The 119,888-nt window shown below is 36.1% G+C and overlaps 5 protein-coding genes across 9 annotated transcripts; 3 read left to right on the forward strand and 2 right to left on the reverse strand.

Moving 5' to 3' along the window:
- Positions 1–12,688: 12,688 nt before the first annotated feature.
- LOC105218097 (uncharacterized) lies at positions 12,689–13,638 on the reverse strand. The gene is made up of 2 exons (XM_011193456.3): positions 13,506–13,638; positions 12,689–13,450 (listed from the first exon to the last, which is right to left on the reverse strand). The coding sequence occupies exons 1-2, from the start codon at positions 13,587–13,589 to the stop codon at positions 12,764–12,766; spliced, it is 771 nt and encodes a 256-aa protein (XP_011191758.2). The 5' UTR covers positions 13,590–13,638; the 3' UTR covers positions 12,689–12,763.
- A 156-nt stretch (positions 13,639–13,794) lies between these two features.
- On the forward strand, positions 13,795–14,735 carry LOC105218096 (uncharacterized). Its single transcript, XM_011193454.3, has 2 exons — positions 13,795–13,954; positions 14,009–14,735. The coding sequence occupies exons 1-2, from the start codon at positions 13,904–13,906 to the stop codon at positions 14,696–14,698; spliced, it is 741 nt and encodes a 246-aa protein (XP_011191756.2). The 5' UTR covers positions 13,795–13,903; the 3' UTR covers positions 14,699–14,735.
- A 2,221-nt stretch (positions 14,736–16,956) lies between these two features.
- On the forward strand, positions 16,957–18,199 carry LOC105218095 (uncharacterized). Its single transcript, XM_011193453.3, has 2 exons — positions 16,957–17,115; positions 17,170–18,199. Exons 1-2 carry the CDS (start codon positions 17,065–17,067, stop codon positions 18,172–18,174), a joined length of 1,056 nt encoding a protein of 351 aa, XP_011191755.2. The 5' UTR covers positions 16,957–17,064; the 3' UTR covers positions 18,175–18,199.
- A 1,328-nt stretch (positions 18,200–19,527) lies between these two features.
- Positions 19,528–34,664, reverse strand: LOC105218093 (uncharacterized). 4 transcript variants are annotated; one of them, XM_011193449.3, is made up of 15 exons: positions 34,529–34,664; positions 26,267–26,941; positions 25,678–25,982; positions 25,091–25,417; positions 24,857–25,020; positions 24,417–24,703; positions 24,200–24,356; positions 23,936–24,130; positions 23,449–23,778; positions 23,249–23,393; positions 22,961–23,187; positions 22,584–22,902; positions 22,260–22,521; positions 21,945–22,065; positions 19,528–21,874 (listed from the first exon to the last, which is right to left on the reverse strand). In XM_011193449.3, exons 2-15 carry the CDS (start codon positions 26,909–26,911, stop codon positions 19,746–19,748), a joined length of 5,613 nt encoding a protein of 1,870 aa, XP_011191751.2. In that variant the 5' UTR covers positions 26,912–26,941; positions 34,529–34,664; the 3' UTR covers positions 19,528–19,745. The 4 variants fall into 4 exon arrangements, with proteins under 4 accessions (XP_011191751.2, XP_011191753.2, XP_011191752.2 ...); XM_011193451.3 differs by having other exon boundaries at positions 26,267–26,936; positions 34,529–34,603; XM_011193450.3 differs by having other exon boundaries at positions 34,471–34,595.
- Positions 34,665–37,665: 3,001 nt separating this feature from the next.
- On the forward strand, positions 37,666–118,672 carry Pli_1 (protein pellino). 2 transcript variants are annotated; one of them, XM_054226194.1, is made up of 10 exons: positions 37,666–38,097; positions 39,025–39,221; positions 99,339–99,431; positions 110,901–111,132; positions 114,591–114,782; positions 114,862–115,050; positions 115,120–115,218; positions 115,285–115,438; positions 115,503–115,680; positions 117,523–118,672. In XM_054226194.1, exons 2-10 carry the CDS (start codon positions 39,211–39,213, stop codon positions 117,647–117,649), a joined length of 1,275 nt encoding a protein of 424 aa, XP_054082169.1. In that variant the 5' UTR covers positions 37,666–38,097; positions 39,025–39,210; the 3' UTR covers positions 117,650–118,672. The 2 variants fall into 2 exon arrangements, with proteins under 2 accessions (XP_054082169.1, XP_054082176.1); XM_054226201.1 differs by having other exon boundaries at positions 37,666–37,878.
- The last annotated feature ends 1,216 nt before the right edge of the window (positions 118,673–119,888 follow it).

Genomic DNA, 119,888 nt, shown 5'->3' on the forward strand with positions numbered 1-119,888 from the left:
AATTACCGAATAATTGCTTCTATGTGCATGATACAACAGCCATTACATTTATCTTTTTGGAGTAAAGAGCTCAAGAAACAATTTTCAATCTTAATCTTGAGTAACAATTTTCTGCACAGTAATGAGTATTAGTTCTCACGGTAACTGGACTACCAATATTTCGAAGTTATAGACTATTTTGTCGCTTGGGAACCATTGAGATCGCAGCTTCTTTTAATTATTTTTTGAGTATGAGCATGTTTGGCTTCAACTGGTGCCGAAGTAAACAGTTCGAAAACCTTTCAGAAGATATTCGTTGGAAAGTAACTTGGAAAGTCCTTTTACTGGGAGCTTGTGGTACTCGTTGTTTAGATGTTTTTGAAAAGATGAACGGTCTCTCACTGCCAGCATCGCGGTGTTCCGTCAGATCTGTGGGTTCCTCACCGACAATCAATTCGGTTTGCGACTTGAGGATTCCTTCGTTAATATGGCCAAAATGAGCGCCATTGCCTTTCCGATAAGAGCATTAAAAGATTGGGGTCAATGACCTAACCTCACATTTTACTTTTCATTTGAGAGGTTTTTATGTGGTGGAACAATCGCATAAGCGGGATTTGGATTTTCAGTTTAGTTTGCCTCCAACGAATCTGTTGGCTAACCAGAGGATACTTGATCTAAGACCGAAAGTCGTGAGGTGCTCGAGCCACATACAAGAGAAAGAAGTCCCTCATCATTCCCGTCCTGCTTTATGGTGCCGAACCGTGGACGATGTCAATATCCGATGAGACGGCACTAGGAGTTTTCGAGAAAACGGTTTTGCGGAAGATTTACGGTCCCTTAAACATTGGCAACGACGAATACCGCAGACGGCGGTTGTGCTGGCCGGGTCATGTTGTCCGAATGAACAAAATACTCCAGCTTTGAAAGTGTTCAATGCAGTACCCGCTGTTGGAAGCCGAGGAATAGGAAGACCTCCATTCCGTTGGAAAGACCAGGTGGAGAAGGACCAGCCTGCATTTGGGCTATCCAATTGGCGTCAAACTGCGAGTAGAAAGGACGAGTGATGCGCTGCATTAAAGAGACGTAAGCGGTGGCTACGCCAGTTAAGAAGAAGAAGAACCTCACATTTTAGACCCAAAGTTTTTGGTATTAAAAAAATCAAACATTTGTAATGGTATTATAAACAATTACACAAAAACCGAAAAGAATTACATGCTTTCTAATAATTACTATAAAATTGAGGTTTACAGCGAATCCAGTGACTTCCCTCCCACGTTTTGGGAATCCTTTCGATTTCAGTTGAGCACATTCCACATGTTTCCCAAGGCATTGGTTTTCAAAACAATCGTTAATATTTATTTCGAAAAGGAAAGTATGAAATCGTGAACAATTAGTGAGAGTGGCGTAAAATAATAAATCGCCGCCGATACAATCAGTCAAATTGTATGCGCGAACTTATGAAAATAGCCATGAACGACGAAAATGAAAGCAAGAATAAATAATGAATTTTTCTGTATTGTGTCAAGTTTCTTAAAATATTACACAATTTTCCAGCACAGCAGCAGAAATATTTACTAAATCCTGCAAGGATCCAGTACACTAACAGCAGCCCACGATTGCCAGCCAACGCTGTCGCACACGAAATCAATTAGGCGAACAGTAAATGAAAATTATTAAAATTTTCTCTTTCTTCTAAAGCCGCTCGCTTAAGATACACGTAAACACAAGTGCATAGAAAACTATTTTTGACCAAAAAATTAAGCAATAAAATTAGTTTTGGTTCACAAATTTTCCAAAGGATGCGCTATAATTTCAGGCATTTTCCCAAATTATCTCACACGAAATAGAGTAATGAATCAAGGCACTACAACAACACTACATACGCACTTCGTCGTGTACCGGACCACTGACCGCAAAAGTCAAAAATGTGTGTAAGGCGCAGAAATAGCCACAATGAGAAGGTCCTTGCATCATAATGTGTGCCATTGTTCGGCTATTGTTTGGCATTTTTCCACGGCTTTTGTTTCACTTTTCCACCACTTGTGCGTTCGAGGAGACTAGGTTAATATTTGTGGTATGTGTGGCTCAACGCACATTATGAGCCATTGTTCGAGCTCAAAGGAAACACTCAAAATAAGGATTAAGTACAATGGCAGGATCAGCATTGCAACATTATTGCATTCGAGTTGAGTTCTGTGATATTACTGGAGTTGTTGTTGTTCGGAAAATGGTCAGCGAAATGACCACCAAGATAAAATGTTGACAGCCTGTGCACGCCCCTAACATAATAAACAAGCATCAGTGTCAGCGGGACAATACTGCAGCAAGAGGAAGGCACTGGACGCTCGCCTATCGCCTCCAAAGTGCCAGAGAACGCTCGGTGTGGTCGCAGCGTTGTGCTCGATTGATTTTTGATTTCTCACTGACAGTTATGAGTTTTTCACTTTATTTTATTATTATTACAAGTATTATTTTATTATCCGTTCTTTTTTTTGTTTTTTTTTTTTTGTTGCCCTCACCGAGGCACCAATGTTGTTGTGTACTTTTGCGATTTTAGTGGGAAAATTTGATTTGAAATTTATTTGCCACAGCAACTAATTGGTGAAGTTGAAGGGCGTCAACGGCGGTTGTCTTTCAATCTGATAATATCATGGAATTTTATGGAGGTTTAACGCAATTAGGACGCCTCGTCGGAAGTTCTTTAAGACAGTTACATTAGCGCCATACGTAGAATAATGTTTTAAAACAAAGAGTGGCGAGTGTAAAGAATTTTTGTGATTAACTTCAATGTGTTAGTATTTCTATTTAGAATTTGATAGACTTTCCAATTGACTGTGTAGTGGTTACAATAACATTAAATATTAATAAAGTTTATGATCTACATACTTAAACATAGCTCTTCAGTTTAGCTACAGATTATCCATACAGACAATTAAGTATTATTGGTCGCTGAGACATCAGTGGAGTGAGTTGTATCCGAAGCCCATACAATGAATCTTATCTTTTCCTAATTTGGGTCTGAGATTAGATGTTATATTAGTAGATTTCAAGAGCGGCACTGGTTATTCCCGACATTCACTCCATAATTGAGTTTATGTTCTCATCCAAAAGTTTTAAGTAATGTAACGTTACCTTCTAAGCACCCTTTCAACGACATTTGAATCTAATAGTATGTTTACATATAAAAATAATCTCGTTCTAAGCTCATTCAATAATCTAACCGTTTACATATAGACAAATGAGATTATCAATTGCGAAATATGTTGTATTTGTTGTTGTATTACACATCTTTCTCTTGCTGTCGGCCATTTTTATTTACATTTTCATTTGACATTTCTCCTCTTCTTCGCAAAATTATCGATGAAACTAGGAATAACACCGAAAATCTAGTTGTATAAAACGACATAATTTTATAATCTCTGATTATCAAGAGAGGAATTTTGTATGAGAAATCTCGTTTCTTAATTACAGATTATCGAGTTAAGCTCGTAAATGGAGATAATCTCGCTATATGTTAACATAGTAAAAGTATTGAACCAACTCAACAGGGTTCTTCAAAGTTTTTTTTGAGATTATTTTACAACAACAAAAACACATTTAACGTTATAAAAGCCGTGCAAGCTCTCTAAAGAGTACTATCCCAGTAGCGCAGATTTTTTCAAAAGCAGTCTATATGACAGCGGAGTTATTCTACTTATAAAATAGAGGTATCCAGATTCCTATCAGTGTTAAATTCATGGAACAATTTATTTGAATAAAATGAAATTAAAGTTTGAAATATATTAACCTTCTATGCGTAATATGGTGTCTTCTTCTCCCTGTAGTTCTATTTCAATATTTCGAGACTACATCAACCTGCAGAGGGATTATTATTAATCTCATGATTGAGTGCTGATTGTAAGATCTTGCTATCGGTTAAGACAATTGTTTGCTTTAAGATAAACGACAGCCCTTCTCCAACAATTCTCAATGTTTCTCTGTAAGGTTTCTAAACTTCTCCTTGCTGAACATATTTCAATTCTATATAACAATTTAATGACAAAGTACAGACCATCAGACTGGAAACCATAGTCGAAAACAACCCGAAAATAGCCGATTATTCTTCATTTCTTCACTATATTTTTGATCTGGTAGATTCCGAACTAAATTTTCTAGATTGCAAGCCAATATAAATGATACAGGAAAAAATATATTTGTGATAATTTTCGAGGATATTTCCTGTGGAACGTAAACTACTTACGAACGATATACAGCATAGAGACTAGTAAGAATTCAGACCTGATTGGGTAATAGGCACGCGGATACTCATTGTGTGGGATTCATATGTATATTAGACTATGCTAGGGCAGTGTTTCCAGAGTAAATGCTTAAATTGCAGAGCCTTCTTTACACAAAATATCATTAAAAGCGCGAAAGCATTGATTGCTTCCGAGATTGAGTTTCATTTATGTATATAAGATGGGAATATAAGTCTGTAGCTAAAGTTATTAGATGGGCTGTAATATTCTTAGAAACTACATTTGTTTTGAGAATGAGTCTACAGTCGTGATTTTAGTTGTCTTACTTGGAGTTAGTTCTGGTAATTCTAAACGCAATTTAGCCTTAGCTAACTTGCTTCCTTTCGGATATATATATGTATATATAAATAAACGTACATATATCGTTTACAAACCTAACCAATCCTTATACACAAGTGGTACTCTGCAAGAGCATACCGTTTTCGTCCTTAGGGTGCATGACATTAAAATTTGCATGCAATTGCCGACAACCGCAAACGCAACCGCAAGTCAAGTTGCACACAATCGATTACCCCTCAAAGGGAAGCTACTCTTTTTTTGTTTTGGGACATTAAAATAACTTTACTTATTTTTTTCGACGATTGAAATGTTTTCGCATGTATTTATGCGCAATAAGCATTTAAAATTCATTGAACCAGCGATTGATTGTAGTTGCAAATTCACTATGACATTTATTTGACAACTTTTTGATTGATCGACCAGCTGCCGCCATATTGATGCAGCTACTCTCCAAGGCATTCAAAAGAATGAAATACTGTTCTACACAATACTGGATGAGGAGCTTCATAAACTTTCACTTTGAATTGGAGGTTTGATATGTATTGTTTAGTAAAGGATATTGGACAATATAAGTTTATTTACATATATATATTATGTATATGAAGTATATACGACAAATATATATATCTTGACAGACTTATATATGAATATTTAAAATATATACATATATCAAAGTATGTATGTATGTATATAATTTTTTTAACTTCTAAAACTTGTTGATCGACTAAGCGTGTCCAGTGTCTAGTCATCGTTGATAGATCGGTGTCCTTTGCACGCTTGCCAGTGTTGGCTGTGTGTGCGGCACGTGGCAACAACTACATTCGCAGCAAATTGCCGCTGCATCGATCAACAAAGGTAACTCGTAAATTGTTTGACTACATCACAGATGTCCGACATGGGTGCGCAGACATTTATGGAAGCCGATCTACAGACTCATACATACATACATATGTATTAAGTATATAAAAGCATACTTGTATATACATATTTATATTTCCTTATGTACATATTTATACATATAGAAGAGTAACTGTGTATTTAATAACTGAAACAACCCTTAAGACGTAGGAAATTATATTGGCCGCGGAAAAGGAAGTACTCATAAAAAGATGACAACGATTTTAGAGCATACAGATGGGTATTTGTTTGCAGTAAGAAGACGGATACATGAAATAAGTATATATATATGTATGTGTATATATAATATATGAATCATATCTTGGTATATAACATAATCATATATACTAATATCAACAAATTCGAGTTCGAGTCTAGGGGCCAAGGTACGACTTTTCATTTTTGACGATTAGCATTTCCATGGCTCTCAGGCTTCAATCGATAAAACGATGGTGCGAATATAAATTTATTGGTTACATCGTGGTTAGCTGCGGACCTAGATTAGCTTCATATGTATGTGATTGGCGTTGAAAGCGTTTAGCCGGTTATAGCCGAATCGATGATAGCGCGCCACTCCTCTCTTTCCCTCGCAGTTCGTCGCCAGTTGGAGATCCCAAGTGTAACCAGGTCGCTCTAACCTAGTCCCTTCAACGAAGACGAGGCCTTCCCCTTCCTCGGCTTCCTCCGGCGGGTACTGCATCGAACACTTTCAGAGCTGGAGCACTTTCGTCTATTCGAACAACATGACCTAGCCAGTGTAGCCGCTGTCTCTTTATTCGCTGAACTATGTCAATGTCGTCGTATAAATTGTACAGCCCATTGTTCCATCGTCTGCGATATTCGCCGTTGCCAATGTTCTGAGGACCATAATTCTTGCGAAAAATTTTCCTCTCAAAAACTCCTAGTGTCGTCTCATCTGATGTTGACATCGTCCAAGCTTCTGCACCATAAAGCAGGACGGGGATGATAAGCGACTTGTAGAGTTTGATCTGACTAGCTTTATATACTTTAGATAAAAAAATTGCACAAATATTCAGCTTGATTTCATTAAGATATCCATGCAGTAACTGATATATTAAGCAAATAAATATACTGAATGAGTAAAGGAAATAATTATATTAGTAAATAAACCAGATCACAGGTCACCATAAACTCATGAGACCCCTCGAAATGTAAACAAAACTGACTAAAGATACTTTTTCTCCCGTTATATTTTAAAATTTATGCAAACCTAACCTCACTTGATCCTCCAATACCCCTTTAAATTGTAAACAATTCTAATCTCAAAATGTAAATTAATATGACCTCAAGTGATCTTCTAAATATAACCAATCCGAATTCAGGTGACTAATAAAAACATAAACAAACTTAACATTACGTGATCCCATGAAATGGAGACAAACCTCCAAATATAAACTAACCTAACCTCACCTGACCTAACAAATTGTAAAGAAACCTCACTTCACGTCCTCCAATATAACGGGTGATTTTTTTGAGGTTAGGATTTTCATGCATTAGTATTTGACAGATCACGTGGGATTTCAGACATGGTGTCAAAGAGAAAGATGCTCAGTATGCTTTGACATTTCATCATGAATAGACTTACTAACGAGCTAACGTCGAATTTTCAGTGAATGGGCCCTAGAAAAGTTGGCAGAAAATCCGCTTTTTTATCGACAAATTTTGTTCAGCGATGAGGCTCATTTCTGGTTGAATGGCTACGTAAATAAGCAAAATTGCCGCATTTGGGGTGAAGAGCAACCAGAAGCCGTTCAAGAACTGCCCATGCATCCCGAAAAATGCACTGTTTGGTGTGGTTTGTACGCTGGTGGAATCATTGGACCGTATTTTTTCAAAGATGCTGTTGGACGCAACGTTACGGTGAATGGCGATCGCTATCGTTCGATGCTAACAAACTTTTTGTTGCCAAAAATGGAAGAACTGAACTTGGTTGACATGTGGTTTCAACAAGATGGCGCTACATGCCACACAGCTCGCGATTCTATGGCCATTTTGAGGGAAAACTTCGGAGAACAATTCATCTCAAGAAATGGACCCGTAAGTTGGCCACCAAGATCATGCGATTTAACGCCTTTAGACTATTTTTTGTGGGGCTACGTCAAGTCTAAAGTCTACAGAAATAAGCCAGCAACTATTCCAGCTTTGGAAGACAACATTTCCGAAGAAATTCGGGCTATTCCGGCCGAAATGCTCGAAAAAGTTGCCCAAAATTGGACTTTCCGAATGGACCACCTAAGACGCAGCCGCGGTCAACATTTAAATGAAATTATCTTCAAAAAGTAAATGTCATGAACCAATCTAACGTTTCAAATAAAGAACCGATGAGATTTTGCAAATTTTATGCGTTTTTTTTTTTTAAAAAGTTATCAAGCTCTTAAAAAATCACCCTTTAGTATAGAGAAACCCATGTGATTTCTCTAAATGTAAAAAACCCGACCACACTTCAAAATATAAACAATCCTGACTTCATGTGACCCCCGAAAATATAAACCATCCCTCACTTCAGGTTGATTTGTTATTGTCGGTAGGATTCCCCATATATGTTTCCAGTTCCTCATTGTGAATTTTTTTTTTGGCCGCTCAGCACGTTTTTCGTCTTCAAAGCCAAAATCACCACTTTTAAGGAAAGCGTGTGGATTAGTTTCACCTTGTCGTATTAAGTTAATAATGACCGACACGATGTAAGGTTAGAAACGCGTAGGGAGGACTGACGACCAATCGCTGTACAGAAGAATTGTCGGACCTTGTCTAGCATCGGACCCAATCGTAATCAAATTTAGCGGAGAAGCGTAAAAAACAATACTTTTTTACTGAAAAATGTCGAACTTCGTGCCCGAAAAAGTTTTTTTACTGTGGGTTCTTCTTCATTACTTTAATATGAAGTCGATTATAAAACCAAAAAAAACGTATTTAGATGGAAGTTTATCATAAACTACTCCAGCTGAGCGATTGTACCAAAAGAGTTTTGAACGATTTAAAATATGCGAACCTTCATCCGATAATTCGTCAGAGGTCGAGAAACAGTAAACAGTAGACCTCTATACACGGTTCGCCGAAACATTTGCGACGCCAATTCTTCCTTTGTAAGTGGCGATTACTTCTTTTTGGTTGCTCGCAGTGGACTCTGAACGCATTGAAAGAGTAATCAGACGCACGCCAGACTAAATATCATACTCTTCCGTTTAAGGAATTACGAAACAAAATTGAGGTATAACTAGTCGCCGGACCTAAAAATAGAAGAGTCCACAAAAACGCAGTTGCGTGCAAAATCAATGACAGTTTCTGCGAAATACCGCACCGCAGGATATTTACTTAATATAATTTTAATAATACGCAGACAATTTTGGCCACCACAAAGCTTCGAAACGGTCTAATTAAGGCAACGCCACCAGTGTGCCATGGAGCGCGGCAAAATGCGCTTTGTTGCGGCGCTAAATTAAGAGAACACCAAGCAAGTCAAATTGAGTGCTAAGCAAAAATTCAATGGGCATTTGGATATTAAAAGCGCCTTTCTGTAAATTCATTTACGAAACGGGAGCAGAAGTGGCTATAAATTTCCAAAACTCGCCGCCAGACATCACGTGCCCAAAATGCGCACACACATACAAATGCCGATTCACGGCAGATTTCTTGGTGTAAACTTTTGATTGATGTCATTTTAATTGACAACAAGGCACACCAGAAGTTGTATGAAGAAAGCACGAATATTTATGACTGAAGAAGCTACTGATTTGGCAACTCATTTAAGGTGAAGATGAAGTAGAAAAAATTGCACAGGGACGAGAAATGAGAGTGTGTGTGCGTACTTCTAGAAACATTTTTTGGAGATATTTCTGTCAATCGCGATATGCAGTGGCATCCCTCAACTGAGACACTTTTGTTGCACCAACTGTTGACGCTTCACTGCAACAATGTATCGGTATTTAAGTGGCAGCGTGTGGATGTGTGTGTGTGGATTAGAGCTAACACTGTTGTAACTGCTGCTGCTGTCGCTTTAACGCTTGTGCTCTACGCATTTGTTGTTGTTGCACATCTTGATGATGGTTTAATGCGGCGGAGGCGATGTGGAGGTGAATTGTGTGTAGCCAAAAGTGCAACATATGCCGTGTCAGTTGGGAAGGATGCACGGCCGCAGGATCACAAATCGCATAATAGCACACGAACACAAATAAAAACAAACGCACACACACACACACATATATATTTGTTCTACATACTCAAAAGTCTTATAATGTGTAATTGTATTGGTGTGGTGGCATAGCGCATGCGCGCGCGCCGTCATCTGTTGCCACTTTGACTTAAGCAAATTGGATATCCTTTCTACGCTGCTCGTTTGCTTCCTTCGTTGATGCGTGCGCACGAGCAGGAAACATTGGCTCGCTGGCTGGCGTGTTGCCGTTCCTGCTTTTTGTCTTTGGCTTCTTCCGATCACTTTTTTCGGTGGCAATGAAGAGGAAAAAGGTCCGAAATCGAATGTAGTCAGGGCAGAAAAAAAAACAACAACACAAGACACTAAAAAAAGCCGTCGCAGTAACAAAATTGGGGGAAGCCTTTTAGGCACATCAAAAGTTACAATAAGAAAAAGTAAATAATTTTTTTCATTTTCCCAATTTACAATTGGTTAACTGTTTCGGCGATGAAACAACAAAAAATGCATGAATCAAAAAAGGCCGAACCGTATTCGTGTGGAAATGTAGGTTGTATAACAAATAAGTGCTAAACTCTCAAACATCTGACGTTCTCAAACTGGAAGTTCTTTAAGTGACGATCTCCACATTTTACTCAGTTTCTTATAACTAAATCAAACTTACTCGTTTGGGTAAAGATCGGAGAACGTCGCCGTGGATTTGTCATGTATTTTTCGGGCGATGGACGATTCCCTAATAGTTGGAGATACAGTCAATATACATGAAGTCATTATACCTACATGTATTCGAAAGCTCAAACATTTTTTTTCCAGATGATCACCCAAATTTTACTGCTCTCATACCGGTCTCTATAAGATCTTTTTTCGCAAAATGGATGCGGAATGGTGGTAAAAGTCATCCGGTTTAAATCACTTATAATTATATAATTGGTCGCACTGTTAATAATCTCAGGAGAGGCAGATTATCGTTCCACTTCCTAAAGCTTTATCCTACATCACAACAACTACACTTCTCTGCCTCCTCTCAACAACTAAAGGGGGTTTCAATAATATAGCTACAAAAGTAGACCGATAGGGACAGCAAACGACGTAATATTTTTCTTTAGACATACGATCCAACTTTAAGAGCGCTACGTCCTACGTAGCGGTGAGGCTCCATGTTGTCCGCTCCATGAGTCACCATTGCATCCCGAAAAAATTACGGATTGGTGCGGTTTATGGGTCGGCGGCATCTTTGGGCCGTACTTCTTCCGTGATGATCAAGACCGGCACGTTACTGTGAACTACCGCTCAAGACAATATGTGGTTCCAACAGGACGGCTCCACTGCGAATATCACAATCGATTTATTGAAAACCAAGTTTGGTGAACGAGTTATCTCACGAAATGGCCCAGTCAATTGGCCGCCTCGGTCGTGCGATTTGACGCCGTTAGACTATTTCCTATGCGGCTACGTCAAGTCTATGGTCTATGCCAACAAGACGATTTATGCTTGAAAACCGTCGAAAATTGGGTTCAGCGTCTGGACTTCTGCAAGCAAGCCCGTGGTGGCCATGCAAAAGAAATCGACTTCCCTACATCATAGAATGTATTCTCACACGAATGAAGAATTTCATTGATATCCCAAATCGTTTTTGTTCTATTTAAAAGAACTTTTGTATTGCTCTTATTGAAAAACCTTTAGCTCCGCAAGCTTTAGACCACCTATCCTCTACTATCTACTGGGGAGATAGATATCAAGCCTACGTTAACAAATACTGAAAACCGTGATAGATGGCGTGATAGGCTGTTCATGAAGTTATTGGTATTGAGCCAGACTGGACAAATTCAGGTTACCGAGCCACAATACTTGAAAGATCTCTGAAAACAATGGTTCCATTTAATTTACATTAGTTCCGACTCTAGTAAGCTACGTATTTGCATTGCACAAGTGATCCGAAAATTGGGAAGTGCATTTCGAGCTACAATCGAACAGATGGTCCGATGCTGGATTTCTATGAATTTCATCGAGTTTCGTTTTTGTTTATTGGAATCAATTGATATGGAATAAAGTTACAAAACCCTTTAGGAACTAAATGCGGTTGGATGTACAAATATAAGAACAAATAATAAAGGAAATAATGAGCGTATGGCGCTCAATGAAAGAATGGAATTAGTTGCCCCCAACGATGGCACACTTCTTTTCAGTTACACATACGCTTACATACATTGACATGGGACAAATACATATTATACCTATATATACTGGTATATAACCATGCTAACTGCAGTAAACAAATTAATAATGGTGGTTGCTGTCGAGGTGTTAGTTAAGGATACGCTTCGATATGCTCCAAACACACTCACTCACTGGTACACATATGAACAACTGGGTTCCAAAAGTCGTCTTCCCTCCAATCCACAATGACTTACATATATGTATGTTTGTAGTTTGGCCGATTTGATGCGTCTGTGTCAGCGCAGGCGCAGCGTTACTTACTAATTTACAAGCGACCGTCTTTCCGTTCGATCTTGAACACGTGCACAGCGAAGGCGCGTGTGCGTCAGATGGTCAGAAGACAAATACTTGAATTTAGGTAAAATGAATTAGTCGAGCAGAAAAAAAATACCGATTATGAGTGAAAAAATTTATATTATTTGTTAAGGGCTGATTTTGATAGCACTTAAGGACATAAGCGCATATACAATTGATTACACGAACTTCTATAAATAAATAAAAACTGTTAATGAATATAACTTTTAATCAACAATTTTTCAAAGAATGCCATGATTTCAAGAGACTGAGAAAGCAAAGAGCTTTGTGCTACTAAAAATCTTAGTTCAGATGTCCAGGTTTAGAATGCTGCTTGTGCTATTAAAATCTAGAGTATATATTCTAACATCATTTTTATCATCCATACTCTCTTCAAGCACCTTTGAGCTTAGGGCAACTGAATCCATTCCGAATAGACTGAGGTGTGATCTGGAGATAATCTTCAAGCCAGATGTCAGAAAAGACTTCATATATACTCTTAAAACCTAGACAAACTAGACAACAAATAACAACGAAAATCCTCTGGGAGTTTTCAAAGCTTCCGTGAAAGGACGTACTGAATATTTTATTTTTAGAAAATTTAATATTTGTTACAAGCTCATTTAGCACTCTAACAATCGCTTAGCTCTTCATCGATGAGCTTTCCAACGGCATTTACTAGCACGCCAATACAGGAAAGTGCTTGTGCCTCGCTTTCCTGTGAGAGTTGACGGGTACGTGACAATAGCTGTCCAACGGCATCCAACTCCTTTGACACCTGTTCATTCCAAACAGCCATACGCTCGACAAAGCAATTCGTGCCAGTGGCGAAATTCTGTGGCGTACCCTCAATCACAGCTGAACGTGGCAACAAAACTTGGCATGCTTTTGGCAAATTGACGACTTCATCGATCAAATTCTCTATTTTGGAAATGCTTTGCTCCGCATCGAATTTGTACGACTGCAAGACAGAGTTTAGATCGCCAGTGCAATTGCTGAGTTGCAAATCGATGTTCGCACGTAGATCCGGTACGGACAGTGTGGTGTTGCAGGATTCGTGACTTAACTTACGACTGGCCTGAAAGATCGGCAGCGCCAGCTCTTCTAGTGCGTTGGTGATGAGCGTTTCAATGCTACCGTGTAGTATATCGGCCGTACGCTCCAGCTTGCGATTCACTTGTAGTGCGATCTCATCGGCGATGGAGGCGACATTGAAGGAAAGGTTTTCAATTGCGGCGGTGACCGGGCCATTGGCGTTGCTGTCCGAGGAGTCAGCCGTTGAGGATATTGCTTGTAGCGCGTCCTCAGCAAGCGCGAGCTGTGGATGGAAATAAATATTATTTTTTGAAAACTTTCTTGGTTTTTAAGCTTACCTTGACGCCAGCCGTGGCGAGTATGACGAGGAAAAAGTAGTGATAATGCGTTTGTACCATTTCGTGTGAATCACCGAAAGACATTAAACATAACTGTTCGCTGCAGAGTCAATGATGGCACTCACCCATGGAAGATCATATCAAATTATTGATAAGCGCTTACAAAACAAAACAAAGGAACAAGCAGATAACGATTTTATCTCTCCGATCAGCAAGATATGTGATGTTATCACATCATTTGCTTAATTAAGTTCGGGAAATTTTGGCCAAAATACTTTTACGCCATCAATTAGTTTCACAATTAATTCGACGCATTTCGTTAGAGGCACTTTAGCTTATTGACACTTGGAAAGCTTTGAATAAAACACAAGCGAATAAACTGCGCGCCAGAGCACAACATGAAGCTCAGCGTGGTTTTACTAATACTAAACTTTGGTGCAACTCTACTCGTAAGTCTACACTCGTCTAAAACAGAAAATATAATGGAATAATCTCGTTTCTAGCTATTAACCCAGGCTTCACCCTACAGTCCATGGCTAACTACACAGAATCACGGTCCACTCTATGAAGGTGTGAAGCTGCTCGTTTCGGACGCCGAGTTTCAGGCGGAGTTGACTTGGAATGAAACTGAATTTCAGCTGCTTGAAGCGGTAACTGCTATGCAGGGCACCCAGACACTACTCGATGACTATGAACCACTAATAGAAGAACGTCTTAACGCACGGCTACTCGCTACGCGTTCCAACACCGCTTACCAACACTGTTACTTGCAACACGATTACGCCATTGAAACGTTTGAGCAAGAACTTACGCTTAAACTCCAGCGCTGCAGAGCAAAATTGACACAAAGTTTAACTGTTTTGCAGGATGAATCCAATAGTGAGCTCAATTTCATACGTGATGCTGCAGCAGAAGCGCGCGATGTGCTTGAAATTTGTAATGTGGCTGAGCTGAAAGGTAGAGCGAGCGATAGCGATCACGCTGGCATAACGATGTGTGTGATCAGTCGAGTTGGTGCGCTGGATCAACATCTCTCGGCGGCAGCTGAAAGCTTCTTAGATTTACTCGCCACGGAGGTGAGCGCTGATGATGCGGCTGAGGGCAATAGCTGTGAAGCATTTGAGGAACTGCGTCAGCTATTCGATACCGTTTATGCAGACATTAGTGAGTGTGTGGGAGAGTGGGATGTCTGAGAATTGAAATATATGTATATATTTATCTGAAAGCTTACTAACTTAGTTGTTTTTGATATCATTCTAAGATTCTGGTATCAGTTGATATTTTGTACCAATTCGATTTGGTCAAACAGGAAAGTAAAAAATTGATAGCTATCTGAAAGTTAGACTAGATATTACGGTTGCAAAGTAAAGCACGTTTGTTTCACTTCTGAATTCTTTTTCCGCCCAATTAAAAGCGTTCTCGGCAGCGTTCCTCCAAATTGTTTAAGGAATGTTTTCTGTCGCTGTTGCAACAACAATAGGCTTCAACAAACCCATTTTTTGAAAAAAAAAATGTTAAAGCTGTAAGTTTATTTGGCTTCTAAGTGAGAGTTTTTATATGGATACTAGGACAAGTCCAACGAAATTAAAGTTTTGCACAAATTATTGTCATGGTAGCTTTCGGGTTTCTGCAGTATTCGGCCATGTTATCTCTCGATCTCAGGTTCACTTAGAATTATAATTTGATACGTTTAAGTCATACTTTGAACACACCGTTTTTTATTTTTAAATTTTTGTCAATAGAAAGAAATACAACATTTGAAACAAAAAAACTATGTTTTATATTTCTGCCGCCCATCGAAGATTGTAAAAGAATGCCATGAGCTATTAATGGGACTATCTGACGATTTCACGATAAACCTGCAAGGGGTTCCAGGACACAGTGACATTCCAGGCCAGGCTAGGTACCACATTAGAAATAAATTCAGATAAAGAGGGAATATATGTACATGCCTCTGGCCCCTTGTAGGTATTTAATCGACTAATATGTCGACGGACATAGCCGAGTTTCGATGGAAATAAACTCTTACTTGTTCAACAAGCCGACAAACGTGGCCTGAATGAAATAAAGGCCGCACATGCCACTTATTGAAGTTTAAAAGAAACGACTTAAGAACTCTAGAAGCATAAGAACTAGTGTTAACAGGTCATTGTCTGATTGGTAGGCATGCCAGTAGACTGGGGACACTATACAATGACCATTGCAGAAGGTGCCAAGACGTAGAAGAGGAGGATACAGTAGAACATCTTCTATGTGGATGTAAGGCCTTGTACAGTGTAAGAAAAACAACGATCGGGCATGATTTTCTTGACGATGCCTCCAAGGTTGCATTTATAAAACTAGTTGAATTGAACAAGTTTATCAAGACCACTGGATGGTTCAGAGAAGACATGCTAGTGTGAAGGGATTATAGTCCCGGTGGAGTCACAATGGACCTGCTAAAGGCTTACGTGCGTCGTGAGACATCCTCTTTTCCCACCTATCTATTTCTGCCACCAATACTGTTGATCTCACCGAAGTATAGGGTGTCTCAGATTATTGTAATTTCATGGTGGAGAACTTGGCTATGGGTTGCACGATCACAATCATTGAGCGATCATAAATGTTTGTTGCATACTCTTAGGCGTCATATCAGTTAATGTATTTTTACATAGTTCTTAATTGAATTTTATGATTTTATTTTATTTGAGATCATCTAAAAGTTTGTCAGTCGATTGAATTGATATTGATATTTTCGTCAGTAGAATATTATATTGCCTAAACAGATATGTCACATTACCACTGATGAATTTAACACCTGATCTAACACTTACGATTTGATTTGCAGCAAAGATCCAACACCCTCATTCACATGTATATGTATATATATGTATATTATCAAAGCGATCGTTATTTCGATTTCAATCAGATCTTTCTTAGTATGTTATTCAATGCATATGCCTTGCATCGCCCTTTATATTAATGTATATATAATTCCAAAAACATATAACGATAAGGTTATACAAATCGATAAGGTTTAATACCATTCCCATGTATGTACATATATAAATATACCTTAAACGATCTTGGGGGTTAAAATTATATAACTTCAAAGAATGTTATAAATATAGCTACTGAGAACTTTCTTATCGCTAAACACTTTGATTTCTTATACACTGACAGACCTTTGGCCAAGCTGTTCTATAATTTTTCTTCTATATCTTCACTTTATCCAACATCAGTGAGTTTATAAAAGTTTTAAGTAGTCTCCGAGTGTCTATCGGAGTTTCGTTGCGCTTGGGACAATGGATTTTATCTTCGACACTTTTTATTCGAAGTATAGAACTCACTATGTACTACTAAATAGTCACACACATAACCCACTGACCAGCATACTACCTATCAGATTAACAGAATTATTTAATCGTAGTAATCGCTGTTCCGATAAACAGACCATAAATTGTTAGATTAAGTAAAAATTCGCAGCAATTGTTTAACGGTCAAGCAGCTGAACTATTCACAAAGGTTCGGGCGTATCAAGTGGTTTGTTTTTTGTTTTGGACAGTGCAATTTAAGTACAATGAATTTTCAAGTCAAAGGAGGACTTTGTCTACTATTACTTTGTTTAACGGTAAGGATTTAGTGGATTCCAAACTCAGTCAATTTGATCGAATTGTCTTTGCAGCCAATATACGCGTACAGAGAGATCAGCGGCATACTCGATCACGCCGCCGACCTTACACCCGAAGAGATAAACACTTTGCGGCCACTTTTCTATTACCTGCAAGAGCAATACAATTATATAGTGAGTCAGACACCTCAACGAAATACAGATGGCAGCGACGCTCAAGCCAGTGATCCACAGCTTACAGCCGCACAAGCTGAGTTCGAACAGTATTTCGAAGATTTTCTGCAACAAAATACATTTGTCGATGACAACAACAAAAGCGATTTGTACAATACAACACTGCCATCAGTTGCCGAATTGATGGGCGTCGCTGGGATTGAACTTACTGCCGACGAGCTTGCCGAACGTGAAGACATTGAAAGCTTACTTGAGGATGCTCTAAACGAGGCGCAACTTCAAATCGACGAAATCGTACGAAGCTCACTGCAATTGCAATCGCAACTAATTAAAATCAATAAACCGAAAATCCTGCAATACATATATAAAGCGCTATCGGTGCTTTTCAAGGTAGCGTCACGCGGTGCACGCGCCGCCTACTGCACCTATTCGCATATACCGCAATTGAATGCCTCCCTACAGCACATCTATGCGGGCGTCGACTGTTACAGTTATTCGAAGCGTTTGGTGTTGCGCATTGAGCAAGAGACCGTGCACACGGTGAGCACCATTCGGAAGAATGTCTTCAGTTTGGGTGGTATTTATAAGAAAATAGCCGGTAAGAAATCTTTGTTGGGAAAATTATCTACGGTGCTGTTGAATTTGTCGAAAATTGTGCGGAACATCAAAGAAACCTATTTAGTGGGTGTCAGCGCGCTTGATAAGGCGAAGAACGAGTTACCGAACGCCACGCAAGGAAGTGTCAATTGTAGTCTGGACTTTGTCGGTGGCATGCCGCAGGTGGTGGAGACTGTGGCAAATTTGTCCACTTGCATAATGTTCATCGATAACACCACCGAGGAGTATGACTTTATGAAACCGGAACATGAACGTGATTTTAATTGATTGGATGAGATATTTTGTGGAATTGTTTGAATAAACATTACAATTATTATAATTAAATGTAACGCCGATTTAGAAATGAATTCGAGTACCAATTAGTCTTCGAAATCTTCTCAGTTCGAGAGTTTTCAGTTTATATTTTTGGATGAACTTAATTGACGACCCAATAGCTATCCTTCTAAATTTTTAACATGGGTCACCAGATTAAGTTACTTTTAAGAAACTTTTGTTTATCAAGTAGTAGAGTTGATCCATGGAGTAGTGAGTAAGGTCCAATACCCTAATATTTACGGAAGTACCAACATACTGGCCTTTTTTTCGAAGATGATCAGCACAATTACACACCCATACAAAAAAAAATGTCATGACCTGTACTGTCTGTTTTTGGGGTCGTTGAATTCGAATCCGAGGTCCATTTAACTCCATCAGAGCAGGTTTTTGACTTAACACCAGAAAACCAGTATGGCGGATAGCGTTTTTTTATTCGCTTGAAACACGTTTTTCGCTCTGTTTCGGGGTCGCTGATTATGAATCCGGTGTCGGTTTTTCAAACATCAAAATGCCGGATGCAATATGGGGAAGTTTTCAAATATGTCTGCCATGGTGGTTCGCCTTTTTGAATTATTTAAAAGTAACATCAATTTCGTAATCAGTAGCGGCCCTGAGAACCTCCGAGTAACGAGTTTGAAGCAATTCCATTGAATTTTTTCCATTGAATTTTCCGCCTTATTGGATTCGCCATTTTGAATTCTGAAAAACCGACACCGCAATCGTAATTAGCGACCCGAATAACGAGTTTCAAGCGAATCTGATGGACTTTACAAATCGCTGTCCGCTATATCTATTTTCTGAGGTTATCTCAAAATACTGATCTGATGGGGTTAAATGAACCTCGGATTCGGATTCGGCAACCCCAAAAAAGATTTGGTGAACATAGTAAGAGGTCATGACTGGCTGTGTGGCTGTGTTGTTAATCTATTCGGCGATTTTTCTATATTTCCGAAACGTGTATAGATATACTTTACCATGATATTACAGTACTAAAAGAACTATAAATTTGACCTTAACATTGGATCGAATCTGGCATGCTTTTACGGAAGTATTATTTGGAATCTTTCATTCGGACTATGAAGGGCTGGCCTTGATTTCATAACCATAATTTTTTTGATCTCTCGCCAGTTTTGAGCTTCATTAATTAATTCCTCAAATTAAGCTCTGAGATGTCACTCTACGTATCTTCTATTTTTCAGATCCCAACCTACCGAAATAATACCTCATAAAACTTAGTTCAACCAGTTTTCAAAAGAAACACGAGTCTTTTAACACATACATACATATAAAAATCTCTATATATTACAACTTTTCTACACATTCGATTTGTATCCGTCAGATACAATGATTAATATAATGCAAAAAAAAAAATCTCTAAATAATCTCAATACAATCGTAGCTTACACACAAGAATAAAATTAAATATATACTGTATATATAAATTAATAAAATTTGAATTGAAATCATGTTTGGTTTCAAGTATCCATGGACATTCATATGACACATTAATATTGCACTTTTGACTAGACAATGCTCTCTTTGTGACGTCTTACATATTGTTCACTTTGTGATTTATTCAATTGCTCCACTTGTGGACGAACGCCAGGCGCACCGTAAAGTGAGCTTTGGGCACTCCCACCACCACTATTGTAGCCTCGACCAGCTTGCGGTGAAGACTGTGATTTCTGCACACTCTCATGCGAGCTATCTTTGGCCAATTGTGGCACGGCTATGACATCGGCCATTAATGTTTGACGACACAATGCCGACAGTGCTCTATTGCCTTTCGCTGGTTCGGGTTCTGGCTTTGGTGCGTCCTTTCCTTTCTTGCTACCCTTGCCACGTCGGAATTTTGAGGCAAGTGTGGCAAAACCAAGTTTGCTTGAGATTTTACCCGAACGACTAACGGAACGTGGCAACGAATCGTAAATACTACTATCCAGATCGGTACCGGTGTCCGAGTGTGTGGGTGTTTCGGTGTAAGAATCTCCGGTAATGGTGCCGACGCTGAAACTTTTTGGTAAATTGGTTTCATCGCCCGCCACTGAACCCATGCTGTAGTCACTGCGACGATATTGCTCCCACGTTTCATTGCGTATAATATCGTCTCGTCGTTTTACGCCCGTTTGCGATGGCGTTGGTGACTGAGAATGCGCGCCATTACCCTGCAGGAACTCCTCTTTGGCTTTCTGTAAACGCAATGCGCGTTCGGAAAGTGGTGTACGCGGAGTATCTGGTGTTATCAAGTGTAACGGTGTTGTGGGCTCAGAACTATGCGGTGGAGGGAAGTCGAAATGCAATGGCTGCATGCTAGTGGGTGTCAACGATTTACGTTCGAGTTTGCGCGCAATGCGCGGTAATGTATTGTCAAATCTATCGGATGCAAAAATTTGTGGCGAAACTTCACCGATAGAGGTACCCGAATGTGTTTTAGCAATTTTCGTCTCGATTTTCTTGATTGTGCCACTTTGCGATTTCGCGAAAGGTATATAATAATGTGACTTTTCGGTATTCTTCTTGAAACGATGTTCTTTACGCACCTCTGTGGGGCTATTACCAGCAGGGTTTGCGGCAATCGCACCAAGCTTTGCAGGGCTTGCCGATTCTCGCATGAGACTAGCACAGCTTTTGTTGATAACCCGAAAACTGTCGGATGCCAGTGGTGGACGCGCATCTTTAGTTTGCTTTTGTGCTGGTGTTACGAGCTTTTCAGCGCTGTGACATTTCCGCTCATCCTCGTAGTCGTACTCGTCACGACGCACATCACCTTGACTCAGCGACCTGCAAGTCGAATTTGAACGCTTTGGCGTTAGACTACCTACTTCCGTCGCAGTTTCAGAGTCAACTAATTCTACAGCCTCCTGCGTCGTGTGTTCCGCTTCTGACAAAGATGCTTCGGTTAACGCTTCATCCTCCTCGGTTGGTGTTGTAACGAGCTCTCTTTCAATTACCGTCATGCCGCCAATGGCATTCGGTTCAGGGACTGCAGTAAATACTTTTCGTTTCGTCTTTACAAACACATTTTCATTTTGGTTAAAATTTAAATTTTCTGCCATATCATTTACATCAACGATTGGTGGCTGCCTCGGTGTCGCTGTTGCAGTAGCTACGAGACACTTTTCGCTGCAGCTTTTCGGTCGGTAATTGTTGGTTTCGGAAAAACAACGTTCCATGCTCACCACATTCTCGCATTGCTCAATGGGATGACCGGGTTTTACCTTCAACACATAGACAACATCATCTCCACCGGTCTCCTCATGTCTGCGATAATCGTCATCGAATGAGCGCTGTTTAAGCCGAAAATTCTTACGCTTTATACGTCGTGGTGTCTCCAACACACTGTGTGTGTCCGCGTCGCTACTATCGCTCTCGGTTTTGCTGTTCTGTCGTGAACCAGTTTTACGCAACCGTAGCTTCTTTTTACTGACCGCGCCATTTCCGCCATTACCGTTCGAGTATTGTGTACGTTGTGTTAGTTTTGGTACATCGGTTTCATCGTTTTCCGCGTGCGAAGCACTCCATTCATCCGTTGCCTCGAGTGTGGTCGAAATGTGATCTTTTGTTGTGTCAGCTGTATCCATATTTTGTACGTCAACTGTGGTGATGCTAATATCCGGCACGATATCTCGTGGATATGGTGTTGAACCGCCATCTGCCGAACGCGGTGGGTTATAACTCATGAGATTATCGAACTTTTCATAGACGAAATCTTATGTACTTACGTATACTTCGTCGCAATAACGACAGAGATTCATTAAGGCCCTTCAACTCTTCGTTGTATTCGTTATTACGCTCTTCTATGATTTCCTGGCAGCAAGCCTCATCAAGCGGACTCTTTTCACACTAGAAACAGAGAGTAATAAAGTCATGAGTTCTTCATCATATTATACGTCCTATCTTCTATCAAGAATAGTTCCTTATTTAAGGCTCGACTTCTAGACAGACCAAAACTTTTTTTTTTATTATTTATACTTTGATGAACTCGAGAGAACCTCGTACAATACAAACCATATAAAATTTGGCTTCTTTGAACTTACCAGATCGCTAATTCTGCTTAATTCGCTCTGTACGTCCGATATGGCATTCAAAACGTTCGGCTTCATCAGATTATCGGAGTAGTAGGGATAAATGTTTCGTATGTAGGTAAGCATCGTCTCACATTGCCGCAGTTCGGCATTTTGACACAATTCCGCGGAGGAACGTTTGAGTTTCGCAAAGTTCTCTTCAGTACGCTGGATCACAGAGAGCAGTGGCGCCAGATTGGTGTGCGATTCAAAACTTTGTACACGTCGCGTATTGCTGTGGAGAAGTAAATATTATTTCTTTATTTTTATTTTTTTTCCAACACAATCTTCGGTTACCAATAATCACTGCAAGCGCCTTCTTCGTATTTATAAATAGGCGTCTGTTGTTCCACTAGCGTATGTGCGGTCACCAACGGTGATGCGGTCTCCTCTATGTGATCCTCGACTTCTACCATAACCGCTTCGGGTTCTTCGTATTTCTTGTAGTCATGCTCATCAATTACATCCGAGCTGCCATGATTATCGATCTCTTTCAGATCGTTCACATCGTTCAACGACAAACTGGAAGCTTGTTGCGATATGGCTGGTAGTGTGGCATTATTTTGCGCAATGCTATCCAAAGAAAACGAACGTCCAAGGGTTGGGGAGTTGTCATCTGCGCAGTAAAACGAAAGTAATGAGTTGTAATCTTATGTTAGAGGTATATTTCTTACTTGCGTGACTCTCCTTGGTGATGCGATCTACCACAATAGGTCGATAGCCGGGATGCAGTAGTGCGAATGTGGAGGACTCCGGTCCAATGCCACGTGCCTTCTCCCATTCATACAATTTACGTGTGAATTTACGTGAAATGCCCTCGAATTTCATAACACCCTCTGAGGTCTTCACTTCGATCTCTTTGGCGGGATGATCGGTGACGATCGCTTTGAGTTTGGCTAACCTGCGAATCAGAAAGTAAAAGTAAGTGTTGTTGTAAGGCCTTAAACCCGCTGCATACTTACTTTTCTAACTTATCTTTTTCATGCGGCTTACTCTCCACAGTTTTCTTTATACTATCTGTGAGTTTACTGGAACGCTTTATGGAATCTTGACCGCTTGGTACATTACTTGCGCCACCACCACCTTGCTTCAGCTTATTCCATTGTTCTGTGGAGATAAAAGTTGCATTAGATATCACATCTAATATAAGTATTATATTTACCCAATTTCTTTTGAAAATCCTCTGGTAAATCCTTTTGATCGGGTAGCGGCGTTAAACCTTGTCCCTCCAATTTTAATTGTCCTGTCTTCCAAAGATTCCAATCAATCTTTGGCTTTGCATCGGTCGGTCCATCACGCACTGGTGAGGTGGGGGAGATTTGTGTGGGATGCGGTCCACTCACTGATATTTGTTTCTTCACACGCCATTTTCGCAATTTCTTCTTAAAATCGGGTGTGAGATTTTCTTCCAAAAGTTTGGCTGATAGATTATTATTGAAGACTGGATGTTGTGGATGCTCTTCCGGTTTGGGTGGTGTGATTAAGGCTATAGCTGTAATTTGTAGAAATAACATAGGGAATATTCAATGGAAAGTTAGATAAAATAATAAGAAATGATCTAATCAAAATCTACAACTTCGATCTAATGTTAAAAGAATAATTTCATTCATAGTTTTAAAGCTATGTGAAAGTCATTTTTTCCAACTCACCTCGGCACGCATTAGTGTTCGTCTTCATTTTATCCCATTCCCGTCGTTTCGCCTCGAATTCCACATCGAATTTGGCGCGCAGCATTTGATACCGTTGATTAATTTCATTTTTCTCATCCATAAACGACTTGTGTGATGTCAAATGATTAGGTGTGGTGGGTTCGGAAAAATCACCACTCGATAAATCTTCACTTTCTACAAAAGAATTTAAAATCCAAAATTATTTAATACTTATCACTGTGAGCATCACTTTATTTTACGCACCGAATTCACAAAAGAAATCCGAATGACGCGAAGGACTACTGGGCACCGACGAATTACCCGGTGAGCCAATTTTCTTCGTGCGATTCAATGACTGTGTACCATCTTTAGGGCTTTTAAGTGAGTAGGGTGAGTAAGAGAAATCCGAATCGGTAAGATCCTGTAATTTTAATGTAGACTATAGTTTGTTGTTGCAGAAACTCAATATATTTGGACGTACCTGTTTGAGGTTAAGATTCAATGGGCTAGGTGGTGGCTTCGTGCGCCGTTGTGTTGTGCCTTTCAAATCGGCCACAACATTCTCTGGCAGTGCCTCAAAGTCGGTAACGTTTTTATTCCTACGCAAAGACTTAATCGATGAGGTTTTCTTGGCCATGAGTGTTCGCATATTGCTGTCACTCTTCGAGGAACGGCTTAGCGTTTCCATATCATCGGTTTTTGAATGTTCCAAGTGTGACGTTGTGTTATCATCAATCACACGGCTATCGCTTTTGGTCGAGTCTCTTCCTGGCAGTTTCAAATAATAATATTTGTATACAATTATTTCTTCAATATAAATATATGTATTTCTTTTGTTTTATTGAATGAAAAGTCAAATATGAATAATGAATGTAAATAAAATATTGAAATCAATGATCAATAAGGCAGTAAACAAATTACTCAGCGTGCTGCGGCAACTGCTATCAATGTCGTCCATTGAACTCGCCGAACTGATAGTGCCCGGCGTACCAGTCTCGCTTAGCAAATGTCCGGATGAAGAGCTCAAAATGCTATCAGCCGAACTGCCTCCACCTGTACCGGGCAGCGAGGGTACACGCAAATATCTGTATGTTTGGCAGAGATAGCAGAATTATATATATTTGGTGTCAAGTACATTGTGTATAGTAACCTCACCTTGCCACCTCATTATTGACGGGCGTTAGACCCACACTCGCGGCCGCGTGTTCTTTTGGCACCACATTGTACACGACTACGCCACTGCTGCCCACACCTTCGGTCAGCGCTGGCACATTGGCGCGCTCCCACTTGAATGCCGCCTTGACCTTCGTCCACTTCGACACCTTCGATTTGCCCTCACTGTAGGTACTCTGTCGCCGCAACATATGCGGCAATGCGCTGGAACTTTTCGCATCGCGCTCATGTTCCGCGCGTACGGCCAATGTTGCAGCAGATGTGGATGCCACATCGTCTATCATCATTGACTTGCTGCGCTCACGTTGTCTACATGTAAAGGTAGAAAGAAGCAACAAAAAAAAAATAAAATAATGTGCGCAAAAAGCTCGGCAAACAAACACCTGTCAATACAGAGTGAGAATGAGAGAGAAGGAGCGCGAGTAAGCGCAAGCGATTGATCGTGCGCGCAAAGAGTGATAGACGCGCTCGCTTGCGCTTACGCTCTCGATTGCTCACAAGCGCTCGGCGGCGCTCATTCAGCTCTCAACAGGTGTTTGCTGTTTGCCACCAACAATACTCGTACTCACTGTTTGAGAGTGGCACGTTTTATCGATGAGGGATTACTGCCGCCGCCGCCAAAGGCGCTGAAACTGCTGAAGCTGAGCGATGTAGGGGCCGGTGTTGTGGGTGCGGGCGTTGTGACCGCGTCGCCTAACATGGATTCGATGAGCGCGATCGATTCCTCCAAATCGGCCTCGGTGTCAGAGTATTGCTCTGCCTCGTGCTCGTGCGGATGATGCGGCGCTTTTTGCTGTTGTTGTTGTTGCTGCTGATGTTGTTGCCGCAATTGTTGTTGTTGTCGTCTACTACGCACCTCTTTGGCAGTTTGCATCTAAAATGGATTGGAATATTGAAGTGCGCGGCATGAAAGAGTGGAAAATGGGGAAAAGCAAGAAAATTGGAAAATTGCGCACAGTCAGTCAGTGTGTTAGTCTCTTTATTTATGTGCTTTATTTTGTGTGTGTTTATTTATTTCGCTTTGCCATTGGATTTTCCATTTGTATTTATGTATATTCATTTCTTTTTTTCATATTTCTTTTTTGTTTTAATTTTTTTCTTTTTTAATTTTTTGTCTCAACTTTTTTTTTCTGATTTTTTTGATACACTTGATCTCACCTTTTCGTTAAGTAGATTCACGTAATTCAGGCATTCCCGCTGCCGTCGCCACTTCGCTGCCTCATCGATGTACTTATCCCACAATGCGTAGAGGCGCGATAGTTGCTCGACGGCGCCGTGTGCTGCCAACAGCGCCGCCAAACTGCTGCCCAAGCGGCTCTGCAGCGGCTCGATGAACTGTATGCACTCCTGTCGTATGTGCTGACAGTAGGCGCAACGTGTCGGCTCCACATCATGGCGTTCGTACGGAGTTTGTTGTTGTTGCTGCTGTTGCAATTGTAGCGTATGTGGTTGTAGTTGCTGTTGTTGTTTATTGGCTGCCTCATGCGCCGCCCTACAATCGTTGGCGATGATTTTGTAGAGTGTTTTGTAGAATTCCTCTTCGCTTTCGACATAATTGAAGAGCGTGTGGTAGCCAGCTGGCAGCTCTTCTTTCGTTTTGCTTGGAAATTGGAAAATATTATCGGTTTGACGTGGATCTGGTGGTGGTGATGGCAAAGTTTCATACACATACTGGCCGGAGGTGCGACGCGACGGCGGCTTGGATGTGCTTGCTTGCGGTTGTGTTGTTGGCATATGCGTGCTGCTGGCGGGCGTAAGCGGTATGGAGCGCGCCGATAACGGACGCTCGGGTAATTTATCCATTATTTGTGGTTATTATGCTGATTAACTGTACTGCAAGTGAAAATATGTTGCGGTAGGAGAATTTTATAAAGAAATCTGAATGTGGATATATGAAATCACAGACTAATTATATACATACATATATAGTATTTTATAAATATACCGTTATATACATATAAAACGCTATTTCATAATTTTCATATTTGTAAACATCTAATCAACACTTTACTTGCTGCGGCATCCTTCAATTTTTATGGCACAAAATAATGCCAAGTAAATTTTTCGCAATCTCTCTAATATTCATTTAAAGTATAAACAACAGTTTTATATACACAAATACACACACACACACACATATATATATGCGCACATTTTGGCTTATAAAATTTGGTGTTTTGTTTACTTTAGTTGTCTGCAAACGTCGGCGTTATTGTAACAAGTGCGTTGTGTTAGGTTCCGTCGTGAAGCCGCTCGTGCTCAATAATATTCGTTGCAAATTGTAAATTTCATCAGTCTAATAACGCGAGTGATTTATTTGGCTCTTGCCACTTTGATATCGTAAAATTAGGCGAAACGTAGAATTATTTATAATAAACTTTGGTGAAGTTGTTATATTAGCAAAAAATCACTCATACGCCATGTCGAACAGCGGCTATGATTTAATATTTGTTTTATAAATATACACACATGCAATTACTAACACAAACACACATCTAAAGTAATTTACAACAATTGGTTAAAAGTTGATTCATGAAAGCTTTAAATTAAATTTGGTGTCGAGATCTCTAACATTTTGAAACCACCCGATGGATTTTTATAATGTCGTCCAGACTTTTGGGCTCTCTTGCTTTAGATTGAATATTAAATATTTGTTATGTTATATTGTTGTTGTTGTAGCGGAAGACAATAATCCCTAAGTAGTTTTGGGGAAAACTTCCAAGCCTTAAACCTGGATCTGTTCCGATTATGTGGACCTGACTGTTGAGTGAATACGATTTTTTTACTAAGTAATTAGAAACCTTGCGGTAACCTCTGAAAAACTCAGCTAAGTCGACTAAAAAACCATTTCATCAATATTGTTTATACCAGAATGAACCTGGGTGCAGAGGGAAATATATTTTTGACCGCCTACCAGTTGTTTTCTTGTCTGTCGAGAGGCGACTTGTTCTAGAAAAAAATTTAGTGGCGATCAGTAACGAAGATCGAACCCCTTTGAAATCGTACTGCGCTCCGATCATGCGTATGGGTTTGAATACTATATCACGGATGTATCGAAATGAGACAGGGTCGCTCAGTATATATCACTGACGACCCTTTATGTTTATACCCTGAATAGGGTATATTAAGTTTGTCACGAAGTTTGTAACACCCAGAAGGAAGCGTCAGAGGCCCTATAAAGTATATATATAAATGATCAGTATGTTGAACTGAGTCGATTTAGCCATGTCCGTCTGTCTGTCCGTCCGTCCGTCTGTCTGTATATATACGAACTAGTCCTTCAGTTTTTAAGATATCGTTTTGATATGTTGCAGATGTTATTTTCTCTTCAAGAAGCTGCTGATTTATCGGAATTGCCGATATCGGACCACTATATCATATAACTGTCATACAAACCGAACGATCGGTATCAATGGCTTGTATGGAAAACTTCCGCATTTGACGTGATATCTTTACGAAATTTGACATGGATTACTGCTTAAGGTAAAAATATAATCAAAAACTGTTTGAAATTCTTTATTCCTGTGAAAGTACATTCGTTGCCATTATATTTGGAACTCGGCCACCACGGGAAAGTTTGCGGAACCCAGACGCTGAACTCAATTTTCGATGGTTTTCAAGCATAAATCGTCCGATATTGCTGTTATTTCACGTTCGATATTCGTACGAAGATCATCAATTGTCGCTGGTTTGTTGGCATGGACCATAGACTTAACCTAGCCCCATGTAACGTAACGTAGATGCTTTTTCGATGAAAATTCGGATAATTTTCAAGTTCTTTCTCAACCCAATTCTCCAACATACGAAGGTCCGAGAGTCAAGCGGCTTGAGTTCTTGCGTCAATTAGATCTTATAAGGATGTATGCCAAGATCCTTCCGCAACGCTTTAGAACGACGTGTGAGAGAATGATTTGGGTCTTCCTCAATTGATGCGCTAGCGGCAGTACTATTTCGACACTACGGGCACATCTCTGTCTAACTGACACGGGAATATTTGGTATTGTGTCTGTGGATTCAAATTTATGCACTAGACTCTCAATTCTTGATCTGACAGGACGGCTTTGACCACAGACTCCGAATTTCGGTAGTACATATTAATAATTTCGACTCGATGTTGGATCGTATATCTTTTCATGATGAAATGTCAAACTTTACTGTGGAGAAATGTCGAAAGAGCTGAAAAATATGGGGTAATTTGCTGTCCCTATCGGTCTATTTTTGAGCGTTCCTTTTGAAAAACCCTTTATTATATTTGACGGGGCTTTCAGACACAGTTAAATAGTTAGAACTTGGGATATTGGTGGGAAAGAGTCTGTTTGAAATCACTAAAGGAAAGTTTGAGAGCTGATGAGGACTGAAACACGTGGTCGCTTTCTTTCTTTTGTGCTGTGGAGAATCGAAGATATAATAAGTGATATTAGGGATGATATACTGTTCATTGGAACCTCGTTAGTGTTACTTTAAAGTCACGTACACATAGGGGCATGACTGAACATCTCCACCAGCTATTGCGTCTATTTACCCAGATATTCCTATATTACTTATGAATAATTTCCTCCTCCATTCATACTTATCATATGCAATAATGTATATACATAAGTACTCTTTCGTGTCCCACATTTCACCAGTGCTTTTCTTATTAATCCTGTTGTAGACTTAAATTACTTGAACCTGAGCGGAATATATATTTTTAATATCACAATTATATAAAATATATGACATGCGATAATTAATGTTGCCTTAAACATTATTTTCACACCTTGTAAAGTGGAACAGCGACGGGGCTATAACGTCACGGCGACCGAATTTCAACGCCATTAGGGAGAATGGGGGAGAGAAACATAATAAGCACAATAGTCTGTGAGTATGTATGATTGTGTGTGTGTGTATGATCGAAATAATAAAGGAATCAGAATGGGTGCGATATCTCAGGCGAAACTCTTAAATCGAAAATTGAACATGCCGCATTCGAATTAACTAAACTGATTCACATTTTAAGTAGATACATACAAAAATATGTATGATAGAACAGATCTTTATATTTTTCTAAATGTCTAGGAACATACCTAATAAGAAAAACTTAATTTTTTTTAAGTTTGATCACATAAGCTAAATAAGTTGGAAACGATATTCTACTACTCTGGATCTTGGACTATCCATAAAAGAGATATATGAGATTCGCATTGCTTCTTAAATTTCAAAAGAGGTTAGATGAGATATTTTTCTTGGCTCCTGCACTATGCGATACAACTACTCACTGAGGTTTCCAATCTATATTAGATAGTTGAAAAAATATATTTTAAAGTACTTGGTTTCAAAATTGACACATTAATTCTAACTAAAGGTGGTCCTCACCTAGATTAAGTCGAATATTAATGATTCGGAATGTACAGCGAATAGACATAATAAGATTAATGAAATATATTCCGGAATTAAAAAAGGATAGACAAAACTATCCGAAACTCTAATCTAAAGCTTTATCAAATGCCACAAATGTCGGTAGGAACTATAAGGCTCTCGTTTACTAAAAGCACCAAGTTCGTCGATTTGACCTTGATACATCCACAACTTATGTACTTTGCGGAAATGTTTAAACGTTATAACGCGATTCCTTATTAAATCATAAAGCAATATAAAGCACATATTCCATTAAACATTTTTTGCAAAGAGTCAGTTATGTTCAAAAGGTTTAATTAGTTCCATAGACTAAAAAAGCATGCCTTAAAAATACAAAGATATATTCTAACCTGTAATCTGAACGAATTGTTATACCAGTAAAAAGACGACGAACATAAGTCTGGACCTTTTCGAAAAAACACAGTCGATCGAGTCTACATTCTTAAAACCGTTATGTAAAAGCATCGAGAGAAAGCAAAACCAAACGGATTGCTGCATGTGATTTTAGCTCACAACAGCAATTCTAGGATGATGACCTATACGTATGTCTCTCACAAAATTTATTCGATATTCAAATTTCTTGAAGTATCAAATAGTATGGGGACGTAAAGTATATTAACAAAATAAAACACACCTGATTTATGAGATAGGTTTAAAAATATCTCATGGTCTGCTATGGAGACCTATAGTTGTATCCGTACATTATATTTACCAAGGTCGTTGTTATTTCTTCCTGAAATAATTCATTTATTTAGGACAAACGTTCCTTCTTGTTAGTTCTCTCCCTAACTTTGACTGAAAAATTTATTTTTTTAATGTCAAGGGTAAGATATATTAGATTGATTCTGCAAAATAAGTGTTCGTGTTATAGTAATCTTATGCAATATTCCCACTATTTCTTTAAAGATCCTTCGCTTTCTCCGATTTCGCTGAAGGCATAAACAAAATGATTCATTAGGATGAATGGTCCAGAAAAGAATACACAACTTGGAGCTGTTGAGAGGTCTTTTTTCGAGATAAATTTGAGCTTTATTGTCCTGTGCAGTTAAGGAACTATACCAGTGTAGCCCAGGAATTTTGATTTTTTTTTTTAAGAAAGTACTCGATTGAATGTTTCGAAGTTTTTTGGACATAATAAGGAATATTTTTCGAAATATTTTAAGATTTTTTTTTTGCAGAAATATTGAAAAATAACAGAGTTTTGTCTGTCTTTGGAGGTGCCAAAAAATTTCCCCAACTGCTTACATGATTCCGCCCGAATGAGTAGTTGAAACTAAAAAATTCAAAAAGGTTATTAAAGTTGAAGGTATTTCCTATACAATGACCTACGATTTTTTAAAACGAAAAAGTGTCGTTTTTTAGGTAAAAAATAGTAGTTTTTTAATGCCAAATTGACAATTTTCAACCAATCAGAAAGATTCCAGAATACTCAGATTCAATTTGAAGTCGATCGGTCAATTCTCGTTGAGTTATGATGTTAGCAATTTTGAAAATTGTCGTTTCGAGAAAAATGCGTTTAAAATTTCGACTGTAGCGGGTTATACCTGCGAGCGGTCGCTCTTTAGAATGCGGCCAGTCAAAAACTATTCAAGATACAATCTTACCGCTTTCACAGGATATTTTTGAAAGTTTAAACTATCGAATAAGCAAAAAATAAAAAATCGATCTTTTGAAAATGTTACACTACACTGGTATAGCCCTTTAAGCTAGAACTAGATGACAGATCTCAAGTAGGATCCACGTTGGAACTTACACAGATCTTTCAAAAGGTTTTTAGATATAGAAAGATATTATTTGATTACGAAATAATATTATAGACAGGTTTAGGGTTGGCATTCCGGTTCCTTAAATCACATGTTGAAGAAAGCAGTGTCGTTAGATACCGATACATTTTACAGTTGAATGTTTTGAAGATTTGTGGTCTTTCTGATATATTACGCCTTACTCTCAAGTCTTCGCGTTTCCTACAGGCCACAAACATGCATAAATATTCCTCATGAAAATGGTATATAGCGTCGGTGGGGCCAAAAGGCCATATTGTGAACTGGAAAAGTGTTGCGAAAATGCGTTGTGCAAGTGTGTTTATATTGAACGTCGGCGACTAGAGTGCTTTGCCGACATTATATTAACGTACGCTAACAAATTGTAGCGAAGAAAGAAAAAACCAAAATAAACATGTAGCACGTCCAGTACAAAATGTCTACACACATACATATGTATGTTCTCAAAAATGTATGTTTGTATGAAATTCGGTTTTGAAAAAGCCAAAAAATCATTGTAAGTATGTATGTATTTAAGAATTAGAAAATATTGAAATACACTTTTGGCATGTGGAAAATGTGATTTCCAAAGCGAGTTGCTGCTGCTGCTGCAGTCGATCGTGCGTGATTTGAAATGTTTTGATATGCATTCGAATTGAAATGTTTTCGAAAATAAAAATTACATTTCAGACGGAAAGGAAGTTGCATGTAGACGGTGTATGCGTCAATTTTGGTATTTTTTCAATGGAAACGTGTATCGTATAACGGTTGAGTTTACTTTTTGCGTCGCGATGCTGTTTGCGTTATATATTTTGTTTTTGTATGTAAATATGTATGCGTATGTATGTGTGCCTGTATTGACGTTTGCTGCGCGCATTAGATCATTTTGCCTAATCAATTTATGATAAATGAGTCCAAATTATAGTGTATTTGAGTGTATGTGTGTGTGGGTGAGTGGCCACCATGGACCCTGACAGCACAAACGCCCATTTCGAGCACAATGAACTCGGCACGTAAACGTTTTTTTTGCGAATTTCAAAGCACGCGGTGGCGTTTCGCATGCTGGCGTAAGGAGCGCGGTACAACGCCCGTGGATATACAAATATATGTTTATACATATGTATGTAAATATATGTGTTTCAAGTATGCTCGTATGCGTACGTCCCGCTGTTACAACACTGTTGCGTGCGAAATTTTCACCTTTTTCCAATTTTTTTTTTTTTTTCAATTAAAAAATTTCGTTTTTTTTTCACATGCTGCTGCTTCTTTTTCTTGATCGTGTTCTTCACTTAACTATGAGGTAATTCGTATTGAGGCTACTTTCACTCTTTCCCCACTTAATTCGTAAATTTTTTTTCGCCAATTTATTTTTATTTTTTTCGAATTTCTTGTGTGTGTTTTTTTTTCATTTTTATTTCAAACGTTTTTCAACTGCTTGCCACATTCGTGGCCAACAACAAATAGACAGACACACATACATACAGACATATGTATGCATGTAGTTGTGTTGTGGTTGGTTGTACAAGCACACACTTTTTGTTTCCACTTTTAGAACAAACCATAAATTCTCTCCATTTAATACAACAAGAAAAACAAGAAATAAAAAAGGCACAAAGTAGCAGCAGAAATAGCTGAATAATTTCAAAACTGTGTGCACTTTCAGCGAACGAGAACGCACACACACACACACATGCGCGCACTTTTAAAGATCACTTTGTATTGGTAAGTGTGTGTGTGTGTTCCTCCATATATATATATATGATACTTATGCACGACTAGATAGATATACACAACCGATTTTTTCACAATATGCCAGTCAAATTTCCAGCGCTCGCAGACATACTCAAAAGTCCTTAAAAATTATTTCGAATATTTTTTCGAAAACTTTTGAAAACGCTTAAACCCACTCAATGCCATTCAAAATCGTATATTTTCAACTGCAGTGCGAAAGTGTTGTGTAAACGTTTTTTTACTGCAAGCAATTCTTCGAATTTCACTTTTTACTTTTCAATTTCACTTTTTGCGTTTTTGAATTCTTTTTTTTTAATTTTTCAATTATCGATTTTTTTTTTTTTAGTTTTTACTCATTGTAAATTTTAATATTTTTCCATTAAATTTGTAATTTCATTTTTCAATTTCACTTTATTACACCGCGCCGCCCCCTTTTCAACACTTCACCCATTTCATCCTGCGCTATATACCCACCGTTGTGGTATATATATGTATGTATCTATATGTATCTATGTAGACCCGTCGTTTTTACCGTTTCAACACCAACAACCGATCCATGCCGTACTATTGCACATCGTCGTGTGTTCTCGCCGTCGCCCAAAACTTTTCTGATCTTTGCAATTTAGAATGAAAGTCGGAAAGTCTTCGCACTCTATAACTGTAACTGTAGCAGAATCTGTGTATAAAGCAGCAAAAAGCTCTCAGTAGCGCCTAAGAGCACTTCGGTTCTACGACCATGCCAATTCCGCTGATGGCTGCTATGCCTCGTGCATTTATTTACAAATCTCCGTGTGGCTGTATGCTCGGGTGTGTGTGTGTGTGTTCGTGATGTGCCAATCGCTTGCCGTTGGGTGGTGATTTTTAGTTAAGCATCTCTTGTCCGTTGCTTGGCATTTTCATTTCGCTCATAGCGTTTTGCTGAATTACCGTTACGCGGTGGGAGATAAAAATAAATAATGTTTCCTCATTTTCTCAACTAAATATCGAAATCAATGAAACTGAAATTGAAAATGAAAACGTCTCACCTCGCACATCGCCTCGCCGTCTTTGTTTTGGGGCTATCCGCTGTGCTCATGGCATGTCCGAAAGTGTTGCGGCGACCGCTGTTAGGGAGCGCCGGTGTTTGTAGCACCGTAGACACATACGCCTTGATGCCTCGTTGGGATGCTCGGTGTGTGTGTTTTTTGGAGTAATGGGTCTGCTCTCTTTCTGTCTCCTCGGATTTTTATGACCCTCTCATGGTTTAATTGCTTCATATTTTTTTTCACCGTTTGTCAGTTCTAATTTTCGACAAACATTCGAATATGTTTCAAATATGCTTTTGACGGATGAATGGTGCAATTGTTACAGATGATAAATAAAAATAAACATAAAAGAAGCGAGAACTTCACATTTAATTAGAAGCGGAACTGAAGAAACACTAAAAACAAATATTTATTTTCGGTGGGTGCTGGAACCCAGAAGAAGTTTTTTTGCTGTAAGCAAATATTACAAAAGAACGGAAGAAATTTCTTGAGGATGTTATATTTAAAAAGCAACTCAACTGAGACCCATTAAAATGATAAATCTTGGAACAGCTTATTAATTGTCGAGCAAAAGGGACGAAAAAGGGATTACAATTAAAGTGAGTACGAAGAACTTGAAACTCTGGCCAACAACATGAGATCCCGTGATCTCTATTAAAAAGTACAACTGAAGGCTTTGAGATCGGTCTATTTAATAAAATTTGAGACCCCGAGATCTCTATCGAAAAGTACAATTGAAGGCTTTGAGATCGGTCTATTTAATAAAATTTGAGACCCCGTGATCTCTATCACACAGTACAACAGAAGACTTTGAGATTGGTCTAGTTCCTGTTAAACAATGAACGAAGAGAAGTCGGTGAGACTTTATGTAGATTATAGATGAAGTAGCAGAATATACAAAGAACTCAAATTCGAAGATAGTGGATCTAATATTTCATCATTTGACTTTCCAACAAGCAACAGAGCAGTTGAAGATATTAATGGTGGAGAACGGGGTAACTTATCCTTAGAAGTGCGCGAAGATGAACAGCCAACAGAGCAGTTGAATATATTAAAGATGGAGAACGGGAGAACTTATCCTGAGAAGTGCTCGAAGATGAACAGCCAACAGAGCAGTTGAAGATATTAAAGGTGGAGAACGGGAGAACTTATCCTGAGAAGTGCTCGAAGATGAACTTGCCAAAAATATATATATAGAGTTGAACTTCCCTAACTCGAAACACCATAATCAACAAAAAACTTCGAACTAAAGAGATTACGGAATGTTATTTGTATGAAATTTGACTTCTATTGAGTTCGAGTTGTGGAGAACTTCGAGTTATAGAAGTTCGAGTTATGGAAGTTCAAATGTAATATGAAATCGACAATGCATATGACATCAGGAATTGGTATGTGGACGCTACCGAACGATGTGACACAACCGAACACACACTCCGGTCTTGGTTTTGAACTTTGAAAACCTTTGAAACACTTTTACTGTCAAGCTCAACTCTTGATTGGGAATAGAACTTCATCGTCTAAGGTTAGGCAGAGATTGATTTTAGTCTTCAAGATAAAGATTCAGGAGATTTATAACAACACGAATTAATTCTGAACTGTTGCATCTCATTTTATGAACATACCACAAACCGCCTCTTGAGGTTTTGTATTTAACTGATTGATGGGATCCGCCTTGATGAGATATCTTTCCTATAAGAAATTGTTATTTTATTCTTTCAGCTGAGATCAGCTTCAATTCACTGATTCCGAAGGCGAATGAGGTGAAGATATTGCAATTCCAATCTCAAAAGGAAGAAGTCATGAAGAATGACCTGCTGTTTTTCAAAGATATACATACGTCTATACATATGTACATATATTTGTACGTATATTTCCACTCTGCATGCGCGCCCTCATTTTGTTTACAAATCCTTGTTTTTCATTGCATTTCTGCACACCTAAAAAACACCAAAAATCAATTCCAACAATCAGATGTTTATCAAAATAATCCAATGACTCAAAGCTTCTTCGAATTAAGTATGAAAACAAATACTTACATTTGCATGCACATATTTAGCTTGCATATACAAAAGCGCGAACCTACAAATCTACACTTACAATTGCACAAGTGTGCATACTTTTGTGTATAAACACATTTTCGTATGTGTATAATAAATCATTTACTTGTATAAACAAATCGAATTGCAGCAATGTACATTTATTCTGCAACACATTTTCAATTTCTTGCGTAAACAAAACGAACTAATTGACAGCAACGGAAATTAGCTTCAAATGGAAAGGAATTATGCGCGACCTCTTTAGTAAGATTATCGTAATTGTCCAAGCGGAGAACGTAAAATGTCGTTTACGTGCTTTGATGTTACGAGAAACCTTTGAAGTAGTAAAGAGTCATAAAAAACAAAATAGGTTTGAGATATTGCAATCTCCTATTCAAAAATAGTTTACAAATTATAATTGAATTTTTCAGAGTAAAATTTTTAATTTGTTTATTGTTTCGTTGTGGAATACAACCCTGAACTATATTTGTGGTGAACACTGCCACAGTGCAACTGTCAACAGTCGGTACAAAACGTATGGTGAAAATTTTGCCGTTGACAGTTCAACACACAAAGCAACAACAATACGATTTTATGGTGAAGTTAGTATTCAGTCTTTAATTTTCTTCGGAGTTGTGTTAACGTGTTTTAATATTCTCTGCGTCAAAAAAAGAATTAAATAAAAAATTATTCTATTTATACTTATGAAGAACTCTTCAATTAAATTACAAACATTGTATTCTTAGATATTGCAATATATCATTAAAAAAGAAACGAACACGAATGTGGATTACGCGCCGTAAAGCTAGAGTTGGAAAAAGGTTTGCAATACGAATTCTACGTATTCCTGTGCAAAGAATTCAAAACGCAGAAAAATCGAAGAAAACAGCAAGAAAGCAGCTTTAAAACGTAGTGCAAACAAATTTGGAAATGAAGTGAAAATAAAAAGAAGCGAAGCAAATAAATAGTGTGAAACAGCAAAATAGAAGCTGTCGAAGTAGAAAAGAAAAAGTGCATTTGCTATCTCATTGCAGTTTTGTGTGTTTTCCTGCATATACACATGCATATATCTATATATATTGTTGTTGCATACCTCCATTAACTGAAGGTTTGGTGCAATTTAATTACAATTTTCCGGTCGTGTTGGCAGTGAAAATTCTTATAAACTGATTTATTGAACAAGCTGCAATATTGGTTAAGCAATGTATTAGTTTTTAATTTGACCAAATGAGTCTAAAGTTATATACGGAAAGAAAGGAATCATTGTAGGCTTAAGAGTGCTAATTAAATTTAAAAGCAAAGAAAACGGTACAGGCGTATAAGTAGAGGAAAGAATGAAAATACAGTAACACAGAACAACGCAATGCAAAACAAATAAATTTGGTAGAAGGGAAATGTATTATCCACAAAAGCATTATAAATTGTTCGCAAGTGGGGGTTGTACACTGAATAACAGCAAAAGAAGGACAATAACATAAACGCTGGTGAAACATATTTGTCTGCTACTGAGCTGACTCCCGCAAATGCTGGTGTCGGTGGAGGTGTTATATGGTGGTGGTAGATTGGAACGGCGTATGCGATGAAGACAACGTCGACGGCGGTATTGTTGTTGATATTGGTGGTGGTGTTGGCTGCAATGAGATGTTTAAACGATACACAAAATACTTACTTACAAACCCATAAGTGGAATAAATAAATATTTTATTTGTTTATAATTTTAAACAGAAAACAAATATAGAAATTCGAGTAGTTGAGCTGCATACTTACGTATGGAAAAGTTAAGTTCGTTTTAGGACACTTCTTTTTAATTTGTTCTGTTTAGTCGCCACCAATCTTCCACTTTGCAAGTAACAAAAGCCGACAATTTTTGCTGTTTTATTATTTTTATTGCGTTTTTTAATTTTTATTTTAACTTAACAAGTGCTTAGGCGAGTACGAAATTTTTAAATTTATTTCTGAATTTATAGGCTATCGTGCACACCGTCCGTTCAGTGATTTCTCAATACCTACGTAGTAAATTGCAGTAATTCCGTGCTTAATAAAAATAATTCAAAATTAATTTCCGGCGCATTAAAATATTTTCAAAGCTGGATTATAATAAATCCGACGATATTGGATCTCTACAGGAAAATAATTCTGGAGTGACCAACAAAATGGTGAAACGGTAAGTTTGATTAAGTAGTATTTTATTTATAAATAAAATATACAATTAATTACTGGTAATAGGCACGTTTTATATTGACGCACGTGTTATAGTGTAAGACTACAATCAATCAAATTAACGTAATTACTGAGAATTAATGTTTGTTGTTGTTAGTATATACAATTGGAAATGGAAACCTAGTTATTATTTTCTATTTGCAATTAGTTGTCACCGTAATCTCGTTATGCTTACATACACCTACCTGATGTCTATATGTATGTATGCATAAAAAAATTGTCGAATTTATTTTAATACGATTAACTCAATTAGATTGCAGTTCAGTCACATCATTATTGTTGTAATATACATGTAAGAACATTTGTTCTGTTTTATATACATATATATATAATATTTTACAATTATTTATGTACTTAAAATAAAATCGAAACCTATTTAAATGAACATTGCACATAAATGTCTACAAAGTTGTTAAGTTTCTTATCACACTTGATATGAAGTGATGTATGCAATGTGCGCTATGAGGCTAATTGAGTGTCTGGATTTGATCATTATTCGTGCCATTGTCCGATTGTGTCAGCAGCTGGGGTCTATGTGCGATTTGAGTTACTACGTCTTTAATATATGCATTATTTGCGCATATACTCTGTTAATGTACACTTGAGTTTTATTGTAAAATATTTTTATAAAAAAGAAAAATAATAACAATACAAAAGAGAGTCGCAATAGAATTGTTTAAACATACAATTGTGCAAAGGTTCTATTTGTAATGTATTTAAGTGTATGTACATACATATATGTTTTTCTTTTTACAATCGTTTTTGTAAACAGCAAATTGTCAGGTCATTAATCGGTTGCCAATGAATGCTGTTGGCACGTGTTTGCACTAGCGGAGGATATTTTTTTCAACTTTTGGAATAACAGAAGCATTACTAAATTAAGCGGATAAGGAATCATTTATAGTGAGATGTTTCTGTTTCATTCACTGTCAGGTTTAGAGGGTGGATAATCTTATCCGAGTGTGAAATTTTTCTTTAAAAAATAAAGTTAAATAATTTTTTCTAATAATTTTCAAATATTTTGTTGTTGTTGTTTTATATTTTTTTCATTTACTCTAGAAAAGTTTTAAATTTATCGAATTATATTTACATTGTCTAGAAACAGTTTAATGATACTGCAAGAGACAAAAAAGCAATGACCCAGAAGCTGATCACAAATTGAAATCCATCAGGTCCATTTGCCACCATCTCATTTGAAACATTCAGAATAAGTTTGTCTTTCTTCCATCCATTGCGTCTGCGGAAATTAACGCATGCGCTGCACTGCCACAATTGCAATACAATTCAACTTAATCTCAAATGTGATTACATGCAGCTCATGCATACAAATATAAATGCACAATATGTAGTTTAAAAATGCATTTGTACATTTTAAGGTAATCCTAAACTCTCAAAAATACTTGTTAATGGTTGATCTTATTTAGGTGGAACCTGAAATTTTGCTTTCCAGAACTTCTAACTCTAACTGAGACCACTTGCGACAAAAATTCGACCATAATATATTCCTTGTAAAGAATTGTTTCCTTCATTTAAGTACCACCCTATTGGACGTACTCACAAATGTTTCTGAGAACTCGAAAATGTAGATTTATAAGCAGCTTCTAATGTATTTTTGTTCGTCCACCCGGAGTATGCCTCTATGCTGTCTTCTTTGTTTTTAAATTTAAATTTACACTCTGTGTATGCCGCAGTAGTGCGCGGCAAACTGCAGTTGAGCATCCAAAATGACGTTTCAAGCGTGTAGGTATCCAAATGATGCTCAAAAAGGTGGGATAAATTTAGCGCGTACTCTTGCGTGTTGCTGTTGTTGTTGTTACTGTTTATTTAGTTTTCGTGGATTTGTTTTTTCTTCTTTTTTTCCTTCTTTGTTTCTGTGTTCTTCAAAAAAATTAAATTTATTCTTTGTTGGTTCTTCGTGCAAAAGCACAGTCACTGCTTGTTTTCGATTCGTTCTGAAATTGAACGCAATTTCGAACGCTCCTGCGAGTGAATTGGATTATTTGTCTGATCTGCTTGTTGACCACGAATAACACATCTCTTAACCCGTTTTATTCATTCATCTGTGCTTCTTATATGCGCACACATACAACAACTACATTCGTACGCATGTTTTTGACCTATTCCATTGACGATTGCCCGCGTAAAGGCAATGAAATAACGAATTTAATGCTCTTCGTGTATAATTGTTGTTGTTTTTATTATATGGTGTGCTTACTCTTTGTTTTTGGTGATATTTTGTTTTTTTAATGATATTTTTAAAAATCGGAAATAAATTCTATACAGAATATAAAAATTTAAAATGGAATTTATTCACCGCTCCTGAATTGCGGTTAGTAATATTTAAATTTTATAGCACATTGTTAATAAAAATATTATTTTTATCGAACGAAAGAAAGAAAGAGCTCGAAATCCGTTTTTTTTAAGCGGGTAGTATAAGTGGTTGTATGGATACTCGGTCACCGCGGAATCGCTGGAAACTGCAAAATGGATCAGCTTGCAAAAAATTGTACCCTAGCAACATTGGCGCCGGTGTGGAAAAGTGTGGGTAGTCCGTGTTCCACTTGTGCTAGAGCGCCGGACACTTCGAGTCAGCTCGCCAAACGCTGGGAACAACCAGTACTTGTGCAATAGCGAGGTCTTTCTGGTCCGCAGGGGATCGAAATCGATCTTTAGGCTAATTTCTCCGCTAGGTGTGCTTACTGGTCATTACCCAATAGGCACACATGCGGTCAGACGCTAGTTGCTGTTTGGAGGAAGGCGAAGAAGAATGAAGCACTTCTTTCTTCAATGGCGAATGCTAGAGGCAGACTTCAGTTAAAGCATCACGGTAGACATATCTTCGACGAACCCCGTGATGAGACTGGAATCGAGATTAGCCGACCTAAGAACCTTATCACAGAGTCTAAGCGCTTTGTCGCATCATGAGGGTCTTAATGATCCGTTAGTAGTTTTCCGGGTGTCACAATGAACAGACGAATCTGCCTAAGTGAGATTCTTTGCAGCTGCGGAGATCTACCCTAACCTAACCTAACCTAAATAATTGGAGTAGATATGGAGTGGCGGATTAAAACCGCAATACTTGAAATTATGTCCGACTTGAGTCTGCTTGGAAATACCGTTGGCGTCATTTAAGTTGCAAATCCAAGAAGCTTCTTCTTTGAGCGATTATCGAGTTGACAAATTCGTAATTCGTAGTAAAATATAGCTAACTTAATCGAGCCTAGGATTTCCCTCACGAACATTTCAACTGTTATATTACTCAACTCTCAGCTTTCAACATCAACTCTATCGCAATATGACAACAAAATTGGAAAAAACCACCGAGTCTTATCTACTTCCTTCGGATATTCACATAACGCGCATTTCCTTGAGCTCAAAAGTCAACATTACGTTAGCAAACTAACACTTTGTACTAAGCCATAATTGTTCGTGTCAGCTGTCTGTCCTGACTGTCCGTTTGTTTGGCTTATGTGTTATAGGTGTCTTCGCCCCGTTTCGACAACTTTTCATTCACACCTAACTGCGAAGATCCGCTAACTGCACCAACTCCATTAGCCGCTCGAATAACCGACCAATTGCTCTTTGCTTTGGCCGACTGTTGACCTGCGCCGCCGCCGTCCACTCGACGGCAGCGCTGAAGCACCAACTAACTGCTGAGCCATACTCAAACACAGACATACACACGCACACACGCACACGTGGAAGCTGGCTGCAAAAGTAATTGTTGTGACGGCAATGACCTGCGGTTAATCAAATCTCGAGCTTGGCGCGCGCATTACTTTCAACAAAAGCGTCTATCCCCATGTGGCGCGCATTTAATCTCATCTCCGCCACACAGCAACAACAAAAACAACAACAACAGCCAGTCGATTGCTTTGTTGCGTCCCATTTGTGGCCTGTTGATTGGTAATTGAGTCTAGCACGAACGAAAGTTAGACAGACTGAGCGACTGCAGCAGCAGCTCAAGCGGCAGCGCGGCTCGTCACATCACGTCGCAGTTCCACACTCAGCACCCAACTCATCTCGTCAGGCTTCGTGCCGGTTCGTCTGTCCGCCTGCACACCTTGTTGCTGCACTTGTTTTCATATTTCTTGCTGGACGGACAATTATTTTGAAGCCGCCTCTAAGTGTGTATTGTGTGTGTGTGTGTGGATGGCATGATTTGCACTCGTTTTCTGAAACAGTTTAATCTTTACACATTTTCGAGATGATTTGCTGATTAAATTGTTTGCTATAATCACATGCACCACTCCACGCCACACCAAGCCGTTCCACTTTGCTCCACTCTCCACAACGATCTCGTTGTCTCGCTGGCTTTGTAGGCTTTTGTTGTTGTTTTGGCTCGGTTGTTTTTGTTTACTTGATAATTAGATTTGTTTTACGTGCAGCCACACACACACATACATTCGCCAGCATTTCCCCTCCAATTGTCTTGTGATTGTTGGCGGGAGGTGTTGTTGTGGCCTGTTCGTTTATAATGGCTTATTATTTTATTTGCGTCTGAGAATTGTAAATCTAATGGGGAATCTACATTATACTGTTTACCTTCCGCACACTGGCCGGGGGAGCACAGGATATTCGTTGTGTAAATAAAACGCTTTCTATCCAAGAAAAGCCTTTAAGCAACAAGATAATAAACATTTTGTGTATTGTATTTGCAATTAATTGCTTTAATTGTCGAATATCATGTGTTTTTTTAAGCAGATAACAAGTTATAAAAAATAATAATACATACAACAACAACAACAATAAAATAAATTATCTACACTTTTCTTAATTTTATTTTACCAAATCACACATTTATAAATATTTAAGAACTTAGGTGTCCGAAAATGTATGTAAAGTGAGGTGAGGAATGTATATCTCAGACCTTCAGTGTCTAAAATATATAAACTTTTTTGAGAAGATACTAAAACATTTCTTATGTTATGAAATTGGAAAAATTGGAAATAAGTGTTGCCTACATTTCAGCGCCATGAATTTAATACCGAATGTGTTAGTCAAAATGTTCAAAGTTTTGACTTAAGCTGTATATTTTTGTACTATCGCAACAAAGTTGTTGAGGCTAAAGTTTGGATATAATTGTTTTTTAGATTAAACGTGGCCCCTATATTTCGCAAACCAATAAAGCTGTATAAATCAAACTTTCTGCAGTCACTTCCCTTACGTACCCCATTACACAGCATGAAAATCGATGAAATCGGATAATAGCTACGCCCACCTCCCATACAAAGGTTAGATTGAAAATTACTAAAAGTGCGTTAACTCACTAACGAAAAACATTAGAAACACTAAATTTTACAGAAGAAATAGCAGAAGGAAGCTGTGAACTCAATTTAAAAAAAATGGAAAATGGGCGTGGCGTCGCCCACTTATGGGTCAAAAACCATACCTCAGGAACTACTCGACCGATTTCAATGAAATTAGGTATATAATATTTTCTTAACATCCTGAAGACACGAATGGAATATGGGCGAAATAGGTTTACAACCGCGCCTACTTCCCATATAACTCAATTTTGAATTCCATCTGATTCCTTCACTTTATAATATATACATTAGAAATACATACATTATATACATTAGGAATAAAACCTTACACAAATACTGTATTTGAGCTGTGGCTTCACTTGTGGAAAAATTGTAGAAATCGGATTATAACTTTTCAATGCTCCGAATATCGAGCATGAAGAACTCAGTGTCTAATAGTAATTTTTCTCCAAAATATCGGTAAATCTCTGAGATATTTGAATTTAATTCAGAGGGAATCTTTTTCTTCTAATGGTGGTTCTCTGTACCAAAAATGGTTAAAATCGGGTCATAACTTCTCATAGCTCCCATATACCTTATATTCGGATTATCAAACTTGCCGTGAACTTTATACCGCATATATCGGTTAATATGTGAGACATCTTAGCAAAATTAAGTGAGCATATACCACATACTATATCCAAGACAGTGTACCTTGGTAGTGAAAATTAGTGAAATCGGTTCAGGAATTAAAAACAATTGTTGCCTACATTTCGGCGCAATGTCATCAACATTGAATGATTAAGTGATGAAAACGATAAATATCCAATAAATATATGTATGTATCCATGCTGTATATATCCATATATTTATATATATTCCACATATTTTGTATATATGTATATTTTTATTTATTGCCCGTTTGCTTATCTGGCAGATTTTTTTTCAAAAATATTTTTCTCGAGAACAATACAAATTGCTTCTTGTGAATCGCAGTCCTTATCACGCTATATAGTACCTTTCAAATATGTTTGTTGGAAATTTTATTTCGAAGTCACGTACATACTCATACATACTTACATACAGACGGACAGATTCGATAACGACTGCCTTTAAACTCTGCTCGCGTTTTAGGTACATAAGCACTGCTAAACAGCGGCTCGCTGCTGGCAATAAGCATCAGGATAACAAAGGGCCATATATACATACATACATATACCTAGATTAATATATTTATTTGTAGATCTGTGTTAGTGCTCTCTAACTAATCTAATCAATGAAACAATCGTCGAAAACATGCATTTTCTTTATTGAACATCACATCAAATCACGGGACTGAGGGGTGAAGTCTCGCACCGCATCGCATTTAAGTGTTTTTGTTTTGTGTTTGACAGTTTGCCTGTCCTGTGTCTTTTCTTCTACTTGTTTGTTGTGTGTTGTTGTTGTAATTGCCGAAATTTGTTTTTGAGTTCGGTGAGCTGCGTCAGACACAGACAACGGACAACGGTGATTCAACTCCCAACAAATCCCTAACAATTTACACTTAAGCCAAGGCGGTGATTTCGTTTGAATGCTTTGTTGTTTTTTTTTTTTTTTTGTTTTTTTCTTACGACTTACCGTTTTATTGGTGTAATTTGTGACTTAAGTTTTTCGTCTTTTCTTTTATTGTTGTTGTTGTAATGTGTAGAGTTGGAACGCGCTCGTTGACCTGAAGCGGCTGTGAGAGGTCCTTTACACTAAAAGTTGAGCTCAAGAATATAGAAAAATAGTTTCGCTATTTTTTTGTATTTTTTTTTCTATAAAATAAAAAATAATCAGTGTTTAAGTAAATAACGTAGAAGTATAAAAATTAAAAAAAAATGTTAATAGTTGCAGCAGTTCCACTTAAGGTTTAATATACAATTTTAAAGCGCTTTAAAGCTGTAAACATACTTTTTATATGTATCTACATTTATAGATACCACACACACACTCGCATTCACATAATTATTTTGCATTCATGCTTAGCCGGTGGCAGCTGCAACAAGCAAGCCCTCAGCATTGTGGCACTTTGGCAATATTGAAGTTGTCTGCATTTGTTTTTTTTTTGTTGTTGCTTTTCCATCTATCTGCTGGTTGTTGGTTTCACTGCTGCTGTTGTTTTTGCATTTAGTACCATTTGCTGGTTGTGGCTTTCATAGTTTTATTGCTTTTGCTGTTGCAGAAATAAATCGATGCTGCTGACCTAAATATGAGTCAGCGATAATAGAAGCAGCAAGTGCTGCCAAATACTTACAATAGCTGGCTCATAGACGTACATATATACAAACGTTCAAAATATATATATTAACTGTCACATAAAGGGTTCTTCAATAGGCGCTGATTTTTGAAAAATTGACTTTAAGCGAAAAAAGTCCGATATACATGAGTGATTTTTATTTTATAAAGTTTAAGAGAAGACACGAAGAGGATTTTTGGGTTATGAAAACGCCTTGAAATGAATCAAGTAACGATTGTTTGAATCAAAATACGGCTTAGATGTTCCAAAGTGACGCGAAATAAACTTGAACACCCCCAAAATGGTTTTTAAAAAACACTAAAAACCTGACAAACGAGTTTAAATACTTCTTCCAAAAATTACTCCAAACTATACAAAAATATACCAAAACCTTACCATTCAATCTCTTCTTTCAGTTTGTCTAGCTGAATATTTTCGAAGGAAAGGAGAGGAATGGGTTTTGTCGCGTAAAAAATGGCCTATTTTCAATATTTTTTTTTCATGTAAAAGATTATTTATTTAATTCAAACTTTTTTCTGTTTTATAGATACATATTTAAAGGATAATTTCTGAAATTTTCAAAAAAAAAACAAAGTAAAACTCCTCCATTGCGACGTCATTTCCGGTGACCCCTCGGAAAAAAGGTGCGTCCGCGTTGTCAGCATAACTCCTGACAGGATCGTCCAAAATTAAAAAAAAAAAACAAAAAAAGGTGTTTTAGGTAAGACCATAATCTCGTGCTTGAATGAAGGAAAGACAAAAAAAGTGACAATTGGAATTTTGGCAGACATTTTTCCAAAAAAAAAAATAATAATAAAAATTTCGGTCAAATTTGCGTGACATTTTATTATTTTTTTTAAATATTTGTAATTGAAAAATATTAAAATCATTCGTTCAAGCACAAGAGTAAATTGTACCTCGAACATCTGTTCAAAATTTCATCAAGATCGGTTGAATAGTTTTCGCGAAAATTTGACAACCGACTTGGAAAACACGGTTCCGAGAAAAACGCGTTTAAAGTTTTGAGTAACAATAATACCTGACTTGGAGCGCACACCTTCCAAAGGCTGTATATCCGAAACTATTATTCGGATCGACATGAAAATTTAGTACAATATTCTTAAGATGTTGTAGAAATTAATAAGCCAAAAAAAATCGATTTTTTTGAATCCACGAAACCCATGTAACCCCTTAATGAACTTAGATCGCAGACAAATTGTTCAGTGATTTTTCGGTTAGAAAAAACTGCCAAACTAAAATTTATTTTATGACCTAGGGAGTTTTACTATATGTATATTATTTTTTTGGGGTCGCTGAATTTGAGTCCATCAGATCAGTGTTTTAACATAGCCTCAGAAAACTAGCGTTTTCAAAGCCTCATCGGATTCGCTTGAAACTCGTTATTCTGAGTTTTTTGGTGTCGCTAATTACGAATCCGGTGTCGGTTTTTTTCAAAATAAAAATGGCAGACAGTATTTTGAAGACTTGATTGGATTCGCTTGAAACTCGTTATTCGGGGGTTTCGGATTTAGAGTCCCAAAAAACATAGGACATATATAGTAAGACCCCCTGGTCATGACACATTTTTTTTGTGTGACTGTGTAATTAGGAGATTCTTCAATGCCAGTTTGATAAGTTATTCCCAATATACTCCATTCAAGTCCAAATGCCCTTAGTGAAGCACCCTTTCTATGCACTTACAACAGCATTCTGCCACTGTATATTACAATTTTGCTAATGTTTTCGGTTTCAATGTGAATTGTGTGTTTGCATGCAGTTTGCGGTCCGTCAAGCATATTTAGTGAAAGTGGACACATAAATAAATGGAAATTGATTTTCAACATTTTCTTTTCAATCATTAAAGCTGTACAAGCTCCCAAATGGCCATGCCAAGAACACAAACGTATAATATTTTCTATGAACGTAATGAGATGTTTGTAAAAATATAAAAAATATAAATAAATATTAGAATTTTGCAAATTTCCTGTGAGTGACCTTAGAAAAGGTACAAATTGAAAGCGTAAGCTACACGCTGTCAGTGTCTTGTACTCCTTGCTGCTTTTGCAATGAATTCAATTTCAACAACCTTAAGTTGCTTGGCAGCTGGAAATTGATATTTTCTAGCTTGATAAGGGTCCTTGCATTTAAATACTTGGTTACATGGGTACAGACCATGCCACCGACACAAGCGCGCACGATTTTTGCCACCCGGTAACAGCGCAACAAAGAAATAACTGAACTCTTCGCAATCCATTCAACCTGTCACATGCGTCGAATCAACTTGTTGGCAAGCAAGAAGACAAAGAAACCGAACATAACAACAAAAATAAAGAATTTTCTACTGAAGACGCAAACCAGTTATATTATATAAGAAAGCCATACAAAAAAGGATATTCACATTTTGCACTCCTTTTTTCACTTTGACTACTTAAAAATCTGCAAAAAAAAGTTTGAGGGTAGTGAACAAGTGATACATAACCGTTGAAAAATATAGTTGTCTGCCAACAACAGCAACAAGCGCTGTGATAAGTAGTTATAGTTTGTGGGCGTTCGCCTTGTACATATGTGTACCGTTACATATGGTACTTATGATTGTACATTCTATTCCTGTTTTTGTGTCATCTGATAACGCTCGCCGACATAACCTGTGGGGAGGTGTCATTTACAGTGATACAAACTGTGTTTACTGAGGATTTATGGTTTTATGTTATGTTATCGAAAAAATGGAGGGTTTGAACACGTTTGGGATGCCTTCAAATGGCTTATGAGTTTTGCTGAGAAATGCTTATAAAATGTTTTGAGTATTTCCCTTAAGTTGGGGCTTGAACACAGCATGTATCTAGTGTTAGTCATGTACTTTACTCACTAGAATAGCAGTCCCTTAATTGAGTCGAGCCCCGCTGTGATGCCTATTAGTGAATTAATTGCCAATGAAATTGTTGGTTTTAACTCGATTCAATACATTTATGCTTAATTGAGTTCAATTAAATTTTTTTTTATAAAAAATTAAATATAATTTAAAGATAAAAAATAAATTGAATTGAGTTTAAAATCGTTATTGAGCTTAATCGAGTCAATTAAGCTTAATTGAGTTCAATTAAATTTTGATTTTTATTAAAAATGCAAAATAATTAAAAGTAAAAAATTAAATTGTATTGTATTGAGTTGAATTAAAACATTCAAATTAAAATCTTAATTGAGTCAATTAAGGAGTTATGACTTCATTTGATTAAAAGTTATGTAAATTTAAATTAAAAGAACTGTTTTATTTATAATTCGCCATAATCCTTAACAGTTTTGCTATGTTAAGCTTAATTGAGTTCAATTAAATTTTGATTTTTATTAAAAATGCAACATAATTAAAAGTCAAAAAAGTAAATTGTATTGAGTTGAATTAAAACATTTAAATTCAAATCTTAATTGAGTCAATTAAGGAGTTATGACTTCATTTGATTAAAAGTTAAGCTTAATTGAGTTCAATTAAATTTTGATTTTTATTAAGAATGCAACACATTTAAAAGTAAAAAAATAAATTGTATTGTGTTGAATCAAAACAATCAAATTCAAATCTTAATTGAGTCAATTAAGGAGTTATGACTTCATTTGATTAAAAGTTATGTAAATTTAAATTAAAAAAACTGTTTTATTTATAATTCGCCATAATCCTTAACAGTTTTGCTATGTTTCTTTATATTACCGTTATAGAATCCTCACACATTCCGAAACCTTAAATGTTGCATTATTTTGCATTTTTAGTGCAGCCACAAAATTGTTGGAATACGAGACTATTCTGTTTATGTGACTGTCCTATTTATATGCTGATGTGCAGCAAATTTAAATGTTATGTATTTTATACTTATGTATGTATACACCACGGCTTCTCTCAATTGTATGCAAACATACACACTAACACATTTGACGTCCTTAACATGCACCAAATACATGGAGCATGCTTTGCATTGAATTCCTGCTGGAACTAGGAAGTGACAGCGACACAATGGCGTCGCTACGAACGCATTGAAATCCAAAGTGCCAGCAGTAAAATGAACTCGTTTACAACTGCTTTGTAACTCGTATGATTGAGAAGTTCAACTAGTCCCAAAATAAACTAGTAAAACCAGTTTCTAAGTTATAATTAAATTATTCTTTAAAAAACAGTTTTATTGACAAAGTAGTTCAAATCTGATCTTTTTTGGACTAGTTTATTTTCCATCAAAAATGCTTAACTTTAAAATATTATTTTTCTGTCAATTCATAGTGTTCATGTTATTGATGTGGTCTTTTATGGACTAGTTCAGTTTCAGTCACTAGAATATACAGTTGAACTTCCCTAACTCGAATCTCCATAATGAACAAAAAAGCTACGAGTTAGAGAGACTTCCCAGTTACGGAAGGTAATTTGTATGAAATTTGACTTCTATTGCCAATTTAAGAGTTCGAGTTATGATGAACTTCGAGTTATTGAAGTTCGAGTTATGGAAGGTCAAATGTAGTTATAAATTTGTACTTTTTCGGACTAGTTCGGACTAGGACTGCATTATTATAGTCAGCATATACCCTTCTTCCATACATCCATACATACTATTATGCAATCAGTGGATGTTTGGCGGGCAAGCTATCCCCACCATCAACGACTACAACACTTTGCAAACACTTTATGATTGCTGATGGCGCGAGCGAGTGTGGTGTGGCATGGCGCACATCTGCGATTTGACCTTAATTCCTCATATTGAATTGATTTCTAGTTAGTTTTTCATTTTCTACTTTTATCCCCCCGCACCCCCACAGCAATATATCCACCGAAGCGAGAATTAAAAGCGCGCTGAAGGCGCTATCAATGCGAGCAGGTGAAATGTGCAAAAAGGAAGTTGGGGCTGTAAATTGCAGCGTGTGCTTCAATAACCAGCAGGTTAGCCTGGCGTGAGACTCGTTGTCTACATTCCGGCATTCCAGCTGGTACACAACTGCAACTTCTGGTTTCTGCTTTGCGCTTCCTTTTGAAATATTTCTCGAGTAACTGCAGCGCAAGTGTCATTCTTATTATTGTTTTTCATATTTTATTTTTTTTGTGCCAACTTCCTGTAGTGCAACCCCTGCACGACACATTTTTCGCATCTTTGCGTCTTGTGGTGGCACTTAGCTGGTTGCACGAGCAAAATGCCGCACGTCCTGCTACTTTCTTACAGCACTCTACACCTTGCTCCGCCTCTACTACTACTCCTCCTTCGCCGTGTGCGAGTGCATTGTGCGCCAAAAGTCAGCAGCTCACATGCTTCCGCTGGCGTTCTCGGCGCTCGAGAGAGTGTGCTTATGTGTATTGACTTGCGTGCGGCTTTGTGGTTGCACTCGACACGCATGTGACGGCTTGTGCAGCCATGGCAGCGTCCGAGACGCACGCTGCCGACGAGTTGAGCAACTTGTGAGTGCACGCAGCGGAGTGAACGTGACTGATGTGTGCTATGTAGAGGTGCTCGGTCGTCGGTTGGTCTCCTTCCTTTGTCTTATGGCTCTTTGTTGAGCATGTTCTTCAAATTTTTGTTGTTTTTGTCTGACAGGTCATTGGTCTCTTTGAGTTGAGTGGCGGTTTCTTCGTACTCCTTTCCGTTGGGTATTTTACTTCGCGCCCTCGGTGTTTGCTGATCCTAAAATCTAGCCTAATTTTTCTTTCCGCTCCGAAATGATTAATGATGTGGCATGAACTTGTCGGCGTTGGCATTTCCACCGCGCTCTTTTTCTATGCGCTTCGAATTTTTCTCTCTATTTGTTAAGCGTCGATTCTTTTATGTTTGGTCCGCTGTCGCATTTGGTATAAATTGGAAAAGTTTGGTTTTTGACACCACATCGCCAAGGTGTCGCCTGCCATTTTGTAGTCCAAGTGATATTTTGATTGATTGCTTAGAAAGTTTATCCAAAAATATAGCTTTGTTTTGTTATTAAATGGATGACTATAATGGAATAGTGTGTGTGATTAGTAGTGTCATATTTCATAATTTCTAAATATAGAAGCTCTCATTTGCGATAAATAAATTTTGGCCATATTGTTGAAGATAATTATATTTATTTATATCAATTTGTTAAAATGAAATCTTTAAAAATTTAATGGCAATAAAATAGTTTTCAAATGATTCTCAAATAAAAAGGTAAAGTCAATAGATTAAGTAGTTAAACTTGGCTAGATCCTTCTAAAAAGACCTAACTTTGACAATATTTTCTAGTACTAAGCAAAAAGGAATCGAATTTCTCTTTCAAGCTTTCAGATGTGTTAACAGATTTTATATTGACATTTCGATACAAATGGGGCTACTGGAGCAATCATGGGGATTGTTCTGTTCTACGGTATTCTGGTGTGGTGGACGGGTACAACGAAATCTACATATCGGAAGTCGATGGAAAAGGTTCAGCGGCTTGCAGCGTTCTGTATAACGGGGATCCTAAGACCCACCACATAGAACAGTCGTCAAGGCAATAACCTCGATTCCAATATCGGCCAAAAATGTAGTTGAGTAGCAGGACAGCAGTGGAGAATGTCGCCAGGAATATACGGCTACACTTCTACTGGCAAGGCCATAAAGGCCAACGAAATCGTAGACGGGATTGCCAAAAGTGGTGTACAGCTGTCACCCGAAAACATGATTGTTAGCGGTGAATCAATGCACTGTCTGTACGATGACATAGACAGGTGCATGAAAAGAAAGATCAAAGCGCGCTGGAAGGATCTGTAAAACCGCAAAGGTCACGTACAAAGCGATAGATCGTAAATATATTATACTAGGTTCATACTGACACTCGATAGAAAGGGCTCCATGACCATGGTTGGGATTCTTATTGGTCACAGCCTAGTAGCGGCACACGCCTATAAGATAGTGCCGTCAGATCGGCAGGAATGCAGCAAGTGTCAAGAGCAGGGCACCAAGGAAACAGTGGAGCATCTCTTCTGTGTTTGTTTTGTACTAGCAAGACAACGCTTCAGACATCTAGGACCCCACAGTGCGATAAGTTGGAGGAGATGTCATCAGTGAGGCCTCATAGTCTCTTGAAATTCACGTCCTAAACGATGACTACTACTCAGAGAATACGTGAAGGCATTCCATCTGGTATCGCTAAGGACCATAACTGCTCTATGCGTGGCCTAAGGTCTACCAGACCAACCTAACCCTGATTGAATTGGATCTGATTTTTACTGAGAGAATATATATAGGATGGTGTACAGCGAGATATGATGTGATATGATGCCTTTTGGTACAAAGATTGTTTCGATGTTAAGTAATTTGTTTTTTATTTTTCTATTTTTAGATTAGATCAATTTCCTGATGATTTAATTCCATTAAAAATGTTTTTATTCATTTTTAGGAGAATTTAGTTTGTTGTGATTTGATATCTTGGTCTAATGTAAGGCAATATGATATGAAATTCGGTGATTGCTTGATATTTCAACTGAGTTGGTTTGCTCTTAATTCATTGTCTATGAATTTGATATAATTTAAATTGTATGTTAGTTATGATGTGACATGCTGAGATGCGATGTGATGTTCTACATGTTGTTCTCAATGTAAAAGATTTCCAGGGATATTGTGTGAAAGCTTCTAATCAAATGTTTATGGCCATTAAAAATATGCGATGTAAAGATATGATGTGATGTGGTGATGTGATAATATTATTTGTGATATGCTAAAGGATTGCTATATCTAATATTTTATCATGCACTATAAATCCGGCTGGTTAAGTGATATAATTTGAACTGATAAATGCATTATCTATGTAGCGACTCGATTGATTTTTATGCTGATATATGATGTGATGTTAAATTCTGACTTGTTGTACGATATGTTAATGTCCATAAAATTAGCCGATAATCATTATTTAATTGTAAATTGAAAAGTGCATACGAAAAAGTGTCACCACGCTGTCAAAGTTTTTTTTTTAATTTTAGCATGATGTGATGTGATGTGATAATATGATGCGACTTGATGATAAGATGTGATATATTTTTTGAAAATGCTATTGCTTCGAATGCAATCTCTAACTGATTATGAACTATGAAAAACTAATATTTATTTAAATTTTAATGCAGTCCTCAACAATGCTTTATCATGAACTTACTTTCAACTATTTTGTTATAGTTTTCATTTCTGTATTTACATGTACATATGTATGTATGTATGTATGTGTGTGCATGCACCTGCATTTAAGCACTTGTTTTGTAAATTTATTGTACAAATATTATTATTAAAACTTGTTTATCATTCTTTTGTAAATATTTAGGCACAACAACAAAAAAGTCACTGCAGTAAATCGTTTTATTTAATCAAGTCAAAGTGGAGATACTAAAGAGAACAACAATAACAACTACATATGAATACATTGTTATACAATAATAATAATAAAATAATAAAAGCAAGCGAGCAGCAAAGAAAGCAAAAGTTACATTTCTCCACTGTCACATATCGATCTCCATATTTATTTATTTTTTTTTTATATAAAAAAAATCGTCAACTGTAGAGTCACCTCAAAAGCCAAACTGGACGAAACTGTGCGTTGCTGCAATGACAGCCGGCTGCGTGCGGCGCATTGCTGTTGTTTGACGCTTGCATTATCAACAGCGGCGACATCGCCGGCAATGTGTTTACCTCAATCGGCCAAACAAACGTGCGTTCGACTAATATGCTGTCAGCCGATATTGTTTAAGCGCCGAGTGAAATGAAGAATAAAATAAAATAAATAAATAGAAAACGTGTTTCTTTACACACAGTGATGCGACTGAAACAGCTGCTGCAACAATACAGTGCAGAGCAACAATAAAAGTGCTCCATAATATCGAACTCATACATACATACACGCATAATTGCATAAGCATAACAGAGCGGCTTGCTGAAGTCAGTGGCGTCTTTGTTACAAATGTATGTAATCTAGCCTATTGGCGTTTTCTGACGTCAGGCGGCGCCGGCGTTCGGTCAATTTGGTTGTTCACAATGCATTTTACACGCTTGTTAACCAGCTATTCGGTTGTTATTTTATTCATGTAAGAAATATACAGTTTCGTTTTCATTGATTGAATGGCATCGATCCGCATTATAACGGCACATTTTCTCAAAAATAAATTTAAAAAAATACATTAAATAGCATTAACCAACGCTTAGCGCTCAAAGTCATTGAACAAATGAGTCAATTATGTGACCAGCAATGCAAGATGCACAAAAGTCTATTTTTTATTTATTTGTCTTTACTTCTCACTTCTTCTTGTTTCTCTTTTTGGTACAAAACTGGTCACAGCTGCAACTTATTTTTTTATTAATGTTATTTATTTATAAATGCTGCACTCTTATCGAATCGGTCCATTGCTGGTATGCCATGCCTGGTGATCTTTGCAGCGATCAATGATTACTCGATCAACGATCGCTTCAAATGGCAAGTTGCATGTTGTTATGAGCAAAGCGCAATGTCGTTAAAAAGCAAAAGTGTTGAAAAACTGATTTGTAGCAGTGTCTGCTTTAGAGTGCAGAAATCACACGATGCTTGTTAGTGAAGTGCTCAAAGAAGCAAGGTGAGAAGTATAATAAAAAACAAGTAAGGAAGGGCTAAGTTCGGGTGTAACCGAACATTTTATACTCTCGCAATTTATTTATTTAACTTAATTAATATTATATAATACACAATTTGACCCACATATTTGTCATATATATTGTATAAAGTCCATTGAAAGTTGGAAACCATAATATTAGGTTAGAAGCACCGAGGTCCTCGTGTTCGATATATGGGGCCTTAAAAACCTATGGTCCGATTTCGGCGATTTTTAAAATGGGGCTGCCACACTATTAACATAGTATTTATGCAAAGTTCTGCATCGATATCTTTACTAGTACTTACTTTATATATTGTAAAGTAAACGATTCAGATTGTCTTCAAAGTTCTGGTATATAGGAAGTATGCGTGGTTGTGAAGCGATTTGGCCTATTTTCACAGCATATTATTGGGATGTAAAGAAACTATTACAAACCAAGTTTCATTGAAATCGGTCGTGTAGTTCCTGAGATATGGTTTTTGACCCATAAGTGGGCGACGCCACGCCCATTTTCCATTTTGTAAAAAAATCTGAGTGCAGCTTTCATCTGCCATTTCTTATGTGAAATTTAGTGTTTTTGACGTTTTTCGTTAGTGAATTAACCCACTTTTAGTAATTTTTAACCTAACTTTTGTATGGGGGGTGGGCGTGGTTATGATCCGATTTTTTTCATTTTTGGACTGTATTAGGAAGTGGCTAAAATAAACGACTGCAGAAAGTTTGGTTTATATAGCTCTATTGGTTTGCGAGATATGTACAAAAAACTTAGTGGGGGGCAAGGCCACGCCCACTTCCCAAAAAAAATTACATCCAAATATGCCCCTTCATAGTGCGATCCTTCATACCAAATTTTATTTCCATAGCTTTATTTATGGCTTAGTTATGGCACTTTATGTGTTTTCGGTTTTCGCCATTTTGTGGGCGTGGCAGTGGGCCGATTTTGCTCATTTTCGAAAGCAACCTTCCTATGGTGCCAAGAAATAAGTGTGCCAAGTTTCATCAAGATATCTTAATTTTTACTCAAGTTACAGCTTGCACAGACCGACGGACGGACGGACGGACAGACAGACATTCGGATTTGAACTCCACTCTTCACCCTGATCACTTTGGTATATATAACCCTATATCTAACTCGTTTAGTTTTGGGTGTTACAAACAACCGTTATGTGAACAAAACTATAATACTCTCTTTAGCAACATTTGTTGCGAGAGTATAAAAATATATATGTATGTAGCTTAAAGTGGTCTAATTACTATACATATAATGAAATATTTTTATTTTTTATTTTTTTTGCTTTGCTAGTTGGGGCAGAGTCGAATGAAATATATTAGATTACCTTGATCCAGTAAATCTTGAGTTATAAATGGTATAACTATCCTGATTTTTTTTTAGAAAACTGGTATAAATTGTAAATTATAATCCAACTTTTGCGGCCGAAACTGTTATGAATGGTATAACTAACCCAACTTTTTGGTCGAAACTCGTATAAATGATAAACTACAATCCAACTTTTTTGGTCGAAACTGGTATAAATGGTAAATGATGATCAAACTTATTTAGGTCGAAAATGGTATAATCAGTAAACGACAATTTTGAGGTCGAAACTGGTATACTCGTTAAGCGAAAATCCAACTTTTTTGGAAACTGTTATGAGTGGTATAACTAACCCTACTTTTTTGTCATAACTCGTATACGTGGTAAATGATAAACCCAATTTTTAGGTCGAAATGGTATAAGTGGCAAATGATTATCAAACATTTTTAGGTCGAAACTGGTATAATCGGAAAACGACAATCTAACTTTTTGTGTTCGAAACTAGTATAAATGGTAACCGATATAATGGTTTCCAATAATATCTATCGTACTATTGTCATCAACAATTTCCTCCTATTTGATTTTAGTTTTTGTTAAATGAAGTGCGAATTAGCCTCTATTGATAAATATTTTATGCGCTCATGAAATTAATCAGGTTCAATTAATATAAAATGCGACACAATTAAGCGGTAATTACTGTAAAATTAGCTCATATCGGCAATATTATTATAAAGAATATTAATTTCATAACACTTAGCGTCATTGCTTAGCTGTAAAGAGCTTAAGCATGCTAATAAATAATAATTTTACTTAAAACGTATAGCTTTTAAAATGAAATGAATAATTCAAATTAAACAAAAGAACAACAACAAAAAGTGTTCCCCACCTCAAAAATTATATACTAATTAATTTTCCATAAAAAATTGCTCATGGCGCTCATTCATTATACACAATTTCGTAGACAACAACTCATTTGAAATAAGCAGCGTACCCAAAGCGATTATTGCCATGACATGGCGCTGCTGCCGGATGCCGCTGATCCGCGCGCCAACTCACCGGATGCCAAGCATAAACACCTTTGTCAAAGAAGCGAAAAAACGCGCGCCAGCGACACTCGCATTAAAAAGTATCTATGCTTTCACTTGGGCTATAAACGCATTATTCATAGAAGAAAAAATAAAACGTTAGTTGGCAACCAAAAAAGGCAAAAACAAAAACTATAAACTACAAATTAATTGCTTACGTCTTTTTTTCGTCTCACTCAAGTTTAAGGAACTTAATGACGCATTTACTTTCTAAAATGTGTGAAAAAATTATATTATTTTTTATATTATTTTGAGTAAGTGTGCATGTGTAGGTGAAAAAAAAATTAATTATATATTTTTCTAATTGCAATTTGCTTGTTGCATGCAACTTTTTAGCTTAAAGCACTCTGATTTATTTTTTGTTTTGTTTTTTTTTTCATGTGAAATTGTCGGCACTTTCAGTATGTAAATGCAAATTGTCCAACTTCAATGTCTTTTAAATATTTAATTTGTAACTCGTGCCGACTGTTACAGTCACTCATGCATAGCGGCTACATTTCTGAGTAGATAATGGCAAAATGTATGAAATATATTCATTGTTTCATTACACGCTTATTTCTTACTTTTTGTATGTATTTGTGTACACACACCCACCTCACTCCATTACACTCAATTATCTACAGTTTTTGTTGTTGTGTTTTGTCGAAGATGTTTCCATCACATCAAGCTCTGACCAAAGCGATCGCGCTGCGCCACCCACATATGCTCTCACACACACACTCCATGACGTCTAACAGCAGCGCAATAAATAGCGACCGCCAACGCTGCGCTGCGTCGGCTTGCCAAGTAGTACGAGCACTTGTCCCAATTAAATTGTTTACCTAAATGTTTTCGCTTTGCCAGCGCACATGCACACCCTAATAAGTACATATTTGCATTCAATCACACACACACTAACAGCTATTTATTAGCCACAAGTCGGTGTGAATGGTAGTTATTCTTAGTGATTTTTTTTTGCTCCGTGTGAAGCGGCAAATAACTTGAAAACATGCAAACCCCCATATTGAGGTGCCACCAATATGCCATTCAACAACACACACTCATATGCAAGTGCCCTGTAGGAAAATATGATTCATTTAGAGTTAAAAATTGCTATAAATGGTAATGAGAAATTAAGTTTTCGCTTTGCTTTTGCCTTGAGGTCTCATCAACCAAATCTATTATTTTAGCAAGCTGTCTTCCTTTGAGAGAAAATATTCAAGATATTATATATTTTCAAGACTTTTACTTTTACTCGACTTTTTTTTCGAACTTCGAATAAAATATTTTGATTTTGGAAACTAACTTCGAAAATCGAGGAATGCACTTTTTTCACTTAAGATTTATTACATTACCTAGACTTCTTTTACCCGAAAGGAATATTGAGCAAACATTAAGGTTCAAAATTTCGCCATACATTCCTCTTCATCAATTCATGAACTTATTTTTCTTGACTGGTGTTTTCTTGACTTTGGTTATACCAAGCGAAGCCAGATCCTTCTCCACCTGGTCCTTCCATCGGAGTGGAGATCTCTCTCTTCCTCGGCTTTCACCAGCGGCTACTGCTTCGAACACTTTCAGAGCTGGAGCACTTTCGTCCATTCAAACAACATGACCTAGCCAGCCTTGTCGCTTTCTTTTTATTCGCTGGAATATGTCTATGTCGTCGAATAACACATACAGCTCATCATTCCATCTTCTGCGGTATTCGCCGTTGCCAATGTTTAAGGGACCGTAAATCTTCCGCAAAACCTTTCTCTGGAAAACTCCTAGTGCCGTCTCATCAGATGTTGACATCGTCCACGCTTCTGCACCATAAAGTAGGTCGGGAAAGATGATGAACTTATAGAGTTTGGTTTTTGTTCGTCGAGAGAGAAGTTTACTTTTCAATTGTCTACTCAGTCCATAGTAGCACCTGTTGGTAAGAGTGTCATTCATGAACTACTTCGTACTATTATTGTCTAACTATTACTCAACTATGCATCTCATTTTCCTGCCGGGTAAATGCTAATTACACAGCCATATGTACTCACATATTATATGTCAAATTGCAAGTGCCTCATTGTTACCTTAGATTTTTGCTTTTGACCCACTTACCAGCGCATTTCTACTCATTCTCCACTCACTCACTCACTCGTGTGCGCTCGTTCGGTAGCTTAGCAAAGTAAGTGACTAATCCAATAGCGCCGAGCGAACAAAAGGTGGGCTGCAATGACGCGCAAATTAGTTGAGAAGCCAGCGTTTCTTAAGCTCAATTGCTCTGAGAACGCACGCTGCCACTTCTTGCCCAGCTTTTCTATAGCTGCTGCTGCTTTAATCGTATGTCTTAATAATAATCTCAATGGAGCAACGTACTCTTCGTAGGTTCTGTGCTCTGTGTGTGAGGCGTTGACGCTTCACATGAAATCCACTTAACGGCGATGATGCTTTGATGTCTATGTCAGGCAGCTGTGCAATAACGCTAATGAGTGAGTAATGGAAAGTTTTGTTCACAAATTTAATCACAAATTAAATATTTAAAACTTTAAATGAGTTCATAGCAAAATATATCATATTTAATTAGCTGTATAGAGTGATGGAACCTTTTGCGTGTGTCACAAGCTTATGCGTTAGGCTTTCTGAAGGACAACAAGAACATATTGATGATATGCTTCATATTATATTTTTTTATTTTTATAAAACCTGTTACAGTCCTTAAGGGGTTAGGGGTAGTCAGAGACACGAAAAAATGAGATTTTGTTGTTAAATCATGTTATTTTAGAAAAGTAATATTATGGCATTATTGCACAATGTGTTGACTTGAAGTCACGAAAATTTGAAAACAAAAATATAATTTCTAAAGTTATAGCTGTTTGTCTTGACCTAGTTCCAAAAAAAGGTCCTTGCGATGAAAATCATAAGTCCTTGGAGATTTATCTAAAATCAATCGGATAAGAAAAATTAGTTTTATAAATAGATACTCCTGGGTCTAATCGAAGCTTTTCGAAATGAAATTTTGAAAAAAAAAGAAAATTCCTTCGCTTGAGAAAATTCCAGGCTTGAGTTTATTATATATTTAAAACCTATATAAATATAAAATTATATATATAAAGTGCCATGGCTACACGTTTTCGTGCGACATGCATTGTCTGGCCTTAGGTATTGTCATGTGTTTTTGGTTGACGTTTTTTTAAACGTAGCCTAATGTTTGCCCTAAATTTTGGTCCAAGTTTCATAGAGATATCTTCATTTTTACGGTTTTTATGATAAAAACTCGGAGGTTCTTTTTAATTTTGAAAATTTATTGGAATTCATTCGATATTTCGGAAAAAAAGTATAAAAAAGATATTGGAAAATTAAAATTAGGATATGATAACTTCAATTACATTGATTTTTTACATTAATTTTTTAGATGTGTATATTTTGGAAAGCAATCAATGCACAATTGGAGAGTGTTGGAGCATTGCGGACAGTACGTAGTTGTCCTTTTGATATTCTTTCTTGCTTCCTTTCGACTAAATTTTCTTTTTGCTTCAGCGTAGCATAAAACTAGTAGGCCCTTAGCAACGCGTTCACGGAATGTTCGTATATTAATGTTTCTATTCGTAGCTGCTTTATTCACAGTATAGGCATTTACCACGGAAAGTTCAAGTAAAAGTTCAATTCCCAGCTTTCGGTACCATTTTAACCCTTTGCGAAGGGTATATGCGTATGAAGCCATTTGGTCGGAAAGATCAATGCCTGATTTCCCCTTATTATATTCTACCACAGCCAGTGTCTTTTCTGTTGCTCGTCTTTTACGTCTCGCTTTTTTTAAATAAATGTAAAGGAAAATGCGTAAAAAGAAAAAAAAATAAGAAATAGCAAAAAAAAATCGCGTCGCACATTTTCGTACGACATCGATTTTTACGATTGCAATTCCGTCGTGCAGTGTCATGTCGTAAGGAAACGTGCAACAAAAAAAAAAACGTTATAAAATCCAAAATAAACCACCAAATCGTCCGGGATTGGCGCAGAACTAAATATTTTCTACTTTTACACCAGTTTATAGCAAAAAATGTGCTTGGCATCCGGGGAAGGTTTTCGTCAAAACTCCTTGGCACTTAATGTGTTAAAACCTGCTGAACGGTTTTCGAGTTACAGTTGTCACCAGTTAACATTGATTTGAGAAAAACACATTTAAAGATTCACCCGATCGTTCGTACCCGAGCGCTCTTTGTTATTTGTCGAATAACTCGAGAAGTAATTATCGGATCAACTTTAAATTTTCAGATAATAATTTTAAGATATTAAACTTAAGGAAAATGAAAAAAAAAAAATGATTTTTTAAAAATCCTGACTACCCCTAACCCCTTAATATATATATCATTCAGAGTTGCCAAAAGTGTCTAATCACAATACTATTTACTCTCATTTTTTATCATACTAAATATTAGTTTTTTACAATTTTATATTTTTATTAATTATTGTATTTATTTTTTTTTCTCTTTTCATAAAACCAATGGACTTGCTCATACTTGTCAACATAAAGGTAAGTAAATCGCATTCCTAATTCGTCAGTTTTTAATCTTACTACGTGTGATAATATTTTCGGCCACATTACCGAAATCGAAATTTGTAATTCAATGAGTATATTAATTTGTATATCAACTCTGTAATCTATCTACATTTCTCTTTTTTTCAAAAAGCTGGCAACTCTTCTCGAAAATAACTTCGACAGAAATCTCTCTGGAAAATGTTTCTTTAGCTGCCTTATTGAAATATTTCACATATTCCACCAGTTTAATTATAGAAAAAATCAAATATATGGCAACTCTATTCATAAATATTTTTAAGACTCATATTTCTGAAACCTCTTTCGTTTGTTGCCCATAATCTAGTGTTTTTTGTTGTCTTCTAGCAGTTTTTAACTTAATGATATCAAACAGGTGGCAACCATCTGACATTTTTGTTTTAAACCATTCGAATATTACAAAAAAGAAAAAATCCAAATCATTTCAGAAAGCCTATTCCAATAGCCAGCCTACCAGAACCCTATGTTGCCCGAATTTACCTGAATATTCGTTTTTTAGTTGTTCTATATCTGTTGCATTCGATCTTCAATATAACCCTTAGTAATCTAGTTCTAAACTCTTGATTACTAAAAATTGAGTAATTAAAATTTTTACTTACTTTTCTATTTTAACCCATTTTCATTGTATAATCCACAATTAATGACAATTACTGCTTAATTACCTAATGAATAAGTGCGACAATATCAATACCCTTAGCTGCCACAAAGTCTCCAATTACAGTTTACATATATGTTTTGTAATGCTATTACCTAGAATTATATCATTGTATGTGTCACTATTACGATCTAATATGTTGATTACCTTAGCTATAATGGGACCTAGGCCAATGTAGGCGATTTGTTTAATGAGTTAATCTCTTAAAAATATACTCACAATCACTTCTATGTAATTTTTATGAACGCGCATTTCGTTTAACGGCATTATTTAGCATATATTTAGCAGATGGCCAACGAATGTAGGCGTTCACGCAGTTTATACTTAATGACTGGTGGTTCGCTAGCGGTGATATTGGTTAATTATATGGACAAAATGATAAAAATAAAACCAAAATCAAAGTTAAATTGCTTGCTTAGGGAAATGAAATACTAAGAATATATTGGAATGTATTGCTGACTCATACATAGATATGTATTAGTGGTTCGTGATACTTATCAGCTACATGCATTTACTAGCCGTTTACGTGCTATAAAGTTGGCGCATTTTGACCTCATAACCTTTGAACTAGATTAAATATAATTTTACCATAAACAGTATATATTTTTTCTATGCAACTTGTTAGTGTGACCTTCGCATGCAATATTGAGAAATAAATTTTACTCAAACTCAACACGCTTCACATAAATATAATTGCAACAAAATGTAGTATTATATCGATTATCTTATTTGAATTGTGGTGAGTAAATTGTAGTGACAGAAAAATATTCGAATACATATAATTTAATAGTTGTAATTTATGTGTATTACAAAGAAATACCGTTATTAGTAACAAAAACTTCAGTGAAAAATATGTGACTGGGCAACTCTGCGGACGCTTTGGTATGAACGTTGTTTAACGGCATAAATTGCTATCACTCCTGTCATTATTGTCACCGCCATCGTCGACGTTCAACATGCAAATAACAGTATAGACTTGTAAATGAAATAAATAATTGTGGATTATTAATTTATGGTAGTAAATTTTGCTTCCCCTTTTTTCATATTTTTTTTTTTATAAAAAATGCAACACTGTTTACCTCTCTGACTTAATAATCTACGTATTTTTAAATAATTTTTTATAAAGAAAATGCAACACGTTTTTTCTCTCCTAGTAATCTTAATAATCTCTATATTTTCAAATAATGTTTCGCTTAGCGTTGATCGTCTAATTACGCTAGCAAATATTAAATTTCTAGTTTTTTCCCTATTATTCATTGTGAATTTAATTTCTCATATTGGCGTATAATATGAATATTTATTAGTACTCAGCCATTCCTCACTGATAGTCTGCGTTGCGCGCAAAATAATTAACATCCATCGTGATAAATCACGCGCAATGCCAAGCGCTCCAGACTATTTAACAAAGCACTGCCATGCCATCATTTGAAATGGAATAAAATACATGCGATTATTAATTATGAATATATTGCTAATGTTGAGTAAAACTGCTGTACATCTCTATAAACAGAAATATTAGTGTAATTCCGTATAATCGGGATTATGAAATTGATATTTCGGGATTCCGAAAATATGAAAATGTACGCATGTCTCGTAATATGACTAGAATTCACAGAACTTTCATATTTTTTTATATAAAAAATACATATTTCGTGAACCCGAAAATCCTTACAATATAAAATATGTATACATTTTTGCACTATTGTTATCTTCAGAAGTGCACGAACCTCTGGTAAAATTAATCTGTTCTTCGTTGAACCAAACATATTTTTGTCTAATTGCTTGCCTTAACTGCTCTTACGAAGTTTAAACCGCTTTTGCAGTGTGATTGAGTTACTCTGAATGCAAATCAGCCTAAATGTAGGCCACATATCAGCTTTAACATCAGTAAATATCAAAAACGTTGCCTACATTTAGGAGCTATGTTGAAGAAATATGTCTATTTCCTTTAATGACAAGAACTAACAACTTTCTATGATAAGAATTAATTTACTTTGAACATTTTGGCTACTTTTTGGAATATTTTGCTAGTTCACATCATAATTATTATAGTTAGATTTGAAACTATAGTGTGAGGTGAACAGTAAAAACTACCAATATCTATTTCCATGAAATTCTCACTTTATTAATAGAATCTATTTTAAGCTATTTACTTTTAAATGAACACATATTGTATTTCCCTGCCGGGTATTTTCCCAGCTATTGACAAAAACCACAAACGGCCGCAAACAATGCGCTCTTTGAAACCTTCCAAATATGACATTTGTGTGTTCACGGGAGTTTCCCAAACCCTTACACCCACACACATACTTCGCAATTATACACTTTGGTCAAAGATGCGCAGCTGTGCGAATTCATTGGCTGACAAAAGACCCACAAAACAATTGAAAGCGATTCAGTACATAAAATTTCACTGTCAAAAATATATGTATGAATGTACTGTATGTATATAGTATTTGACCGCGCGTGGCGCTCCATGTGAAAAGTTTGTTATTAGTAATAATAAAGGGTGATTTTTTAAGAGCTTGATAACTTTTAAAAAAAAAAAAAACGCATAAAATTTGCAAAATCTCATCGGTTCTTTATTTGAAACGTTAGATTGGTTCATGACATTTACTTTTTGAAGATAATTTCATTTAAATGTTGACCGCGGCTGCGTCTTAGGTGGTCCATTCGGAAAGTCCAATTTTGGGCAACTTTTTCGAGCATTTCGGCCGGAATAGCCCGAATTTCTTCGGAAATGTTGTCTTCCAAAGCTGGAATAGTTGCTGGCTTATTTCTGTAGACTTTAGACTTGACGTAGCCCCACAAAAAATAGTCTAAAGGCGTTAAATCGCATGATCTTGGTGGCCAACTTACGGGTCCATTTCTTGAGATGAATTGTTCTCCGAAGTTTTCCCTCAAAATGGCCATAGAATCGCGAGCTGTGTGGCATGTAGCGCCATCTTGTTGAAACCACATGTCAACCAAGTTCAGTTCTTCCATTTTTGGCAACAAAAAGTTTGTTAGCATCGAACGATAGCGATCGCCATTCACCGTAACGTTGCGTCCAACAGCATCTTTGAAAAAATACGGTCCAATGATTCCACCAGCGTACAAACCACACCAAACAGTGCATTTTTCGGGATGCATGGGCAGTTCTTGAACGGCTTCTGGTTGCTCTTCACCCCAAATGCGGCAATTTTGCTTATTTACGTAGCCATTCAACCAGAAATGAGCCTCATCGCTGAACAAAATTTGTCGATAAAAAAGCGGATTTCACATTTCGAACCGAACACTGATTTTGGTAATAAAATTCAATGATTTGCAAGCGTTGCTCGTTAGTAAGTCTATTCATGATGAAATGTCAAAGCATACTGAGCATCTTTCTCTTTGACACCATGTCTGAAATCCCACGTGATCTGTCAAATACTAATGCATGAAAATCCTAACCTCAAAAAAATCACCCGTTATAATATTTTGACGAGTGAAATAATAATTTCGAAGTAAAATAAATATGCATTTGTGTGTGTGTGTGTGTGTGTCATAACATTCGTATGCATAAGCTGTCTGATTATGTCGCTTAAAATGGAACTAAAATAATTAAAGAAAAAATCGAAATTCACATGCGTTCATAATCACGAAACCACCGTGACAAAGTACACGACAACAACACTCATATTTGGATATGATGATTTTTTGAATTTTTTTGTTTTGATTTTTTTAGCAAAAATTATTTTTAATTTCCATGAACTGATAAAATATTGGTTTTGCTGCGGTTTATTTAATTTTTTTAATAACATTCTTACTATTTTTTTATTATTATTATTATTATAGAAACCACATCATATAGATAAGTGCTCAAATGACACATGCTTCAACAAGGATTTTTTCGTTTCCTTATGGTTTTTGTGACTGACCTTTAGAGGAGCACCGCACTGTTATTAACTATTGATTAATTTATTCAATTTTTTTGTAAAGAAAGTATTGTATTTTCGGTCTTTCAAAAGCTTTCACTCAAATTTTTCAATTTATCTTAATTTTCTTACATAATTAAGTAAAAAACTCACTTGAGATCTCTTTACCAGTATGGAACACACACTGTTCTACAGCTGTTCACTTTCTGACAGCTTCAATTGAATAGCGTGCATCATGCTAATTAAATGTTAAGTGAAGGGAAAACCTACAATTTTCTATTTGTTTTGATAGCAAGTGACAGCTTGTAATCTAATATAATATTGTGTGTTTGAAGGCTTCAAAGTTAGATTAGGTTAGACATCAAGTGTACGGCATTAAATTTTTCGGAACTCAAAGCAATGCCGACACGAAAGGTACAACCTCAGTGACCTAAATGTCAAGCAGTGATCGATATTTTCATGCGATCAACATGAGTTGAAAAATTATTAGGATTGTTCTAAGCTTTGTGAATACCCGATTCCAACTATATGTTTAGGCGTTATTTATATATGATAACTATGTACTTCGGATTTAAATACCATACGATCTCGTATATTACTTCTAAATTTCGTAAAAATCTCATAGTTATTTTTAGAATTCATGACTCTCTTACGCTCAGAAACCTGCTATATTTTACTATTACATATACACCATATACAGCTACTGGTGTACGCTGATGATGTCGATATCATTGGAAACAACACCCGCGCCGTTAGTTCCTTTTTTTCCCCCCTGGATAAGGAAGCGAAGCGAATGGGTCTGGTGGTGAACGAGGACAAGACGAAATATCTCCTGTCATCAAACAAACCGTCAGCACATTCGCGTATTGGCTCCCACGTCACTGTTGACAGTCATAACTTTGAAGTTGTAGATAATTTCGTATACCTAGGAACCAGCATTAACACCGATAATAATGACATCCTTGAAATCCAACGCAGTCACTCTTGCCAACAGGTGCTACTTTGGACTGAGTAGGCAATTGAAAAGTAAAGTCTTCTCTCGACGAACAAAAACTAAACTCTACAAGTCCCTCATCATTCCCGTCCTACTTTATGGTGCAGAAGCGTGGACGGTGTCAACAACCGATGAGACGGCACTACGAGTTTTCGAGAGAAAGGTTTTGCGGAAGATTTACGGTCCCTTAAACATTGGCAACGGCGAATACCGCAGAAGATGGAATGATGAGCTGTATGTGTTGTTCGACGACATAGACATAGTCCAGCGAATAAAAAGACAGCGGCTTCACTGGCTGGGTCATGTTGTTCGAATGGACGTAAGTGCCCCAGCTCTGACAGTTTTCGATGCAGTACCCGCTGGTGGAAGCCGAGGAAGAGGGAGGAGAAGGACCTGTCTTCACTTGGTATTACCAATTGGCGCCAAACTGCCAAAAGGAGGGATGCGTGGCGCGCTGGGTTGGACTCGGCTATAACCGCGTAATCGGTTTCTACACCAGTCAAGAAGAAGAAGAAGATATACACCATATACTTAAACCATTGTGCCGAATCTCATATGTACTCTTTATGATTAAGGTTATAGAGATTAGTAGCAAATTTTTATTTTTAGATTTCCTCATATATTTTTATATATAAGTATGTATGTATATATACATTTCATTCCCATTATTCTAAACTCATAATTCATTGCCTATCAAAGTGCATGCCCTGCTCTAATTTAGTTTTCCAGCCATTGAAATGCTTCATTGCTTTATATTGCCCCAATTATGGTCCAGTCATATTGTACATATTGAAATATACAATCGCCTGAGCACCTCCGCCACCACTAAATCGAAGGCTTGTATAAAGCTGTTGATGGAAAATAAAATTTAAAGCAGAAAAACAAAATTAACTCTAACAAATTGCTGTGGCATAGAGGAAGCCTTTGTTATCACTGCCATTGCCTGTGTCGTCTACGCCACATTGAGCACAGCACTATGCAGCGCCACCACTGCAGTTCACCAGACCCATACGCATTTCATGCGCTCCAACACGCATGTGGCTGCTATTGTGGTTTTGCCACACATACACACATTTGGTATATGGTGACTATAAGCTGCCTTAGTTTTCCACAAGTCCATTTTGTCTTTTATCGCACTGTGGCCGATGGAGGTTCTGGTATGGCCCTGCCTCGGCTTCAACGTCTGAGTTGAGGCATTCACCAGCGGCCTGCATTTGTTTGTCTTCAGTAAGTGATTGAACAATTTATTTATTTGTTTAGCCCTTGCTGCATACAAACTCACTACGGTGGCAGCCACTTTGAATGAGTGCACACATTCTAATATTACTCTGGTAGCCTTATGCCATGCAATATATTGATTTACAACTACTATATACATACATACATGTGTATATATATTAATGAACACACACACATTAAGCGCTCAGTTGTGCGGAAGTAGAACAAACTGAATTGTTGTAAATGGGTCAATAGTCTTCTTGCAGCAATAAATGTGGCATGATAATGATTTGTTTATGTATGCCTATGTCTCTGTGTGTGTGTCCATATTCTCCATTTCACGCATTTGTCCACTCATGCATCCATTAGTTTTAGATTTTTTTTATATTTTTCCCATTTCCTATATTTATTTTCTTAGTCTGCGCTCATTTGTTTGATCACCATATGAAGTTCACTTTGCTGTCTGTCTTTTCTTGATAAGTGCGCCTGTGCCCATTCGTCAATCGATAGTGCTTCTGATTAAAATTGAATTAAGCTCTGCAATTTGTCGATATTTGTTAGATTCGGTAAGCGCCTGTGATCATCGGCGGAAACATTAATCAACGAGCATTGTGGGTAATTATGGCGCTTAGGCAAGACATTAGAAATTGTAGAGATTCTGTAATGTGATTGCAATTAATTGAGAATATTATAGCAAATAATATTTTTGTAGGAGACGAGTATTCCATTGAACACGTATTTTTTTTTTTAAGTTCGATTATATATTTATTTGATGCATTAAGAGTTAAGAGCCAAAATTGACGTACAGTTGTCATCCGAAAACGTGACCGACATTGGCAAACCCATGCATTCTCTATACGACCATGTAGATAGGTGCATGACAAAGACAATTAAAACGCTTTGGAAGAATCTACTTGGTTGTAAAAACTCAAAGGTCATGTGCAAAGAGGTAGATCAGAAATATACAAGTTTCCTACTAGCATTCGACGGAAAAGCATGTAGGACTATGGTTGACATGCTTACTGATTACAGCCTAGTAGCGGCCTATAAGATGGAGCTGTCAGATCGGGATGTATGGAAGTGTCAAGAACAGGGCAGCAAAGAAACAGTGGAGCATCTCTTGTACGTTTGTTCTGCGCTAGCAAGACAACGCTTCGGATATCTAGGAGCCCACAGTATCATAAGTTGGAGTGAGTGCTCATAATATCTTAAAATTCGCGTCAAGCGCTGGCATTCTAAACGATGGACTACTGCTCATGGAATACGTGACGTCACTCCATCTGGTATCGCTAAGGACCATAACTGGTCCCCAGAATTACTCAGCTTCACCTAACCTATGTTAAGAGTGTTCTATAGTCGAACTATTTTTTGAAGATTTATTTCTGAATTTTCGTTGGCAATTAATAAAGATATGTGTCCTTCGGGAAGTAAAGCAATTTCAGCTAGTAAGCCTAAAGACTACCAAATTGCGATAAGTTGAAACATTGTTTTTGGAAAACTTCTGACGAAAGTCAGAAAACTTTAGACCAGTGTTCTAAGCATTTCTTGTTTTGAACATGTTTTTCTCTTCTATTGCTAGACATGTTAATGAGTAAATTTAAGGAAAAGTAGATTATTTGAATATATTACATTATTCTATTAAATCTTTAAAAGTCATTCAATGTATGATATTTTTAAGATTATCAAGGGGTTCCGTCATAATTTCCTTTTCCTGAAATATGTTTCATCTTAATTCGTCTCCCAGCAATAAGTCGTGTAAATATAAAATATATATTATATTATATTATTATATAAGCCAACAAATTATGTCTATCAGTCTTCTCTTTAGTTACCAAAATTCCATACACGAGAAAACGTTGCCTACATTTAGGCACATTTTGAAATTATTTGGATAAGAAAATACGAAAAGATCTCAAAAAGATAGATAATCTTTTCTTCCTTTTTTGATCGAAAGCAGTTGGCTGGAGAGATTTCATATTGGTCTTAAAAACTTAAAATTTTCCCTGTGGAAATCATTCCCATTCGATTCGTTTAATATAGTGATTATATTTGAAAAGGAAATTATTCTTTAATTTTTGATCGGAAACTGTTGAGAGAAACGAAATCATGTTGGTCTTAAAAACCAAACATTTTTCTCGCGAAAACCATTCCCCATTCCCCATTCGTTTAATGTAGTGATTATATTAGAAAGGGAAATTATTAATTTGAATAAATCCCTACCCTCCTAAAAAATAATTCCAATATTTTTTTTTTAATATTTTCAAAACGATTTAACGCCACACTTGGAACACTAAAGAACACCACTCAAATACGCTTAAAAAATATTACACATTTATCGTTATGAATAATGCATGAGCACTAATGCAAATAGTGAGGAAAAAGTGCCACGTGCACACAAAACTAATGACGAGATTAAAGACTAAACAATTCACTTGTGTAATATGAGCAATAAAGTGGAATGATGATGATGCAAAGTGACACATGGAAATAATAAAAAAATGCAATCGTGTCAATATTTAGAGAATTTAAATTTTTTACAATATTTTTTCTGCTTTTGCTTTCTGAAAATTGAAACGTCGACCACCAACACTTGCCAGCGCTGGAACAGCAGCATGAGGAATTATTATTATTATTTTTTTTTTCTTCTTCTTCCCCACTCACTGATGATAGTTATTAGTCAGTCAGAGTCCAGTGTGGTGTGCGGTGGCTCGGCGCAATTCAACAACACCATTAACGGAATTAAATTGAAGTCTGTGGCAAACAAAACCGCGCTAATGTAATGCCAGCAATGATTGTGGAGCAACTATGGCTCTGGCGGGTGTCATACTGGGCACTTGGTAAACATTGTGTGTTGGGACGGTTGTTTGTTCTTAGTTTTTTGTTTGCTGTGAAATAAATATCGCTGATTCTATAGAAATCATATGTAAGAGTAGAGTGTGTGTGTTTGTGCTAAATATTTGTCATTTAAGCCAAAGTACACAGGGAGTTCATAATACTGGGAAGAAACAATTTATCTGATAATGAGTGAGAGTGACACTGCTGGTTTTATATGTATGCTGACGGCGTACTTGTTGCTTGTTGACCAAAAAATATTTACTTTTATTTTATCTTATTTTAATATTAAAGCCACTGGTATATGTTTTAAGGTCGAACTGTTCAGCACCCGACAGTAAAATGTATAATCCATCCATAACTTTCTTTTGGTCTTTTTTGTCCTAGAAGACATCAAGTGTCAAATGTCGGTCTGAAATATATTAGTCCGGAACTAGTTCCGAATAGACCAAAATCAGTAAATCGTTTGAAATATCTATATTATTTATAAATCTGATTTTAATTTGGTTACAATTCTGGTCTCTTTCGGACTATTTGACTAGACTATTCAGTTTGAAAGTTATAGTTATAAACTAGTATATATCCGACCAATTTGGCATCAGTAATTCCTAATAATTTTTTCGCGAAGAATTTTGAATTTCTTTTCTTATGAATTTCTCGAAATTTTTTTTATACATTTAAGTGCACTATCATTATGACCAACACTGTATGTATGTACATATAATGCACGCCTTATCTTATATACATGTATGTGTTCAAATAAATGCACCAGAATGAGAAACGCACATAATATCCATTCAGGCACCAACTCTGCGCCGCCACGATTCATTCATGCCTTGAACGTTTTATCGACCCTTCTTTAGCGCTCGTTGCCAAGCTGCTGCTTTTGCTTCCACTTCTGCTAATTTCAAACAAACATGCGAACATATTAAAATTAATCATGTGTTTTCATGCACTCACACTAACACTCACACATGAATCAAGGTGCAACGCATGTCGGCATGCCGCATCAGACCCCTCTTGCATTTTGCCTCTACAGCGACGATTAAAGCTAAGAAATGCATTTATATGCACGCAAACGCGTAAAATTCTTCTACATACATACATATATACATATGAGTGAGTGTGTGTGTTTTTTTCTGAGTTGTAGTTTGGGTCGTTGTGCCGACCGAAGGTGGATCACCACTCTGGCAGCACATCGGTTTATGTCCCGCACACAGGTAGCTAAAGCATATTGAAAGTGTGGTTATGCACCAATGACAAACCGTTAGTGTGGAAAATCTGTTATGTGGTTTCTTAAACACGTGTATATTTATATATTTGTAGTTACGCACACACACACACACACTGGCATTTAAATCAATTTGATTGAGGTTAGAAGACTACTTCTGCACTTAACTATTTGAGGTGGAGATAATTCACTTTACTTTAATCTACTCTATAATAAATGTTTGGAATGTAGATTGCGGGTTTGGTTGCGATTTACAGTGTCTTCTGTAAGAAGCAATGATTTAATAAGAAAATAGGAAGGAAATTGTAGTTGCCACCACAAATTTAATACATCGCTCTTTTGGTTCAAAGTATTTCCTTCATGAAGCACAAATTGATACTTTATAAGATTCAAATGGTTTATGAAACCAAGAGCTGAAATAAAAAATAAGGACAAAAAATCGAATAAACCAGCAATGAACTAGTAGAAAACATGGTTAAAAAATCCAAAAAAATTGGTTAGGGGTAGTCAGAGACACGAAAAAATTAGAATTTTCGGTATTTTTTTGCTATCATCAATCATGTTATGACTTTTATGTTTTGAATTGAAGTCACGTAAATTAAAAAAAAAATTCTAATTTCCAAAATTATAGCTGTTTTGGAAATTCATCTAAAATGAATTCGATAATAAAAAATAGTTTTATAAATAGAGAATCCTAGAGAAAAATAGAAACCTTTTTTAAGGCTGCTTTACAGGCTTCAAAAAATCGATTTTTTTGTGTTAGAAAACGGTGTCGGCGATAGCAAAAAGAATATATGTCCGATCGAAAAAAACCAAAGCGATCTAGCTTCAGTATTAAATTATCTTCTATTTGAACTAAAAGTTGGACAAAAGTATTATTTAAACTACTTGTTTTGGAATTTGCAAAGTCAATTTTTTTTCTTAAAAAAGTGAACTTTTTTTCAAACTTCGAAAAAATATGGAATTTTATAATTTCTTCGGTATTTTTTTAGTTCATAAAGAAAAGAAACTTATAAAAATTAAAAAAAAAATTGGTTCGACTGTTTCAGATGCATCGCACGACCTCCATCACCGGCACCGATTTACAAGTGCAGACTCCAGGCGCTCCAGAAAAATACTTACAACTTTGAAAAAATTTCAATATTTTTTAATAATAAATATTGTTTTTTAAGCCTTAAATATAGTACACTATCGTCTTAAAATTCCGTTTACCGCAATCATTTCCTCCACTTTCAAAAACAAAAACGTTTTTTTATCGGCTTCTAAAACAGACTACTACTGCCTTAATTTTGAATTAAATTTATTTATTTTTTTTTTTTCAAAAATTAACATTGTTTTTATAAAATCGAAACCAGCCAGAGTTTATTATGTATTCTAAAAGCTATATAAATTTCATTAGAATCTACCGAGCTGTTACAGTTGTAACCAGTTGTAAAAAAATAGTTTTGAGAAAAACGAGTTTAAAGTTTCACCCGAGCGTTTTGGAATGCCCGAGCGCTCCTTATTATTTGTCGAATAACTCGAAAAGTAATTATCGGACCAACTTCAAATTTTCGGAGAATATTTTTAAGATGTTACACTTAACGAAAATGCAAAAAAAATTGATTTTTTTTTGAAAATCCTGACTACTCCTAACCCCTTAGTAAGAAACTGGGAAGACAATTGTAAGTGCCACATAAAATTGATGAATTATAAAAATAATTCAAAATAACCTTAAATAAAGACAGTTGTCACCCAACCGAAGACAGTTTCGCAGAGTGTATTCCGCATTTCTACCTTAGGCCACAGCTCTCAATTTGGTCTTAGTACCAGTTCCGTTTTGAATATCAAGATGTTTTGGTATCAACTTTCGTAAAAAGTGAATTCTGTACATTTCTGATAATGTAGTCTGAGTTGGAAATTGATTCCTTTATCTTACACAATTTATAATGTTGCTTTTCAAATATCCTTAACCCCTTAATTGGTTTTTGGTAATAGTCAGCATCGTCGATCTTACTTTTGGCGCAATGGTTCAGTCTTATTATCTTAATTTATTCTGTTCGATCATTGGTGTACTCCAACAGTCTATTACTTTTATGGATTTTCAGACACAGATCGGATTTGTACTCCAAAATTGTTCCTAAATTTTTTTAGTTTTTAGTATATAAACTCCAACGAGACTATTAAAACGCGATACAATTTTGATACAACTTAATTGAATTGATAAAAAAAACGCCTCCTTTCTCTTTTTTTTTTGCTTTTCCTGTCCCCCCTATTATGGGTGCCACAATCAGTTGAACGGAAATTAGGTGGAAATTAAACGCTTATAACACGCATCGGCGGAGATATGTTAATTTACTCAAGTCGATGACGACAGACACTGTTTGTGATACCGTGTTGGGACGGAGAGCGGCAAACACCCACACGCTGCCACAGATATTTATCCAACAAATAGAAAGCCTAAACAACGTAATAAATATAACGCAAAACCAACTAGATAAAGCAAAAATAGCTCAGCAAATATTTTTTATTTTGCCAATTTTTTCACTTTTCGAAAGTGCTTTTTCACCTTCGTGTTCGCAATGATGACGCTGTGCTGTGGGCAATTAAAATGGAAATGAAAAAAAATAAAAACATATAAAAATCTAAGTTAGAAGGGTAGAATAAGCAAAGACATGAAATCAGAGATAACAGGCGGTGCAAAAGCAATAACAATAACAAAAATAAAATAAAAATTTACACTAACATGGAAAGCCATTTGAGCCAATTCTGCGACGTTTTCTGCATTGTCATCATTATTTTCCTGTTTAGGTAACAAGTACACACTTCTGGTGCATGTGTGTTTGTATGTATGTGTTTGGTAACCTTCCTTCAGCTGGTGTACATAAATATTGGCACAAAAGTATTGCTTTCGATTGCCATAATTTTGAAAACAGGTGTGTTTTGTTGGCGCTGTTGGAACGCCGCCACGATGATATAACCGCAAAAAGAGTTAAATAAGTAATACAAAAATAACAAAAAATAATAATTAAAAGTAAAATAATAATTAACAATAGCAAAAATAATAATAACAACAAAAATACTAGCTACGTAGCAGCGCGTTAAGCCAACAACAGCAAATAAGTGCAAAATAATAACTCTGCGCTATAGCTTAATTATCGGCACGAAGCGCTTGGCTTGCAATGCTTGAGCTGTCAAAACGTTTGAGCGATTTTCAAATTTCGCCAAGGCAGCTATAGTAGTACCAAACCAAAGTCGTTGTTATTGTAATAACCTCAATTCAGTCATTATTATTATTATTTTGTTTCCTACTTTACTTGCTGCTTCCTTCTTCATTTTCGTTTATGTCATTGCTAGTCTATAAATACTCTTATCTAATATTTGGCACTGCAGCACATTGATTGAATGACTTAACTGTGTTCAAAGTTAAATCGTGTGAAATTATTATTATTTTTTTGCAATGTTGTTGTTATTGCTGTTGGTTGATGTAGGCTGCAGCAGAAATTGAAATTTTGATTTTATTATTTCACTTTTGCTTTCTAACTAACGGTTTCTTTAAAATTTTTTATTTACTTTTTAGTGACACCTTCAAGCTGTCGCTACCTGTTTTTTATCTTGCTTTATCTTACTTGTTGGTCGTTGGGTGCAAAAGCAATAATTTTAAGATATTGACCTTACTGGAAGTAGTCGTATTGGAGTGAAATATTTAAGGAGTCTACCCCACAGAGACACGAAAATATGACAATTTTCAGTAATTTTTATACTCTCGCAATAAAAGTTGCTAAAGAGAGTATTATAGTTTTGTTCACATAACGGTTGTTTGTAACACCTAAAACTAAAAGAGTTAGATATAGAGTCATATATGTATACCAAAGTGATCAGGGTGACGAGTAGATTCGAAATCCGGATGTCTGTCCGTCTGTGCAAGCTGTAACTTGAGTAAAAATTGAGATATTTTAATGAAACTTGGCACACTTATTTCTTGGCACCATAGCAAGGTTGCTTGCGAAAGCAAAATCGGACCACTGCCACGCCCACAAAATGGCGAAAACCAAAAACACATAAAGTGTCATAACTAAGCCATAAATGAAGATATAAAAGTAAAATTTGGAATACAGGATCGCACTAGGAGGGGGCATATTTGGATGTAATTTTTTTGGGGAAGTGGGCGTGGCCCCGCCCACAAATCGGTTATTTGTACTTAACTCGCAAACTAATAAAGCTATATAAACCAAACTTTCTGCAGTCGGTTCTCTTACATACCCCACCACACACCATGAAAATAGTTGAAATCGGATAATAACCACCCCCAACTCCCACACAAAGGTTAGGTTGAAAATTACTAAAAGTGGGTTAACTAACTAACGAAAAACGTCAGAAACACTAAATTTTGCAGAAGAAATAGCAGATGGGAGCTGTACTCAGATTTTTTTACAAAATGGAAAATGGGCGTGGCATCACCCACTTATGGGTCAAACACCATATCTCAGGAACTACTCGACCGATTCGAATGAAATTCGGTATATAATATTTTCTTGACACCCTGATAACACGGACAAAAAATGGACGGTTCACAACCACTACTACTTTCCTTATAACTCAATTTTGAAATCCATCTTATTCCTTCACTTTGTAATGTAAACATAAGGAACCAATGAAGATAACGGAATAAAACTTTACACAATTAGTGCATATCGTCTCTGGCTTCACTTGTGGAAAAATTGTCGAAAACGGACCATAACTTTTCAAGGCCCCAGATATCGAACATGTTGAACTCAGCGCCTAAGGATAAATTTTAACCGAAAATATGGGTAAATCTCTCATATATCTCAATTTAATTCAGAGGAAATTGTTTTCTTTTAATAGTGTGTCTCTGTTCCAAAAATTATTAAAATCGGGTCATGACATTTCCATATACCTCATTGTAGGTTTTTCAAAAGTATCTTCTCCTAGCTCCCATATACCTAATTATAGGTTTTTCAATAATACGGTGAGCTTTATTCCGCATATATGTATTGCTTAAATTTCTTCAATAAATTGCGAGAGTATAAAATGTTCGGTTGCACCCGAACTTAGCCTTTCCTTACTTGTTTACTATTAAATCATGTTATTTTACACAAGTAATAATATGGCATTATTCCACAATGTTTTGACTTGAAGTCACGGAAATTTGAAAAATTGGAATTTGCAAAGTTTTAGCTGTCTCTGTTGACCCAGTTCCAAAACAAGGTCCTTGCGGTGACAATCATAAGTCTTTCGAGATTCATCTAAAATCAATCGGGTAAGAATAATTAGTTTTATAAATAGATAATCCTGGCCCGGATCGAAGTTTTTTTATTTTTGTTTTTTTTTTTAACTAAATTGGCGGCGAAAAATTTTCGGGGAAAAATCAACAATTAACTGTTGTCTTAAAAACTGCTGGTCTTAAAAAATCGAAATATTTGAAAAAAAAATCCTTCCATCAGGCCTGAGTTTATTATGTATTCTAAAAGCTGTAGAAATTTCATTAAAATCTACTGAGCGGTTTTCGAGTTACAGTTGTTACTAGTTGAGCAAACCACAAGTAAATATTCACACTAGCGTGTTGGAGTGCCCGAGCGCTCTTTGTTATTTGTCGAATAACTCGTAAAGTAATTATCGGATCAACTTAAAATTTTCAGGAAATATTTTTAAGATATTACACTTAACAAAAATGCAAAACACAAAAAAAATGGTTTTTTGACAATTGTGACTACCTCTAACCCCTTAATAACGTAATTTTCCCCGTAGGAGTTCCGATAACTGGAAAAAGTCATATTGAACCAAGTTTGACAAATAAGATGCCTAAAGGCTTCTCTTCTGAGGCGATATTAAAATAAAATCTCACTTTCTAAGAACCCAGCGGTCAAGTACGTGGTCTTCAAAGCATAGATCAAAATATACTGATCAATCCATAGGTTTATTGTGGGCCTCTGTTTTCTCTTTTTAAAATGTATTAACACAAATATGGCATAAATTTATCCAAATCCACGAGCTCCCGCTCAAATACTTACTTGCTCGATAGAGATTCCATAAAATTAATTCCATTCCAATAGTTGGGTGTGCGACCTTGCTTTATTGAGTGTCTGACTTCGCTAAAATAAAATTTTTATGAATTTTGTATTTTTATTAAAAATTGAAATTAATATTTTGAAACAAGCTTATACAAATTTGGCGTGTCTTATCAATATTTGTCCTGTAGATCGTTTAAATAAATAATCTACAGTAAAATTCGCAAGCTGGATACATATCAAGAGTATGGCTATGACCTTTCTTTATAGTATTAATAAACATAATATAATTTTCTTTGCAACTATTTTTACCTTCTGTAAGTTTCAAAAACCCAGCGTACCGTTAACCAACTTTACATTATTCAATACAAGCAGAGTTATTTTTGGCTTCATTTTCATTATCACTGAAGTGTAAATGACACTTGGATTTCTGCACCTTTCTTTAATTAAATTTTACATTCGCTTTTAATTTGATACATGAAAAGATTTTATTTTAGTTCATTGTTGTTTTTGTTGTATTTTTTTTCTGTATTGTGGTTTTGCCGCTTGTCGTCACACTGAGTTAATCTCGGTCTTTCTTTGCTATTGTTGTTGTTGTTGTTGCCGTAGTAATTTTTGCTTTACAGCTTTTATTGTTGTCACATGCAAGTAGTGTTATAGTTTTCGTTTTTATTATTGTTGTTTTTTGCTGACTTTCAGTTAGACATTGGTGCGGATATTCGTCTGTTCGACGTCGTTTCTTCAGTGATTGCGTTACAAATACATGAAAAGATATGCGAATATGTCTTTTATTTGTTTCTTTTTACTTATTTATTTATTTATTTTTTTTTTACATTTTTTAATTCGTTTTTTTTTTTTTATTTTTCCATTTCTTTCACATTTCTGCAATTTTCCCACAGTCACAGTCACAGTGGCTTGGCTTGAAATCGGAATTGGCTTGAAGGTTTTAGTTGTTGTTGTTGCCATATCGTTTCACTTTTGCACACTTTTCTGAGTCGAGTGCTTAGCCAACAGTTTGCTCTTGTTTTGCTCGCCCCCTTGCTTTGTCTTAGTCTAAGTTGTGGTGCTTAGTTATATTATATTTTAATTTTTTTTTTGTTTTTGCCTTCGCAAAATTTCACTGAGCATGATTGTTGAGCATTCTTCTATGAAATGCGCCAATTGATTCACTCATTTATTTATTTATTTGAATTTATATTTGTGTGTGTGTGTGTTTTCACTTCTTCTTGTAGGCTTAGAGTTAGTTCATTGTTTGTGTGCCATGTTTGCACTTAATAATCATAATTATCGCTGCGGCCGCAAAGCTTGCGGCTAAATGTGCGCTGGAAATAATGGGTCTGGCTAAATTCAAAATACATGCTCGCACATATGTACATACAAACATACCCGAGTTCCTATCTAAATACAATAATTTGGCGATTTTTGGCGGAATTTCTGGCTTAGCAACCGCGTGGGTACCAGTTAATTTGCTTTTATTGTTGTTTTGGAGGTTCTTCCTTATGCTCTAACCACGCCGTACAGCGTCAACAGCATCAGTTTTGTTTATGGTTTAGAATTTCAAATATACTAGAGGATTTGAGCTACGTAAGAACTTTTTGAAGTGTATATTTATTAGGCATTTTCAAGAAAAAGATAATATGGGGTATATTAAGTTTGTCACGAAGTTTGTAAGACCCAGAAGGAAGCGTCGGAGGCCCTATAAAGTATATATATAAATGATCAGTATGTTGAACTGAGTCGATTTAGCCATGTCCGTCTGTCTGTATATATACGAACTAGTCCTTCAGTTTTGAAGATATCGTTTTGAAATTTTGCAGATGTTATTTTCTCTTCAAGAAGCTGCTCATTTGTCGGAACTGCCGATATCGGACCACTATATCATATAGCTGCCATACAAACTGAACGATCGGAATCAATGGCTTGTATGGAAATCTTCCGCATTTTACTATATATCTTCACGAAATTTTGTGTGAGTTATTGCTCATAGAAATAATTTAATCTCCGAAAAAATTGTTCAGATCGGTTCACTATATCATATAGCTGCAATACAAACCGAACGATCGGAATCAATGGCTTATATGGAAAATTTTCGCATTTGACGTGGTATCTTCACGAAATTTGACATGGATTACTGCTTAAGGTAATAATATAATCTCCGAAGAAATTGTTCAGATCGGTTAACTATATAACCTTTATGTTTCTAGCAAACAAACCGGCTAAAAAGAATTAGTAAATTGTTTTCTTTTTTGTTTACTTACTTTTACTTACGTCTTTAGATTTGCTTAAACACATAGTTACTAAAAGAAATGTACCTAAGAAGGGTATATTAGCTTCGGTACAGCTAAAGTTAACGTTTTTTCTTGTTATAATCATTAAATGTGCCCAAGTTCATTTAATAACGGTATAATTTAAGTATTTTAACTCATAAATTCTCCAAAAATAAATCGTTGCCTACATTTAGGCGCTTTAGCACAAAAATACGCCCACTGAACCCGAAAACATTTTTTTTTTGCATGAATTGCCACAAAAATATCCATAACCTTTAGTTATCTGCGTTCGACAATCACCTCAGTCGCTCAATATTCACCTCACCTCATCAATATCTGCTCGTAAATCATATGAAAGTATGCATTGCGTATAGCCTTTCCCGAATGTCTTTATGTTCTGCAATTCGCTACCCAGCTGCGTGATTTCCAGCAATTAAGCTTTAGCGCATTAATAAATTCGCTGTATTATTATAAGCGAATTCAGTTTATTTCATATGGAAATGAATTTCAAGTATAAAAGAACTTAAATAGAAATACAGGGTGTTTGCAAATACCACTTTTTATATTATATGAAAGTAAAATTGAGGAAGTGTGTTTGTCCATTGCAAAAAAAAGAAAAGAAATGTCAATATAAGAGCGCGTGTATCACTACCCGCTCTCACCATCACCATTGCTTTATTATATTCTTTTTTTTTCAACTTCACGCTAAATATCCTTTCTCAATACAACACAAGTACGTTCAAGGACTCACTTCCGCCAGCATGTTGTGCTCGCCTCCATTGAAATGTTGTTCGATTTCACGAAACGCTTTTACAGATTTGTCACACACGCTTCTACATTATTTAGCTGGAAATTTGATATATTCCGAAGGTTGCGTGTTGGGAATAAAATCAAAAATTATGCGTAAAACAATGCAGGAAAAGAATTGCATGAAGATTTTAAGGTTAGGTTAGGTTAGAGAGTATGCAAACTAATATGTTATGCAGATGTGGCTGCAAGAAGACCTTGAAATTGATTTTTTATAATTTAGAAATATTATTTCTTTAATTTAAATAGTGAAAAATTAAAAAAAAACAAATAATTTCATTATTTTCTACTTGTAAGCAGCAAGTGTTAAGAGTTATAGCTAAAGTAAGTTTTAAACTAGAAATTCACAGTTAATACGATATTATCTCTATTCTCTTTCTCATATTATTAGTTTAAATTTAATCGTAATAAGAGCCCAGTAGGCTCTGAAAGAGTATAAGAACTATAGAAACTTTTAATAAAATCTGAAAAATTATTGAAAAACGAAGATAAATTTTTGCTGTTCCTCACAAAAAATGTGAAAAATGTGCGCTCTCATTAGAGGATGTAATGTTTATTGGTACTTATTTTAGTATTTTTCATATTAATAAAAAATAATTTGATATATGTATACCCAATGATGCACCTTTGATGGTCATTGGCGGACGGAACGGATGCATTAGGTGGATGGCATCCTATTTATATATGTTAGTGCTACCAAGCGCTAACTTTTGGTGCATCCATCATCACTCCACGATCACCGGGGGCGACATTCACCAAAAACCTGGAGATGATCAGGTACGTCCGGGTGGTGGCTCAAACGCTTTGGGCCACCTAGTAGGTTCCATTGGCTATCATTTGCGCCATTGGTAGCCAACCTATCGTCACCAAGAGCGGGGTAATTCTAGTTTATCTGCAATACTTCCAGAAATGAAAATGAATTTTAAAATATCGTTTATATTTTTTGCTCACACCACTTTGTTAGCATGATCAGTTTTATCCATTCATCAGGGTCTGGTGCTCCGTCGACATGCTCCCTTCGGGTTTATCAGTGTCTATGACTGCATAGTTGAAGGAATGGACAACCTCTGCGTAGGACCTTTTGTCCTTCTTTACACTGGCGTTGTTGCTTTTGCTGATCCCCGAACCTGAGGGTCCATTACTGTACCTCCCTTGCAAAGGGGGGCTTGATGCTCTCTTCGAGATTTTTGGTTCCTCAGAAGTTCGGAATATTTTTCCTGCCTCAGGAAAAGTTTCGTTCGAGGGGGGTCCCATTGCCCTAAAGGCTTGTTCTGTAAAAGCAGTTTGCGCGTCTAGCGGTACTGGAGTGTTTGCCAGACTTTCGGGCAGGGTTTCCTTTCCCTTCGGATGATTGTTTTTGCGAACGGTTTTGTTTGTCTGTGTGCGGGGTTGAGGCCTCCATCATCCTTTATTGATACCTTCGCTCGTCTTTATAGGTTGCATTTTTATTATACCTTATGCCTTAATTTTTTTTACCTCACACATTTGTGGTAAGCTCTGACATACTCATTATAAAGAAATACAAAAACATACAAATCGATAGCATTTGATCTGATGACAGTCGATTTTACCACTGGGTATGCATTGCATGCACTATATACAGTATATATACAACTATTTTAAACGTTTGCATGCACTCAATGCCATATGGTTGCATGGTTGCATACCACAAAATCGACCACTAACATCAGTAAACAAGTATGCAAACACACACACACACACTATATATATAGCACAATAATTTGTATGTAGATATGTATATAATGTATGTGCACTCACTTTATACATGACCGCAAAAGGCGAAAAGCCATCGAAATACGCTCAGTACTCGAATAAAAGGAAAATCGATTGTGTCCCACATTGTTGTGGAGCTAAACTCGTAAATGCTGCACAAAGCTAATAAAGTACTTAAACGTACATATACACACCACATACACTTTTTTGTGCACAATTAAGTGTACATTATTATTATGGTGCGGACGCCGCCGCTGCCATCGTCTATTGATGGGCTAACTTTTGCCCATTGACGTCCAACCGACGTTTCAGCACTTGAATACATACACACACTAATGCCCCCTTAATCGGTCTAATATTCGCTAAGCCAAAAAAAACTCTTTGTTGCCGCCATAGTCCCTGCCATGTTGCCAAGCGCCGTCAGCCTTCCGTGCTAACTAAAATATAAAACAATGTGTAGAAGGAAAGCAAAATAACAAAGAAATCAAACGCTCATACATAGTTACCACATTCTTTTGCTTGTCAGTTCTGCGGGCGGCGCGTTGCTTTGCAAGAAAATCGATATTTTTCACATAAACAGCTGATTTGAATGCACACAAGCAGGTACAACAGGACACGGCACGCACAGCCGGTTAGCAGCAAAGTGAAGTTTGTTTTTCAGTCTCGCACACATTCGAACTCACACACTCAGTCACTTGTATGAAGACATAAATATGCGCACACACACATGCAAACACCTGCTGAAGCTCTGAACTGGCGCCATCGACCTTGTTTTGATTGAAAACAACAATTTGGCTAGAACAAGCGAGTCGCATGTTTAGTATGTTCATACTTAAATATACAATTTATCAAAATGTACGAAGCGATGTAGTTTTTAAGTGTGGTGGCATTAGGGTAACCCCTTTTTATGATTCAAAATTCGAAAAATGTATTTTACAAAAAATATAAAAAGTCAAAACGGTTGATATTTATCATATTAATTATTTAACAAAAATCATGTTAGGCAACTCTAAACATTAAATGTGCTATTTTTTAGAAATTTAGAAGACCACAGAAAAAAAATTTGTCTTGACCTGGCTGGTCTTAATATGTGTGCCTTATGTTTTTGAGGTCGCTGAATCCAAGTCCAGGTTTAACACCATCATATCAGGGTTTTGGCATAACCCGAGAAACCAAGATGGTGGACAGCGTTTTCGAAACATCATCGGATTCGCTTGAAAGTAGGTACTCAGCGCTTTTCGGGGTCGCTGATTACGAATCCGTTTTTTTTTTTAATTCAAAATGGCGGATCCAATATGGCGGACGCTATTTTGAAAAAATCATCGAAATCACTCGAAACTCGTTATTCGGGGTCGCTGTATGAAAATAACTGTACTCTAATTTTGCCCACATATATTTTCCAAATATTTCACCTGTTGGATTTCTATCATGTTGAATGATTTTATCCATTAATATCAACGAAACAATGACATAACTATAAAAATTTAAATTAGTTTTCATTCCAAATCTATACTTTATAACTTATATAATTCAGCTACCCTAATAAACATTCAACTTAATCATTTAGTAAAACAAACTAATATATTTCTGTTTATTCATGCAGTAGACGATCTCTAGCACATTCTTCATTTAAATAGTTGTTCACTACGTTGGAGACCAAAGTTATCTAGTTGAATTCAAGTCTGTTAGATTTATACCAAATGTTTGTCTGTCAAAATCTATATGTTGAATCTGCTAGTTAGATTAGGTTCTAAGATTGGCCCACAATATGTAAACTACACTTTAAAATCGATCAAAACCATCTTTTGTCGACTAGGAGCTTTGATCCCGTCGCAAATCTGTTTAGTCGATTATAGCGGAATCTATAAGAGCGCGCCATTCATCTCTTATTTTTGCTGTTTGGCGTCAATTGGAAATACCAATAGAAAAAAGGTCGTTTTCCACCTGGTCTTTCCAACGGAGTGGTGGGCTTCCTCTTCCTCTGCCTCCACTGGTGGGTACTGCATCGAACACTCTCAAAGCTGGAGTACTCTCGTCCATTCGAATAGCATAACCTAGCCAGCGAAGCCTCTGTCTTTATAGTTCACGCTTCTGTACCATAAATCAGGACGCGAATAATGAGCGACTTGTGGAGTTTAGTTTTGGTTCGCCGAGAGAGGACTTTACTTTTCAATTGCCTACTCAGTCCAAAGTAGCACCTGTCGGCAAGAATGATGCTTCGTTGGATTTCGAGGCTGACATTATTGGTATTGTTGAACCAGTTCAAGGTATACACAATTATCGACCAATTGATAGTTATGACTGTCAACAGTCAGCTGGGAGACAAGAGCTAAAGACAACTAATAGTACAAAAACAAAACATCATGAAACTGAGTTGAAATCTGCAGTTATTTGGTGAAGTTGAAATCACATCTCTAGTTTATTATGCGTTTCCACTGCTTGGCTTAAACTACCCAATCTTCTCGTTCTCCTCTCAACCGATAAACTCTTGAACTTAATGAATTTCGTATGAAATTCCTCCTGCTATTTTCAGCTGCGTTTTACAACGACAGAAAGTCATAAAAGTCAATGTAAACAATAAAAGTGTGTCAATAAAAAATAGGTTACACCGAAGTGCACAACAGGAAGACAACAATGACAAGCACCGCTACAGCACTACAAAGCCAAAGCCATCGAGATGGTGTAGTGAAAATAAAAGCGGAGCAAAAACAAGAAGAAAACCGTTTTTCGCAAGCCGCATTGCACCCACACGCAGGCAAACACACTCACACACACATACACACTTCGCCTGAGTTCGCCTCATTTGTGTTGTCATTGTGTAACAACTCTGCGCTGGTGCATCACCATCACCAACACCAATTGCGCTGTTGTGTGCGCAAGCGTGACTTTAGTTGCAATTGCAGCAACAGCATAACGGCCGCAAAAGGCAAAGCAAACAAAAACAAAGGCAAAAAACCGATTTTGCAATCAAATAAATTAACAGCGGCATGTTAAGGCAATGTTAAGTTGCGAATTCGTTCACTTTTTGCGAGCACAAAAATTACGATTTTTTACAACACACTTGAACGGCTTTATCGCCGACAATATGTTGTTGTATACTCGTGTGTAGTACCGTTATGTGTGTGTGCATTTGCTTGTAACGTATGAGAGCGTTCTTGATTTTGCTTTCACTTTCGAAAGCCGCTTAGTTGCTGATAAATATTTATTATAGCTAAATTTGATTTACGATTTCTCATTCATTATTTTGTATTATTTTTTATTTTCGCGGAAATGGTACTTCAACGATTACTGTGCTTTTATTATTATTTTTTTTTTTATATTAAGCGGATTTAACGAGTTTTGATTTACAACAGGCTTACAACTTTGATCACTTAAAATTTTACTATAATATGTATTATTTAGCATTATATCTTAAACATTTGAATCACTTCCAAGAGACTTATGATTGATTTCCTAATTTTGCCGTTAGAAATATGGCTTATACTACGTTCGGACCGACATTGAAAACCTCTTGAAAACACAATTTGTGGATTGTGGAACCAAAGTCGTTCTGACCGACATTTTGTGTTTTCGATGCGTTTTCATTGACAATTCACAAATTTATTTGTTTGATTACATTTGAGCATTTTTATACTCCCACAACGTGTTGCTAAGAAAGTATCAATGTTTTGTTCTCATGTTGTTTGTAAGTCATAGAACTAAACGATATAGGGTATAAATATAAAAATGACCATGATGACGAGACGAGTTAAAATGTGTCTGTCCGTACAAGCGATTACTTGAGTACATATAATGATATCTTACATATATAATATCTTTCATATAATGATTTTTCTTTTCTAGTGGAATTTGTGCCCAATGCATGAGTCAAGTTGCATGTAATTTTAAAGTGCTTTTTTTCTCAAAAAACTTTTGAAATTATTCTGCCCTGTACTCTAGTTATCATATTGTCAGTGAGAGAAGACCAGCATAATATGACATTATTTTTACACCTTTGAATTAAGCCCTGTGATGGGCTCAAAAAAATTTTAATCGTTAAAGAAACAGCAGTTAGAAAAAGGAACTGTCCGAAGCGCTCAGTAGGCAGTTTAAAACTTTGAACGCGTTTTTCTCAAAATTGTGTTTTTCAAACTTTCCTCCATAGTATTTCAAAAACGTTTTTTTTTTTTGTTGCATTCAGCGCATGTAAACGCATGGTACGCTCTATTATTAATCCAAAACCTTCGATTTTTTTATAGCAAAACAAAAAAAAAGTCTACCAAAAGGCCCATTTTTGGTATATTCACTTGATCGTAAGAGTGTTCCATGTGGGAGTGTTCATAACGCTGTAACTCATGTTCGGTACAATATTTTTAGCTTAAAATTTATATATATACTGTCGAAATATATGTTAATAAATGACAATAAATTTAAACTACTATCTATTTACTAGTCGTAGAAAAAATTCTTAAAAATCACTAAAAAACAGTCCGTCAGTATTCTTAATTTGGATTTTTAAAGGCTATATCCTGTAATTAATAATATGTAATTTATTTTGAATCCTTTTTTCGAACTTCGAATGCAAATATTAGGTCTACAACTTTGTTTACGCCGTTTTTTTGTATAAAAACGGTTACAAATGTCGATGAGCCTCAGCCGCACTATTTTTTGGAATTAAAAAAGAAAAGCAAAATTTCCCGCAAATGTCGAGAATTCGGCTCAAAAAGTGACATTTTCAGTTGAGAATAAGTTTGGGATGCAAACAGATCTCTACAAACATTTTGTTGGTTTAATGTTGACACAAATGTCCAAGATCGATATAAAACGATTTAATCGATTTAATCGACCAGTGCTTGACCCTAGAGACATTCCCGCAAACGTCGAGAATTCGGGTCAAAAAGTGACATTTTCAGTTGAGAATAAGTTTGGAATGCAAACAGATCTCTACAAATATTTTGTTGGGTTAATAAAAATCGATTTAATCGACCAGTGCTTGACCCTAGAGACATCTATTGGAAAACGACGGAAGCAAAGTTGTAGACCAAATATTTTGGAGACCAACTTCGAAAATCGAGGAATACACTTTTTTACTCAGGACCCAATTTCCAGGAAAAAAATAGTTTGGTCCAATACCAAAAAAAAAAGTCGATTTTGCATATAGTGTTATGAAATGGTAAACCAAACAGAATATAATTCAAGCAATTATTATCAAAAAGATCCACTCCCAAAAAAGCATTACCTCATTGAATACCACAAGTCTAAAAACACCCTTTATATAGTGTGTCTTTGACTTTATGTACATAATTATGCTCAGATCCTGCTAGTTTGACTGCTACTGCCACTGAGCCGAAAACAAGTTGATTTTACCAATATCATGATATTATTTTAAGACACTTTAACCTAATCCTTTATCTAAACCAATAGAGACCATTGTCATCTCCATAGTTTGAAACTGTGCCAAACCGGATTACACCTGCTTCCCATTTGACACTATTGCATAAACGGTGCCTCCTTTGGTAAGATATACTGTTTTTAATAATACGATATATTCGATTCTCGAATACTCTTTTTCTTTAAAAGTTTCAATTTTTTTTAAACTGCACAATCATCCCCGTCTTCCAAAAGACCCATTACTAGCAGGTAATAAGAACTAGATTAAGTGCAAAACTCATGCAAATTTCCCGCACTCTAATCTCTCTCGATTCCCCAGTAACGCACGCTATCACATGAATTTCGGAAAAAAAAAAACACCCACACGGCAATCACTTGCCGGCCGGTCGGCGGGTTGCTGACATCATCGATCCGCTCGCTTGAGCGCAGCAAAGCAACACAGCGTGTCGGTCACGTCAGTTCATATGCCTGCTGCCGGTCTTTTCATCAGCGCAAATCAGCGTCGCAATCGGAATCACAATTAAAAGCAAAATTTAAATGCAAAAAAGTAGAGAAAAAAGCAAAAAAATGAACGAAATTTGCAGTTGAAATGTATGACAATTAGATCCGACAGCGCTTGAGAGACAATCGAAGTATGCCACGGTGCCAGCAAAAGTGTCGTCTGTGCCGAAAATGTCATAACAACGAAAGCGGCAGATAGGTGCAGACAGCGGAGGGGACGAGGCATAAACTAGTTTTTGTTACTGGCGCAAACTGATTTAAATTACTGTGTTGACACAAGTGGAAAAAATAATTATAAAAGAAGACGAATATTTGTTGCCATCCTACTGAAGCTTTTTTGGGGGCAATTCGCACACGAGTTGAGCTGAGGTCACGCGCAACGCGACGACCTCATTAAGCCGAAATGAATCCACTTACAATGCTTATAGAATTTTCCTTTTTCTTCTCCTTTTTTTTTTATTTAAAGGGTGACGCATGAGCGGTATGAGTGTGTGTGGCGTTGAGTGGCGCTTTGGCAGCGATCCAGCGAGCGCGACTTTAACGAAATTGAAAAGTTGAAAATCTAAATTTGTCGTAATGTTCTTGTAGGTTGTATATGCTTAATTTGCGCAATTTTATTTTCAATTTTTCATTTCATCCTTCTTTTTTTTCTTGGCCGCTTGCTTTAGCCTTGCCTTCGCCAATTTTCTATTCACAATTTCCTTCGTTGCATTCTACTAGAGAAGTCAATGCCGTCGGCACTTTGCTGTATTTGCCGCGCCTACTGCATTCAATACGCCCCGACGCTCCACCCTTCCCCGCCGGCTTTTCCACTTGGTAACGGTAACGGTAATATATGGTGCGCTCGTATTACATCGCCGAGAGGGAGAGAGTGGGAGCGGGAGAGGCGGACAGCCAGACAGCCACTTTGGTGGTTGGGCGCGCATCCACCCAAGGCGGCAAGTGAATTATTTCTTTTTCTCTCGTTGCTGTTGTTGTTGTTATTGCAGCTGGTGTATACTTAAATTTGCTCTTGTTGCGTGTTTTATGACTTTGCTTGGTATTTCATTTTTATTTTTATTTTCTAAATGGGCAAATGTTGTCTGCGTTGCAGATTTTCAAGTGGCCCTCACATGGACGACACACACATGCAGTCATAATTTCGCCCTCCGTCCACTCCCCCTCAGCGAACCACAAGTAGTCGTCAGACGCCAACAGCAACATATGAGACACCATCACCACCACCGCCTCCTCTCCTCCCACTCGAGGTCGTCAATTGTCTCGAAATTGCTTAGCGAAAAAGTGGGGAGCAAGTTTGAATGTGACACGAAATCGATGTAGGCTGTCTGTGCTCGTTGCGCCGGCAGGGGTTTATTTGCGGAGGGTTTGTTTTTGGGTCTGAGCGCAATGCAGCGGCTATTGACTGCGCTTTCACCGAAGGGTTGTTGTTGCCGGTGTACACTTGTCTGCTGTGCAACCAGTGTTAGTGTGTTTGTTCTCTCCCTCCCAGTCCCTCTCTCTCTGCATGCTCATGTGGGTGGTTCCGCCATACGCCATCGTAACATCATATCATCATCGGTTTTAATATGTACTTCGCTGCCGCTTTGCCGCCTGCCTGGCTGGTTGGCGCAAGAAGGCGCCACATTTACCCCATTTTTTTATTAGACTGCGTTGCATTGCCTTTGACTTTCGCTCGCTCAATTGCGATTTTGTTTTCTGAAATTTTATATGCAATTTAAATTGTTGCGATGGCAATAAACTGCTTAATTGCTGAATTGCTGCTTAAATTTCATGTCGACGAATTGGAAGGTGGGTGGGTGGTTGGATGTGTGAAAGCTAACGGCACTAAGTGCATTTATTCGTGTATTTTTTGGTACAATGAACTTGACTGGGATGTTACCAAGGTGTTTTTATGTGGTGCTTTTCCCGTGGAACAGTTGATCCTTCTCCCTATGTAATGAATAACTTCAGTTTAGAGCAAGTATCTAACATTGTTGATTTAGGAGTTACTATGGACCCTAAACTAAATTTTACATCTTAGCTTTGTTGCTCTAAAGACTTTAGTGATTCGTATATTACTACAATTCTTTTTACAACATTGGTAAGGCCTATATTGGAATATGGTTCCGTGGTATGGAATCCTAGTTATTAATCCCATTCCGATAAGCTAGAGTCCGTTCAAAAACAATTTTTACTTTTTGCTTTAAGACACTTACATTGGGATTCAAGTTTAAATCTTCTCCCGTTCGTTCATCTAGGCAGTTTAGACCATTACTTCTAAAATCTTCTAGAAGAAATTTTGAGTTAAACGAACCATTCCGCCGTATATGTCAGGATTTTAATTCTCATTTCAGCACATTTGATCCATCTGACTCAATCTTTAGCATAAAAAAAATATTTTGTCTTCTCTAATAAGCAATATTCAGAAATTTTTAACCTTTTGTTTTTAAAAATTTTTAAATCTCAGCTGTTGAAATGTTTCTTTCTGTAGCTGAGTAGTTTAAGAACTGGACGCTAAAAAATCTCTTGCCTTTATAGACTCCGCAAATTCCGCTGGTATGTTGACTGCGCCCCACGCGTCGGTTGAGCGGGAGGAGGGTAATCTTTTGGGTTCATATATTAATGAAGCCTCTGAGAAATTTAGTTTTTATATCTAGGAGTTTTCAAACCCCTACTTTTTAAAACAGGTTGATGTCTTTGTTGTCATAGAGTTTTAAAAAATTCCCGAAACATATTTAGATAGTACTGTTGAGTTGACAATTTTTATCGGATAAAGAATCTTACTTCGATCTGTTTAACTCGACCGGAATATATCGCGTCTGTCATTAAACTCGTCTTTCTATAGATGTTTTCGGTAACCGTGGAGAAGATTAAGGACATCGCATAATTAAAGAACCCAATAAAACTCGGTAGAATAATGAAGAGCGCGCAGACCTTCAATACCTTCAATTGATACCGATGTTTTCATAATTTCTTCAATTCCTCATATGTTCTTTATATTTACTGGACGTGACCCGGTGTCGCAAAGCTGTTATTATTTTGGTTTTTATGGATATGATAAAGTAGAGATTCTGAGTATTTGATGTTTGAGAATTCGTGAGAAGAAACAAGAAATAAAGCTTGATCACGTTCCCATAAGATCTTGAGTTAAGTCTCCGAAGAAGAAATTCTCGGACATATTCCAAGATTTGAGAACAATAAGAACTTTCTAAAAATCACTGACTAATGTGTTTTCAATGTCCTACATACAGAACTACCTTTTAAGGGTATATGAGTGCATCTTCACTACCTCGTACTTACAAACATTGATTAAAAGTGAAATCCCATTTTCTCATGAAAAGTATAGAAAATCAAAAAAAAATGGACTCAATTCACATACAATCTTGTTGCGCAGTTTTTTAAAGACTCTGACTTCCTCCCGTTTGTAGACTTTTGTTTAAAATCACACACCTCTTTGTTATACAATATAACGGTGTTATCAATATTTAATTAACAATTTCCTACGTTCACATACATTTTTTGCGCGTTTTACTGGCATTCTTTTTATACGGCTATATGGTCTTATACAAATTTCCTTGAAGTAATTTGCTTTTTTACTTGCCATTTCACATGCACTTGCACACACATACAATGTGTTTCCTTTGTTGGCAGGCGATTGTTAATTGTACAATAAGTGGTTGAACGCTTGGCCATCACCTCTTCGCTATACATAATATACTTGTACATTGTTCTGTTGTTGTTGTTTTTGTTGTTGTTGTAAACATTGCACTTTTACGAGCGCGTATGCCTACTTTGTTTTGTTGATGTTTTCCGAACACAATAGTCCTTTCACCACAAAAAAAAGCTTATCGATAAGTGCGTATAAAAATTTCACAAGCACACACATACATGCATATAAATATATAGTTAAGTGCATGCACACGTACTTGTCTTATGAAAGCAGATTATATACATAAATTTTGCATACAAAAAGTCATATACTAAATACCACTTGTATGCGTTGATACATATATATTTACTCAACTGCATTGAGCTAAGGTAAATATTTTCTTAAGTGCATTCACAGATACAAACATACACATAAATATGTATATAAGCTCATAGTAGAAAGTGAACCACTTTGCCCACCTGATAATTAATAAACTAAATATGTTGCAAGTCTCTTGCTAACTGATTTCTCGTGCAATATGCTGAAAACAAAAACAATAAACCTTTCAACAACAACAAGCGTTCAGATAGCGGTGTATGTAAGTGTTTGTAAAACCACAGGTGTTAATAAGTTTTAATTATAACAAAGTCACCAACTCATCGGCTTTAGGTTTGTGTTTCCATTTTGAGTTTTCGAAAACGCAGAGTTTGAATTTGACAGCTGTCAAATAAAATAGAGTTAGCAATATCTTTTAATTGACATTGTGTTTGAAATAGACGTAGTTGTAGTCCAATTTCGCGACTGTCGGTTCTAACGGGTGATTTTTTTGAGGTTAGGATTTTCATGCATTAGTATTTGACAGATCACGTGGGATTTCAGACATGGTGTCAAAGAGAAAGATGCTCAGTATGCTTTGACATTTCATCATGAATAGACTTACTAACGAGCAACGCTTGCAAATCATTGAATTTTATTACCAAAATCAGTGTTCGGTTCGAAATGTGAAATCCGCTTTTTTATCGACAAATTTTGTTCAGCGATGAGGCTCATTTCTGGTTGAATGGCTACGTAAATAAGCAAAATTGCCGCATTTGGGGTGAAGAGCAACCAGAAGCCGTTCAAGAACTGCCCATGCATCCCGAAAAATGCACTGTTTGGTGTGGTTTGTACGCTGGTGGAATCATTGGACCGTATTTTTTCAAAGATGCTGTTGGACGCAACGTTACGGTGAATGGCGATCGCTATCGTTCGATGCTAACAAACTTTTTGTTGCCAAAAATGGAAGAACTGAACTTGGTTGACATGTGGTTTCAACAAGATGGCGCTACATGCCACACAGCTCGCGATTCTATGGCCATTTTGAGGGAAAACTTCGGAGAACAATTCATCTCAAGAAATGGACCCGTAAGTTGGCCACCAAGATCATGCGATTTAACGCCTTTAGACTATTTTTTGTGGGGCTACGTCAAGTCTAAAGTCTACAGAAATAAGCCAGCAACTATTCCAGCTTTGGAAGACAACATTTCCGAAGAAATTCGGGCTATTCCGGCCGAAATGCTCGAAAAAGTTGCCCAAAATTGGACTTTCCGAATGGACCACCTAAGACGCAACCGCGGTCAACATTTAAATGAAATTATCTTCAAAAAGTAAATGTCATGAACCAATCTAACGTTTCAAATAAAGAACCGATGAGATTTTGCAAATTTTATGCGTTTTTTTTTTTAAAAAAGTTATCAAGCTCTTAAAAAATCACCCTTTACATAAACGGAACCGGAGCCGACTCCAATATTGTTCTAATGTTATGCTTACGACCATTAGGTTAATTTTGTTGTCTTATCTTTGTGCAACCTGTTGCGAATTCATTCATATATTTCTCATAGGATACTAATTCCAAAATTCTTTGATCGTGCTAATAAATTAATGATGGATTGAAATTAGAGATGAACGATATTGTGATTTTTAAATCACTGTGATTTTATATTGCTATTGCAATCGCAGTTAAAAAATTAATTTTTGTGAGAATTTGTACTTGTACGTATTAAAATGCATCACATATTCATATTACTACTGCTATCGCACTCAAATTACTGAATTGATCTTGCTATTGCGATCACTACTCAAACGGTGAACTGCTTATTTGCAAAAAGTGATCGCATTTGCTATATGTGATTTTTCAATCATAGTGAAAAAATCGCTGGTAGTGAAACACCGCTCCTCACTAGTTGAAATGAATAAATCAATATAAAGTTTTTTCATTTGACCTCTTACATTCCTTTCGAATCTATCTGAAATACAGTGGAACTTCTCTAACTCGAATAACCATAATCCACAAAAAAAACTTCGAGTTATAGAAATTTTCATTAAAACATACATTTTTGAAAAAAGTTGTAAAAAATAGATTTACCCACAGTTTTAGTCATATACTTCGCAAATAATTTTATTTAAATGCATTAAAACATGTATCCTGTTATTTTGTTTGTGGCACTTTGCTACACGATTTACTTTTGTAACACGATTTATGAAATCTATAAGCGTAATATCGTATTTTTAGTTCGCTTCCATATGAATATAGGCACTCCTTTAAAACTGTTTCTTGATAGTAAAATTTTAAATTTTGTATTATGCCCTGGTTGAAAAGTTCGAGTTATGGAGAACTTCGACTTATAGAAATTCGAGTTAAGGAAGGAAATTTGACTGAAATTTAATTTCTAAACGCTATTGCCAATTTAAATGTTCCGAGTTATGGCGATCTTCGACCTATAGAAGTTCGAGTTAGAGAAGTTCCACTGTATATCCAATCAATCTGAGTAATATTCTAAGAGATATGCCTTTTGGAAGTTCCGACCATCAGGCCACGTCAGTACAAATGTAAAACTTTAAACACATTTATCTCAAAACTCAAATTTTTCAAGTCGGTGGACACGATAACTCAAAAAGTTATGAAGCGTTTTTGCTCAAATTTTGTACACATCTTTGGAATAACATTATCTAAAAAATTTCAAAATTTCAATATTTTCTTTTTTCCTTCGTTCATTAAATAGATCTATGCTTGTATTATCGAAATATTTGGTCTATTATTATGATGCCCACCGCAAGACCTTTTTTTTGACACGTTATGGGAGATTAGTGCCAACGGCTGAGTTGTCGGAATTTTTAAACGAAAATTTCACAAAATACTGTTTAAACATGTATCTTAGATACGCTGAATTGTTTAAATCAAAGATATGATTGTATATATTACAAATTGTGTATATTAAAAAAAGTAAAAATACCCTAGTTTTAAGTCTCTGAAAACCATCCCTTACACCCAATTGTGTAAGGCTACTGGATAATAGTCGCCAGTGTAGTTGCCCTTGCTACTGAAACTAGATTCCATATTACGATAGGCTATCACGCTCTGTATCCTAGAATAAGCAGATAAGTCGGGAGTAAGGGAGAAAAGGCGGTTATACTCAGGCTATTATGGATACACAATAGGGGTATTGTTATTATTTTATAATTCCACACTCAGTAGTTAATAATTTTATTAAGCTTCCACTATTTATTCCCCTTCTTAAAATATGCATAATTCACATTTTTCAATTGTTGCTCTTATTTTCCCGCTATGTCAGTCAGTTATTCCCTTTCATCAATTCTTATTTGCGTAACTTAAGTTGAAAGTTTACATAAAGTTGCTGAAGAATGCTGAGCTAGAAAAGTATTGCGATTGCGCTGTAGAAAAAGATTCGATAATGGTGAACGCCTAACCTCATTTGTAGTTCTAACTTTTTATGACTTGGTGAATTCCTGTTGAGCGCTGGGAGAGTAATCGTTTGGTAATTATTATTTATAACGACTATAGATTTATTGGAAGTGTATTTCATTTGTTCCCCCACTATCCAACCTCGCTTCGGTATAGTTACAAATTCGAGCTGTTATTTTGTTTATGAATGAATTTTTACGACTTCGGCTGTCAAGTGCTGGCGTTCACAAAACTAAAAAAGCCCTACAAAACAAATAAATAATATTCCAAGTACTTCGCTCACTTCGAATGCTTCTGTGTTGTGAGTGTATGTGTGTTTGTTTGCATTACTCACAAAAGACTTGGCAAGTCAATAGCCAAGTATTAAATAAAAGTGGCTGACGGCCATACAAAGTCAACCGGCAGTGGAAGAAGTGAAAGGTTGTGTTGCTTTGCTATTACTACTTTTTGTTATTACTGTTGTTGTTGTTGTTCTTATTGTTGCCATTGTCACTGTTAATTGAAATTTTAGTGGTAAAATAGGCGTAAGTGTTTGGCTTGGCAAAAGCTTGCAAGTTCGTTGAACACATTTATGACGTGCACAACAACAACAACAACACAACTTTTCATATATTCTTCTTTCACGTGTTGTTGTAAAATTATTATAAGAAATAAATAAGTCTGAGTCTGAGAACTTTGTTAGTTTGGGCGTCGCCGAGAGTTTGTGAACTACTTTCAAATGTGTAGTTACTTTGCTTACAGAGTTGAGCACTGCAGTTGAACAGTTATTTGCACTTCGTTTTATGGAGATATGTTTTTATGTATGTGTGTATGGGAGTGTTATATAATAACTGCTATTTTCGAAATAAGAACTTCTTTTATGTCACAAACAAAACTTTTTCTTGCTATTATTAAAACTTTGTGGTTGAGCAAAGGCTTGTTTTATTGACAAACGGTTTATTTGAGGGAGAAAATATTTATAACGGTAATGAGATATATAGTTTAATAACGCTTTATATAATTTGGAATCTATAATAATGTCTTACAACTATACAACAGCGCCACCTAGCGTCAGTTTTTTATAGCATTAATCATCAAATCTTTTTAAAAATATTTTGTACTCCATATTTTCTGTGTATTTTTCCTTCAATAATGTATTTAAATTATGCAAATTTTAACCTCAATTTTTCTTTTTAATTACAGCACCGACGGCACAGAATCTCCCATATTAGCCGAAGCCGATGCTGATGGTCATGACAAACCGCGAGTGCGATATGGTGAACTTGTTATACTGGGGTGAGAATAAAAATAAATGCATAATTATACTCGTATATAAGATATACCATATTATTTGTATTCTATTAAACGTGTATTAGAAAAAGTTAATTGGCGTTAGAATTGCTCAGGGACGAAAAAACTCACGCATGCAAAAATAATTACGAATATACACTATATGCGATAGATAAGTGGGTATGTTAAGGACTTGTAGGAAAAAATTACGATCACTTAGTTGGCGGATTTTAGCATAAAAAAGTATGATTAATAAACCGAGGAAGTTCACTAGTCTCCAGTATTGTAGTTAACTTTTTACACGAGTTTTTTTGTTCGAAAATATAGTCACAGCGTAAAAATGGAAAGATTAAATTAAATGATAGATTGAAAAAGGCGTGATACTGTCCATTTTTAGTATTAACCTGAACCAAACTTTTAAATTTTCTTTATATCGTTATGGTCTGGTGTGAAGTTGTAACCTTAAATAATATATTTATAAGATAGTCTGAAATCGGACTACAGCCACTCCTATCTCTTATTTCAAACTATTTGAACATCTGTTCTATCGTCGTCGTTTGTGGAATGGGGTTCGCCATATCCTGGTGTTGCACTTTCACTGTCATTAAGCAATCTGCAGAAGTGTTCCCGCCACAAACAGAGTATACTCTGGGTAGCAACCACTGGATCACCTCTGGAGGTCCTACGGGAGTAGAAACCTTCTGTTAGTCGCCGGATCTTGTCAAGCTCTTCATACTCACACATTTCGGCTTCTTTCCTTTTTTGTCTGCAAATGCGTCTCGCTTCCCTCTTCAGCTCCCGGTATCTATCCCAAACCGCTCGTGTTGCGGTCGAACACAACATTGCGATGTAGACAGTCTGTTTTAGCTCCACTGCGAGACGACAATCCTCATCATACCAGCCATTTTTCTGACTTTTCGGTAAGCGTATAGTTACGGATGCCCGTGAGGAGCTTGAACTTTACACATATAGTGCCTTTAAATTTTGGAGATATGGTTGAAATATAGTGGAACTTCTATTCTGTAATTTAGTTTATTGCAGTTTGCTATTATTGGTTTATGACGTCAATATCCCATGCCTTTGTTTTATGCAATCCATATGTGTAATATATTTTTTTATTTTACTCCGGACAATATAGAGGGACTCTTTTAAAATTCTGCCTCGATAGTAAAATATTAAATTTTGTATTATGTCCTGACCAAAAAGTTCGATTTATGGAAGGAATTTTGTACGAAAGTTCCACTCTATTGCCTCTTCAAGAGTTCGAGTTATGAAGAAGTTTGAGTTATAGAAATTTGAGTTATGGAAGTTCCACTGTAACACTATAATTTTTCCCCAAATACCAAATAAGAGGAATGTCCTGGCCGACTATACAAAAAAATAAATTATCAGTCAGCCTCTAACATATGTATATTTTAGAAATTAGTATGTGGCACGTATTAAATCAGTGATACAAGATTATATAATCCCGAGCTTAGTTCTTTCTTACTTGGATTTCTTACTTTTCTTAATATTGTATTTTCTTTATAGTATTTTCTTAATACATACATAAGTTTTAGTATCTCTCATATTTTATGTTATTTTCTTAAGTATTATTAGTGTGATGGTATTACTGTATATAAAATGCTTCAAAAATTATTTTGCTTGCAAGCTTGTATTTCTCACAGGGTCACTTTTGGCGACACCCATACCATTTCATGTATTTCTTGTTTCATTATTTAAATGACTAAAAACTGCATCTTTCGATCAGTTATGTTCGGAGAAGAGCTTAACCATAGCGTGCATATGCAAATATACTTTTGAAGAATTAATATTTTTTATCAAACAATTATGACTTATGCATGTTAAAACTAAAAACACGCTACATATATTACATACATACAAACAGTTGTTTATATATAAATATGTATGACTAAGTTGTACTTTTGTGTTGTTGTGTATGACATTTGGCATTTGTTTGGCCTCTGCCTCTGTCTCCACCCAAGTATTGTGTATTCTATTTAAAATTTTCTTTAAAGAAACAACGCATTGTCGGCGCCACCCACTCGAGACATACATACATATATACATGTAAAAAACTAGCTTTTGAAATGAGTGCATTCAGCACACCTCTTTTTCTTGATGGATGTGAGAATTTCGTAGCAGCTAAGCTTTTTCGCCTATTTTCGAGCGCACGAAAGGTCAACTAGCGAAATATAGACAAACTTTTCGCATTATCATACATACACTTATATCTATTTACATACAAACACTAATGACTACCACACGCTGCAGTGTCATAAACACTTTGACGGCTTACACGTCTGCATTTGTTGTTGTTATTTTTTGTTTGTTCTGTATTTTAAACTTTATACTTGACAGTGCAGCAAAGGTGTGTTTACATATGTACTTATGTATATATTTAAGCTTCAATTCATTAACATTTAAAATTAGATTGACACAAACATGCTTGCCGTTCGCTACAATGTTGTCGAAGACTCTCGGGGAAGAATATAAAAGTGTGGCCCTTTGGTCTGTATGTTTGTAGGTACATACATATGTATGTATGTAAGTTAGTTGCAAGTTTCTATAAAAAGGTTTTTCAAATACCTTTGCCGCGCTGCGTGTTTTAAAAATACTAAATTATCTTACAATCATACATACACACGGACTAGTCGCTTCAAATGTGCCACAACGCACACAAATCACCGCTGACCTTAGCCTGATGTTGCCAGTTTAGCTGCGACTCCTATTCTATCCGCTCATTCCATTCGATGACGTTGACCACCAGAACCATAAATTAGACTTACACTTGTTCCATTGGAGACACACTCATGACTACAAAATGTTGTTATGCCCGTGATTTATGTGCGTTTGCATTTTTGATGATGACGATTCGGGACGTTTTATTGCTTATTGTTGGACTTTGTAGTGTTTGTTGTTGTATTGGTCCAGTTTGCAATTACTTTGTCGGCTAGATTTATTATTATTTTTTTTTAATTTTTCGTTGCTCTATTTTTCATTAACTGACAACACTTGATTCGGATAGTTTTTAAAGTCAATAATTTTAAATCAGATTCTCGTCAAATACAATATTATCCTACGAGTATTCCTTATCTGCATTTCATGACTACTTGGGGCTTCGTTCATAAGAAAATTTAGTTGTAAGGATGCTAAAATATTGTTACTATCGCACTGGAGATCCAGTGAACAAGTCTGGAACATCTCCTAACAGTTACGGGTTTGAAATTAATTAAAGAATATATCAGAATTCATGAATATATAGAACATTTAGCTTTCAAATTTACGAAATCGTGTCACTTTTTTAAATATTTGTAGAAATTATTGCCTACAATTAGGCGCAATAACAAAATAAAATGTAAGTTCAGTTAGATTTAGATAGGTATATTTTAAAGATTATGTGTGTTGACTAATATGGTGCGGGTCATCACAAGGCACTCACCCTCTAGAACTCACATTCAGAATGAATCGACAGAATCCAGATCATACCCTGTGGATGATGAAGTATTAAAAAATTATGTTGGAAAATGTCAAGCACTCAACCAGTTGAGACAGGAAATGTTCCAATCATAATACACATCTTTATAAATATATTTGATTTCGTGCAAGGTCGGAGGGATCAATGGCTTGCATTCATCAGCGAAGGTCATTTCGCGCTAGTTTTACAAGTATTCGAGTATTACGGAGCATGATAAAGATAACAAAAAATCGAATTATGTGCCCCAAATGCAATCCAGAACATTTAATTAATTTTGCTGCTTGTTCGATTGACAATATTGTATCCCTTCTCCATATTTTTCCCCCCGTCGCTAAATAACTTTGATTAGACACTCGTTTTGCTGCTGCTGTTGCACTCATTTCGCTTAGATAACCGTCATTGCGTGCTGTTAATTAGGTGCTGTATTTGTTAATGTTTCTATTTCGCGGTTTTTGCTTTTGTTTTATTTTTCTTTTTGTTCTTACTTTACTTTTTTTTATTATTGCGCTGTGTGTTCTAAGTCACATTGCAGTGTTAATTGAATTTGTCCAAGCAAATTAAATTAGTTCCTTCGTCGGCGAATGTTGCCAAGTATTGTGCGTGTGTGTGTGCGAGTGTTTCGCACTATTTCTGCTGGCGGACATTCAGAATTGGGTCTTAAAATTGACGAATTCGACGCATTTGATCGTCGTTCGCTGGCAGCCAGCAACAGGCAGTAGGCAAAACAATCGAAGCGAAATTACTCACGAAAGAATACACAAAACAATAAAAGAAAAAAATATTCGTCGCGAGCAATCAAACAGCTTTTGTTGTTCTTGTATTCGGTATCGGATTTCCCCCTAAAAGCAATAATGTCAGCGCAGCAAATGACCCGAATGGCGCCGTATCGCCAAATGTGGTGTCTTAATTTTTCATTACCGAATTTACCAACTACAATGGCGGCGACAAAGAGACAATTCTTGCCAACTCCCCAGTCGCCTGGCTTGATCTCTTAGTTGGGGGCGTGATACTTAATGCGTAACTGTTTCATTTTCTGTGTTCATGTGTTTGCGTAAATTTTTGGCTTTTGTTGTGGCTGCTGCAAGATGAGATTGTTGATTTCGTGACCTCGTCCTGGTTTGGACGTGCTTGGAAACTTTAATGGTGTTGCCACTTGATTCAATGTATGAAAAAATAAAATGTAGGTTTTTCGTTAATTATCTAGGTTATATTTTTCAGTCCAGTAGGTGTCACACTGTATAAAATAATTAAATCTAATTAAATTTTAAAAATCCAAATGGCAACACTATTTATAAAAAAAATTGTGTATTATTTTTTTTTTTTATATATTTTGTGTATCTTGTATATTTGTATTAAAATAAATATCTATATATGTATGTACGACTTCATTTATCTGCGTGGCATACAAATGCTTCAACACATACATACATACAATTGGTAAATTGGCAATTAATTATCTCATATACGCATGCTAGTCTGTCTGTCTATCTGCCCGTCTGGCTAGTGTTAATATATCAGCGACCAACAGCTAATAAGGAAGCATGTTTCCCCATTTTTTCGTTTCTTAGTATAAACATAAATTTCTTGCAATTATACCTCCATACAAACGCATCTATTTTAAGGCTTCCTTGTAAGTTGTAAACTCATATGAAAATACTAGTAAATATGTACAGTGTGTTTCACAAGTATGGAAATTTTTAGTTTTCAATATAAAATATGTCGATTAGTTTACAGTCCGACTCTTAATGACATAAAGGTTCCGAAAATCCCACTTGAATAGAAGAAAAGATAATATTTTGGGTTTGGCAAGAATGTCATCCTAGGTATGAATCAAAAGACCCTTACTTTCATTCAGCCCATCCCGATATTGTGGAGGCGATTCATATTGATTATAGCAGATTCGATCGGTTCACCGAAGTTATAACGTCTGAGAATGAGGACGAGGATTTAAACCTCAGAATATCGTCAAGATTTTTTGGCTAAAAAAAACATTATTCAACTGTGGAAATTCCGGTTAGAACTTCTACGCCTTACTAAGAGCAACTAGCTCTTTTGCTGTCATGCGTTCGACTCTGGGACAGACGCATATCGCAACCATGGAATTCCATGGAAACAGCTCTAAAAAAGAAGCTTCGAAGTTCCCATTCTGATGAAATCAGCCATAGAGTGTTCGTGAAGACTCGTCTAGCGACTTCGCTATGACCTCACACCTTTTCGGGTTTAATCATTAAATAACTTCGTGCAATAAATAGTGCGGTTAAACACTCCTTTAATAGTATTACGATCGCAGTCAGGAAATTCAAGATCGCTCTGTTTTCGGAAGGAAAAATCTGCTCTACACATCAGTATATATAATGAAAAATGTATGCTTGGAAGACAGTGTTGTGGTATGGTAGCCTGAAACTATAGCTCACAAAAAAGCTCCCGACAGAAATCCGTTTTAAGAAAGTCGGTGAGATTAACCTTGGTTGACATTGCCGCATAAGCTAAACTAGAAAAGTATCATCATAAAAAATTCCTGAAACGCAGTGTATTTTGTTATATATTAAATATGTATACGATGTAAATAAAAACAATTCCTCAATGGAAGTCCACATAAAATCGCTGTTTGACCATATTAAAAGGAGTTAATTGTTTGTTTTATGTGCCTTTAATACAAATGTCTGTATTATATCTGTTTATACATACATATGTAGGTATGTATGTGCACATCCGTCATGTCTCCACATACAACTCCGCGCACTATAATTAAAAAGCCACACTAAAATAAAACCATCATAATTCCAGTTGTAATGTCAAGTCATTAAAACTAATAACATCATTAATAAAACACTCACTCGCTGCACTTGTAAATCCAACAAACCGTTGTGGTGCTTGCGAAGTCACTGGAGAGCTAGCGGATGGGCGTCTGCCAACAGTTAACAAAAAGGGAGGCCGCAACTAAATTTTTTTTGGCGCGCAAAACTTATAACTTTTAATAATGTTGGACTGTTATCGCGCGAGAGCAATCTTATGTAAAGTCTTTAGTGCGGCGTGTATGCATGTGTATATGGTTATAGTATAGCTGTTCTTATACATATATTGTATGATTATCTCTAGTATCTGACTCATTTTCATATACATTTTATAATTTTTAAATTAAATGTTTAAGACTTTATTCAAGAGAAGCATACATCTATTACATTACACTAGTGTGCAAAAGTATTCGCCAGTCGGATGCCTTTTCTTCAGATCAATCAATATATTGAGGGAATATTAATATCGTCCATTGCTTACACCACATAAACATAATTTTCATAAAATTCATCAGCTCAACTAAAACCGTTTACGGTGGTTGTAAATTATATTTGGCTATTGACATGTACCTCTGACTAATGGTATAGTTGTCACCGACATCATCCGATTGTATCTCACTACACTCGAGTGTCATCACCAATGAGTTTCTAACTTTCCAGACACTGTCACCTGAGCCAAATGTTATTGGGTTCACATTGCGAAACTTCCATAGAATATGTAAATAATAAATATGTACACATGAGCACCGTACATAATTTTGACAGCGATATGCCGCGTTTTTATGTACATACATATGTAACCTTGAAGTACGAAACAATATCATTATCAACCTTCCAACTTGAAAGCCGAGTTTCAAAAAAGCTGACTCAAGGCATATATATTACACATATTATTACATATGTAAGCAGATATGAGCATTTTTTCAATACCAAAATTAAAATTAATAATTTGTTATTGTGGATTTATATTACTCTTTTTTACAACTGGCGCCTTTTCAAGGCATAAAATATAGCTGAATTATTTCTTTTTTATTTTTGGAGGACAGGTCGTCACTTCTCAAGAGATCTACTTTCATAGTTGACAACATAAAAAATCATCTCTAAATAATTTCTTGGTTCTTGAAGTGACAGTTTTTAGTGGGATATAACTACGACTTCCTTCCTTCTTTTTAAGCCCGATTGACATGTTGACTATATCACAAGTACACACGGTTTTGGATCCGGGCAACCAAAAGTGGATTCTATGACAATTGATGACACTGAATCGGAATCTTCATTTCGTTTTTTAAGATTGATTCTAGTTTTTGAAATAATCAAGAATTTAATTTTTTATGATTTTTGTCAAATAATATTAATTTTATTAACTTAAAAGTAACATATCAGAAATGAAGATTGGAACTTTGCCTTTTGTATTGTTTAGTATCTGTTGCACGTATTAGAGTCCAACAGTAGTCGCTCATCATGCCTTCATCCCAAAATCCTTGGTATCTTCTTTCAATGTTGGCTAGATCTTGGTGTAGCCGCTCTCCTTGTTCGTCGCTAGATCTTGGTGTAGCCGCTCTCTTTGTTCGTCGCTAGATCTTGGTGTAGCCGCTCTCCTTGTTCGTCGCTCGTATCACCCAAGTTTTCGGGAAAAAAATCGAGATGGGAATGCAGAAAATGGCTCTTTAGAGACATTCTAGCTCCAATCTTTCGATAATTTTGCAACATATCGCCAAAAGTTGACCTGAATTTGTAAACTTGTGTATTCAATCGATTTCCTCTAACCATTTTAACAAAAAACTCTTATTTTCATTTCTTCAGATTTCTCATCCTTCGCCTCAAGCGCTGATTTTAGCGGTAGTCCGTGTAATACTATTCGTCCAGATTTAGCTTGTCTTGTTACCACAAGTCAAACCTGAATAGCATGCCACCGTAATATATTTTCTAGTCTACAGATGCAGAAGAAGTCTCTTGTGAGATGCTGTACTTCACATTTTACTTTATAACACGGAAATTAAAAATTAGCTTTTTGTAATTTAATCGGTGTAGAATTACAATTATTAAAGTATGCAAAGGCATACACATACCTCTGGCTTTTGAGGAATTCAAAAACCGGCATACTTCTATTACATTCGCAAGCCGTCAACACTAACTCCCCTGTAGGAACTAATTGCGTTTAGTGCCTAAAAACTACTTTTAAAGTGAACAATAATATAACTGATTTTTCGAACTAGTACGTAATTCTACGAAAGGTAAACTCAAGGGGATGAAACTACTGCTGAAACTATCGAAATAGCCGATAAGATGGAACACCAATGTCGCAATATCGTTTCATTATTATTTTCATAGTATTTTACGCATTCTTCAGAACCGACTAATTCGAACTTGGCACAATTCAAATAAGTACTCGTACTCAACTAATTGCCATTTTCCTACAGGGTATATAGAAACATACTTACGCCTATTGGTGCCCGATATCGAGACTATACTATATTTTCGGGCTCTATACCGACACTCACGCATACATTCTGACAAATGCCTAACTCGCACTGTGTTGAGTGGGTATTCACGAGATAAAAATGTCCACAATTTCTAAACAGGCCAAAACAAAAGTACCAAGTATGTAGGTATGCATTCCAAAATGTGCTATTCCTAGAATGGAAGGCATCAAATAAATGCTGACAACGGTGAAGCGGCACAAGGGCCGCGCGGTTGGTCCGCGGCAACCACGGCGACCACAAATACAAAGTGGCCAAAGCAACAATACTAGAGCACTACCAGCAATAAAAACAACAGCACGGTAGCCCCAGCATCAGGAGCTGCCGCCGCGTCCGCGTCGCGCCACAACACAATCTGCAATCGTTTATCTATTTTTGACGAATCCACAAAGTTCGTTAACACCGAAACTTATGCCATAAAGTAAAATAGACCGAGCGGGAACAGCAACAGGGCACAGCAGCGCTATCACGTACTACAAGCGTCAACATGATGTTGGTCATGTCGGTAGGTGTTGTTATGGTGTGCCGCCGAGGGGGGAGGCGGATGCGGCCGGGGGAGTAGTGCGCCGCGTTTATTTACGTACGAATTAGTTGAGACGAAATATTATGTGTATTTATTCGACGCTTCAACAGGCCAAAATGCGTTCCATGCTCGTGCTGCTGGCGGTGGCGGTGACGGTGGTGGATGGTGTATCGACCCATCAGACGCATTTCGGCCGCCGTTGCACATAATTTAAGCGAATTAATGTTGTTACATGTCGCTCTGTGTCTATTTATAAATGACGGCAATTTTCATAAATAAAAGTGGATGGAACACAATATTTTCGATTGCAAAGCTTTTGGCGCTTTCATATTTGTGTACGTAAATTTGGAGCGGTTCTGCGGATTATTAGCTTTAAAATAATACTTTTTGAGTATGAAAATTAAATTTTCAAATTTTAATAGTATATTTATAGTACTGCGGAGCTGAATTTATTAAATTTCTCATTATATTTTGTATTTATTTTACGAACGAATCCTATCTAGGGTGTATTAAGATAAATCTCTCTAATCTTAGGAAATTAATTATTGGTCGTAGCCCAGGTGTAGAACTTTCGCTTCTACATTTTTTAAATCGATTTTTATCTGTCATTTTTTCTTCTTTATTGGTAATTTGATATCTCTAAGAATGTATAGACAATTTTAAATAATTTCAATTGGCTTTTCATCTTCTAAAGGCAATACTTCAAAAATCACTTCTCAAGACAAAACAGTTGATGTTCTCCTCTCATTATTGTGAATATACATTACACCTCAGAAGTTTTATGTTCTTTTCAGTTTTTAACAGTAATAATTTAAATTAAAAACAAGGAAGGAAGGGTGTAACCGAACATTTTATAGTCTCGCAATTTATTTATTTAATTTTATTATTTAATTTAACCCACATATTCGCCATAAATATGCTAAAAAGTCCATTGAAAGTTGGATACTAATATTAGGTATATGGGAGCTTGGTGAAGTTATAACCCCATTTAACCCATTTTTGTCACGGAGACATATTATTAGAAGAAAAATATTCCCTATAAATTTCTTCAAAATATCTGAGAGACTTATCTACATATATTTTCGGTAAAAAAAAAATAGATTAGAAACACTGAGGTCCTCATGTTCGATATATATATATATATATTTCATTGAAATTGGTCGAGTAGTTTCGGGGATATGGTTTTTGACCCATAAGTAGGCGGAGCCACACCTTTATAATGGAATTTATGGTGTTTGGTGTTTTTCCTTACTGAATCATGACCATTGTATGGGAGTTGGCGTGTTTGTTATCCGAGTGTGAAACAAATAGCGAAAACTTCTCTCCTTATCAAGCTTTCACACCCGCGCCGAAATGTAGGCAACATTTGGTAAAATAGCTGGAAATGATAATAAAATGTTTCCCTAAGTATCTATGCGTATATTAGTATTATTTAATAGTAGGTATTTACGACATAAGATCCGAAGTGTGTGATTATTTTACTAATTTTTGTTTTTACTAAACATGTATATTCTTGAAAATTTGTGTTAAGAACTTAAGCACAGATATAATAATTTTTTTGTAATTTCAAAATCGTTTCTAAACATATAGTGTATTAAGTAACTCTAAATAGCCACAGGCATGCATTTTTACACTAATAAAACGAAAATCTAAATATAAAAATTATCAACCTTGAACAACATTTATATAATTGTAGAACTTAGATAAGTAAACAAATTTGTAGTTACATAATACCTCCTAATAAGCACTTAATTCAGTCATGTGTTTAGAAAACACGTGGTCCAATGTTGAAATTTAAAAATACTTAAAAAAAATAATTAAATAAATAAACCCAAGTAAATACTGTATATTGCCGCACACGCCGTGGTCCCGTTTATTTGGTCGGCAGTGATAAGCTTAAGTGGCATTGCCTTAAAACCGCAACACATTCTTAAACAACTGAAGTACATTCACATTTCCTAGAAATGTATTTACTCACGGTATTTACTTTTTATTATATTTTTTTTTTTATTTTAATAAACCGTTGCTGCTCAATAAATTGTAATAATGCGCGCCTTAAAAGCTTCAAGCACTTGTTGTCAACTATAAACTTCATACATATTTGTATAAATATATGCATAAGTAGACTAATATATACATATATACCAACAGACAACTGTAACTAATATGCCATTATCTGTTATTTGTCTCTCATTACAGTTACAATGGTTATTTACCGCAAGGTGATCGCGGTCGTAGACGTTCAAAATTCGTACTTTACAAACGTACAGAGCCGAACGGTGTGAAACGTTCCAAACACTATATCGTCCAATCGCCACAGACATCGAAAGCTATATTAGATGCCAATCAACACTCAATATCTTACACACTGTCACGCAATCAAGCTGTCATCGTGGAATACAAAGAAGACACGGAAACGGATATGTTTCAGGTAAGAGACTACACGGGAGTTGAATACTTTGGTAACGTTTATGTGGTGTTCTTAATATAGCTCTAATAAAGTGAGAACCTTACTTTGCACTGAATTCTTCTCTGGCTTATAATAATAAATGTTGAATTTGTCCGATCAATTTAGAAAGTGAAAAAGGATTATCTTATATGTAATCTATTGGCCCTTGTGGTATTTAAATAAAGAATAAAGATTTTGGCTTCTGGCGTACACCAGAACGGCTCGGAGAGGTCCTTGATCCTGACGGAGCTTTTGGTGTTGATCAACGTCAGCTTACATAGCCGTATTAGTTTTGCGGGGATACCAAATTCACACATCGCGTCATAAAGGCAGCTCCTTTTCGTGCTGTCGAAAGCAGCTTTTAAGTCGACAAAGAGATGGTGTGTGTCGATCCTCTTTTCACGGGTCTTCTCCAAGATTTGGCGCATGGTGAATATCTCATCAGTTGTTGATTTTCTAGGTCTAAAGCCACACTGATAAGGTCCAATCAGTTTGTTGACGGTAGGCTTTAGTCTTTCACACAGTACGCTCGATAGAAACTTATAAGCGATGTTAAGGCGGCTTATTCCACGGTAGTTGGCGCAGATTGTGGAATCTCCCTTTTTGTGGATTGGCCAGAGTACACTGAGATTCCAGTCGTCGGGCATGCTTTCTTCCGACCATATTCCGCAAAGAAGCTGATGCATGCACCTTATCAGCTCTTCGCCGCCGTATTTGAATAGCTCGGCCGGCAATCCATCGACCCCCGCCGCCTTGTTGTTCTTCAAGCGGGAAATTGCTATTGTAATTTCTTCACGGTCGGGCAATGGAACATCTGTTCCATCGTCGTCGATTGGGGAATCGGGTTCGCCATCTCCTGGTGTTGTACTTTCACTGCCATTCAGCAGGCTGGAGAAGTGTTCTCTCCACAAACTCAGTATACTCTGGTCATCAATATCTAGATCACCTCTGGGTGTCCTAGAGGAGTGTGCTCCGGTCTGATAAAAGTAGTTCATTGCTTCAGTAATGATAAATTGAGAACTGTTAGTGATTAAATGGCATTTCTTTTAATGACAATAATCGGAAATTGCTCTACAAAGCTGTTAAAAGATTTCGGAATATTGAAAATCGATCTTAATTGACTCAAATTATGTCAGTATGAAACATATTTAAAATTTTTAATAATGACTATATCAGTTCATTACATATGCCTACTATATAATTTTAAATTTCAATGGGTTCAGTAAAGTCCAATTCACATTAAAATATGTTTATTTTACAAACATTCCTACGACCTCCACCCATAATATGCTATGTAATTTCTAGCAGTTCATTTGATTATGTATTCAATTATTTTTAAGTGTGCACTTTATTGTGTTTACCGTTACTAATAGAATGAGAAATTACATTACCGTACTTCCTCTTTCACTAGATTATTTTGTTTGTTGCTGTCAATGAAAATTGCAGAAATTTCTTTTGTGTCGGCTTTTGCAATCTCTCTATTTATTATTCCTTTTTCATTTGCTTTGGTGAACAATTTAGTTTATTTAACTAGTAAATAAACAACAAAAACGTTCTTAATAACATTTTGTTTATCGTTTTATTCAATGAGACATGTTTTTAATAAGTAATAAAGGATTTATCATATTCAAAATTCGTTAAGTAATAGGAAATTCTTCGCTGAGAAAAGGTTTTGATTAAATTATCGTATTCGTATATCGAAGGTATGACTACTTATATGCTTTAACCTCAGTCTAACGAAAGTTGGATAGTCGAAGAGTATCGTATAGTAAGAGTCGCCTTTATTTTCTGCATATAACCTTGACAATTTATCGAGAGGAGTCTCTCTTTATATTTTGATTTACATACCTCACTCCATTTATTCTACGACAGAGGTTGTTGACTTAATTATATTCTTAAGTACCATCTAGATTTGTTGATTGGGTCTCTCAAAAAGAAGATATCCACTAATTATTCACTCGTGACTTCAAAATAACATCGAAAAGTTTGACATTGTGCTCTTCGCAGTAATGCGCCTAAATGTAGGCAACATGTAATTATAGATGTGGCAATATAACTTGAAATTTATATATAAAATTAAAACGATTCGTATATTGAAATTTCAATTATAAGAAAATCTACTAAGCAATTTAATTAAGTCAAGCAAGTGAATATCGTCTTCAAGTAAATCTCCAAATTTTCCAATTTGCTTAGCAACACCTACACCGAATTACGTATTAGAATCCTGCATAAAATGCCTATACTCTTTGTTGACTTTATTTTTCCATGAACGCATACTCATACTTATACATATTCAGATAAATAGATGTTACCAAAGCAAATAGAAAATGTTACTATGTCATACATTTTACCGTTACACAGACATACACACACACACAATGACATGCTGTCAATATTCAATAATGCGAGAACTGTTGCGTATTCAATGCAAACATATCGATTTCATTAGTTAGCCCAACCATGTTGCTAACTGTCTGGTCTTCTTCTCAGCCAACTGCGTCATACTATATTCCACATATTCAGTGCAAATATATATATATAATATATTTGTGTGTTTGTACTTAGAAACGTGTGTCTAATATTTGTTGTAGTTGAATACCTGTAGGAGTACCTACCCAAGCATGACTCTGATCTGCTTGTAAATCGTCATTGGATGACATTGTCAGTGTCACACGCGTCACTGTCAATATGTCACATGTGTACTTATCATATATACTCATAAGTGTATATATCTAACTGCAATATTCATACATCTGAATTGCTGAAAAAAATATAATTTGCAATTCGTTTTTATCATCATCATAATTTTGTTGAAGGCAAATATCGATAAATCGCAAATTTCGCTATTTGGAAAAGATATGACATTCCCTGTAATTTGCTATGAAAAGCGTTATATTAATAACTAACGGTATTATTTCCATATATTATAAACATTTATGGATATATTTATTGTTTTTTTTTTGCGCGTGGCTTTGAAATGTGCCGACATCACTATATTTCCGCTATATATGAAGGTCCCTGTTTTTATGAAAATATATTAAATCATTTAATATTCGCGTATTAATATATATCGCTGGTGGCAATTGGTGTGTATCAGAGTACCTTTTGTTTGATATAAGTAAAGTACTATAGAATAGTAACGTTGAAATATAGAACCCAATATTAGTTAGATAAGCGGCGAATTTTTATTATGAGCATATTGGCACTTTAGTGGTTGAAAGAGTGATTACATATAATAAATGAAGGAGAAATAATAAACTCGTAAAAATACCTTAGCATGTCGTTCTAAAGCTTTCCAAAAGCTCATGAAATTGTTCGAAAGCTTTTGAAAGTTTTCGTAAGCTCGCAAACAGCTTAAAAGCGGGCGTAGGACTTTCACCTTCTCTCAAACTTTTTTCTTTCTCAACTACTATAATCTTTCCATTTCTCTATTTCCACAGGTTGGCCGCTCATCGGAGTCCCCCATAGATTTTGTTGTTATGGACACATTGCCCGGCGATAAAAAAGATGCTAAAGTCATGCAAAGTACAATATCGCGTTTCGCATGTCGAATACTGGTGAATCGCTGTGAGGCATCCAAAGCGCGAATATTCGCCGCGGGCTTCGACTCCAGCAGAAATATATTCTTGGGCGTAAGTTGAATGCTGCAAACACACAAAATAATAACAATAAAATAAAATACAATCATGCTTTACTCTTAATCGCCTGCAGGAGAAGGCCACCAAATGGCAGGATAATGTCGAAATCGACGGTCTCACCACAAACGGTGTGCTCATAATGCATCCAAAGGGTCAGTTTTGCGGCGGCAATGCCAAGTGTGGACTCTGGCGCGAATGCTCGGTTGGTGGCGATGTGTTCAGTCTGCGCGAATCGAGATCGGCACAGCAAAAGGGACAGCCGGTAACTACTTAAATTAAAATTGTAGCTAAAATAATGAAATATTAATAATCAATCTTTATCGGTTTACAGATTTACGATGAATCCAATGTGCTGCAAGATGGCACACTGATCGATCTGTGCGGTGCCACGCTGCTTTGGCGCTCAGCCGAAGGCCTACAACATTCACCGGTACGTATATAACATAAGGTAGATTCTTATAACACTTTCTCACTGTCATCCATTGTTATATTGCAGACCAAACGCGATTTAGAAAAGCTAATTGATGAAATCAATGCTGGACGTCCGCAATGTCCGGTCGGTTTGAATACCTTAGTTATACCTAGAAAAGTGAATATTGGTGATCAAGTGAATCAGCCGTATGTGTACTTAAATTGTGGACATGTTCAGGGTATAAAATTGTCTTAATTATATGTATGTATATATTTTATAATTAATTCATCGTTGTTTTGCAGGTCATCACGATTGGGGCCAGGATAAGAGTACTGGCGCTCGTCGCTGTCCCATGTGCCTCGAAGTTGGTCCGGTCGTTACGCTTTGTATGGGTTTAGAACCGGCTTTTTATGTTGATGTCGGTGCACCCACGTTCGCTTTTAATCCATGTGGTCACATGGCGACTGAGAAGACAGTCAAGTAAGCATATATATTATAGAATAAATAAATGTCTGGTTTACGAATGGAGCGCAGTTGAAATTTGTTAAGTTTTTAATTAAGCTTTGACTCTCAGCTGAAGTTGTGTATGTAATTTTCATCATTCGAAATCTGAAGTTTGTAAACCCTCGCATTTCCTAAGATTTTATCTACGTCAAAGAGCTAAAACGTGATATTTTCTAACGTTTAACAGACCGTTTTTAGAGATTCATATCTGACGTAAAATGAACGTGAAATGAAAATATGTTCGGGCAACAATGTAAATAAACTTAGAAAATATGTCTGCTAGTAACGGGTTATAACTAAAAATGTGCACAAATTTTATTTCTACGTAACTCAAAATATGCTATTAACAAAAAGTTAAGTTATTCCATGTAGTACAATTATATTATTCTAAAAACGAAAAAATCAATGAACTTAAAAATTGGGGCCATTGTTTACAACCCGTTTTAGTTAAGTCAGGATACTTGAGCAATCACGTTGTACACCGTTAGTATGTGCCTTAAGGCATTTCCGGATGCCAGATCAAATTTTGGCCTTTCAAACCATTTTTATACACTTAAGCTTTGATTTCTCCAAAAAAAATCCTCAATCGGTCGGCATTGTGGTGAGTTTGGCGGATTCTTTTCTTTAGACACTAAATAGATGTTTTTTGTTGACCAATAATAATAATTTTTATATGGTTATTTATGAAAGTAATAAAAATTCAGTCCAAAATTTAATTGATGTACGTCTCATGATTTATTGGCATATATAGAATATAAATTTGCACTATTATTTTTTAAATTGTACTTTATTTCGAGAGGCGTTGTTGACATATAGCATACACGTAAACTTTTTTCTGGCGGTTTTATGATGATGTTATCAGTTCGCTAATTGCAAAATATTAGCTTTTGAAAAATAAAATTAACAGAATAGCAGGCCTGTAAAATTAGTGCAGATTTTAGTTATAACCCGTTATAAGATCTTTAAGTATGACTACCCTATAATTCAGTTGTCATTGAATCGTTCAGTTTTTCAAATTCTGTAAAATGTCCAGAAAATTATACTAACTTCAGTTTTAACTATGTTTTCCAATGCGTACAGTGTTGTGACTTTTGCACATTTTTGCCCTTACGCCTAAATGTAGGCAACGTTTGGCACAGGACAAAAAGTGAATCCTAACCATCCTTCCAAAACTATAGACGATTTTCCGGCTAATAACTCGAAATATTTTAATGCAATTTTGCCAAAACTATCGATTTAAATACAGAAACAAAATAAATGCTATACAACACAAATATCTCAGGAGTTAGGAGGTGTTTTCCATTGGGTACATTTGTGTGCTTGTTGATGCTGTGGTGTATGCCAAATCGTAGCCTATGCGCGAGGGCAAACACGAAATTAATGATAACAGTTTAACACATTTATGTTCTTCAAAGTGAAAACTCTATCAACTAATTGTGTTATTGCTAGTTTCTATGAAATTTTCTTTAATTTGGATAAGCTAGCAGTGAAAATTCCCTTTTATATTGCATCAAGATCATTGAAATCGGTACAAATTTACCGGAGTTATGATAGTTTGATGTTTTGTGGTGCTCCACACTTGTGCTCTGCTACAAGCTCTGCTCTGTTGGGCAATGCAAATGCAAATATTCGAGATTTACAATTTATTTGCTATTGTTTATTTACTACTTCTCAATTCTGTCGCCCGTCTTCTCCATTATTATTATTTAAACACTATGAAATTGAAAGTATTGTCTCATCATTTCATTACAGTTGCCTCAGACTATAGACTTATTTCAATAAATTTTACTAATGTTTTCTTTTTCTCTCCCCATTTAGGTACTGGGCCAATGTTGACATACCACATGGCACGAATGGCTTTCAAGCGGTATGTCCCTTCTGTGCGACGCCACTTGATGGTTCATCTGGCTACATTAAGTTGATTTTCCAAGATAATTTAGATTAAATTACATAATTATTATGTTTAAATGTAAGCAAAACGAATGTGCAAACTGGCAATGTTGCAGTTTATCAGCCCTTTTATATGCATTGGTATATATTATATTATAGTGTATATATAGCTGTATGTATACACATGTAATTACAAAAGTTGTACGCCGAGGCGCAGCTTTTTGTTAAATTTCGCGAAAGTGAAGTGAGTTGCGTAGTGTAAAATGCTACTATTGTAATAATTATACCATTTTTTTTTAATTTATATATATATATAGAGATTTTCCCCCTCTCCCCCACTATCACAAAGAAAGCATTGGCTGATAAGCTTTATAATTTATTTGCCATAAGCGGGCATAACAATTACACAAAAATTTATTTCAAATATAAACTAAAAGAAATTTATATACAAACACAAATACATACATACATAAACGCATGGCACTGAAGAGAGATTTCTATATGTCTCTCTCTCTCTCTAGAAAGAAAGTGAGAAAGAAAGCGAGAAAGTATTACAAATTTAAAGGAAAGTAAATTTATAAATGAACTTATATATAAAGTGTATACTATGTTTTGTATGTAAGTGTGTTGGCCGTGGCCGTGTGCAGCTGCAACGTTAGGCATTCACAAGCAATGCTATAAGTAGTAATACATTGTAATGAATTGTAAAAAAAAAAATGTCGTGAATTTAAGTTATGTGAAATCTATAATAAAAATTAAAACAAAAAAACGTAAATGATTAACGGTAAATTGTACGATTTAAGGCGAACACAAACATGGAAGAAATGCAGTTGATTGGCAATACATAGAGACACGCATACATACACTGATACATATATACATTTAACAATTTAGAGCTTAATGTATAAGAGACCAATAGTAGAACTACAACGTAAAGCTGTAAGACACTCGCTGGAGTGTTGCTTACGAAGTGATTATGTACAGTTTATCAGCGTAAATAATATACAAATAGGCGTTGCAGTGATAGCTACATTTATGGAAATTCTGTTTATTTTTTTTTATGCAAAACTCTCGCGGCGAGCAATTCAAAAAAACAATTTTAGTTTTTGCTTTATTTATTAAGAGATTTAGAAAAAAATTGTGTGCAACTAATTTAAATGGACTGAGCAAAAACACCGTTGAGTGCAATTTCAACACTTTCAACATTTAGCTTTTTATTTAAAATAATTAATAAAAATTATTAACACTCACATATGTATGCCCTTAAACATATGTACATAATATGTATTTTCATTGAAATCAAAAACAAACAACAACAAGAAAAAATAGAGCAAAAACAAAAATGCAGTTTCTTTAACAAAATTGAAACAAAATGAAATCTAAATGTGGCTTCATGCGCAAATGTAAATGTAAACAAAACTAAAATAAATAATAATTAAAAATTTAAATGAATAAAGTAATGTTTAACTGAATTGAGAGATTTAGATTTTATGTACATGTACTATTATGTAATTGTGTGCACAATTTGCATGTGTTTAGAATTTAAATGAATTAACTGAATTAACTTGCAAAAATTCAAATTGTATTCCAAGCGGAGATACAACAACAACAACAACAACAGAAAAATGAGAAAAATATTAGCTGCTGCGATAATGCAATATATTTTATTATAAAAGCAAATATACATACATTTACAAAATTTTATGTTCAAATGGAAAGCATGCATGCTATTTAAAAAAAAAATTAAATTAATTTGTAAAAAAAATCGAAAAATTATATATAAATTTATTTTTTGTTGAAAATAATTAATGAAAATTGAGTCATATTTAAAATTTGAGTGCAAAATAATTATTTTTTTCGAAAATTCGAAATTCTTTGAAAAATATATAACTTTCACTTTTGAAAAAATAAATCAAAAATTTAAAATATTTTACACAAAATTTCGAACATTTAAACAATAATTATTATAATTATGAACATTTGAACTGTAATTATACATACTATTTACAAAAAATAATGAATTTAATGAAAATTATGTCTCCAAATTTTATAAATACAAAAACAATTTTTTAGTTAAAACATTTTTTACAAAATTTAATTTTTCTTCAAAATTTTATTTTTTATTAAAAGTAAAAAATTTACAATTTTAATGTTCTTTAAAAAAATGTATTTTTTTTAGAAAAAAAATTATATTATATATAAAATTTATATATATAATATATTTTTTTAGAAAAAAAATTAAAAAATCAAATTTGCATGACATTTAAATTACACTTATTTGCAAAAATAATAAA

The sequence above is a fragment of the Zeugodacus cucurbitae genome, chromosome 2 (assembly GCF_028554725.1).
Source record: "Zeugodacus cucurbitae isolate PBARC_wt_2022May chromosome 2, idZeuCucr1.2, whole genome shotgun sequence".
Classification (NCBI taxonomy): Eukaryota; Metazoa; Arthropoda; class Insecta; order Diptera; family Tephritidae; genus Zeugodacus; species Zeugodacus cucurbitae.

Coding starts and splice junctions, on each gene's coding strand:
- LOC105218097 (XM_011193456.3), bottom strand. CDS start 13,589: ATGTCTTTCGGTGATTCACACGAAATGGTACAAACGCATTATCACTAC. Junction 13,451..13,505: donor TCGCCACGGCTGGCGTCAAG/GTAAGCTTAAAA, acceptor TTCCATCCACAG/CTCGCGCTTGCTGAGGACGC.
- LOC105218096 (XM_011193454.3), top strand. CDS start 13,904: ATGAAGCTCAGCGTGGTTTTACTAATACTAAACTTTGGTGCAACTCTA. Junction 13,955..14,008: donor ACTTTGGTGCAACTCTACTC/GTAAGTCTACAC, acceptor TCTCGTTTCTAG/CTATTAACCCAGGCTTCACC.
- LOC105218095 (XM_011193453.3), top strand. CDS start 17,065: ATGAATTTTCAAGTCAAAGGAGGACTTTGTCTACTATTACTTTGTTTA. Junction 17,116..17,169: donor TACTATTACTTTGTTTAACG/GTAAGGATTTAG, acceptor TTGTCTTTGCAG/CCAATATACGCGTACAGAGA.
- LOC105218093 (XM_011193449.3), bottom strand. CDS start 26,911: ATGGATAAATTACCCGAGCGTCCGTTATCGGCGCGCTCCATACCGCTT. Junction 22,522..22,583: donor GGCGCTTGCAGTGATTATTG/GTAACCGAAGAT, acceptor ACTTCTCCACAG/CAATACGCGACGTGTACAAA. Junction 22,066..22,259: donor TAAGCAGAATTAGCGATCTG/GTAAGTTCAAAG, acceptor CTCTGTTTCTAG/TGTGAAAAGAGTCCGCTTGA.
- Pli_1 (XM_054226194.1), top strand. Junction 99,432..110,900: donor GGTGAACTTGTTATACTGGG/GTGAGAATAAAA, acceptor CTCTCATTACAG/TTACAATGGTTATTTACCGC. Junction 111,133..114,590: donor CGGAAACGGATATGTTTCAG/GTAAGAGACTAC, acceptor CTATTTCCACAG/GTTGGCCGCTCATCGGAGTC.